The sequence below is a fragment of the Calypte anna genome, chromosome Z, assembly GCF_003957555.1.
Source record: "Calypte anna isolate BGI_N300 chromosome Z, bCalAnn1_v1.p, whole genome shotgun sequence".
Classification (NCBI taxonomy): Eukaryota; Metazoa; Chordata; class Aves; order Apodiformes; family Trochilidae; genus Calypte; species Calypte anna.
In genome coordinates, this window is record NC_044274.1 from 42,498,491 (window position 1) to 42,642,669 (window position 144,179).

General features: G+C 39.6%; 1 protein-coding gene across 4 annotated transcripts; it reads left to right on the forward strand.

Moving 5' to 3' along the window:
• Positions 1-8,142: 8,142 nt before the first annotated feature.
• TTC39B (tetratricopeptide repeat domain 39B) lies at positions 8,143-86,768 on the forward strand. Of its 4 annotated transcripts, none has more exons than XM_030466735.1 (19): positions 8,143-8,244; positions 29,310-29,344; positions 53,082-53,186; positions 55,175-55,306; positions 58,448-58,524; positions 59,556-59,623; positions 60,760-60,824; positions 61,023-61,128; positions 62,485-62,550; positions 63,295-63,403; positions 64,274-64,341; positions 64,429-64,488; positions 64,779-64,940; positions 66,065-66,156; positions 66,470-66,590; positions 73,148-73,259; positions 77,679-77,796; positions 82,099-82,215; positions 83,194-86,768. In XM_030466735.1, the coding sequence occupies exons 1-19, from the start codon at positions 8,197-8,199 to the stop codon at positions 83,288-83,290; spliced, it is 1,758 nt and encodes a 585-aa protein (XP_030322595.1). In that variant the 5' UTR covers positions 8,143-8,196; the 3' UTR covers positions 83,291-86,768. The 4 variants fall into 4 exon arrangements, with proteins under 4 accessions (XP_030322595.1, XP_030322597.1, XP_030322598.1 ...); XM_030466737.1 differs by having other exon boundaries at positions 82,099-82,219; positions 83,194-83,260; XM_030466738.1 differs by lacking the exon at positions 8,143-8,244 and adding an exon at positions 17,831-17,886.
• The last annotated feature ends 57,411 nt before the right edge of the window (positions 86,769-144,179 follow it).

Sequence of the window (144,179 nt, forward strand, 5' to 3'; positions counted from 1 at the left end):
CTAGAAACAGGCAAGATATTATATATATATATATATATATATATACACAGTAGTTGCATTCTGCTGCATGACAGAAAACCAAACTTGATCTATTCTCTTTCAAAGTTTCCTTGTTCATTTAAAAGTTCTGTGTGTTCACATGGAACATGAGCTGCCTCTTGAATAATATGAGCCTTAGTTTTCTTATATTGGACGTATCCTTGAGCACCAGGTAGAAAACACTGGCTAATTACACAGTCCATACTAGCTTCTCATCAGTATATTTAAGTACTACTAGCACACCAAAATACCCACACACAGGCTACAGGGACCTCTGCTAACAAAAAGCCCTGAACTCTTTGAGCACTAGGAGTGACATTTTTAATCACTGTCACTTCAAATGGAAGCAAAGAACTAGTTAACCAGTCATTTATTCAAGATACGAAATATAACTAGAAAAGGAAATTTTACATATTTCATTGTATAAAAGCAACACTTGCATTTTGGGAAGCTGAGCTGGCTTAGTGGAATTGCCTCCATTTACTGCACAGAACTGAAACAAAAAGAAGTATCTCAACTGTAGATCTGCTTCTTGAACACCGTGTGAAGGACCCTATTTTATGGGACAACAGTGGTACAACTTGAACCAGGGCACAGTCATTATGTTCAATGTCAGAATACCTGTGTGCCCCAGCTTGCCTTTTTCTCAGATGAAAGCTTCTCCTAGTATCTTTCTGTAAAACAGACTCAGAGTGTTCAGAAAACACTTTCTTCATAGATCTTTTACAATCTAGCAAGCCCTGTTTACATGCTCTTCAAAGTTTGATATTTTGCTTGTACATGAACAGAAATTTTCTTTTGGTTATGTGGCCACTAAATGAAATGATTACTCAGGAAATATCTACCCTTTATTTGATGCTTTGACATCTTCTGGACTTGTGCCACACAGTGCTGAGGTTATTAAACAAGCCAGAAGTACTTTAAATAATTTATCTTCATTGCAAACAGAAGCATCCATCTGATCACCATTCATCCAGGAGAATTTTTAGTGGTTTTGTGGCTGCATCAAATCGAGGGAAATGCACACCCTTAATACACTGGTTTTCTATCAACATCTGCCCATGGTCTACAGTCAACATAAGGATATAACAAGTATTTTCACAAAAAGCATAGCTGCAGGAGAGCTTTCTACAGGATGTGTTTGATAATTTGTCTGGCAATTAGTTACAAAATTAGTTTAAAATACTGTAAATTAACCAGATGCTTTTTCTGCATAGTCCTCCACAAATCCACTCATCCTTAGATTTTTCGGTGAAGTAGCCTATTTGCTTCTAAGTTCTTTCAGGTCATCTGCCAAATCATTGGAAAAATGAGCTGCCACAAAGTACCATGTGAAGGTTCTGATAAAAAATACATACTCTGAACTCTAATGGAAGAGCATTTGAAAACTACTGCCTACCAGGCTGGCATGGAAGCATATTAATTTGTGTGCAGCATCATGCTAACATGCCTACTCAGATTTTGTTTAAGAGCTATATCAGATACAGCTAGCATAAAGTGTAGACAAGGCAAGCTTGGGTTTATCTGTTTATCTGTCCAGGCTACGGATCTGTTTATTAAATGTTAACTCATAAAGTAAATAAGTTCTTATCTACGCCGAGCATTTTTAGGACTTCTTAAATAGTAGGTGGCTCAAATGAATGGAGTGAACAGTTCAAAGAGTTAAAATTCAAAGTAATCTTTGGAAATAGAGTATTTGAAATACACACTAGTTGTGTTTAAGTTACAAATGAATACTCTTCTCTTTAATAAATATTAGTAAGAGAGTACAACAACTCACATCATTCTTAACACACTGGAGAGAATGTGAAATTTTGGAGCCACAAGGCTTCAAGAGCTCGTACTAATATGCTGGCCAAATGCCATGATGCATACCCTCATATGAGGTCTAGGCTTTTCTCAGATAAATGTATGCATTTAGCTGCAAAGCACGGAGACAGTCTACCCAGCCTGCAGCAAGGTCTCTTCACTGAACAGCGGGACCCAGAACTGACATTGTGGTAGAAGCTTCTGACCATGGCAGCCTACAGGACAGGAGGAAGGAAGTGCACATGCATCTGTTTTGCAGGTCTTTTTTATTTTAGAAAAAGGTACTTTTGATGTGTACTTTTACATCAATTCAGAGGAGTTAAAATACAAGTAAGTAAATAAATAAAAGATTAAAACCTGGTTTTCTACAGTGTGAAGAGAAGGACTTTGGGTACAATTTAGCTATTATAAATTAGCTACAATGAATTAATGGGATCCTTGTTCAGAGACACAATTCCTGTTTTCTTGCGGGAACAAGAACATTGTTATGTATATGTGACATTTTGGGGTTGGTTTGGGGGATTTTTTTGGTGGGGAGAAGAAGGAAGGGGTGGCATTCAGACATATTCATTCTGTGATGACTTGGACACATAACAACCATCTGTTCAGATGGTTCAACCCAAAACATGTTGTTTTCAGAGTAATGACGGAATAACAAAATGAATAGACAAAAAATGTAACGTCTTTTCTGACACACTACTTTGAAAACATGAGGGAGCAAGGCAAAGAAAATGTCTGTAAGGTGAAGTCAGACTTTTTTCTTTTGCCTCTTCTAGTACAAAAAGTACAGTATGTGAAGTATGTGAAGAAAAAGCTCATGAAATTCAGCTATGTAAATAATATCACTTCAAAGGTGCCATTTGTTCTAGTTCCTAGAGGATTTACAGGAAAAGTGCTCCATTTCTTGAAGCTAGTAGAAGCTAGTAGCACATGACAAAACACAGTTTCGTTTCCTAATAGGAAAAAAAGTGTCAAAGGAAGAAAAGGGTCAATTAAAAATTAACCCTATTAAATGGCAGCAATTCAACAACATCCTTGAGGGTTTATTTCACAAGATGTTCTGCAAGAAGTGATCAGTCATTGTCAATATACCATGCAGACATTAAGCATCATGCTAGAATCAGGGGGAGTAATGACACATTAATGTATTTTATTTATTTTACAAAGAAACTATCTTAGTGTATGGCCTTTTCTACCTTTAAAAAAATGAAGAGTTGGATGAGGACAACTGCAGAGTTAAGTTCTGACTTTTATTACTCTATAATTCTCTGAAACATGCACTTCGACAAGAGGCTGAAAGAAGGAAAATTTAAATCCTTCCAGGGAACATAAATAAGACAAAATGTAACAACAACAGGAAAAAAAATTAGAGATAAGACTGGGAGAAGTACAGAGAACATTATGAAATAGGAGGAAACTGCTTGGCTTTGAAGGAGAGGAAAGAATGGAAGAAAACTGCAAAGAGATGAGAGATCATATACCAAGGTAAATTTACCATCTGCTGTAGGACAGGAAAAGGTTAACTATCAGGACTGATAGAAAGTGTTTTAGGTGGAACTTTTTGAGCACCTTTGAGAAAATGGCCTTTTTTGGAGGAATGAATAGTGGAGGAAATAAACAGAAAAAAAAATAAAGGGAAGGTTCCCTTTTTTAAAATTTTTTAGTGGGGAAATGGAATGGAGTATCAGAGAATGGGATGGGAGGAATGTGGTGGAATGGGACAGGATATGGATGCCGAGAGAATGCTAATCAGTAAAGATATAATGAGGAGAAAGAGTTTAGATGGTGGGATGCCTACCTTCACATCCAAATGTAGTGAAGTATTAGGTAGGTCTTTCTTTGTTGTCTAGAAGCACAGAGGATGGAGTGACTTTTAAACTTCCTAAGAGATAAATGCTATGGTGACCCGTTGTTAGGGTTCTCTTTCTCTTGGTTTTGGGGGTGTTTTTTTGTTTGTTGCTGTCTTTTACACTGCAGGGCTTACTGAATTCCTGATGCATCATCCTATCTATTCTGAGTCAATACAGGGAGGGTTTGCTTGGAGGTCTGGATTCGTGTAGTGTATTAAGTGGTCTCTGTTAAGACACGTGTATTATGCAGCATAAGCAACTTGCTTTAGCTTCAAGCCTGGCTGTGCTTTCAGCAGTGGGTGGATATGGTAATCTCCTGAGGTCACTTCACACCTGAGATATTCTGTGACTTACCTTATGCTCTGCTGTGAAAAGCTGTGCACTGGCTGTGGATGGATAAATTGTGTCAGCCTATGAATAGCTTGCCTCCACCTGGAGCAGGAAAGATGGGGTATGTAAGTGTTGGAGAGTATGTCTGTTTCTAGGGCTGAAAAATTTAATGACTCATTCTGAGTAGCATCTTTTAGGGATGTCCCCTAAGAAGCTGATAAGCACAATCATAAAATAATCCATACATAGTCTATAAGATGGAAGCGGCACCTGCTGAAGTGTTCCTATAAACTAGTATGCAAATAATATCAGTGTAGATCCATCAATAAAAGCATTAGGGGCTGGCTGAAAGCTAGGTGCATTATATGGATTATGCTTTCAACAAGGCCCAAGTATACAACCTGTCTTAGGTACACAGACACAAATCACGTGGTAACTGAGGTAGAAACACTATACTTTGTCCAAAGTTCATTATTGTAGAGAAAGCTTTCTTATGGGTATTGTTGAATATCCTGCTTATGCTGAAATATCTGGTAACTTCCTGATTACCCTCTTCTAGCCTGGGACAGGCTGTATGTCTTTTCACCACTAAAATATTTGCTATGTGGTAGTATAGTGAGCAAAGGCCTCAGTGAAAGACATGTTGGGTTGATATGAGCTGCGAGTTTGAAATCACCTTGGCTCACAGGCACTCGTTGTTTTAACAGGTAGTTTGTGAGACAGTAATTCTGGAACAAGGTGAGACTGCTTTTCTGTCTTGCTCACTTGTCCTACCTCCAGCAGAGAATCTGCTAATTGTTCTATGATGTTATCTATGGTTCTTCTGTTTGGGTGAGCCCTACCAGAAAGTAGCTAGAAGAACACTAAGACAACTTCCAAGGCTTCTTTTACAGCAGGCCTATTCTTAAGGACTATTTTCTAGTTCTCAAGAAAATTGCATGAGAACCAAGTGTTTATACTGAAACTGAATTTATTCTTCTGTATTATCCGATCATGAGGGACAGAGTAGGTCTCTTCATATGAATTTGATTACAGAAGCTCAAAAGTAAATATTATCTTTCCTCACTGTCTCAGAGATGTTATGAGGTAGATTCCTGGTGAATAGCTATACTACAGAAGGAAATACTAGCAGAGCTATCAAATATCAAGGTAGTGCTAACTCAGCAGCATTGCAGGTGATGGCCCTGAAGAGGGGGAAAATTTAGGCAGGCTTTTTCTGAGTGGGAATGCTCTATTGCTATGCCAGCCAGAGAGGAACAGTCTCTCAAGGTCTTGCCTCCACTGTCAGATCTCAACAAAATCTTTCAACATATTCACTGGAATGCTCTCGAAAAGATTAGCAATAGGCTTATAATCCTCAGTGCAAAGTTACCTACACTCAAATGCATAGAAACTAGAGATGCCTGGGAACTGCAGCAGGTTTCTCTTCTCAGAGGATTAAGACCTATTGATTCTTGTTCACATATCTAACTTTTTTTTTTTTGGCTTTTTTTTATTTTCTTGCAGGTAGAAAACTACGAAAGAAAAAGGATTTTCTTTATTGCTTAAATTTCAAGAGAGAAGGGGAAAACTGACTGGACTGATTAAAGCCCACCAAGGGGGTGGTGTAGCTTTGTGATTCCCTTTTGATTATTATTAAAATGACTTAAATGGGAACATACCTGGTGGCAACGTGTGAAAGACCAAGCAAAATTCAGTAATAGCTCTGCTATTAACAGATTTTATACTCAGACTTAAGCAATCTTCATAACTTGGCTACCTGGGTCAAGAATGATACGATACAGTTATCTCTGTCATGATTATTTAGGATGTGCTTTGGTTCCGACCAGAAAAAGTTCACTGATAGGCAAAGGCTTAAATCTGCCCAAAAGAGTGCAAATGTCTTTGTGGAGAGGAAAGAATACAGCTATATAAATGAAAACTATCAAGAGATAATAATGACAAAGTGATGTTGAACTGTACCTTGATCTTGAACTTGCTGAGTATGTGAACTAAACCTCTGGCAGTTAGGTCTCTTTTGCATAGCATAAATACTCATGACTACAAACTCTGTACATCAGTGTGATTTCCCCAATCTAATTCTGATAGTGATGGTGCTATAGTCCCATTAGCAGTTTCTGCAAGAGTGAAAGGGATAAGGACAAGTTTTTATTTCCTGTATCTGCAACTGGCAGTGCATAACTGACTATGTACACCTACAGAACAGTAAAACCAGTTGTGATTTTAAGAACCATGTTTCTAGGATTTGGAAACCTTATGTGTTAGCTGTCCAAGTCATATATTCTGTACCACATAGTATTCTGTTATAGAATAATACTGATTAAGAAAAATTTTAAAAAACGAGGAAGTCTGCTTCCCTAGGCAAAATTACACCTCAAAGGGATAGGCTTTGGAGCAACTGAAAAATAGAAAGGGAGTCATATATCCAGCAGAACATCATAACTAGTATAATTCTCGTGAACAGTACAAAATTCTGATGTAATGGTAACATAAGTTTCAGGTGTAGCTGTGTGGGCAGACATGACTGTGCTCTGAGTCAAATATCAAGCATGCATGGGCCTGTCTGCTGCATTTACACTACTGGTATGCTTCATGTGCTGCAGATCAGTCCTGGGGAAGCATATTAACACCCCTGGAGTATCTTCCAACAAGTTACCAGTGCAGAAACACACTCAAGTGCAAGAGGAGTATGGGAGAACAGTGTCTCTGCAACAGCTTAACCGAGAACAGTGAAATCTTGCAGGACAGAGGAACATACTCGAGTTAGGTTCCCCTCCCCCTCTCACTTCCCTCAGCAGAGCTGATACCGCAGTTTAAGTCTGTAAGGTTAATGGAGACACTTTGAAATCCCGTGTTTCTGCCTCTTCTTAGACTAAAGGAGTCTCCAGCCTGTAATCCAAATCTTGCAAAAAGTTCTTAGACTGTATCTACTACCTGGTAATCTCAGTTCAGTTACTTTTCTCAATCTGTCTCCTGTTCTAATCACAACTAGTACATAAAAACTATATGTATCTTTTTTTTTTTTTTAGCACGGGCTGTGACAGAACCTGTAGGAAGTGGTTACCTACTTTTTAGTAGAACTTGACCTCAGCTGGTAGAATAGGGTAACGTGGAAAGGAGTAGATTCGAGCAAACAGCATTACGATACTGTGAAGTAACAGGGTAAAGCAAGGTGGGCAGAGAGGGGGGGAGGACTTCCACACACCTTCTCAGAGACCTGAGTGTTACTGAGTTACACTCAGGCTGAGTTACTACCTGGGTGCTTTGCAAACTTGTTTCTGAAGTGGCAGTCAGCATGGTGATGGAGCAGCTTTTCTACAGAGTTTGGCCACAGGGTGCTGAAGGTTCAAGTTTCTCCTAGAGTTCAGGCAGAGAATACCTGGCGTGGCCTGACGGCAGACTCGCTGTATGGTCGGACTGCATGCGGTGCTGCGTGAGGACCCTTCGGACAAGCTCCCCGGCCAGCGCAGCACCACCGCCGGCGCTTTCCCTTCTCTGCAGCAGGGAGGCGGCGGAGAGCACGCAGCGCGGACAGCGGCCGGGCAGTGCCAGTTCGGGTGCCCGGGGCACTGCTCGGGTAACTGAGGGGGACGCAGGAAGGACCTGGAGGCAGCTTCGCTGCACCGTGTCCGGTGCAGGTGGTTACAGGGGCGGCGGGAAGAAGGCCTCGTCGTGAGTTTGGGACGACGCTCCGCTTGCCCCAAAGGCCGAGCCGCCCAACCGCACCCACCCACCAGTCCCAGGGGCCGCGACGCTGCCAGGGGCACGGCCGGGCAGCCCCAGCACGGAGGCAGCGGTGGGAATCGGCAGTGACGGGCGCCAAGGGCCGACCGGCTACCGGGGCGCGGCGTGAGCGAAAGGGCGCGACCGGGGGGGCGGGGGCTGCCATGCAAATGAGGGGGCGCGGCGGCCGGAGTTGTGAGGTGGCCGGGGCGGGGAGGAGGCGGCGGCGAGAGCGGCCCCGCACGGACCGGGCGGGAGGTGGCAAGGGGCGGCGGGGGGGTTGAGGGGGGGGACAGGCGGCGAGGCCGGGCCGGGCCGGGCCGGGCCCCGCCGAGAGGGGGCGGCCGGGAAGTGCTGGGGGCGGGGACCGTGGCCGGGCAGTAGGGAGCGGGACGGGGCTCGGCAGCAGCAGTCATCCCGGCGCGGCGAGCAGCGCAGCGGGAACATGGCGAGCGTAGGAAACGGCACGGAGGAGTGCGGCGGCGGCGAGGAGGTAACCGGAGGGAGGTGGCGAGAAGTCTCCGGGGGTGCGGGCAGCGGTCGGTCGTCCCCTGCCGGCACGGCGGCGAGGGCGGCGGCCCGGTTCCCTGGGCATCTCAGTCTGCCACCTGCCCCGCGATGGGGCCGGGCGGGCCGGCGGACGGAGGGACGGAGGGACGGACGGACTGCCGCTCTGCCGGGTCGGGCCCGGTCACCGGCGGTGCGAAAAACCGCTGAGAGTTGCGGAAAGTTGTCCTGATGGCGGGGTCGCGGGCAGCCCCTTCCCGCACTCATCGCCGTCCGCTTTTCGTTTAGTTTGTTTTTATAATTTTTTGAGAATTTTTTTTGTTTGGGTTTTTTGTTTGGTTTTTTGGTGGTTTTTTTTAATTACTAATTTTTTGTTTTCCTTTAGCCTTATCTCTGCGTCAGCTCCGCGCTCCTCCGCTGCTCCCTGCGAGTTTGCATTTGCCGCGACGCCTCTCCGGTGCCCGTTCCTCCCGGTGGCGGGCGGGCTGGCAAGGGCGCATCTCCCGCGCATCTCCCGCGCAGGGCCAGGGCGGCGCGCGGCAGGTGTGCAGGCAGCAGCGCTGCGCGGCAGGACTTAGGGCGCAGCTGCGCGGTGGGTTTGGCTGGGTGGCAGCGACGGGTGGCACGGAAAGCCGCGGTGTCCCGGGGGGATGTCGGTGCCTCCTGCGTGAGCCCCGTGTATGCGGAGGCTTCCGCAGGCGGGCGGGGCGGGTTTTGTGCCTGGGAAGTGCAGTCGGGCGGAACTGTGGTTGATGAAAGATGTGTGACACTGGAGTTTATCATCTCCCCGTCGTTTTGTTCAAGGTCCTTGCGGCAGCCCAGACACAAATGCCTGGAAATGATCGCCTGAACTTTGAGATTGTCTCTGTTTCCTCTCAGTCCAGGAAAAACGCAATAGCGGGATTCATCGGCAGCATCTCGCAGGAGGTGATAGTGAGGGATCTCCCAGACTAGCTTTTGAGAAGGGTGCTACAAAACTGAGGCAGTGTTAGGAGGAGGGTGCTTTTAAACACAGGAGATAGCAGTCCTGGCATGCACACACGGGAATACTGAGTGGATTTCTGAACTATAGTCTAAACTGAATTATTTTAGCGTTTTGTACATTAAGTGTCTTCTTCAAAAAGATTGGTAAGGGATGCCTCTGGCCGAACTTTGCTGAAGAAAACATATGAATCATACGATTATATAATCGTTGTGTGCTGGGCTTTTTTTTCTTTGTGTGGTTTTTTTGTTGTTTTTCTTTAGCGTTACTAGAATGAATGCTGAAGACAGGTGCGGAACTGGAACATTTTTGAGGTGAGGCAGTGTTTCATACAACGGGGCAATTGACAGATGTGTATGTAGGATATCAGATGCTCTGTAGTTCTGGTGAATATTTGTGTTTTGTATTTGGCAGTTGCAGATGCCGTTCTTGAAGAGATGGTAAACTCCAGTTTGTTCTTTTCCTTTTTTTGGAAGGTGGGGAAATATGTCTATTTTGGAGCAGGCTATGAAACCTGCAATTTACTAAGGTTATAGTTTGGAGAGGATGTGAAATGCTTACATCTCATTGTATACTGGACTGAATCACTGAAAAATTGCAGAGTGATCTCTGCAGAGCTGTGTTGTTTCTGATATAAGGAGTACTACCTGTGAGAACAAGTTATTAACAAACTCTAGTTGTGCTTAGTAAGCACGTAGTCATAATTTGTAATTGTTAAAACAGGTACTTAGCAGCTTAGCTGTAGCCCAACTGCCCTGTGTGAACAATAGGGAAGAATATTCTTCACTGAATTTGCTGATAAGTATCAGTGCTAACAAAGCAAAAGGAAAAGAAGCTGCCATGTAAAATAATCAAAAGGTGGACTTCGAAGAGGCTTTTATTTGAGCCTTTTATTTGAGCGTGCAAAAAGTGTGAAATTTTCTCCAGCTGAAAGACCTCTCCACTGTTTTTAGAGACTAATTCCTGATTCTCTGCAGTCTGAAATAAACCAAGAATTGGTAATGGAACAAGTGCTTGGACTTTTCTTGGTGAGATCCTAGAGTTCAGGAAGAGAGGGCAGATGGTGCTCTGGTCACTGCTTCTGTAACAGAACTTGTCTAGACCATTGAAGTCTGCTTTTACCTACAGGTTCACCACACTCTTTACTAATAAGCTACATGATTTCATCACTTTATGCATGAGACAGTTTTTTGTAAGTGTCTTGGCTTTTTTTCTTTTCTTTTTTTTTTTTTTTTTTTTTCTTTTTTTTAATGGAAAAGCTTGCCTAACATTGAAACAGCATGAATTGGAGAAACACATGTCCCAAATAATGGACAGCCCATCCTGGAGACAGGCCTGCAAAACAAATTAAAGGGATGGAAGGGAGTACTCTCTACATCTTATCTGGGTTATATCCTTTAGTACTATGTAGAAAACATTGGGTTTACCATATTAGCATGTCATCGGTATATTAAAGTACTATTAGTATACTGAAATACGCACCCATAGGCCAGAAGGAATCCTGCTAAGGAAAAAGCCCTCTGTTCTTTGAGCATGCATAGTGAAATTTTTAAGCACTGTCACTTTAAATGAAAGCAAACAACTAGTTAACTGATCATGTATTCAAGGGACAGAATATCATTAGCAATAAAGTTTTTTTTCACATTTCAGCGTAAAAAAGCAGCACTTGCATTCCGAGAAGCTGAGCTGGCTTTGTGGAATACCACGTGGCTCCCTTTTCTGCACAGAAATGGATATTAAAGCAAATATTTCGACTCTGTGTTGATCAGCTTATTGCACACTGGATGATGGGCTCAGCTTGCAGGATAACATTGCTATTAGTTTTGCTCTTCAGAGCTGCATGCATTTGAATAACATCGTTGACGTGGAACACAGCAGATGGGAACTGCTGCTTCCTGATTGAAGTGTACATGCGTAGTAGTATATTAACATAGCTTTTAGTGTAAAATTCTGCTCTGCAGGTAACTGCCACTTAATCCCTGAAGCTTTGGTGAACAGTGTATTAAGTTAAACTTTGAAATTGTTTCCTGCTTAACAGAATATTGACTAGGAAGAACCCTGCTTCTTAAGTCCAAGCTTAAGATAGCAGGTAAGATGCCCACTGCTGTACTCCCTGATGAAAAAAGAATTGTTTTTCCTTTTTATTTATTAATTTCTTAATTTCTTTCTTGAGTTTTGCTTCATTGTCTTGGAGCTTTGGCTTGCCAGAGGGCACAACGAGGAAGTGGTATGAAATGTAAATAAGCTTTTCATATTTTTTCCCCAGCTAATACAACCATAGATGCCCATTGTTTTTTGTTTTTTTTTTTGTGTGTGTGTGTGTGTGTGGTTTTTAGATTCTTTTCTCCCTCAGGGAAAAAAAAAAACCTAAAACAACACTAAAAGGACTTGGAGACTTAAGGCTGAGAGGCTGTATTAAAGAGATAATGTTATGGATATGCTCACCTGGGAAAACAAATGGTTATTCAAGTTGTCATTTTTCTGTGCAGTGTTGTGTCCTGGGTGTGCATGGGGTCATCCTCTACGAGGAAGCAGTTTCCTGGATGCCAGGTGATCAGAGTGAAAGTGCTTACCTGTGGTATGCCCAGTTGTGAACTCAGAACTTGATATGCCATTGGCTCTTAATTGTTATATGACACTGAATTCACCTACTGAGTATTCATGCTAGGAGTCTTTCAGAACAGATTGCAATCTGGGGCAGATATGCTTAACTTTAACTGGCAAAATAGCTACTACAGAGGCGTCAAGAAAAACTTTAAGCCTTCTCCTCCCCCCTCCACTGCCTAAAGATTACTTAAAATAGTGGGCCAGATCTGCTTCCCATTAAGTTCACTCTGTGCTGCCCTGGTTTTTCAAAGTGTTAAAGCCAGCTTAATTGGTTACTTGGGGATTCCCTATCCATTAAAAAACCCACAAACCTAACCTTGTCCTTTTGTGCATGTGAGGGTGGTGGCCAGACAGAAAGGATCATCATCAAGAAGTATCTAGATGCTAAAAAAGTGCCTTGTTTGGCCACAGTCAGACCAAGGATTATATGCAGATCTGAAACTGATTTGGTGCCCTTGCTGTGGTTAACTTTAAGGCTTATATTAAGGACAGCTTGGCCAATTCACTAATCTGTGCCTCAGCTCTAAACTAACCAATTAAGGAAAATTTAGGTAATGAGGGTCTGATGAGGCCTGCTGTACTCTTTTGAACTGCTTGTGTAGGGACAAACACTGTATAGGCTGGCTTTATCACCCTGAGCAGTTTATCTTTAGAGCTAATTTCAAAATGAAACCAGCATTGTCTTGAACACAAAAGCTGTTTAGTACTGGTTAGTACTCTCTCTAAGTTCTCAAGCTTTTCATCCACTGCTGCAGCAGCTGATGCAGTTGTGATCAAAGAACTTAGCTGTGTGCTTCTTTCCATCAGGAACTTGGTATAATACTCGCCTTTAAAATAAATTGTAGAACCATGCAGTGCTGGCTATTCTCTCTCTGGAGTTTCTGCTGAGCACTCCTCAGCAGTTATGTTGGGTAGTTCAGTCTGGTAAAAAAGTCTCCATGATGTGAAATGGTGGTAGCTGTGCAGCCCCAGAGATTTTAAAACGTTGGAAATATGCCACTGCAGCACCTTTTTCACCCTAAAAAGTGAAGAACATATTGTGAATATAGAGTTGTGAAGGGAAGTAGTCAGGGCACTTCCTCTCATGAAGGATGATTACTTTTAAAACATCATAATTTAGTTTATATGTTTTTGTCTACTTTGGGAAAGTAGGTCTTGCTCAACAGAAGCAATGCTTCTTGTCAGCTTACTGCAAAGGCTTGTGCTCTGGCACATAGCTAATCTGTTTTTCTTGTTCTGGTCTTTCCTCCTCTTGAAGGACACTTACATCTAAGGTGAGGGGCAAGCTATTCCATCAGCACAGATGAGAAGAGGACTGCAGGCAAACTAAGTGTGACTAGTAATTTCTTCCATATTAAATAAAATTGGGTTTGTCTCTGCTTTCAAGGTTCTTTATTTTAAATAAAACTTTGTTTTAGCCGTGGGTGTACCTGTTTATAGGTTTTATTTTTCCTTGTGACCACCTATTCAAGGTAAGGATGTGTACTCTTAATTTCATATTACCTATATAGCTCCGAGATGAGTAATTGTTCACATTTTTGCATTTCTTATTTGGCTCATAGGGCTTGCTTCATTCATCTATTTGAGCCCCTTGGTTGACCATGACCCAGTTGGAAAGCCAGATGGATAAGAAAACCTGTGGCTTAAATCTTGGTTTCCAAGAGGGGAAAAGTAAATGTACATCATGTTCCAATTAAACTTTCTTATTTAATGCTTACTTTGTTAATCAGTGTGCTGTTCCTCCTCAGAGTGAGGGATAAAAGATACAGGGGATAAGAGAAAAGGTGGGATTACTGTGGAAAGCATGAAATGCCTTTTGGAGGCAGAACTAACAGTTAAACTTTGGGGAGAACTAAGTACGCCAGAAGTGAATTTGTTTGTCTGTTACAATTTGTCTTCTCTTTTCTATGTGGTGTTTTCTGTGTTGGTTTTGTTGTTTTTTAGCAGTATGATAGTGATTTTATATACAGGGGGAACAAAGCAGAACATAAAGGAAGAGTCAGCTTTTCTCTTAAGGTTTTGGGGTTTTTTTGTGTATCATAGTGTGGAAAAGCAACAGCTGATATCTTAAAATGAAGACGTTGAGCAGGGGAAGTTGTGGTCCTTACAGGTACAGCTGTCTTGGTAATAGCATCTAAAAGCTTGCTATCCACCATGTGGGAAGACAGTTATACTTCATCTATAAACTTAAAGGGGGATAAACTGCTTCTTAGAGGTCCAGTATATCTGTGTGAGAATGGTGACTTTGTGGAATCATGCTTGTTTCTGCAAATGTGTGTACTTCCTTTGTTTATATTTTGGTGCCAGTATCCTTGGAAAATCCTTCAGACGTGGTGGGCTTATTGGGACTACTCAAGATCAATGACATGGCTTGAATAAAGATTCTTATTGGGCTCCTTTTTGGCAAGGAGATTGCTTGTTGAAAGAGAAAAAATTTAATTGCAGCTTGGCAGACCATGCATTACATAGCAGCATGGACCAGGATGACTCAACATGTGAGTAGGTGGCAAGCATGTATGATCTTATGCCTTCTTTCTTGTTAAGTCAGTCTGCTATGTATTACCTAAGCAAAAGAACCTGCAATAGAAAGGAGAGTTTCAAATTAATGGGGCTTTTCTCCTCTTTGTTACCAGTGTGGAAGGTGGCAATAAGGTCATAAATGTTGGTGACAGACTGGCAGGAGCACAGCCTACCACCACATCCATCTAGTGGGCAGTGATTTTCACATATGCGGTTTCTTTTAGATTTCACCTGAGGGAGCAGAAATGTTGTGTCACTGCTTTCATTTTGAAAAGAAAGCAAAGACTTGCACCTAAAGATCTCAGAATCAGCTTTTAGAGGTGGACATGTATAGGCTCTAACTAGAACACACATCAGCAGCAGCACAGGTCTAAGACCCTTGTGCCATAGGTGGTCTGGTATCTGCTTAGAGGATGAGAAATATGAGAATTTGTGTGTGACTGCTTCTTCAGCTTTTTTGAGCCATCTCAGTTTTAAAAAAAGCATTTCACCCAAGTTGATAGTAAATATCACAGACCTGTGAATTATGTCCAAACATAGGTGCTAAAATCAAGATCTTCTTGTCAAGCACGTGAAGACCTGCTTGTGTTTGTACTCTGAAGTAAGGAAGCAATTCTGCGTTACCACATAGAATAGCAAGGTGATCTAATACCTCAGATAGTAGCAGTGATATTTTTTGTTATGATGTGGTGATTACATCATGTTTTATTCCACTTCTGTCATGCATTCACTGTGCAATAAGAGTAGTACATAACCTTTGCAAGCCAGTAGTTTGGGTGTTCATTACTCCTTTGATTTCTTCTCATCTCCAAGAGCCAGCATCATGCATACACTTGCTCTCCAGATATTCTCTTACAGGAGGGTGTACAAGGACAGTCTGTCATCAAAACAGAGATGGGGTTTGGAGGAAACCGCTTTCTGAAGACAGTAATTTCTGTGTCTGGAACCTGTGGGCAGTACTGGTTGTTTGAAGAAGTGTAGTGTTTAGTACATGAATAGTAATGCTTGACTGTAACTAGTAGTAGGTGGCCAGAAGTAATGAAAAATACTCCTATTAGCTTTAATTGTGGACGATGTGACTATAAAGGTGGAATATGTCACACTGGCTTTTATTTTTACCATGAAATGTCGACTAGGAAAAAGATGTTTTATCTTGATTATCTCCCTTAAGACTGCTGATACCTAATTCAGTAGGGCAGCTAACTAAACTTGCTCTCTGTTGTGTGTTATTTTTTTCTTTCTGGTTTTGCAGACTTAGAAAGCTTCAAGGGCTGGAGCAAATTACATTTTTAATATTTTAATTTTTAAAAGAGACATTAATATAGTAATTTGCTCTTATATGGCTGCTCTACTCTAGAGGTCATATAGCATATATTTATCACATATTAATCATGCTAATTATTGTATTCTTTGTATTAGGAACTAAACTTTGGAGACAAAGGAGTTTAGCTAAATTTGTGTGGCTTTGACTAGAGAAGAACTTTAAGTTAAGGCTCAATGTCTTAGATGTAGTATTAAGGAATAGCTAAATCTGTGCCTTGTCCAGATGGAGAATCTCAGCATGAAAAACATGTGTAACTCTGGAAAATCCAGTTAAACATATCTGCCTGTGTACTGCTACTTGACACCACTGAAGTAGCTGGTTGTGTTAAGCTTTGTTCTACTTGAGCTTAAGGAAAGTCTCTTTAAAACCTTGGGAAAGAGAGATTCAGCAGCAGATCAGTGTCTGTGTCTTTTAATGTAATTTGGATTAAACAGCTATATATGGCTATAGTTCCCTTTGTCAGTGGAAAATACAGGGTAAATCATGGCCAGTCACTTCTGGAAGAGGGAATGGTTAGTCTAAAACTTTGCCAAAGTGCTGTAGCTACTCATAAATGTAAACTATGGAAATTCAAGCCATACTGAATAGAACGGATGACACAAGTTGTGTAGCTAGGTTTCAGAACGAATGTTTCCGAGTAAGTGAACAGCAAAGGAATGTTAAGGTCCAAGTGAAAAAAAATTATAGTGGGCTGTTTATAAGTCCATTTCACTTCTTTAATGGTGGAATTTTTATCTTCCATTTGAGTTAGGCGATATGTTCAGAGTGGAAGTGCAAAGTAAATGCAAATTGTCCCAACTTGGTATTTTTTTGTGAACTGGAAACAAACAGATTCACACCAATGTCACCAATCTGGTCCTAGCTAGGAGGATCCCTCTGGAATTCACGCTTTTGAGTTTCAGGGTTTCGCTTTGGAGGACTCCTAACTGCTTTCTGAATTAGCTCCTGTGAATTTGTTCATTGGAGCAGTAAAAAACCCCAGCTTGCAGCTTTTAGTAGTGAGTGCCTGAGAGAAGGGGAGGAGGTTCTTGTCTATAGGTAAAAGTAGGCAGGTAGTTACTGAAGAGACTGCAGCTTTATGTCTGTGTTGGCTTGGCTTTGGGATTTCATGTTGAATCAGCCAGGTCATTCAGTTTACAGGTGTGTCATCAAGGGTAATTGCACTGGTGCAAGTGAAATAGTAGTAAAAAAAAGAGCATGGGGATAAGAAATAAGTATTGTCAAGTGTTCTTGTGTCTCTCCAGTTGAGCAGAGAAAGGAACCCACCTAACATCCCTGAAAGAGCTGACTTTTCCAGTGTTGTTAATTTTATGTGGGTTTTAGCCCACATAACTTTCTTAGCCCACATAACTTTCTTGGTGTGTGTGTTGCTTTTATTACAAGGACCAGTGGAATACAGGGTTATAGCTGAGGCTACACCTTTTGATGTAGAGGTGCTTGTCTTCAGAGCTGTCTTCTCAGCTGTCTCTGGCACACAATCCTCTTGTCCTTGCCTGAAGTCAAACATGAAGTTTTGTGTTTGGTCTTTTGTGTTTGTTTTAGGTTTGGTCTGTACTGTAGGGGTAATAAAGCACGCAGTTTCATGCTGGGAAGGTAAACTTCACATGGGTTTTGTGTCTGTGTAGAGCACACCTTACAAGTAGCAGCTATTCTTTTTAGATTATGTAGGTGAATTGTGGAAACTACTGACCTTTCATTTTAATACTTGCAGAGATTTGTCTTAATTTTGTCATTTTTAGTTTGAAGTCTTGCGCTTTAGGAAGTGTTTTTTTTGTTGTGGCTTGAGAAAGTAATTAAAGTTGTGAGATTCCAAAAAATTTAACAGCTGCCTCTGCAGATTATTTGAACTTTTTAGTACATAATGACCGTGGGATAGAGTGAAAATGGATACAGCGATGAGCAGCAATAGGCAGAGGTCAGCTGTGACATAAATAGTTCCCCAGGAGCCTGGGGTGCTTGTCTGGCTTACACTTCTTCAATAGGTAAAAGATAGGTACTCTGCACCTTGTGTAAGGGGTTTGGCTCTTCAGGTTTTGTGTCTCTCGGTGCTGACGGGAGGAAGTGATGTGCAGAAGGTCAGTGCTTTAGATTGGACCCTGAGATCATGTGGGATTCCCAGAGTCTGAGTCACAGAGTTCACCGGACACTTGCTGCAGCCTGGGCTTCGTGTAGCGGGGGCAATGCTCTGATTTCATGTGAGTATGCAGTGCAAAGCACCAAAAGGGGGCTGTAAACCTTTCAGGAGGAGGAGGAGGAGGAGGAGGAGGAGGGAGTGTGTGTGCATGAGCAGTTGCCAAGAGGCACTGACATACTATAGCTTTACATTTTTTGGTAAAGTGACCCTTTGGTCAGCAGTGGCGAATCTGGTGGCATGTGTATATTTACTCTGTCCTTGTTACTACATCCCAGCTAGAACTTGTGAAGGTTTTGTATTCCTCATGACAGCAGTAAGCTGTAACTGCAAGTGTGCCTGGGGTGATGTATGTGTGTGTGTGCAGAACTGCACCTTTTTGACAAGCTTAAGTACTTAAGTAAATGGTATGACTACTGCCTGGGGAAACGTGTGCTGCATTCAGTGCACCTGTGTAGTCTGTTCAGTGTCTCTTTTCTGGGTCCTGCAGCTGACTGCAGTGCTTGAGGAAATAACATGCTCTGCTTGGGGATAGATGGGATGAAGAATTAAAATAAATGAGTCTCGACTGGAAGGAAAGCCAAAGACACTTGACATGTTGACAAAAGTTAAGGGGGACATTAACAGGTTAATTCTTACATGGTGTTAAGGAAATGTGAAGCTTCGTGTTACTTGTGGGGTTTTTTTTGTTTGCTTTTTGTTTTGTTTCTTGTTGGCTTTTTTTGTTTGGTTGGTTTTGTAAGGTTTATCCTCATAACAAGGTGAGAATGTGTTCTGTTTGTGCCTTCCTGTCAGTAGCCTAGGAAAAACTAGCACTTGAGCTTATTGCCTCGTTAAGATCTGATTCTGCTTAGTCTAATCTGTGACACTTGGTTTGAATGTGATGCTCTGTTTCTGTGCTTGGTGTTTGTCTTGCTTTCCTTCTTATGTAAAGACAACAAACATGTGCGTAAATCAGCTAATAAATAATTTATATTATGCTAGCAATTGAGTTAGTTTGCTATGTCCTTAAGAGGATGCTTTTCTATTAATGATAAAAATCTGATTGATTGTTTCTAGCAGAGGTGGAAGGTGACCTGTCTCTGTTTTGCACTGGGGGAACAAATTATGCTCTGGATGAATGTAATTGCTTTAATCCTCTATTAAAGACACTTCTAACTATGGACAATGTTGGCTTTTAGAGCTCTGCTCTTTTGTTATTACAGTTCATACTGCTGGTGGATCTGAAGATATCCATAGAGGCTTTCAAATTCTGTAATGAGAACATTATTTTTAAATAGCATGGATGGAATTACTGTTGTTCTTTTAAAGGAAATGAACCAGTTAAGAAAAAATCACTTAAATTACTTTTCACAACAAAATAGAACCTTGTGGTGCTAAATATGCAGCAACTGCTGTTGCATTCTGTACAAATGAGTAACCAGATGTGTAGTCAAGAGGATATTTAACCTGAGGAAGACAGGAGTAAAGTTAATATGTAAGATGCTTATATTAATGTCTCTTTCATATTTTTTTATTAGTTACAGGCAAAGCTGGCAACGGGTAAAAATGTTTGTTCCCCAGGATGGGATCACCTTCGAGGGGTCTTAATATCAACAGTTCTAAGGTGGTGCCTCTGTGATCAGACTTTCTTAGTATTCTTGATTGCACTCTAATTGTTGAGCATTTAGAAATGTGGTAGAAGTACCCCTCCAAGGGAACTGTAATTCATAAGAAGAGATGCTTTTGACTGTATAAGAAATTATTTGAGTCATGTCCTTTAAACTGCTTCCAATTGTGCCAGATATCAGCAACAGTAATAGAACCTGTCTGAAGTATGTGAACGCTCTAAAAACAAGACTCCCTTATGCTGATCATAGACTTCTTTTTTTTTACAGTGACTTCAGCAGTTCTTATTTTCCTGGTTGGACTAATCTATGTGTGCTTTTGTTTGCTTGTTTGTGTTTATTTAGAAAAGTAACATTAACACATTAATGTGTTTTATAAGGTGAGAAAGTCTGGAAGTGTGATGCATGAAGCTGCATTTAAATGAGATCTTTAAAAAGTGTCCCTTTATGAGCTATGAAATTCCTCACAGTAAATAAGACACCAGTTGTCTTGAAAAAAATTATATTAGATGATTTTGAAAGCCTATAGCCATAGCAGCAAGCATTTTGCCATTGGAATATAAGCTGATGTTCTTTCACCTGTTAAAAGTGATGGCATTTGTTTCTCTTCTAAGCACAGGATTGAGAGAAAATTGGTGCCCAATTCTTTATGACAGCTAAGAATTTTGGAAAGATGGTCTTCAATTCAGAGTAGCACTCAAGTTGATTCATGGAATTTGCAAAATCAGAATTTTTTTTTTTAAATACAGTTTGTAGTGGCATTTTGATGTCCCATGTGGTTTATTAGAAGAGTAAGCCTTGCCTATCAAGAAATATTCACATTTCTGCATTTCTTGAAGTTTAGGTCTAGTCTTCTCTCTCCTGACACATATTTTGACTGGTGAAATTGTCTTGATTAATAAACCTTCTCAGCATTAGGTAGTTCTTAATGCTTTACTACCTAATTCTTTAGCACCCTGTTCCTGAGTACTGGTTGGTTGTTTTGTTTTGGTTTGTTTTTTTCTGTCTCTGGTGTTGATCAGTGAGGTCAGCAGCTCAGCTCAGTTGCAGCAAACAGCACTCCCACTAAAAAGTATTTGTTTGATTTGTTTGAATAGAGTAGTCAGGCATTGGAATGGGCTGTTCAGGGAGGTGGTGGAGTTACCATCCCTGGAAGTATTAAAAAAAACTGTAGATGTGGCACTTAAGGACTTGCTTTAGTGGGCATGGTCTTTTTTTCTGGGTTGGTGGTAGAATGTGGTGATCTTAGAGGTGTTTTCTAGTGGTGACAATTCTGTGATTTATTTTAAGTGTCCTACTGTAACATACTGTATAAAGCAGCCTAGATGAAAACTGTCAGGTTTTGCCTCATCAGGAACTTTGAAATATGGGAATGAAGGTGGAAAGGCTAGTTGAGGCTGATGAACAGATATACCCTAGTGGAGGAAGAATCAGGAGTCTTCAGCTTCAAAAAGAGCACAGATATGTTATTGTGTGGTGCTTGTCAAATGCATCCATCACCTGTGGTGTTCTATTCTCTTCCTTGCAACTGAGACTTTATTAGGTTGGTTATGTTGGTGCAAATGAGTGCAAGAGGGCATCTTGCCTCTGGAGGCAGTAGGGTCAAATCTCTTGAAGCAATAACATTTTTTTAGCAGCAAACTGTCCACTGATTCTTTGTTTAGTCGGTACTGTGGCTTCTGTGAAGGTAAGCCAGTTACAGAAAGTTAAACTTACTGATAGATGGCTGGTTCTGAACTACGATGGGTGAAATGTCACTAGCTGTGAATAATTAACTTTGCCAGAATTGATAAAGACCAAGCTTCTTGACTTGAGTCACAAAGCAGTTAGTGACTTTGAAGTTTCTCATGCCTTGGATGGATTCTAGCAAGTTAAGAGAGTGAACACTTTGATGCCTCTACCCGAACACCTTACATTCAGTTAGTGTCTGGAGGCACCTTCTGCTTGTTTCTCCGGAACCTCTCATTGTGTCTTTACCTCCTGTAGTAGATGAAAGAAATAATTAACTGAATAATCTATATTGAAGCTGGTGTAAGTTTGCTAAATATGTATTGCTGGAAGCTGGAATGTCTTTACCAGATTTGTCTTTCAACAGCAGTAACTCATCCATGCTATGTTCACTGTCCTGGAAAATACAGACATGACTAGTACTTACTGTTTATGAAAAAGTAGGTCTAGAAAGAGTCCTAGCAACTTCATAGATGAAATAAATACCATACTAAAGTTGCTTACGACTTTGATGGTTTTTTTAATGAAATTTCTGTGAAATGATTGAGTGATGACACTGAAGCTTTTGTAAAAACTTTATTGAGCTTGCCATAAAGTTCTCGCATGTCTGCTACAAAAAAAAAATTAAATCTGAGGCAATATGTGCAAGATAGACAGGAGAGATGGCCAGCTAATTTAAAAATGAAGAGAAAATCTTTATTCCTCTTCCTCTTAGAAGTGCTTTGTGCAAAAACAACTACAGGTCAAACTAACAAATGCAGGTCAAATAGCAGGAAGGTGCCAGTGTAAACAGTAGGAGAAGCCTGTGTGGTATGCAGCCAACTGCAACTGAAAACTGTACTCTTGCTTTTATGTACAAAATCTTGGATAAGAATCTGAACATGAATAACTGTTGACAGGAGCCATTTGCCTGTCAGTTAAAATGAAGAATATTGTGATCCTTTCCTTGCTGAGTGTGTAGCTTAAATCTGCTTATTTCTGTTTTTTCGGTCACAGAGAGAAGTGTTGTTTAAAATAGCACAAGCTCAGCCAGTTGTGTTCTGAACAAGGGAGACTGATGTCAGCTTACTGAGCTGTGCCCTGTCTTTAAGAGCAGTTTCAGGAAAGCCTTCATTTTGTTGCTCTGGCGTGTAGCTCGTCTGTCCCCTAGACTGACATTGCTGAATGTCATTCTTTTGGTTGATGTTCATTCTCAGTCCTGCCCTATTTTATACAGCTAGGCTCATAGGTTGTTTAAAAATTGTTGGGCTTGAATGCAGATGAAGGCACAGTAGAAATTGTCTGTTTTTTAAAACGTATTGATTAATTGCAATTAATTATGGCAATTAATTATGTAATCTTTCATTACAGACATCTATTCTCTGTAAAAAATGGAGGGTGGATTTGTTAAGGCTCAATTTGCATGTCTTCTGCTAATTTTGGGGTGACCAGCTGTATCAAAAGGTCACAGCTTTCCAGAAAGCAATGGAGAAACTTTTTTTCTTGGTGGCACTGATGTAATTATTCAGCTAAATGACATTAAACTTTGTTTGGATTGCTAACTGTTCAGCAGCCCTTTAGACAACCAAATTACTGTAAAACTGGGTTCTACCTTGTTTTCTTTCTGGGAGTATGGGTTTTTTTAAATGTTTGCGTCTGGCCCCTAGTCAAATCATCCACATTGGTTAAGATCTTGATTGTGGCATGCTGTTGTACATAGCTGAGATTGAGTAAGTAAGTCCAGGATACTGGATTTGAGCATTGGCTTCTGATAGCTGAGGGTTATTCATCTGCAGTGGAAAACACTTAGCAAAACAGAGTTCATCCAGAACAGCCACCAATGAGTTCACTCAGATCTCTGGAAAAATACTGCTATTATATGCAAATATTCCTGAGAACAAATTTTAAAAAGTAGATGGGTTATATTTATAGTTCAAGCCAGTAAGTTTGAAATAAAGTATCAACACAAAAATATGTGCGTCATTTTCCTTTAGAGAAATCAATTTTGTTTTTTAGTTTTTGTATCAAAATCCCTTGTACTGAGTAGAACGGAATTTCATTTCAGTTCTTGCTGCCTCAAAGCTATTTCAGTCTCAGGGAAGAGGAAATTATTTTCCTCTTTTGTAATAGCTAGATCATGTCCTTCCCCTCTGAATTGGATGTTTTCCACTAGTTTCTTTTCCTAGGCTACAAGTCGTTGTGACACAGTGGCAAATAAAGTGGGTGTAGGTGACAGAGAAGAAAGATTTGGGATGTCCCCTCCTCCTTTCACCCTTAAGTGTTTTTCTGCCGAGACAACCTTGAAAAAGCTTTTTCTCTCTTGTGTTCAGTTCCTTTTGACAATAAGCATTAAGATGTAATTTAATTCCAAGGTTTGCTTTCCTGATAGTTTGTTAAGTGGACTGCTTGTTTCTGTAAGGAATTACTGCAGTAGGTCTCAAAAAGTGATAGCTAAAGAGCTGAGATTTTTAAGCTCTTCATAGGGCAAAGTACTCTCACTTCTGAATAAATACTAGGAAGAATCTATATTGCTGACATGCAAATAAATTGAATGTAATTTGGCTCATCAAAAGACAAGTTCTCTACATCAATACTTGGAGAATTAGCTCAAGATAACTGACACATTTGCTTCTGGGTCCTGTTGCAACACTAGGAATTACTTTGTCTTTTAACACCTGGGAAAATTTGCAGTCCTAAGTAATATTTTCTCATGCCATTGCCTGTTTAAGCAACAGTTGAATTCTGTCCTTACATGACACAGTCATCCGATTGTTAGTACGCAGAAGAGGTGTCCATCACAGATTATGCTTCATAAGTCAAATTCTCGGAATTACTTTTTTTAGTTTGTGCAGATTATACCTGAAGTTTGTAGATATGTGTAGATCACACAGAATCACACAGAATCAGCCGGGTTACCCTACCATAACATCAGCAGATGTTACCCTACTTCTTTTACAGCAGATGAATCAGAAAAAAGTTTCTGTAGCTGTATGGTTTTTTTTTTTTACTGACAAGTATTACTAGCTAAACTTCTGTAACTTTAGACTAGTGAGCCTGTACTGTTGTTCTTCTCCATCACTTTTTTGGTGAAGTAGTAATTTCTGATATTTGTTTCAGTAGAGTGGTTTGAGGGGAAGATGATGGCTGGATAAAACAACGAGTTCAAGTGCTTTCAGTCTGTGAGGATGATATGTTATAGGGAAACTTCATATACTTTTGTTGGGAAAGAGCAGTATTCAGAAACGACTTAAAAAGGAATCTATGTGTCCCTTAGTGTCTGTAAACAGTAAACTGGATAGTGTAAAAGCATCACTGGTTCAAGTTATAGTGTATGAGTTGGTTTGAATGATTTCTCCATGGAGTAATGTCAGAACTGCAGGTAAGTGCTCCTTGTGTAACAAAAGCCATCAGTTTTATGGCACTTGGCTGATGTCGAAGCCAGTAATTTGTGCTTAGATGAACTGTAATGTGTGCTTCTCAGACTCCTAATTTGGAGACAGTATCAGTGCTTATTCCCACTGGTGTGCTCCATTAGTTAGCACCCTGCCTGCAAAATATGAACTTGATGCAGGAAAAATAAGGCATGATGAAAACTAATTTTTACAAGTAACTAAAGCCTGGTGTAGATTTTGTTGCTGAGAGTTTATTTTTGTGAGCTAGGGATTAGGAAGTTACTTCTGCTGCATTTGGTGAATTGAAAAGTTTGATTAAGTATCTCTTACAGTAGGTCATATTCTACCTCTTGCACTCTTTTCATGGGATCTTTTCTGTTACCTAGCCATTCTGTGATATGGGATGGTATCTTAAATGTTTATTAGCATGTGACATGTGAGAGGACTGAGCTCTTCTACAGTTTTCATCTTCTTGATGTTGGATATTAAAACTTTGCTTCCTGCTGCTTGCAGATTAATTTAAGGATCACATTAACAGCATGAACTGGAATTTAATTTCCTATTAAAATTACAGTCTTTCAGTCTTTCTTTGCATTGTTGCTTGCTATAATGCTTGAACCTCTGTTTATGATCTCTTTAATTTTTACATCTGCATCTCCTCATTTGAGACTGACTGACTCAATGAGCCCAGTCACTTTAAAGGGAATGTATTTTGTTATTCTGATTTGTTTTCCATAATGCTTTATGGCAGAACATTTTTTAATAATTTTGTTAGTTTTGAGTAAATTGATTAAAAACCATGTTGAACAGAAAGAAGCCTTGGAGAAGTTCTGTTAGAAACAATTTAATTAAGATCTCCAATGGACAACCACTTTTCTTCTTGTTTACTCAGCTAATTCTTAAAATAATGTCTTTCATTGTATACCTCTTCAACACTACATCAATCTAGCAAGTAAATAAAGAAAAAAAGGGGCTTATCAAGTCCAGAGTGTGTTTACAGTTTCTTCAACCAAGAAATGTTTTTAATATTCTCAAGTAAACATGTTTTTTTCAAACTGCGTCATGTCTTCTCTAGTTCTAAATTTTATGGAGGTTTTGGGTTGGATTTTGGGTTTGTTTTGTTTTGTTTTGTTTTTTCTGGCTTCCTCCCTGTCCCCCTGCAACTGGTGTCCTATTAACCCGTTTATAGTAACAAAATCTTAGTCATATGCTGCATTCTGTAGTGGTAGCTCTGGGCTATTCTAGCAATTCCTTGGATAAAGTCTAATTTCTAAATTTCTAATTTCTAAAGTAAATTTCAACAGACTAGCGGAGAAGAGAGAGCATGTTCTGAGTACTTCTGAAACCTTTCGTATCTTGGTTAGGAGCATGATGAATCCCAGAACTTGATCTGGGAGGAGCTGTTCTGGGTTCCTCAATTGCAGTGTTTTGCCTTACATTTTAGGATGAGAGAACTTTTCTGCTGTAATAGGCATGAAATGGAGTAAAAAACAGCTATTCTTCTTTTTATATTATTTTTTTTAATATGTGGGATCAGTGGAGTCTGTAGGGCCAGCTGCAAACTTGTGTGGGAGATGTCAAATTGAATGCCTTCTACTAATCTGCTTTGCATGTAATGGGAGTGGGAAGGCACAGGAGAACTTGAGCAAAACTGTGGTGTTTTTCCTCCTTTTTTTTTTTTTTTTTTTTTTTTTTAATATAAAAATAATTGCCTTCAGCAATGTTTTTAGCTCCCTTGAGAAATCTGTTGAGTGAGGCTGTGGTTATTCCCTGTGCTTTGGAACAGAGTGTGTGTGTGGGGTTGGGAATATCAAGGTAGTTCTTCTCCTTGTAGGTTTAGACATCCATTTGATCAGTATGAATAGCGGAGAACAAAACTGAGTAGGAGCCAGGCAAAGGAGACCCTTAGATAGACAGAGTGCAAATCATCTCTGTGGAGAGGGACATGGGGGTCCTGATGGACAAGAAGTGCAGTGTGAGTGGAGTGGAGCAGAGCACTACTGCAGCAGGGATGAAGGCAGTGATGAATGGAATGCAGCTTGTGCCATCAAGGGCATGACTAGCAGAGATAAAGAAGTTATTACCCCACTCTACTCTTTGCTTCTCAGGCCACACCTGGAACATTGTGTTCAGTTCTGGTCTCTGCTATGTAAAAAAGGTGTGGGGATGGTTTAGAGAAGGGCCACAAAGATGATGAAAGGACTGGGAAGCCTCTTGTGTGAGGAAAGGCTGAGAAAGCTGGGTTTATTCTGCCTTGAGAAAAGGATGCAATCAATGAGAACAATCAGCCCTTAGAATAATATCCACAGGGAAGTGGAGGATTCCTCAACACTGGACGCTTGGGATTTGGCTGAAGAGGGTACTGCACTGTCTTGTCCAGGTGGCACTTTTGCCAAGAAAGGTTGGACCAGGTGATACCTTGAGAACCCTTCCAACATGGGATTCCATGGTTTTACGATATCTCTAGCTTCCTTCCTGTATGTAGCTGCTGTTCTCAGGTTCAGAAGAGCAGGCAAAAGGTTCACATCACATTTTTACATTTTGGTTTAAACTTGTGGTTGCTGCTGTTCTTTAGAAGTTTTTGACAGTTGAAAGTAGCTGGAGTTCTGCTTGGCTGGTTTGCTTCATAGGAAACATGGAGATGTGCTCAAAAAGCTGCCAGTGTGTTTTGTTAATTTTTAAAAAATTTATCCTCTGTGTCTAGATGTGGCTTGAGCTTCTGTTCAGAGAAGCACTTTTAATTAGGATAATTATGACTTCTATCAGTCTGCGGGGTGGCACATAGATACAGGGTTTCTATTCAGTATGCTTGTTCCTTTTGGTTTCTGTTCAGCTTTCTTTGCTCAGCTCTCTTCAGATCAGGCTTAATTTATTGGCTGCTTCTTAGTTAACTACTGTAGTCTTCACAGTAGCTCTTGTTCTACCTACTTTAGTATAATCAGGTGGTAAACTTATCTTGAAAGCAAGCATTTGGTAGTAACATTTCTTTAGATATGTTAATGTTACTCCTTGTCAGTGGTAGCTGCAGGCAATAAAGAACATGCAATCTCAGCACTGAAAACTGACTTGGTAGCATATTCTATCTGTGAAGGATGACAGAAGCCTTCAGCTTGTTTTTAGTTCTGAAAGGAGATTTCTTCTCAAATAAGTAACATTTTCTGGATGGTGGATCACAGTCACATAATACATTGCTTAATTTGTCCTGTGGCAAACAAAACAGTACTTAATGCGTCATTACAATGTCTGAATATTTGTCAATTGCATTTTTTTCTCAGAAATGCAAATTCAAATTTCATGAAGCATAGGTCTGTCTTCTGAAGTATTGTGAATGTTGGCTTCAGTCTCATCTTACCATGTTTAAGGCAAACACTTAGAACACTTATCCTCCATGTCATTGAGTGGACAGCCTTGAGACTGCAGTTGGTGTTTTAGCAAGGTACTTAAGTTGTTTCTTTTATTTTTGTGGGTTTTGGTCTGAAAACATTTTTTGACAGCTAGACGCAAGCACTGTATTTTTTGTTGTTAGTGGTTACATCAGAGATGAGAATGCTGTTTGGGATTTTATTAGTTTATTATGCCTTTACACAGCAAGTCAGTGTTATTGCTGGGATGCATTAAAAATTGGAACAATCTGTTCTATCGTGCTTCCAGTTCTGCTGATGGAAAGAGCAGAAAAGGTGATAAAAATAGGAAATGGTTTCTGTTTGAGCAGTGACTGAGTAAGGTAGCAATTTTTGGCATGGAAAAGAAATGATTTGAATGAGATAAGAGGTTTTAAAATTATGTCAAAGAAAGAGCAAGTAGGAATTGATTCTACACTATCTTTTAATTCAAAACTTAGGGACCTAAACAAAGTTAGTAGGAGCCAGGTTCAAGTAGAAATTATTGTTTCAAATGAAATGGGTGGCAGGCTTGTGCAATTCCTTACTAAGGTAATGAGAAGTATACATGGCATGAAGAGGAGACTGAATTGAAACTTGGAGCAGAGATCTCCTGAAAATCACTAGATAAACTAACCCCATTAAGGCCTAGAATTTTCTGATTTGCCAGAGGCTGGATATTGTGGAGTGGAGAGAAGGATGTAGGATGGAGGGATGCTTGACCTGTTCTCTCTGCTACATGCTTATACAAACCCATTTTGGAAACTGGATAGAGAAACAGATGACCCTTGAGCTGAACTGTTCTGACCATTTCTACTTCGCTTCCTTTATTTTAATTAGAGGCGTCAACCTAGGTGGAAATAGTTTTGAATCTATGTGTAGACATCTTCTGGATGTCTGTACCAAGCTGTTCATATAATGGCTCATGATGTGTGAGCTGGGTGTGTATGCACTCTGTCTTTAATGCATCCTAGACTTACTGCGTGTACTCTGGCCAACCTACTTATCAGCTCTATGCTTAGAACAATTAATATTTTGGTTTTTTCCTTAATATGTGGATATACAAGCCAGCTAGTGAATCTGGTGTACATCAGATGTGCTGTGCAGATCCTGGGGCATAGGTCTGTGGTACATGGAACTTTGGGAATCTGAAAAAGAAGAGCTCCTTAATTTCATTTATTTGTAGTCTTATGCAGTAGGCCCATAGGAAATGTATCTGTTTGGGTAATGGTTTGCACTGAAAGCATAACAAAAAGCCAGAAGACTGTGAATATTCTGATTATTACTGTATATTGCAGAATTAAGTGTTATCTAGTAATGGTAACTTTCCGCTCTGTTACAGAAAGAGTTCAGAAACACGTATATGTTTGATTGAAAGGTTTTTTTCTTTTTCTTTTGCAGGAAAATTTTGAAGATGCCTTTGAAAACATCCCTGTGTAAGTAGGTTTTTTAAAAAATGTGTATATTTTTATCAAAACTTATTACACAGCAATGAAATACTGCATACAAACCATTTCAGGGAAGCATCATTTTATAGGCACTGAGTACATGAGTGTTTTCCAGAACAGTTAAGATCGCCAGGAGTTGGGAAATGAAAGTGTAATTAGGTTGATAAATCTGATGAAGTATTTGTCAAAATAAATTTAAAAGAATTAAAGAATTAAAAGAATTATAAAAAGTTTCTAAATTTTTTTTTCTGTCAAAAAGAAGTTTAAAAAAAGGGAATTTAGTAATTTTAGTGATTTACTGACAGCTCTAGACATTTCTTCATGGTGGACAAAGCAATAGTGGGAAAACTGGGGATCACAGATTGTTCAGGACCATTTATGCAAGATTTTCAAATGGAAATTGCTGTACTTAATATGGTATGTTACACAGATGTTTTTCCCTAATGACGTGCAATGTAGTATTTTTTGGCATTGAATTCCATGCTGAAGCAACACCTTCCTTAAACTGTGATGGAGGCAGATGTTGCTGTTCATAAGTAGTTTCAGTGTTCAGGGGGTTTTTGGGTTGGTTTTTTTTTTTTTTTTTTTGCCATAAAGCACATTAGAAGGAGACTTTAGTGATATCCTCAGATTACTAAACACTTCTAGATGAAGGAGCAGTAGCTTTGAACTGAATTTACTTACCAAAGTTCCCATGGCTGTGGATTATATGATTTTATTTACTTATTTATTTTATTTATGGTATTGCCTTTGTATTATGGTTACTTTTCTTCCTTTGACTCCTAAAGCAATTGGTCTATGATCAGATAACTTCTTTCTTGCTCTTGCTTCTGTCAGAAGAGGAAAGAAAGTGACTGCAATATTTACTTTATGAGAGTATTTTTCAAACACTAATTCCTTCTGTGAGAATGTTGTTTTGTTGTTTCTACTGATATGTGAGCTGGGCATGAATGTTTATTACTGGCACGTAGAGCTTTGGTTTATTCTTCCTGAGGCTATCTTCTGTGCTCACAGAGACACAGCAGTGTAGAAGTTAGGCTGATGTTACTTTATTCTCAGCATCAGACTCTTCTTTCAAGTTTTGTGCACATATTTGAGGACTAATATTTTCATACTGACTTACAGTATGAATAAAGGCACTAGTAGTATTCAAAGAAAAAGTGTTTCTAGTTTTCTGTGTTTTTTTCTAAATTCCCTACTATCATTTCATCTTTTATCATCAATATAAGACAACAGAAATTGCAATGAAAATGGTTGCGATTCTTCCTTTTTGGAAGAGAAGTTTGGAGCTCCATTTCAGTGGATTTGATCTATATCTTGTCTAATTTGAATTTTCTGTTTGCAGTCAATTGGGAGAAAATTCTACAGATATAAACATGAACAGCACTGCTCCTCCAAGCTATTATGATTTGCACTATGAATGGGAAATGCTATTTGGAGTGGATCTGTGTCATGGAGGGCTATAAAAAGTTGTGATGTTTTTTTCAGACGATGTTACTGGCCTTGAAGTATTTTTCAGGTAGAGAATATATGTTGCCTTTGGTTAGTGAACTTTATAAAAGATCTGTAAATTCTTAGCCATCCTAGTTAGCAGGGAAGGAAATTTTTTACTGAGAAAGCTTTGCAAGATTCTCAAAAGCATTGATGACTCATATTGTCGTCATCTTATTATAATTATATGCTTTTAATAATGTCTACAGTAAGTTTTTAGTAGTTGGTATTTTTTTCTGGGATTGTTGGTGTGACCAATAGCTGTTAGAAGAGTGACTGCTGAACTGAGCTTTATTTTGTAGAGATTATTGTCTTACGAACTTACACCTTCCTGCACCAGATGACTCAAGCTTTCCCTGCATACGTCCTCATGACCTGATTACCTCTTCTTTCCCCCAGCTGCTCCTCCGCTCTGGCTAACAAGTTGTGCCAGTGAGGTTTAGATTGGGTATTAGGGAAAATTTTTCTACTGAAAGGTTTGCCAAGCTTTGGTACAGGCTGCCCAGGGAAGTGGTGGAGTCGTGGTTCCTGAAGGTATTTGAAAGACATGTAGATGTGTTGCTCAGGGTCATGGTTTAGTGGTGGACTTGGCAGTGCAAGGTGAAGGGTTGGACTTAATGATTTTAAAGGTCATTTCCAACCAGTACAATTCTGTGATTCTAAGTAGCTTGATTTTTCAGCAGACCAACAAAATGGAAAATGAAGTATTATACTGTGGCCTTTCCCTCAGTAAATATTCATTCAGGTATTTCTCCACTATCTAGATACTGATTTTAACTGACTCAAGTCAACTGCTTCTCTCTCAAATTTGGCTGATTGAAACTGGCCATTAGGTCAAGTATGAAGAACATGGGAACATGTGGGTGAGCAGTTGGTATAACTGTGTGCATGGTTCCCTTTGGAAATGCAATTTTTGGAGAAGTAGTTCAGTGTGAGTATTTGAGTACTAAGGGAAGAACTTTATCTGTGTTTAGACATCAGCTACTCTGCAGTTATGGAAATTTTATGGAAAAGTGCTAATTCTGTTTTATCTGCACTGGATTCTTCACTTGGTGTTAATTTCATAAAGCACAGTTACTTCTAAAAAGTGCCTAGGAATAAAACCATTGGACTTTTAATGATAGTCTTCAATCTTGCCTTTCCTGGAACATTCTGAATGTAGTTTTCCAATTATGCTGGTAATTTGCCAGAGGGGAAGCCTTTCCCTAGCATACTGATACCTTAGTTATTCTTGACCTTGTCCTGTCTAGATATTATGCTAAGTTTTTCTGTTAGGAATACAGTAGTAGAAATTTGGAAAGATTACTATATTGAAACAATGAACTACCAGATAGTCAACCTTTTGGGAAGCTGTATATTTGATGTTGCTGTTGATAATGTTAATTTTGAAATTTTCCTATGTATCAATGTTTCATCCTCTCTTTCAGATGAGAAAGTGGTATTGTTACAGCTCTGATTATATACCTGGCATTGGTTTGACTGGCTTATTGCAATTATACCCAATTGAATTTAACTGAAGTGGATTTTTTTTTTTTGATTTTTTTTTTTTTTTTTTTTTTTGATTTTTTTGCGATTTGTCTAGAAAGAGAGTCACTCTACTTAGGAGATCAGAGCTGCTTCAGGTTCTGTTGGATCAACTTGTTGGTTTAGAGAATTTACAAAGGGTGTGTGGGAACCGTGTATTCATAGTATTTTGTGCACCACTCTAATTCTTTGTGCAAAATATGTGAAGTAACAGTGTTCCACATATTGTTCCAGTTAATACTAGAAAATAGTTTTTCTAATCTTGGATTTCACTGGCTTTGTTACCTAAATATTACTAATAAACTGTAGATACCAGGTTCTGCAGGTTAGATGTTGAAAGAGCAATGCGTTATCTTAATAGGATAACATCCTTCTCTAAATCTCTAGTGCTGGCTGTCGTATCTGAGGACAGGTCCAGGAGGAAATCAGTCTTTGCTCCGATTGTCTAAATGGATTAGATTCTTATCCAAACTCTTTTGTGATCTTCTACTTGTGTTGGCTACTGTAGGTATACACAGCAGCTCCAGATTTTGTCCAAAGTACTTGCTTTGTGGAAAAGTGGAGGGACTGTTAAGTGAAGTTCTACCTGTAAATGCAGTTCTTAACTCACTGGTCTTAAAGCCAAGGAAAGGCTGCTACAGAAGCTTAGGCTGCCATTTTGCTTATAGCAAGCAGTAGGATTTCATGCAGTATCTTTTCTTTCAAAGAGAGTTACTGAGTTTTCAAAGTCCTGGCTTGGCGATAACTCTTGATATAGTATCTTCAACCTTACAAAGGAATAGGTGGGATATATGTGAAAGTACATTTTGTCATTACATGGTTGTGTAACTGGTTTCAGATTGGCCTATTCTATTGAAAAAGAACCTGAGTAATGGTACATAAATGGTTCTTCCTTCTTTTGAATTTGGAAATTCAAACCTGTGGAAAGAAGTTTTGTTGTGGTAAACTACTTTTTACCATCTATTTCCCCATGTTTCTATTGGAGTGTGTGCTTACTTTAAGTTTTGGGCAAATCTATTTCACTGCATAACTGTGTTAGCTGCCAAGCATCTACAGGTTCAAAACCATATACGGATGGAACAGATTTAGCTCTTGATAAAAATGCTTGGTAAAAAATTTAGTACTTGAATCTTAGCATGGAAAAACTTTAATTTCAATGTTGTTGAACAAGGTGATTATCAACTGCTTAAGACTTTTTTCCCCGACATATTTCTGCTACTTTAATTTTTGGGCACATTACTTAGAAGTACTTACAGTGGAACGGAGAGATCTGTGTAATCTGTTGCCAGAGTATGATTTTATAAACTATCTCTTCTTTGGTTTTACAAGATTAAGAGAGGCTTGAGTTCTGACAAATTTTAACCATTGCAATATTATGCCTAAAATGTACTGCTCTTGTTGCTGCTATTGTGATTTCTGTATGTATTTCTCAATTTGTTAGAAACTTGCATGAAATCTTAATTGTATTTGGATTTCCTCTTCTCGTTCTACTTACTGTTTCTTAAAATGTCACCTGTGTGTGACAGAAGTTACCATTATGCTTATGCCAATAAATAAGAATGTTCAGAGTTACTGTTCTATGTCAGCTGCCCAAGTACTGTGTGGATTGGATGATCTTAACAGGTCTTTTCCAACCTGAACAATTCTGTGAGTCCATGCGTAAAGAAGATGCTTTGTAGTTGCCTTTGGGAAGAAACATAGTAGTCTGTGTGGCTGCTGCAAGCAGCTCATATGCCAAGAAGTCTTCATATTGTGATGTTTGTCTAGGAATTTCTGACACCAGACCCCAAGTAATGGCTGCGGTGGAAAGATAGTGAGGTCTCAATTAAACACATTTGAAAGACGAAGTAGTGAAAAGGTGGGACATGGCGTTCTGCAGAAAGGCAAACAGTTTATTCTTTTTTATTAATGAGAGAATTAGTAGGATTTTCTCTATCAGTTTCAGCAGAAAGAGGCATATTTCATTGCTGTATTACCATTCCTCTTTTACTTTTCCTACCCGAAGCTGGATACTGTTAATCCTTGATCCTACCAAAGCAGCTCTGTGTGGAATTACTGGGGTGATAGATTAAGGGCCAGAAGTGTTTAAGGAAGTTAGAGCAGGTTATCCTTGTAATCTTAGAAGTGTAGTTAAGATTTCTGTTACACCTGCACATGTGTGTTCTGACAGTCACTTAAGATGAGCAGCTGAAGAAGTGGCCTTAAATTAAAATTTGAGTTCAGGGACCTGAAGACTTCTTAAGAACAGTTCATGTCTCTGTAAATTTGAACTCAGTTCATTCAGACATTGTTTGAAGATGGAGAGAAACAGCTGTGACAATTTAAGCAATCTGAAGTGTTATTTTCATATGTTTGGTCCCTAGGCCAAAGGGAAAAAAAGCCAATAAAAGTTTTTTAGTGGGTTTTTTTGGGATTTTTTTTTGTTTTGGTTTGGTTTGGTTTTTTGTTTTTTTGTTTGTTTTGGGGTTTTTTGTATTCACTAAATAACATTTACAAACTAAATAAATATAACACCGTAGCTACTTGATATTGTCAGTCTCAGGATTTGTAACAGCAGTAGTGAGACAGCAGCCTAATGTCACTGATACTTCTCTACTGCAAACTGTTCATGGCTTAGAAATTTTTCAAGTTTGAGGGGTTCTGGGTGGGCAATAATTATGTTATTCCTAACTCTTCTGTATTTATTGCAACTGCATCCTTTGCCTCTAGTGTAAGATTTCTATGTGTGTTTTTATTTGAGTAGAAGTCTTCAGGCCACATTGTGCAAGATTTAAAATTTGGATCTTCTGTTGACTTTGAAATGTGCAATTCCACCTGTGTGTATGGCTTCTTAGAAGACAAGGAGGGGGAAAAAGCAGGAGGTGAGGGAATAAAAAACCCCAAAACACTAAAAGAAACAGAGAAGGGACATTCTGCACAGAACCGGAAGCCTTCACTGAAATGCTGGTGCACAGGAAGATACCACAGACTGTTTTTGTGCAATACAGTGTTCACCTAAGAAGTTTGTCCTACTTGAGCTTAAATATTTGGGTTGCTGCTTGTGGCTTGCTCTTCCATGAAAAGTGAATTAATTCTGTGGCAGTAAACTCACATAATATTTTTGGGGTGGGGTTCCTGGAAAGTTGCGGAGCACATGAATTAGCATGTTGGAATCTCAGTTTTGTTCTGCACTGCATGATCTACTGTTTTCTTTCTTTATATTTATTCCAGAAAATTAATGGTTATCCTGTGCTTTAATAAAGATTGCATAATGCAGCTTCCAGTTGTGCAAATTAAGAATTGCCTTCTCTAAATAACTTCAGAGGCTGAAAGAGATACAGATTCTTAATGTTTTTGCCTGGTGGTACAATCTCCAAGTCATTAGTATTTTAGTTAAGAAAATGAAAAGGTGAGCTCTATCATAGATTTTTAAAAAAACAAAAAACTTGTAGGCTATAAATTGCTCACATACTGAGTAGGAGGATTGCTTTTACGGAAAAGGATTGAAAACCCAACTTGCCACTTTCTTTATTTTAAACTATCACACCAACAAAAAGTTCTTGGTCTTTAATAATGTCAGGTTTTTTGTTGGTTTGTTTGGGTTTTTTTTCTGTTTTATTTCCTTCCAGATGATTGAAAATTGTCAGAGCATTTTGGGAAAAATCTTGAGTGTGCATTAGTGGATTTTTCTTTAAGACAGCCCAGGGACTGAACATGTATTGATACTTACAGACAGAAAGCTTGCTTTTGTTAGTTTTGTGGAAATGTGCTCCTGACTTTCTCAGCTTCTACTGGGAAATACTTTCTGGGGCCTCAAGCGTTGATTGTCTGCAACTTACTCTGAGTTAAAGGCAGAACACTGTATTTCTTTTTGTGTGAACGGAGCTGATTTTTTATGACTGCTCAACCTTGATTCCAAGCTGATTTGTTTTATATGCAGTCAAGATGAGAAAAATCCTGGCATGTTGACTGTCCCTGCACCAAATAATGTTAATATGAGAAGTGAAAATACACATAAGCACTACTTCCAAGTCACATAGTGGAGAAATCTGGTATCTCTGATGTCCATGGTCTAACAATATCAGGCACAACTTCAGGGAAAAGGTGGAAACATCCTGATTTTAAAGGTGCTTTTGCCTGTAAAATACAGCTGTGCACTTCATCATTTTTCTTCAAAGCCTGTTTTACCTGATCATAGCCTTTGTTTCCTAAGGTGTTCTAGGAGATACTGTGCTACTCTTTCCTAGTAAGAAAGGTTGCATCCTTACTTGTATTTTTAGGAGTAAATTATTTAAATAGATTGGCCGGAAGTATTACTGCCTGTACCATCTAGCACCCACCTGAAATGCCTATATGCACTATAGTTTCCTGCACTGTTTTAAAAAAAGGCTTTCTTTGAGTCATTATTGTGAGTAAATCTCAGTTTATGGCAGTAAATGTAGCTACGAATAGGTGTAGTTAGCCCAGGAGCTAACAGCTTTAAAAAATACTTTTTGAACATATTGGTAGAGGACATAGTTTAATTTTCTGCTTCTTGGCTCCTGTATGCTCAGCGTTCCCATATATCTTCTGGAAAGAGTAGACCTAAGGGTGAAACTGTCTCTGTTGCAGCTGTTTTGATTCTGAGTCTTACATTCTAGTGCTGCTGTTGATACTCAGGACGGTAACTGTTTATGAGCTGCCTCTCTGTGCTAGCTAAAAATTTGGATTTCTGTGGAAAAAATGTCAAAGTTAATAAAAAAAAACGTAGATTTGTTTGACTTCTGTCAAATAATGAAAATCAAACATGAGTTAGCTACTTTTCTTCAGTGCTGCTTGCTAGCAACTCTTTTATTTATTTATTTATTTATTTATTTATTTTCCCCCCTGTAGTTGCATTAGTATACTTTTCCTTTTCTACATGACTTTAATTCTAGTGCCTTATTTTAATCAGGAAATGCAGAGAGAACTCCCTTTTAGCCCCTAAGTATAACTCACTTTGCATTCCTTATGTCTCCATTTTCTTCTTGCAGTTAGGAGTGATGGATTAGAATTAGGCTGCAGCACAGATTGGGAAAATCTCCCAGCATCCTCTTCCCGCAGAGACATCAGCTTCCAGCGTTTGACTGTAGCTGCTTCCACTCTTAACTGACATTTCTTTTGAATTCGGATATGGAGAGTGCCTATGATGCCAGCTACTGGCTGGTGAACTTTTATTCTTTTATTGCTATTGCTTGATAATTCAGTCATGAAACCCTATGGATACTGAGATATAAAACAATCAGCCTGTCTTTTTTTTTTTTTTTTTTTTGTGTGTGTGTATTTTTGGTTTTGGTTTTTGTGTGTGTGTGTGTGTGTACGGAAGAAAAAGAAGAGAGTGAAAGAAGCAGCACTTACTTTTCCATAAGGACTGTATTTACATACCCGAAGTAAACTGAATTAATCCTGTAAGTATACTATCACTGCCTACCAGTCCCTGTGGTAATTTATGGACTTTTATCTGTGAAAAATTACTTTGGCAGGTATGTTGAATGCTTGAACCACAAAAACTCTTTTAGCTGGATTTCCTTGAAGAGGAGGGAAAAGTTTTATATTCACAATGTGTCTATGAAATAATTGTTTTTCCTCTGCACTTAGCTGTGGTGAATGATGCTTTTAGAGAGCAGAAGCTTCCCTGCTGATGTCAGTGCTTAATCAGCTCTGATGCTGAAGGTTGTAGAACACTGCAAGGTGTGTATTTTAGGATGCCATTCTTTAAAATCGGGTAATTTAAGTATTAGATTTCTAGTTATTTTCTTCATATATAGAGCATGTCTTCTGATCTTGCTAGCTTTGCTGATTTAACCACTTGAGGTTATATAATTTTTTACTTAAATGATTTATTACATGGGATGCTGTTTTGTGCTTATTAAATGTTAAGTATGATACATTGTGCTTTTAGAGATTTTTATCAATGTAAGGTCCCTAACATGAGCTATAACTTCACTGTGCAATAAATTCCAGTAAATTGGTTTGAAGTTTAGGAAGTATCTTACTAGGATCGCACTGTCCTAATTGTCTGTTTGGATCTGAGCCAGTGTTTGTGTGACGCAGTGTTAGTCCCATAAACATCTGTCCTGATCTGGTGTCTGCTTGTTGCATGATTTATTTCTTGTTTTTTCCTTAGCAAGATAAGTTAAATTTTTATTTGCTTTACGTAAAACTGCCAGCAAACTGTCATTATGCTTGGTCCTTCAGGAGGATCTTTTTCAACCTACTTTCTAAATAAGACATGCTGACAAGACCTCCTTTCTAAGGGAGTGTTAAACTGATTTATTTATTTATTTTTCGTTATGAAGCTCTCTGTATCTGTATCTACATATTGTCTATGAGGTTTTGGTATTATTGCTCTCTGATACATTCAGGGGCTCATCTTTTTACATAGTATTGCCTATATTGACCTCAGCTGGATTACTCGATAAAAACTATTAGACTGGTTAGGGGCATTGAAACATAGTGAATCCTCAGTTCAAAGATCTTATGTTAAATTATAGATCTAAAAATACAGTTGAACTACCGGTTTCTATTAATAAATATAACAGGATCCTTTCATAGTGCTGTCCATTTCCACTAGTGTCCAGCAGAACAATAGGAAGCAGATTTCTCTCCTACAGGCAAACCATCACTGAGACTACTTTGCTTTTTCTTTTCTCTCTGTGAAACTATGGTTACTAATAAATACCTTTGATCTATTTGATAGCTTTGCTCACTGTCTTAGGATTACCTAGACTTTGCAATGCCATGTCAAATTCATGCTGGAGTAACTTGAAATGCTTGAACAGGACTATTTCATAGTCATTCTGGTGATTAGGTAAACTAGGTGCATATTCAGATCAATAAATAGAAACCCAGGTAGTTGTCATGTGTCTTGCTCCCACAATATGGCTGATTCATGATGGAAAATTTGCGTCTTTATTACCGTGCATGTGCAGTGCAGTTTGCTGTTTAATTTAAAGAACTCAGTGTCAGATTAAGCTGCTGATGTTCCTTTTCCCCCACAGGCTGTAGAAGCACCTGACTTAGAATAAATTGATTCTCGCCTTTCTGAGTCTGATTAATGATCAGTCCATAACTGAAAAGCTTGTCAAGGCTTATGTTTTTTTTTCTTTTTTTTGTTTCATGTTTGTTTTTGGTTTTGTGTTTGTTTGTTTTGTGGGGATTTTTGTGGGTTTTTTGAGGTGTTTTTTTTCCCCCTGTTTTTTGGAGGTGTTTGGTTTTTTTTTCTAGAAAAGAGACTAGAAATGTAGCCTGTCTGCTATTGTTTTTCAGGGAAGCAGACTGTGGTGTTGGCAAGGGTGAGTGCTGATCAGCCAGTGTGATGAATTCAGTGTGGGCACTATTTCCTGTGACACATGGAGACTCAAGCAGATAATTAACTTTGCCTTGTTTTTCTTCTGTTGTGCTTCCTCAGTTGCTTTGTTGCATCTGTAGAGTAGTAATAATATGTGAGGTTACAGCAATCAGTATTTTCTTGTGGTGTTCAGATGCTGCTTTGATTTAGGAAATTACACATTTTAAATACAAAAGACCATCAGCAAAGTGCCTTGATTATCATCACCTCTCCTTGCCCCCTCTGTTCTGGACACATTCCAAATGTTTGCAAGCAAAACCTTTTGATTGCTGTATTCCATCCCATTACTAGATCCTGTTGAAGTAGCAGTGTAATTGCTGGACTGCTTTTTAACTAGAACAAAGCCCAGTGCTCACCCTCAGAGCTGAATTTCACAAATAAGACTTGTGTATAACGTAAAGCAAAGAAATATTGTTGTCCTGACAGGTGGTGGTCCAACACTTAAATTAAGGTCATATTAGACTTTTAAGAAGCAACTTGTGTTTGATGTTTTTTTTTTTTAAATGCATTTCATGCATAAGACAATACTACAAGTACTTCTGCTGTAGGCAGTAATAATGCCTAAAATAAAACAGTTGTCTTATGTAGCTAAGTATGTATCTGTGAAGTTTATAAAAGCTAAAATTAGAACTTGCTTTACTAAAAATGGAAAGGGCACACACCCCTCTTAAAATGACATCAGCTTTCCTTCCCTGCCCCCCAGCTTCTGATCTGTGAAGAACAGATCTTTATCTGGCATCTGCCTCATTGTTAGGTAGTTAAGGTATAATGACAGATACAAATAAAATGTGCCTACAGTGAAATCTCAATTGACTATGAGAAACTGTCAATTTGAACTAACGACTGAAGTCATTCTCAGCTCATTTTCATGCATATAATTTTAATAACTGCTCATTTTGAGTGGAAGCCACTGCCTCATTTTTCTTACTCAGTTACCTCTTCCTTTCTTCCTGTCTGTGTTTTTCTAAGAGCTCCAGCTCCTTTTCTATAGGTGTTTGTATTGAAAATACAGTTTTTGATCCTTCCCCTTTATTTGATTGTACAGATGTGTAGTATTGGGTAGCTACGGTTTCTTCTTTTCTCTCTATACCAGCATTTCTTCTACAACTATAAGGGGGGGGAGAAGAAGGAATTCAGATTAGAAAAAGCCAGACAACCAAAACCAACAATAACACATGCACACCCCAATTTGGTGATATTAAATAAAAGGAAAATGCCTTACTGTGAGATTGGTTGGTCATGGAAAGGATAGTATAGGCATGCCCTTGGAATTGCAACAACAATCTCTGATAGAGATTTACAAATAACTGGCTAAATGCTAGTATCTGATAATCAGGTAGGTAGCACTGAAGAGGAAGGTGCAACCTCAGGGAGCTGATTTACCTCATAGCATAAGGATTTCATCCTCTGCTGTTACCAGTTCTGTGGCTGGATGGGTGTTTCCAAAACTCTGGTGAAAGCTGGTACCCATGGAGGGCAAAGTGCTGCTTGCCTGTGTCTGCCATATCATGTGATTTTTAAGTACAGGTGGGTAGGTAGTACTCCTGCAAAGCATTTCACTTTACCTGGTGAGATTTATGCTTTTGTTGCACCTTGGTGTCTGTGCAGGGTATTGATAAAAGCATGGTAAATAACATTGTCCCTAGGGTAATGATCCAGACTGGATTTTGGCATGTCAATAAGCAGAAAAGTGAAGTATTACTGTTGGCTGATATGAGTGATAGAGGAAAGGAATAAGATGAAAAATATTTTTCTTCTCAAATATTTAACTTAGTGGTGAGAAGTACTGTGTTATTAAAATATGAAGAAAATAATTTGCAGAGACATTTCTAGATAGCAAAACTAGTGGCTGAGTTTTCTGGATCCTTGCTCAGTTACAATAGAAACACATGGATGAATGCTGGTGTTAATATAAAAACAGTTCCTATTGGAAACTGACATCTTTGCAGTTGCTATCTGCATATATAAAAAGAGAGCCAAAGGCAGCCCTAAATAGATTTATCAAGGACATAAGCATTCAGAAATGTCATGGGTTAGTGCAGTGGTGTTTTGGAAGCAGGGAGGGGTGGCTCTTGTGACAAGCTGCTGGAAACTCCCCTGATGCAGTCCGTGCCCCATCTCTGCCGAAGGCTGAGTGGATGTGGGAAGCTGGATGTGCCCTTGCTAGTAACATAGTCAAGAAAGGGAAAATTAAACTGCAAAAATATAAGAAAAATACTCGCAGAACAGAGGATGAAGTGAGAGAGAAATGCCAGAGAAAAGACACTAAGGTCAGTGAAGAGGAAGGGGCAAAGTTGCCTGAGTAGAGATTTCCCCGCAGCCCATGGTGAGGTGGCAGCTGTGCCCCTGCAGCTGATGGGGGAGCACGGTGGAGCAGTCCCTGAAGAAGCACGGAGGGGTAAATGTGGATTTGTGGCCCTTGAAGTTTCACAGGTGGGCAGATGTGAAGGAGGAGCCTGTGTAGGACTGCAGAGAGGGGCAGATGTGGATCTGCAGCCATGGAGGACCCCGTGCCAGAGGAGGTGACTGCTCCTGAAGCAGCCGTGACCCTGTGTGCAGCCCAGGCTGGAGCAGTCTGTGCCTGAGGGACTGCACCTGTGGGAGGGACTCATGTCGGAGGGGTTCCTGAAGGACTCTCCCGTGAGAGGGACCCCATGTTGTAGCAGGGGAAGAATGTGAGGAGTCCTCTGGCTGAGGAGGAAAAAGCAACAGATAAAACAGATGTGGGCAACTGACCCTAAACCCACTCCTTATGCCCCTGTGCTCTGAGGGGGAGGCAGCAGTGAAGCAATTTGAGTATGGGAAGAAGGGAGGGCATGTTTTCTATTTCTCCTTGTAGATCAAATTATTTCCTTTTGTTCCCAAGTTGAGTTTGGTTTTTTTGCCTGTGAAGTTGGGGAATGAAAATCTCCCTGCCTTTGTCTTGATTAACCAGTCGTTAGGTGGATTTTCTCTTCCCTGTACCCTGCTGGGGGCAGGAAGTGAGTGATCAGCAGCCTGGTTGGAGCCAGGTGGGCCTATACCAAGAGAGGAGATCAGGTTTCCTGGAAATGTTTCACAGAGATAGAAGACCACAATCTATTTGGAGAAACATCAAATAGATCCTAAGAATCATAATTCAGTGATGTTTCCTTAAACAGGTAGGGGTAGAGCTGGTTTTTAGCTGTCACCCATGGACAGAGACACTACTTAGCTTTTTCTGCTTCAGTTGTAGCTGAAGATACTGACAGCATACAGAGGCAAGGTGTTGAATCGAGAAACGACAAGTACTGTTTCTTATATTGTTTTGTTTTATAGGGCTAGGCAGGAAGAAAGTGTCTCTGTCATACTAAAGAGTGATTTTGCTTCTTCTTGAGAGAGGAAGAATAGTAGACCACTGCAGGACTTCCAGTGTTTCAGTAGAATATGGCAGGCAAGGATTAGGAGCAATAGCACAAAGTGTCTGGATCATGTGTTTAACAAATGGTTGGTGATGTGGTGGTGGCAGTCTTAAAACGTTGTGGATCTTTGCTAAATGGTAAGACCAGCCAAAAAGCCATTGAGTATGTTTTGGCACGTAAAGCCATGCAAGACTTGAACATGAAATGATGACTTAATGATACTTCTGTGAGCTCTAACCTATGACCTTTGATATTGTAGTTTCAGTACAGCTTCTGATCTTGTCTCGGAGGAAGTCTTCCAGGTAGACAGTGGGTTCCAGCCTCCCAGACTCTGTTGAAGGCTTTTATTTATGCTAAGCATGCATGGCAGTACACATCAGCATATTGCTCATTGCCATGTATGTGGAAGAAGCATGATGTGCCTGCACAGTAATCTCCTCAGCAAGACACAGAGGGGAAGAAGAATCCTGTCAGCTAAAAAGCATTAGAATAACCACTGTTCTTGGACATTACAAAGGATCAATATACTTAAAGCACAATGGTGTCCAAAAATACCCTGAGCCTCCCAAGACAAGAAAATGAAGCTATTGAATATATTCTGGTGAGGATCAGCTGCTATTTGCTGTTAAGAAGTAGTGTCCTGGCTATTTAAAAGGCATGACAAGATAGTTACTCTTTTCAGCATGGTAGAACATAAGTAGTTAAACATTGAGTTTTTAATTGAAGATATTCACTATTACTAAGGAGAAGACCTACCTCAGCATATACTGAAATGTTCTGAGTAGCAACAGTATCAGATTTTGGCAGTGTATTAAGACCCTTTGACTTACTCTTTTCCTGCAGGGGACAACAGCTGCCTAAGAAAATACATTTTGATGTTGTTTTATCATAAATAACTTGACAGTTAATGATGCCTGCATATATGTTACTCCAGAAGAATGCTGCAGAGGGTAATTTCTTGCTGCCCTACCTCTTGATGCTGACACCTAAAATGGTTTTCATTTGAGTTTAAGCATACAAATGTCTAAAAACTGCTTCTTCTCATGAAACATGACTAGTTTGCTGTAGTATTTATTTAATAGTGTTCTGTTAGATTTAATGCGTCTCATTTTCTTGATCCCTATAATCAAAATAGCATCCTCCCTCTAACAATTTGTGGAAGACTTTCTTTCACTGCTTTTGTGTTGGATGTGCATGTTACTGTGGGTATCCTGACACTTAATTGCTGTTGCTAGTTTCACATTATTTTTTTCCATTCTAGTTTTGCTTTGCTTCCACTAATGACTTCAAGTATTTATAGCAACTGTAGCCCAGCGTCACTTTATTCTAGAGCTGTACAAAACCAAGTTGCTGGCAATTAAATGTTGTTTATCAGATGTGGGTGATTGTTTTGACCATGTTGAAAAAGAGCCAGCAAGTTATTTCAGAAGTTCAAAAGCTCAGTTCTGCAATCCCAATTCATACAGATTACTGCTCGATGTGTAAGTCCAGATAATAATAAAGCGATGTGGACCTCAGTCCTAAATATATAATTTAAATTGTGGAAAATATAGTTAGATTAAAGGTAGACTTTTCCACAATTCTCCTGTTTCTAGCTTCTGAATCCCCTTTCAAGAGGTGAGTTGACAGGTCATTTCATCAGGGATGATTGTTAAAGGCTGACTACATCTCCTGCATATGTGGAGACAGTGACATATACCAAGTTTTGACTTTAGCTATATAGTTACTCTTATGCTGAGCCCTGATGTTGGAAGAAAGATGTTATTGCTTAACTCATCACATGTTTAAATAACTTTATTTTGAATACCAGAACAGTGCCTCTTTCGTTTGTGTTAGTAGTTATGCTTCCCTTTTAATTAATCTGTAGGGAAAAAAAGAAAAGCATCTTAATAAGCTGTGAATTGCTAATGCTCTTGATTTGTATACATCCTGAGCATTGTCATCCTAGCAATGAATATTCCAGTACCTCTCAGGGCTTTCAAGTCAGTATTTTTATTCTTTGTTTCTGTCACAGTTCTAACTAGCTAATTAGCAGAACCTACTTAAACCAGTTATATTGCAGTTATAGTCCATATGTACATTTTATTCTCACTGTATTGGAACACCTTCACGTGTAGTTCAGCACCAAACACAATATACATAAGGTGTTGCTGGAATTTGTAACATTTATTCTTTTTTTCATTTAAAAAAGTTAGAAATTGTAGTGAGAAGGTACCTTTTCCCAGCACACAGTATTTTTTTTTAAGTTTTCCTTAAAGTACTGTAGACAGCAATACAGTGGTGTTTTACTCTCCTGATGTGACGTTGTTAACTTTGTGGAACACCCAGTATAGCTTATTTTTCTTTTCCTTTTTATTTAGATAGAAGTGAACTGCATTCACTGGGTATAAAAACCATAATCATTTCACTGAAGTAGTGTTAATTCAGTCTGCTCTAGGATAAATTAAAGCATATGCTCATCTGAGGTGGTAAAACATAATAAGGTTCTGTCAATTCCAGGAAACTGTATGTGGAGGTAGGGAAAAAAAATGAGATCTCCAAAATAATTCTGGGACAGAGAGAACATGAGTAAGAAAAAGGGTGTGAGTCAGCACTGCTCACTGAACTGTTCATCAGCCTGCTGCCTTGCTGTAGACATTGGTGTGTGATGTTTTGGGAGAAGAGGAGGAAATACGCTTTTTCTGAGCCTCTGCATAGAAATATGCCTTGTCTGCCAGTGAAGACAGCCAAGTTGCTGCTGAGACAGTATGCTTATTTCTTCTGACTTTTTTGCTATCTAGTTATGAATTGGAGTTGGAGTGATTCCTTCTGGTTATGTTCCTCTGCTGTAGGATGTAGGAAAACAGTAGAAAATATATGTGAAGAGTAACTAAACAGGGATGAGACTCTCATTCCTAGAGTTTGTGATTTACTTTCCAGAAAGAAAGAGTCTGAGAAAACTGGCTTCCTAAGTTTTATGTCTGAAGTGGCAGAGTAATTTTATAAGTTAATTTTTAATGAAGAACAGTAAATATATTGATGTAAGAACTACTTTTTGTATGATCCACAGGCTTTGCTCACACATAAAGGCAGCAGAGTGGGGACTAGTCTGTAACACAGGAAAGGAACATGACAATTGTAGAATCATAGAATGTTCTGGGTTGGAAGGGACCTTAAAGGTCATCTAGGTCCAGCCCCCCTGCCATGAGCACCTCCCACTAGACCGGGTTGCTCAGAGCCCTGTCCAGCCTGGTCTTAAAAACTTCCAGAGATGAGGCTTCCACCACCTCCCTGGACAGCCTGTTCAGTGTTCACTACTTTCATGTTGAAGATCTTTTTCCTAACGTGTAACCTGAATCTACCTAACTCTTGTTTTAACCCATTCTCCCCAGTCCTACCACTACATGAGATGCTAGTGTTCCTCATGAGCTTTCTTGTAGGCCTGCCCCTTAAGATACTGGAAAGACCACAATAAAGTCTCCTTGGAGTCTTCTCTTCTCAAGACTGAATAATCCTAGTGCTGTCAGTCTGTCTTCATAGGAGAGGTGCTCCAGTCCTCTGATTATCCTTGTGGCCTTTCTCTGGACACACTCCAGCACCTCCAAATCTTACAGAGTCTTCAGAACTGGACACAATACTCTGTGTGGGCTATCATGAAAATGGAGAAAAGGGGGAGAATCACCTCCCTTTGACTCGCTGGCTGTGCTCCTTTTGATGCAGCTGAGGATACAATTGGCTTTCTGGGCTGCAAGTTTGCACTAATGTGTCATGTTGTTTCCTCCACCAGTATCTTTTCCTCAGGGCTGCTCTCAAGCCACTCGCTGCTCAGCCTGTATTGGTGCTCAGGATTGCTCCAGCTGAGATGCAGGACCTTGCACTTGGGTCTTGTTGAACTTCGTGAGGTTGGCATGGGCACACCTCTCCAGCCTGTCAAGGGAGGGATCCCTTCCTCCAGTGTGTCAGCCACACTGCACAGCTTCATGTTGCCAGCAGGCTTGCTGAGGGTGCACTTACTGGCACTGTCAGTGTTGCTGATGAAGATGTTAAACAAGACTGAACCTTGAGGGACTCCACTTGTCACTGCCCTCCCCTTGGACATGGACCCATTGACAGCCACTCTTTGGATGTAGCCGTCAAGCCAGTTGTTTATCCACCAAGTTGTCCATCGAGTGTGCTGGAAAAGGTCTGCCTCTTGCCCATTTAATAGCAAAAGGTAGCTTTGACAGGACGCAAGGGCTCTGCTGTTTTAAGGAGCCTTGTTTATGGACTCGTTTTACAAATATTGATACATACCCTGGTGATGCTGGAGTTGGTATGGTGGCTGTTTGGGACCCTGATGGCTGGTGGTCCTCTCTTGTAACAGCTAAAAAGCTAGTGTGTCTGTGGCTATGTCACAGAAAATAAAGATTGGGTTTTTCTTTCAAACTGCTTTCTAGCAGTTGCTGACTTCAGGGTAGGAAGGGTGCAGATTTCCAGCAGAGAGATACATATTTTCTCTATCTTTTTGCTGAGCTTGAGGCCTACTGGAGCAGTGGAAGTAGGACACTGTCCTCGATTCTTGCATTCAGAAAAAATTGTAACAGTGATAGAGCACTTTAATACTTTATTACATGAAGTGGTAAGAAACTTTCTTACTCTTTCTAGGTTGAACAAAATTTTTTTTACAACCAAGGGAATGAAGTAGTGATCAGTTTTTAAATTGCATAGTGATGAAAGATCCACTTTATCTCAGATTCTTTTATGAACTATAGGGTTATACATGTCTCACTCACAGTTCTTTTCTCTCTCTAACTTCAGATGACCATTTGTAGTTCCTCTGCATCCCGCATAGCAGGTCGTCTCCTTGTGTTGAGTTTTTATGTTTCAGTAGTTCAGAGTGCTAGGCCCACCCAAAAGTCATGAAACATGCCCTGAGAGGAGGGGACCAGAAGGCCCATCTGTCCTCTGCAATCTTGAGGCTTTTGTTGGTTTCTCCCCTCCCAATCTGGCCACTGAGATTTGTACCAAAAGATACCTACAGTAGGGCATTTCTTCAGTGCTGGTGACACAGTAGTTGTGGTGCACAAGTATGAGAGTAAAAACTCATTCTTGCCAACTAGTAGATCCTAACTTTGATTATGGGATATTGTTTTTTAAGGCAATCACTGTAAAATTGGCATTTAACAAAGGAAAGCTCCGCCTTTCTTTTCTTACTTGAGAAATTATTTGAAAGCAAGTAGCTGTTTTTCCTAGTGGGAAAGGCAGAGCAAGAAACAGGCACGTTTCCTAAAAAGCAAACGTGGAATGAGGATGCAGATGTATGAGAACACACAGTGGTGGTGATGGTATTGTTGAGGGCCTAACTCACATCCTTGCTTGTGTACCAGAAAAAATAACAAGCCTCTAAATCTTAACTAAAAATTAGTTTTTTAAAAATTGATGGTATTCATGGCATGAGTGTTTTAAAAAAACTCTGAGTCATTATAAATGAGATTTTTTTTATTTCTTGCCACCATTTGACAGAGGGCATACTATATAAAAGACCTTTGAAGAGAACATGTAAACATGTAAATCTTTATGCTGGTTGTATAAATATTTTCATTTGGACATATTCACGTGCATATTCAGAATCTGCACTAAAATACAATTGCTTTCTTCATACTTGTTTTGATAAACATTTGCTTCTGCTTTACTGTAGGAAGTGTAGGATCTTAAGAATGCTTATTTCTGATGATTGTCGTTAATGGGAAAGGTTTAATGATTTGAGCAGATTGAGTGTGAAGTGCTGCATCCATTATTTAGCCAAACAGGGAGGATGCTTTGTCATCTAGAGTCTGTGGTTCTCTTGATCTAGGCTATGGAAAGTACTTTACTTTGGTAGTATAAAGAGGTGTTACAGGCTGAGGGTTTGGCTGGTACCCAAACTAAGTGCTCAGCCAAGTTTTATTTTCTGGATTTAGAAACTAGAATGTGCAAAATACAAAATGAGCTTATGGTTGGCTTTGACAGACTGGAGATTTTTTTTTTTCCTATTTTTTTTTCCTAAACTATAGAGCATGGGAATTTGCAATGTGAGGAGATGCTCTGTGTGTCTTCTGCATGGCTTCCTTGGTCTAGAGATTGACAGAAAATGAAGCTAAAAAAGACTTTTTGGATCTCATCTAGCTGTATCACAGTTTGCTTCCCTAGAAGACATAAAAAACCCAGTGTTTTTAAAGCTTTTTGATGATGAAGAGAGGAGTGAGGTACACAAAGACAATGTTTCTGTGTAAAAGCATGTCCATTCATATTTTCATGTTCCCCTTTTTCCTGACATTGTTTTTTTTTTAATGTGTGTTACTGTCAGGTTTTAAGCAGCTGCACTCCTCTGTCATTCATCTTCTTAAGTTCCTTCTTCAGGATTCTTCCTGTGTGATCAGCACGTAAATATTTATCTCATTGACATGATCCGTTGCTGTACAGCTGCTTAAACTTACTTGGATAAAGCCCTTTATAGAGCCTAAACCTGTTGTTTTAAAGCTGTAAACAGATTATCTTTTCCAGATCCAGCTGTGCATACTGAAGTCTATGCAGCTTCTTCAAGCTAGAAGCAGAGTTTGTTAGATGGTTTCCTGTTAAGCAAGTGCAAGTGATTTTACTTGAAATGAATTAAGAAGAATAAAAGCTTTCGACATAGCTGTAGGCTTCTCACATGGATTTTTTTTGGCATAGCTGTTTGTAGAGTAAGTGTTCTATTCTAGCAGTTTATTCTAGCCAAAATTATTTAGCACTCCAACAAACAATACTAAACCGCAAGTTCAAATATGACCAAATAATACTGCACAGCCAACTTAAGAACTTCTAGGTTTTCACAATCAGGCTATTAGAGTGATGAGCTAAGATGTGCAATCACTCACCCATAATATGGGAGCTCTCATCCACAGGGACTTAACTTTGAGCAGTATCCCAGTCCCAGGGGAGATCCTGCTCCAAGGAGGAGCCCTCTGGCAGGGTTCCATTTGTGGGCCTGTGGCAAGCTGTCTGTGGCAGCAGCATCCCTGCTGGACATTTCTACACTGCTGACTCCTGGTCAGGACAACTGTACCTGATTCAGCACCATGAGCAGAACCTTGGAGAGCTGGCATCTTTGCTCACAGTACTCTGATTTTTGCAAGGAAACTGTGCCTGGGTGTATATTTATATAAATATATACATATATTCATATGAATTGGGGAGCCCAAGTGTTTGAGCCACACAATTTATGACGTGCTAGGTTATCAGTCTCATGCTTTTGTTGTGCTTGGCCATCAGGGTGTAAGTCTTGCTCTGCTTTTTGTTATCTCACAATTAGATTACAGCAACTTGGTCACATATGAGAAACAAAAAATTAAAGATGAGATAAAGGCAATGCAATCAAACTTGAGACAGTAAAAGCAATGTTAAACAAAATTAAATTAAAAAAAAAACAAACATCAAAACACGGTTTCTAAAAGTGATGTTCAGGACTGTGACCTAAAGTGAGCTATTCATAGTAAGTGTGGTTAAGTTGCCTTTATGTCTGTCCTAATTTGGGCCAGGATGGAGCTAGTTTTCTGTCTTGTAATTTTGCTTTCAGATAAGTCTCTTGTAAGTACTGTACATGCTGACATTAACAGCAAGTTTCTTAGCCAGTGTCTGCTTCCAGGACTGATAACTCTTAATGTTTATAGTTACAGCTAGAGAATGGAATGCAGAACCATAGCCACTGCTCAGTTCTGAGGAACATCTTGTGCTTCAGAAAGATAAAAGGAGTAAAGAGGTCACACCTGCAACCCTCCCTGTAGGGAGGAGTGGACAAGATAAATGACTGAAATTGACCAGAGTATTCCATCCCATAATGTCATACTTGCTATAAATTTGAGGAATCATGAGGGTCAGACCCATCTTCTTTCTTCTTCTTCCCCTTACTGTGGCTTTTTGCCATCACCTGTCCCTGTTTGCTTCAGCATCCTGGCAGGATTCCATCTCTTCATCTGCCTGTGGTCCTGATCCATGCCAGCCTGAATCTGTGTGTTCCTGCCTCCAGCTCCTGACTCCGGGAGTCCAGCCTGGACTTCCCCAGGGCTGCCCTGCAGCCTCAGTGGGGATGTGAGCATTACTGGGGGAAAGGAGGGAGGAACAATGTATTGTTTTTTCTGTATATTTGTATGTATTAATTTTTCATTTTTATCATTAGTGTTACATTAAAGATGTGTAGTTTAGTTTCTAACCCTTAAGTCTCTCTCTCTTATTTTCTCTCTTTTCTTTATCTTTTATCTTTATTTTTATCCTCCCCTAGGGAGGGGGATTAATAGGGAGCATCTGTCAGGCATTAAATTGCCAGCCCAATGTTTAACCATGACAATGTCATCATTAATTTTTCATTTCTCACATTTGATTGGCAACAGTGTGAAATTTTTGCTTTCTGACTTTTTATACTTTACCCCAATTGAACCCAATCTATGGTGAGCTTTGATGGGCTGAGCACCCCATCTTCCAGCGGCTGTGAGTCTGGAAGCAGTCATTGTAAGCATGTCAAAAAGTAAGGTAGCAAGGAAGGCATGCAAAAAGCAAAGGCATGTAAAGGTCCTTACCAGCTGGAATGATTCTGTGAAAGGATCCAGATACCAGCAGTTGGAAAGCTCTGGTCTGGTCAGGGCTGATACACCTGCCATGCTATCCACCTTATGACCACAGTCATGATTCAGCTGGTCTTCTTGAGGTGGTGGTACAGTCACCTTTTGCCTCCAAGGCTAAAAGAGAGCAGAGTCTTGATGAGCTTTAATGCTCATTATGGATTATCATTCTCCAGTTATTCAAACACCTAATACAATGACAGATTTCAAGGGGTAAGCCCTACTCTACACCGTTAGTGTAGAGTTCACTACTGTGTGCCTAATATAGCTTATTTTGATACAAGTTGCAATAACTACAGTCATCATTAAAGAACATCCAAACATGTCAAAAACTTTGCTCCATCAGTTAGTTGGCAACAGTTCTGTGGTTCTGTGAATTGCCTCTGAGTTGTCTACCACTTTCTTCATTTCAATGATCTGATCCTGGGGTAGCATTGACACATTCAGATTGTGGATGCAGGACTTGTCTATTTACAGAGTGAAGACTCTCACACCCCAGGAGGTTGGTGTGACACTGTCACATCTCTCAAAGTGAGAGCTGCTCCCTAGATCTGGGGACCAACCCCAAATATCACATCCCACAGAGTGGGCATGGGTAGAGTTCCCCAGAGTGGGGTCAACCAGGGAGATTCAGATTGGACCCCCTTGCTTTCCAAACTCCTTCAGTTAGGAACCTAGCTGTGGCTGGGCTAATCCTCCTCCTCCTCTCATTAATCTCTTTTGACAACACATTTAGGGAGATTAAGTTAGGAAATTCTCTGTGCAGTACTCTAGGAGTAAGGTTATTACACAGGAGTATAAAACCACACTTTACTTAAAAGTGAGTAAGATTATAAAGCATGTCGGATTACAACTAGCAGAATTATGAATGATGGCAGCCACTCTGCTGCCCCACTGTCAGGGCTCCCTTTATACCCCAGTTGCATCTGACCTGTGGTCTCTGTCTGGCTGAGTGCCACATCTTCCACTGACAGTGAGCCTGGCAGCAAGCACCCTAAGCACATGAAAAAGCAAGGAAAGGGTGGGAAAAGCAAGGGTGTGAGGAATCTGTTTTCAACAGGGGGGAGCCCCAAGTCTTTTTTGGTGTGAGTGCACCTACCACAGACAGTTGTAATTTTCGAGTATCCTTCTTACATAAGTAGCAGCAAAAGTCACTACATTGTCTATTGACTGATAAAAAGACGAGGACAAAGCCATAAATAACACTTAAATAAGCAAAGAGAGCACATCCACATGGTACAGATAGAATATTGAGCATTTAACTTGTTTTTGTAGAGCTGGATTTTAAAATCAAGTAATAAAGTTGCTATAAAAACGTGTTTTATATGAGAAAAAGCAATAATTTTGTGTTTATATTTGCAGTTTGATTAAACTAAGAATTCTTTTTTTAGGGCATCCAAGATGGATCTCAAGAGTGCTCTGGAAGAATGTTCAATGGCACTGAACTTATTTTTAAACAATAAGTTCTCTCAGGCCCTGGAACTGCTTCGTCCATGGTGAGGTCCTGTTATTCGCTGAAGTTACTGTAAACAAATAGTGTAAAATACTGCCTGGTAGCTGAATATTAGTTTAAGGTCTCTGAAGACAGTAGTTTTAATTTTTTTCCTCTTGTCTAGAAGCATTTATCAGTATCTTCATGTTTTGGTGGTGCACTTGTTTCTCCTTTAGACCACTGCAAAATGTGTTAATGAAGCAGTGAACTGTTGTGTTATACCTTATCATTTGAGCTGTCTTTCATCATGCAGAGGTGAGAATCTGGGAAGCAAGACATTGGTGTATCATCATTCAGACAATTTGTGCAGTGGAACTCCGTTTAACTAAACAACAAATCTGGAACAGAACTCTAGAATACTCTTTGTTGCTTTTTATATTATATCTAAATGTCATTCACTGTTCTTCTGACCATCTCATTTTAGTTGTATAGAGAACTCAAACGCAGAAATTGTACCTCTTCAGTTGTACTTAGGCCCAAGCTATCTTTACATGTGCAGTTGTGCATGCTAAAACTATTTCGGATAGTGTTGCAAAATACTAAGTTCTATATGCAAGGATTGTGCTTGTGTCTATTACTAATTGCACATACACGTTACTCAGATTGTATACAGTGAAATAGGTGTTTTACTTGATGTTTGCTACAATGAAGAAAATGTTTTGAACTCCATGATTTTGATGCTTTGAGCTCCTGACATCTAGTAGGCTCTGAGTTTATTAAATAGCATGGTCAGCCAATCTGCAGAGGGTGACCTAGCCTACCAAGGAATAAACCACCTGTAAAAAAACCAAACAAACCAATCATTTTGCTTGTAAAATAGCCTTTTAATGAAAGTTAAACTTAATAATGGAAAAAACTTAGGGAAAGCAGTAATATATTAAAGAAATACTTAGCCTAAGGGTCTCTCTTCATTTACTCTGCTAAAGCTTCCTGTCTTCAAAACTACATTTGTTGGGTGACTTGTGGATTGAAGGAGAAGAAAAAAGGTTGAGAAAACTGGAGAGGATCCAGCAAAGGTTCTCAAGCAGCATGATTAGATGACTAGAACATATGACTCATGAAGATTGTGAGAGCTGGGTTTGGTTTAATTTGGCAAAAAAGAGCATTGGGGATTAATGAATCATGAAGATGGTGAAAGATGGATTTGTTTTAATTTGGCATCGAAGAGACTTGGGGATTAAGCTAATAGTGGTGTAGAGCTCTTGAGAGGATGCTGCAAGACATATCCTTCCCTATAGTGGCAGGTGGTAAAATAAGAGGCAGTCACAACAAGTTGAAGCTTATGAGGTTCAGGTTGGACATCAGGAAAAAGTACACTGGTTGTAGAGTACCAGAGAGGCTGCCAGAGGGGTGTGTAGTCTTAATTTTCTTTAATCCTGTTGAAACGTGATTAGGCAAAACCTGACTTCACCTGACATAGTATTGGCATAATATAACAATATTGTGCTGCTGTAACTGGTAGGTTTGACTATATGACATCCATTGGCCACTTTCCAACATTTTTTTTTAATTGTGTAATTACTGTAATTATATTGTGAAAGCCAGGATGGTTTAGTGTAGTCTTTCATGCAGGACTGAGCATGAATGTACTGGCTTTTCTGTGACACACGCAGATCGTTGGATCAAGTAGTAATGTTAGAAGGATGTTTTTACATTAAGGGAAAGCAGAAGAGTGAATATTTGTGTCAGCTTAATTATCTAAATTAATTAGATATAGCAGCATACTATAAATGGAGTATAATTAAGTGCAAATGTTAGTGTAACCCAGTTGGCATATTTTCTGAAACTTATTGCCACAGTATCCTGTGGAGACAGACAGGTAGTAACCAGTGGAAGATTATACTTGTTCAGTTACGTTCTCATGTCCATTACTTTTCTGCTTTATTCTTCTGTCTTTTCACAAACTGGTGCTGGTGTCTCAGCATTTCATTTTGTACTGTAATTTAAAATTTGCTTGAATTAACAAGATTTATCTGTTTCATTGATATATAGGTCTAAAGATAGTATGTACCATGCCCTTGGATACAGTACTATTTTAGTTATGCAAGCTGCTATGACCTTTGAACAGCAGGATATACAAATGGGAATCTCTACAATGAAGGAAGCTTTGCAAACCTGTCAAAGGTAAGCCTGAGCAATGTCCATTTATGAGGCACTTAATCCACTAAGATATCCCAGCTGCCTGTGCATATGTAAAGCAGGCTGTTGTCAGTATGGAGTGATCTAAGGTTAGAAAGGTAGAGTTAAGTCTCACTATCCAGTTATTATTGGTAAGTTTCTGTTTGTTAGTATTGCAGTAACAAAAGACTGTTTGAGCCTGGGCATGTACAGCCTCTAAAGTTGGTTAAATGGCTGCTTGGCTATGCAGACCTACACGTAGGTTGACACAGTGTGATTGAACTGCCTAGCTACTCCAACCGGTGACTTTGTTTTCCATGAGAATGAAGAATTTAAAAGTTCCATATTTTGAATTTTCCCTTTCATGATAAAAGCACTTCTTTAGAAAAAGTTTTCAGAGGTGAACTCAATCATGTAATAGCATTAAGCGTGTAGTGAGCTTTCTTCTAAAGCCAGGCAATTTGTATTCTTGTTACAAATCATAGAATCATAGAATCGGCTGGGTTGGAAGGGACCTCAGAGATCATCGAGTCCAACCCTTGAACCACCGTTGCGGTTGCTAGACTATGGCACTGAGTGCCACATCCAGTCTCTTTTTAAATATCTCCAGGGACGGAGAATCCACTACTTCAATGGGCAGCCCATTCCAATGCCTGATCACTCTCTCCGTAAAGAAATTCTTTCTAATATCTAACCTAAACTTCCCCTGGCACAACTTAAGACCATGCCCTCTTGTGTTGTTGAAAGTCTTCTGGCAAAAGAGACCAACCCCCACCTGGCTACACCCTCCTTTCAGGGAGTTGTAGAGAGCGATGAGGTCTCCCCTGAGCCGCCTCTTCTTTAGGCTGAACAGCCCCAGCTCCCTCAGCCTCTCCTCATAGGGTCTGTGAGGAGAGAAATGTCAGGGTTTAGCTTAAAATTTAAGGGTTATTGTTCCCATCAAGAAGGATCTGAAACTTCTGGTCTCAGAATGGACCAAATGCTGGTCTGCCCCTAGCTGTCCACTTCTACCAGCTCTCTTCCTTGCCTCCTTTTGCCAGCTCTGATGGATGCTTCTACTCTGCCAATTCTCTGCTGGGACAGCTCATAAGTGGATTGGCAAGTGATGCTCAGCACTGCACTGCTCCTCCCTACCACCTCACTTGGTCCTCTCTGCTGCCTGGTACTGCTCTGCTGGCTCTCCGTGCACCAGGGCAGATGCCTGCTCCCCGGCTTCCTGAGAAAAACCCCACTCTAGTTCTCCCCTCCTGCCTTCTGTCCCTCCTAACCCTTCCCTGACCAAGCTTATGCTGGCCAAAATTACACGTTTTGCTGTTTCAGAAAGGCAAGGCTTGTAATACGAAACGGCAAGGCTCTCCTGCCAGGCAGTGCTTAAACATCCGGCTTCCCTCCCCACCTCCCCCACCACTCGCCCTGCTGCCTGCAACCCTCCTCCTCTCCTCCTCCTCCTCCTCCCCCGGAGCTGGTATCAGCCTCTGAAAGAGCTCGCTGGCGGCCCTCCCTCTGCCTCCCGTCAGGTACCACTCGCTGCCAGGCAGCCAGGGCTCCTACGGTGCTGTGCAGAGCTCCCGCCGACGTCCAAGGACTTTGTGTTGGAGTTCACCTTGTGATGGGAGCGGTGGCACAGGGCGATACGGTGCGTCCCCTGCCGATCCTCCCGTGTAGAAGTGTCCGGTGGAGAGTTGGTGGTGGAGTGTTGTCCTAAACTCTCTGGTCTTACTTGGGACAGTGTAATAAAGTAGAAAATAGAAATTATTAAAATTATTTTAAAAATAGGAAATGAAATTGTAAAAATGAAACACGAAAATATTTTTTAAAATTAAATAATTAAAACCATATAAAATATGAATAAATATAAAAATAAATAAAATAATGTAAAAATGAAAATATGAAATGAAATTATAAATTTCAAAGTAAATGGATTGTCAAAGATAAAGGGCTTAACAAGCCTCTGACGAAACCAGAAAGGGGTGCTTTGTTCTACTGTACTGGTTCTTCATTATATTGGCTAGGCCATAATTTATCTCCAAGAAATTACTTCCAAATGTTGCTAGTTTAGACATACCTCCTTAACAATAACAAACAAAAGAAAATGGGACATGTTTACCAGATGCTGCTTGAAGAAAATAAAGTGTCAGCAGCTTCTCCCTCCTTTTCAGATGTGCTATTGATTCACAGTTTTGTCTAAACTATGTTGTTTAGCATGTCTGAAAATTAGGTTCCTCTTTATACTTCAGATACTTTTAGTACTCCCCTACTGAGGGGCCTCCCTTCTCTGCAGGATGCAGACTTACATGCATAAGTCCTCTGGTCTAATATGTCTCAGAGCTCCTGATATTGTAAGGTAAAGGTAATGAAACACTCAAAGGTGAAGAATTGCCATGTGCCTTAATTTACCTGTGTTTTTGGTGTTTGTTATACTAACCTGTAGTTTCATAGTCTCATTGTTGTGCTCTTTTCCATTTGCAGAGCTGTGTAAGCAAGCAGTAAGCTAATGCTCAGTATTTATAATTAATGACTTTCTGGCTTACAAACTCAATTCCTTTTCTGAATGTAAAGTTGTTTAGTTAGCTTCTTTACAGAGCTGAGTTGCTCTTAAGTAGTAACAAACTCATTTTTGGAATTTCATACTAAAGTATGATACTAAACTAGCAATCTGTAACACAGACAACTGAGATCTGTTGAAAATAAAATATATTATTGCTTATTGTTTTGGCATCATATCTGGCATAAACAACCATAAAATAGTGAAGTATTAGAGCACCTTTTGATTTTTCCTTCTAATTCTGAGTGCAAGTTTAAAAAGTGGGAAAAAATCGTAAAACTTTGAAGTCCAGTTCAAGTAGCTTGCCCAGCATCAGAGAAACCTCTGTAGCTGGTGGCTGGAAGCTCTTGTGTGTTTAAAGTAGATAAAATGAATGCTTGGAACATCAGCCAACTTTGGATAGGCTTTTGTGTGCAGATGCATACCAGTAACCATGATTAGACTACTCAAAGAACTGCAACTACTGGTAAGTCATAATTTCACAAAAATGTCTATAAATTATGGTTGGAAATTGTTAGGAATTATAAATAATTAAGGTCGAATTTGTGTTGAATTTTTTCTCAGACTGTGTGTTTCTTTTCTTCCATGTACAACTGATATAGATTCCGGAAAAGAAACACAGTGGTAGAATCCTTGTCCAATCTAGTTTCTAAACAGTCAGTGGATCAACTGAGTGAAGGTAAGTGGTTTATAATACAGTTAAAATAATATAGTGAAAAAGTTCAAAAATATCCTACCTGCTTTTACTAATATGCTTAGCCAACCACCTGTATGGTGGCTTTTTTTTAATTTGTATGCAAAGCTTCTCAAAATGGGGGATTCAGCATAATTTTTTTTTAACTTAAGACAGCTTCCAAAAGTGTAATATTCATTGTTGCTGTGAAATAAGTCCTTATCATTATTTGTGTTGGGATCTGAATATATTAACAAGTTTTGTGCTTGTCTGTTTTGCCTTAAGGTGTTTTGGGAAATGATATCAGTGCATTGTTCATGGCCCTGAAAATGCTGATCTCCTATTTCTGATTTGGGCAGAATCAAGTATGCATTTTTTTCTAACCTGACACAAAAAAATCTTCTTTACTACTGGACACATCAAACTCACCATGTGTGCACTGTACTTGCATCAGCCTTATGCATGTGGCTGGTCCTTGTAGCATCGGTGCAGAGTAACTCATGTCGTGTTGTTAAGTCAAATGTACTTCAGTGCTGCATGAGCACACTAAGTCTGCCCAGGGTTTTCAGTTTTTTGAGCATGACTTGGTGAAAACCTCTTCATAATGTCTTGCTGGACTGACAGAGATCCTGAGCCCCAGTGAGTGTTACCATTCATCTGTAAAAGTTTTTTCTAAGACATGGACTCAGGGGAGGGAGGGGGGATGCTGGTGCAACTAGGTGCTCTGTTAGTGTCAGTGGAAAGTACAGGAGACCATCCACCAGAATGATGATCTTTGCAGTAGGCTGAAGTCAGCTCTGACAAGATCAAAGTTTTACCAGAGGAGAAGTGAAATAGAAGAGTAGTTTTAGCTAGCTTCCCAATTACTACTTTTGGGGTTCATGTGTGACAGGTATTATTTGATAGTTATCCGAACAGCAACAGCATAATCTTCCTTTTTTTCATTCTTGGCAGCATTTTATTTGTTCCCTTTATTCTAAGAAGGTAATACTAGTGATAACCTTGCTGACAATAAATAACTTTTGTCTCCTATATAGAGGAAATGCATGCTGAAATCTGCTATGCTGAATGCTTGCTACAGAAAGCTGCTCTCACCTTCGTACAGGTAAAGTCAGTTGTTTATTTTGTATTTCTGTAGCAGTTTAATAAAAAGATATTAGTAATTGTAAAACGTTCTTCTCACAATAGATACTGTATTTAAAACCCGAACTTCTTCCTAGTTAATGACTTATTTAATGATATATGGTATGCTACAGTAAAATCTTTGCTACCCAACAAAATCCCTTGTTTATATTAATAATCCCGTGTTTATATTAATAACTAAAGATGTTACTGATAACGAGGAACCAAAAATGTAAGACGATGTAGAAGGTATAGATGACTGTAAGGTATAGAACTCTTATACAGATGATGTGTTTCAGTGACTTGCATCATACCTGACAGTGTCCAGCACTTGCTTAAAAAGATGCTTAAGTATGAGGAAATGTCTTGTTTGAAAGTACAAACTTTTTTTTTTGCACAAAAATAATAGAATGTCTCCCAACTTACAAGACTTCAACTTATCCACACTTTAATTCGGTATCTCTCTCTATGAGCTTTTGACCTAGTGTCAGGAAGAAGGTAGTAATGAATGATTGCTAATTGAGCATTTCTTAGCATTGCTGAGATAGTCATCCAGTTCACAGAAATATACTGTGTAATACTGTCTAGTGCTTCTTGCTTAGCTTATGTCTCAGGGGCTTGCCACAGTGCTTACAAATTTGATTTGAAATGTGATTCCTGAAAACAGAACTTGCTTGCCATACTTTTATTCAAGAACGAGGGTCTTTTATGAATGTTTAATGAGTGTATTTTCGATAATCTTTTCAGTTATAAAATACATGGAAGAAACAAGGCGTGAGATAGACCTAAAAAGTTACTGTTCTTGCCAGGTTTGGGGCTCACTCGCATGTGTCAGAATCAAAATTTCAGAACTTTCTAAAAAGTTCCTGCAGCGCCATCTGGTGGAGAGCTTTTTTGTTTCATTTATATGCATTGTAAATTCTGTTAAATTTTTTTTTTTCACTCCCGTTTTCAGTTTTAAGGTTTGTAACGTGCACAAAATAAATGTTTCCCTGTTAACTTAAAGCCAGTGTCAACTTCTAATAACTGAAAAACATTTTAAATTTTTTCCAATGGCCATACATGATATATGTAATAGCTGAATGCACATTTTGGTACAAATAATTTTTTGTCTTTCAGGATGAGAATATGATCAACTTTATTAAAGGTGGCCTCAAAATTAGGACGAGTTACCAAATATACAAGTAAGCCATTAGAAAACACTTAGAATCTGTTGGTATAAGCTGCAGTTATATATATGCAGTTATATATATATATAAGCTGCAGTTGCTTTAATTCCTCCAAAAAAAGAAATCTTTTCATAGCAAGCATAATGATTAAACTTCTTATAATGTCGAAGTCATATTTCAGCTTCTCTTCTTTTTTTTTTCCTGCATCAAAAGAGAATGTCATCAGGTGCTACAGATGACTCAAGGGAACAAAAGCAAGAATGAAACTTATTACCAGTTTGAAGGAGGAGTAAAACTTGGAATTGGAGCATTCAACTTGGTATGACTTTTTCAGACTGTAAAATTGTAATTGGCATGAGATGTTTTTAAAATTGCACATTTGAAGGTTTTATGCAGCACAAAACCAGCAATAGCTCTTTGCATGCATGCTTTCTAGGATCTTTCTACTAATCTATCCTGAATTTTGTTTAATTCTCTTGGGCCAATGCACGCATGTATTTCTTAAAAGGAAAAGCAGCTATATCTGCCTGTGTGTATCAGGAATTTATAAGATGCTTCTGCTGTTTGCTACAGGATAGCTGGGGTGTCTGTCTTTTTTTTCTAACACCCCCATATATACCATTCTCTTGCTTCAGTAGTACTGTAGGCTGGGATAGAAAAGTACAAATTCAGAATAATCATCAGTATTCTGAGTTTGTGCTGGATACAATGCTGGATACTACCAGCATGAATGTACTAGCATTTTTCTCTAAAACTTATTGCAGTTGCCTTTTCGTTTGTGTCATGGCAACAGTGAGAGTTAATTTGTGCTGGTATGTTAATTTCCATGTCACTCCAAACTGGAGCTGACAAGTTTTGAGTAAGGTCAGAACACCCCACTTTTATGTGCGCCTCTCAGTCTTCAAAACCCAGACAACTGGTAGGTGTACGTGTTCCTAAGTCCTCTCACCTCTCCTGTTCTTCCTAAACTCTCCTCAGTAGGGAGCTTAACAGAAGAAATCTCTGCTTGGCAGAATGTATTGGGGTGTATGGAGCTTTCAAACACTGGACCTTCAATTAGACCTTCTTGTAATGCCTGGTGAAAAGGTTGCTGTAATCTTTCTAAGTTTTATGTTGTAGGAATGGAGTTAGAAGGGGAACACAAAGTACACATAATAGAGGGCTAAAAGACTATAACAATATCTAATATTACTAAAACAAAGATGCTTGCTGGTCTGCTAATTCAGTGCTCCCACAGTAAGAACAAACAGAACTTTATGTTTTCGTTGTGTCATTTGATTGTGAGTTAAGGAAGACAATTGTAGAATGAAAGCAGACAATACTTCCATTCCAAAGTATCCACATTTTTCAAACAGCTCTGATTCACTGGAGTTAGAAAAATCTGTCATTATCTCAAGAAGCAAAGATGGACTCTGATTTGCAGTTTCCATACTGGATGATCATCAAAAGTCTGAGTTTTCCTTAAGTTCCGGGCTAATTGTACACTGTTGATCTGTACACTGTTGATCATACGTGTCTATTTTTTAGTTCTTTGGTGTTTTACTTTTTTCTATATGTGTAATGGCATTTAGAATACTAGCTGACATGTTTTGCTCAAGTTTATAGTGGCTTTATTTTTTTTTAAATGTATATCTAAGTTTTTACTTGTCTTGTTTTTGTTTGGAATGTATTTCAGATGCTGTCACTTTTACCAGGAAGGATCCTACGACTCTTAGAATTTATTGGATTTTCTGGCAATAGGGTATGGGATCTGTTACTTGTTTTTTTCAAATTAGTCTCACTGGGTGAATTATATTTGACACTAACATTATAATGAATATTACTTATCAGTATTTTATCAGTTGTTAAAAAGATGGGAAGTGGGCTAGATGATTCAGGCATAAAAGACATGGTTTTGAGCAATGATGGGAAATGACTAATCTGCTTCAACCAGGGTTTTCAGTCACAATTTTCTTTTGCTGGGGCATGTAACAAAAGGACAAGGGGTAATGCCTTAAACTCAAAGAGGTCAGCAGAGCTAATATTTTGGTCAGAACCTAAAACCAGCAGGTGACTTGGTGGAATAGAACTGAGGATAACCATTTTTTTTCTTTGAAGGAAGACTACTGCTGGCAAGTAGCACTGGAGCAGCTGAGAGTTTCCCACAAAACATACATTTAAAGACTTTATTTTGAAAGGCTCATAGACAGAAAATAGTGATGAAGCAATATAGACCTATGCGTTTGTGTGGTGTTTCCATTTCACCAGGGCACTGAAATGCATGTGTAGTTCACTGCTAGCTTAATGTTCTGTTCTGCTTGCTGAGTGCTCTCAGCTGTGGCAGAGCTGTTTTCGTAGAAGGTTGTGTTGAATCTGAGATGACAAAGTGGTGAATTACAAAATATGTACATGTGAAAGGAAAACTGCATTTGTGGGAGTCAGAAACTATTAGTAGTAACTCCATATACTTATAGTTAATTCTGTATGTGTTTGTGATGTTTCTTAGGACTTGGGCCTCGGTCAGCTACGGGAAGGAGCATCTGGCAGCAGTTTGAGGGCCATTCTGTGTACTTTCACCCTGTTGGTTTATCATACTTACGTCTCCTTAATCCTTGGTGAGACTCACTGTGAAGCTGTTCAGTCATGCTGCACATTATGATACTGTGATTTTTTTTTTTTTTAACTGAATTTTGAAACTGTGACCAATTAGCTTTGGAACAGATTGCTGTGTACTTAATGGTGCTCTGAAACTAGTATCTCCAGCTGACAGTTATGCCTGCTGAAACAGTGAGAGTGGGTACCATTATACCAAGGTCTTGTTGCATTTGCAGGGCTGTCTCAACATGCAGCAGCAAAGTACCGCAGAACACTCTCAAGTTCAGACAAGTGTGTATCCATAAATTAACATCAGATACTGTGAAAACCAACTCGAGAAGAAATCATACTCCCAAGCCATTTACTTCGAAGTTCAAACATTTAGTGAACTTTGCCACAGAGAGATAAAAGTCACCATTAATTCTGTATGTCTTTTACATGTATTTTCACATTCTTCGGTTTAGAAATATTTTACATCCCTCAGGCTCATTAAATTAAGGAAGTTAAGGAGAACTTAATTTCTTTCAGTATCACCTGTACTTCATTCCTGAGCTCAAAATTAGGGAAGAAGGGAATTAAGGGAATGTTTTCCAAACTTACTAAAACAATTAAAGGGATTACAAAATATACCTAGACTCTATAATGGAACAGTTTAAAGACTATTAGGAGACTCTGTTCTGTTTCTGCTTACAGACATTTGCTACCATAAGAGCACTTAGTAACTTCAGGACCATAATTAAGGTTTACGGAAACACAATGCGATGAAATAGTTCTGCTTTTGTGTGAAAACAGTCATCCATTAATCTATTTAAACCATAGTATTACTTGGAAGGCAAAATCTATGAAACATTGTTTTTTAAGTACTTTGGGTGGTTTGTTATGTTTTCTAGGTACAGGGGAAGCCAACCTTCAAGAAGCAGACAGTCTCCTTGAACCCTACCTCCAGAAGTTTCCAAACGTGTGTATTCTCAAAAAATTTTACAACAGCAATGTACCTCCCTAAGCTTAAAATACTAACTGGGTATTTTTCTCTTCTCCTTCCAAGGGTTCCATTATTCTGTTTTATGCTGCCAGAATAGATATACTAAAAGGAAATTTTGAAAAGGTAAATAATTCTTTCCTTGTTTTTAAGGTTTTTATTTGTTCACTTGGGGAAAAAAATGTCTAATTTATCTAAATAACATTTAGTTGGACTGATAATCATTTTATTCAGTGTATTTCAATGTTGATTCCATCTCTCTTTAAGTGAGACTAAAGGGGAAGTTTTTCTCATTTTACCAGTCCAGTATTCTCCACTTGGGTGCTAGGGAAGAATTTGCTCTGCAATGAGACACGTCCCTCATGTGGAGCCGTAATTGAACCAGTTTTCATCATTCTTGCTTAACAATATCCTAGGCACAGCTGAGGTTCCAGGAATGCATTGCATCCCAGCAAGAGTGGAAACAGATTCATCATCTCTGTTACTGGGAACTGATGTGGTGCTACACCTTCCAGCAGAACTGGCTTCAAGCATATCGGTATGCAGACCTGCTCAGCAAAGAGAGCAGGTGGTCTAAGGTAAATGGGCAGGTGGACCTTGTTATGATATACCAGTAGCCTCTCCACCATTGCATTTCAGTTCACACAATAAGTGTAATGTTTGCTTTCTTCTGAAACCGTAAGCAAAGGCACAGTGGGACCAAAATGGTAGGTTTAACTGCTTGGTTAAGGAGGAGTTTTTATTTCAAATTCTGAAGCACCAGAGCCATGTCATACAACACTTCAGCATCTTGAAAAACAGAATTACTTACCAGAGTTGTGAGAAAGAAGAAGAAAACTGTTAACTTACATCTCATGTGAAGTTCTGACACTCACTAATAAAACCTAACAGAAAAAACTGTGTTTGTTAGTTAATTATAAACAGATGTGAGCCAGGCTTACTTGGCAGATGCTTTGTGACATGAAATAAGAAGGGTGCTGGAGACAGGGTATCATGAGAAAAGTTAGGGTTCCTACCTCTTGTTCTAAAAATATTTTTCAAAGTATGAATCAAGAACAATGTGCAATTTTTGATACATAATTTTCATATCTTCCTTTCTAGTTTACTGCTTAATATGCTTAGTGGAAAGGGGGGATACATTCAGTTCTTGAGAAAAGAGCAAGAGAATAGTATGGTCAATGTCAAGTGCAACTCTCTTGGATAAAATTAGGGATGTTTCTTTTTCTCTCTGCACAGTCCAGTTATTGAAGTTGACTTGAATCAGTACTCAGATACTTGTTGTTTTCAGGCTTGTCTCTACATGTAACAGATCATATAATAACTCTATAATAATATCATATAATAACATATATCATACATATATATGTATCATAATATCATATAATAAATCTAATCATAAAATAACTCAATAAATACTTGTCATTTAACCTCATCTCTTTATCAGTGATTTGAATTGTCCTGTTCTTTGCTGGAGACACCTTTAGCATTCTAACTTATTTAGAATATTAATAAAAACGTTGAAAATAAAATTACAGCATAAGTTATGTGACAAAGGAAATGCTAAACTTCCAGAGTTCCACCTGCCTGAGAATAACAGAAAACATATAACTGCTGCAAGTGTTGTGAGAGATTTGAGTCCTTGGTGTATTGACTGAATGCACAAATTAGATGTAGTAACATGTTGGTGTTTCTGTTTGTGTAGGCCATATATGTATTCCAGAAGGCAGCAATTCTGTGTATGCTCCCAGAGGATGATTTGAAAAGGACTGGTGAGGACATTGTATCTTTATTCAGGTAAACATTTATAGAACAACTAGGTGTGCAATCTTTTCCTCCCATGTAAAAGTTCTTGGCTAAAGTATCTTTGTCTTGTGTGACTTGATCGCTGCTTACAACAGTAAACTTTTCAGTTGTCTTTTCTTTTAACAATAGGATATTTAAAATGCTATTTTTATCAGCAAACATACATTCTGCAGGTCTGCTCTAAGTGATGTGAAACAGTTTAAGATGTAATATTCCAGTGAGAACATCAAATCTTACTAAATGAAATGAGATGAAATAAAAATTACATAAAGCAACTTCGGTTTCTCATTTTCCCTCCTTGTAGACAAGTGGATGGCCTGAAACAGAGAATTGCAGGAAAATCTATCCCAACTGAGAAGTTTGCAGTGAGGAAAGCCCGACGCTATGCAAGTTCTCAGCCAGTGAAGCTGATATTACCTGCCTTGGTATTTATGTTTGCTTTCTCTCAATCTTTTTCAAGTAGAAAAAAATAAGTGTAGTTCATTTTACAGGGAAAAATTAATATTACTGGGTAGTATGTGTCTGTATTTTTAAATTTTTAAAAAAAGAATTACTGTATGCGTGCAGTGGGATTTTTGTGAAATGCATTAGGGGCTGTATCATGCTACCAACTACTCCAGCAGTCAAAAACCCCAGCCAGGTTTTTCATGTGAAAGTTCAAGTAGAGAATGATTGCTGTTGCCACGTGAAGCTGAAAGTCACATTCCAGCTAGAAACCTGCATAGTTTTCTAGCATCTGTGTCCGTGTTCTTTAATTTGGCATGATTTTTAAGTCCTTATCTTCCAGACCCATTAGAACATAAAGGAGTACTTCAGCACTCTTTTCCTATATAGTGAAAATGAACAGTAGTGGGGGTTTGTTGCTTTTTTTTTTTGCTTTTTTTTTTTTTCTTCTTATACTGAATCTGAGTAAAATGTGCAGAAGTTAATGATATTTTGTGAATGCTATTTTAATTTCCCCTGTTTTTAACTTCAGAGGCACTAGTAAGTGCACAGTCTGCTTAGGTGTGCACAGTAATTATACTTTGTGTATGTGTATGCTAGAATTTTTGTACATGGATAATTTAGCAACAACTGAAGATGAAAAATTTTGAGAAGGAATTTCTTATGTTAAAGCTCATGGATCTAGAATGGGTTGTCCAAAGAAAGTTAATCCAATCATTAATCCAAAATCTGTTGTATGCTCAATTACATGTAAAGACCTAATTCGTAAAGTTGTCCTGTGCTTATACTCACAACTGAACATCACTGTGCTGTAAATATCTGGTCTTGATGTCAAATCCAATATCTTTTAACTTTTCCATCATAGGTTAAGGAAAAACTAACATAGTGAATGGTGTTAACAGCAGTAAGTGTAGATTAGACAAAGCTATGGAACTGAAACAAATCTAGTATAATGTAGCTGATAGTGTCTGTAACACTTTTTAAAGTTTAAAGAATCAGGTTTTTTCTTTGTCTGAAAACCTGCACAGTTACAGCACAACTGTAAGCTGAAACATTTCAATGATTTATTGCATCAACTTCAGAATGACATCAAGGTTCATATTTTAGAGGTGGAATTAGGCTTCAAATGCAAATGTTTGTATTTTTAGAACAAATGTTACTCATATTTGTGATGATTGAGTAAAGATCTTGGAAGAAAAAATTATTGGTTAGTATTAACTGTATATCCAATATCATAGAATATATAGTGTGGATATACAGTGTATCCAATGGTAAATGTGTTCTCTCATTCTCTCTATGTGTTACAATGGGATAACATTAAATACATGAAACAAACATGTTGCTTACTATTGTGCTGAAGCATTTGGGAAGCCTTGTGCCAGGATTTGTCTTGAATTTTTTTAAAAAACAAGATTTTATAGCAATTATTTTGGAAGTATGTTTTGCATATTTCTGTACTGGCACCACAATATTATCCAGCAAGTTTTATCTATTTCCTGTGTTGCTCCATATGGAAGGTAGCAGCCTATAGATTGTAGCAACTCTATATAAACGCGACCTGGGTCAGCGTGAGTGAGCCTGAGGGGAGGAACAGCAGCGTGCAGGGCACACGTGAAGCAGCAGACAGGATCTCTTCAGCCTGAGAGATGATCATGGTAACAACATGGCCAAAAGCCACAGCAAGAAAGAATGTGGGAACCCAGACTGAGCATCCATGCAAACACATGTCCGTGCAGGTCTCTGGCTGCAGTGAATGCCTGAGCCTGGCATTTGTACTGGAGGAGGTCACAGACACTGCTTGTGTGCAGTGTGGTCAAATAAAATGATCAGGGAGGTGCTTGAACTGAGGGAGGAGGTAGAGAGATTGAGAATCATCAAAGAGTGTGGGAGCCTGATAGATTGGTGGAGCCACATCCTGAGGCAGAGGCATCAAGAAGAGGTTCTATAAGAAGTGGTGGATCCCCTCCCCTCCTGTCACCAGGCGGCAGTGGAGGGGACCTAAGGGAAAGGGGGGAATGGAGAGAAGTCCCCCTTCAGAGAGGCAAGTGGAAACCCTCCTGAGCTCCTTCATCCCTCCCTCCCCACCAGTTGCCCTTGAAAAATAGGTATGATGCTTTGGAAACTGAGGGTCAAGAAAATGAAAATGAAGGTGCATCTAGTGAGTCACCCAAGGCTTCCCACTCACTGCCAGGCTGTGGGACTTTTTCAATTAAGAATAAAAGGAGTGTAATTTTATCACAGAATCATCTGGGTTGGAAAGGACCTCTGAGATCATCAAGTCCAACCTTTAATCCACTCCCACTGTGGTTACCAGACCATGGCACTGAGTACCACATCAGTCTCTTTTTAAAAAACTCCAGGGACAGAGAATCCACCATCTCCGTGGGCAGCCCATTCCAGTGACTGTAGTGGGTGACTCTCTTCTGAGGCGAACAGAGGGGCCCATTTATCGACCAGAACCCTCGTCCCACAGGGAAGTCTGCTGCCTCCCTGGAGCTCGGGTTAAAGATGTTAAAAGGAAGCTCTCTGGTCCGGTGCAGCCCTCTGATAATTACCCTTTGTTATTTATCCAGATTAGCAATGATGAGGTTGCAGAGAGAAGTCCAAAAGCAATTAAAAAGCATTTCAAGGCTCTGGGGAGACTGGCTGAAGGCTCAGGTGTGCAGGTGGTGTTTTCATCACTCCCTTAAGTGATAAGGAAAAGTACTGAAAGAGGGTGGAAAACACATCTCATTAGCTCATGGCTCAGAGGCTGGTGCCATCATCAAAAGTTTGGGTTCTTTGATAGGGTGAAGTTCATATGGCACCCGGGTCTACTGGCAAGATATGGAGTACATCCATCTCAATATGGGAAGAGGATTCTTGCATAGCAGTTGGTGGGGCTCATTGAAAAGGTTTTAAACTAAGCTTGAAGGGGGAAGGGGATAAAACCAGTCTCAGTAGAGATGAGACTAGGGACAGCCTTCAGTCTTGCCATCCCACTTGAGGTGGCTAATGATGATAGGTGTGACAACAAAAACACTGGGCTCACTAACAGATTAATAACCATGGGTTTAGCTGGGAATGGTCAGATGCCAAAAGTGAAAACTAACTGCTTGACTCCCTCTCTGAAATGCTTATATACCAATGCACGGAGTACAGGCAGTAAGCACAGAGATCTGGAGATCTACATTAGGTTGCATAGCTATGATTGAATTGCAATTACTGAAATGTGGTGGGACAGTTCCAATGACTGGAATGTTGTCACGAATAGTTATGTAATGTTTAGGAAGGACAGTCTGTCAGGGTGAGGCAGTGGTGTTGCTCTTTATGTACCAAATGAACTGAAATGTATTTTGTTCTCTCCAGGGGGGAAGGTAGAAAGGGTTGAAAGCTTGTAGGTAAGAGTTAAGGTGCAAATGGGGGTGAAACTGTTGTGGGAGTCTACCAGAGACCACCAACCCAAGTAGAAAATGTTGATAAGGCCTTCTACAGTCAACCGTAAGTAGCCTTTAGCCTTTTAGTACTCCTTAGTACTTACGGGTCACTTCAGTGACCCTGATGTTTGTTGGAAAGCCCACACAGCCACGCATATTCAGTCTCAGAGGCTCCTGCAGTATATCAGTGGTCACTTTCTGATGCAGGTAGTGGAGGTATCAACGAGGAGAGGTGAGCTGCTGGGCCTTGTATTAACAAATAAAGAAGGTCTAGTTGGGGACATCAAGGTTGGGAACAGCCTTGTTGACAGTGATCACTATATAGTGGAGTTTAGTAGAAGGGCAATAAGTAGGATTACATCCCTGGACTTCCACAGGGCTAACTTTGTGCTCTTTAAAGATCTGCTTGAAGGAATCCCATGGGCTAAGACTCTGGAAGGAGAGGGAGCCCAAGAAAGTTAGTCAGTTTTTAAATATCACTTAATTCAAGCCCCAGATAGGTGCATTCCTTTGAGTGGAAAATTGGGTAGAGGTGGTAACAGACCTGCATGGATCAGATTCTGAAGAGTGTCATGGAAGAAAGAAAATTACAGCTTGTGGAAGGAGGGATTTTTCACTTGGGACAAGTGAATGTAGAGATGTATGTAGGAAGGCAACAAGAAAGGCCAAAGACCTCTTAGAACTTACACTGGCAAAGGAAATAAAAGGAAACAAGAAAAGCTTGTTCAAGTATATCAGCAGTAAAAGGAAGAATAGGGAAAACGTGGGCCCACTGCTGAATGAGGCAGGGGCCCTGATAACAGAGGATGCACAGAAGGCAGATCTGCTAAATACCTTCTTTGATTCAGTCTTTACTCCTGTGACCAGCACTTATATCCAGACCCTGGTTATAAGAGAGAAAGACTGGAGGAAGGAAGACTCTCCACTAGTCAATAAAGACTGGGTTAGAGACCAGTTATGAAAACTGAATATAAACAAGTCCATGGACCCTGATGGGATGCACCCAAGAGTGTTGAGAGAGCTGGCTGATGTTATCACCCTACCACTCTCCATCATTTTTGAGAGATCATGGCACAAAGGAGAGGTTCCTGAGGACTGGAGGAAAAGTAATGTCACTCCAGTCTTCCAAAAGGGCAAGAAGGAAGATACAGGCAATTACAGACCAGTCAGCCTCACCTCCATCATGGGAAAAATGGCAGAGTGGCTCATTCTGCTGGTCATCTTTAAGCGCATGGAAGAGAAGAAGGTTATCAGTAGTCAGCATGGATTTACCAAGGGGAAACCATGCTTGACCAATCTGATAGCCTTCTATGATATTGTGACTGAATGGGTACATGCAGGAAGACCAATGGATGTAATCTACCTTGAGTTCAGCAAGGCTTTTGACACAGTCTCCCATAACAATCTCTTGAGCAAGCTCAGGAAACGTGGGATAGAATAATGGGCAGTGAGATGGGTTAAGAACTGGCGGCACAATAGAGCCCAAAGAGTGGTGGTAATCACTGGCACAGAGTCCAGATGGAGACCTGTGACTAGGGGAGTCTCCCAAGGATCAGTCCTGGGTCCATTCTTGTTCAACATCTTTATCAATGACCTTGATGATGGAACAGTGTCTTCTCAGCAAGTTTGCTGATGACACAAAGCTGGGAGGACTGGCTGACACTCCAGAAGGCTCTGCTGCCATTCGGCAAGATTTGGACAGACTGGAGAGCTGAGCCAAGAGGAACTTCATGAGATTCAGCAAGAACATGTGCAGAGTGTTGCACCTGGGAAGGAATAACAAAATGCGCCAGTAAAAGTTAGGAGGTGATCTACTAGAGAACCTTGGAGTCCTGGTGAGCAACAGGTTATCAATGGGACAGCAATGTGCCCTTGTGGACAGGAAGGCCAGTGTTATCCTGGGGTGTGTTAAGAAGTGGGTGTCCAGCAGGTGGAGGCGGGTTCTCTTCCCCCTCTACTCTGCCCTAGTGAAACCTCACCTAGAGTATTGCATCCAGTTCTGGACTCCCAGTTCAAGAGGGACAGGGATTTACTTGAGAGAGTACAATGAAGGGCTATGACAATGGTTAAGGGACTGGAACACCTGTCTTAATGAAGAAAGGCTGAGAGATCTGGGGTGTCTTAGTCTGGAGAGGAGAGGACAGAAAGGGGATCTAATTGATTGGTGTCAAGAAGGAAGGGATGACTGCTTCTCACTCATGCCCTGTGACAGAACAAGGGGCAATAGATTCAAGATAGAGTGCAAGAAGTTCCACCTCAACATGAGGAAGAATTCCTTAACTGTAAGGGTTACAGAGGTGTGGAACAGGCTGCCCAGAGAGGTTGTGGGGTCTCCTTCTCTGGAGACTTTCAAGACCCGTCTGGATGCATTTCTGAGTGACCTGCCCTAGAATTGGTCCTGCTCTGGCAAGGGGCTTGGACTCAGTGATCTTCAGAGTTCCCTCCAACCCCTGACATTCTGTGATAACCACACACACAAGTGGTTGTGTTTGGGTGCATCCATCTATCTCTCTATTTCTCTGCTATATACATACAGACCCACAAATTTATCTAATCTTGTAGAAAGTAGCTACTTTCAGCTGTTCTAGTTCATATGGCAGAGGCCACAAGTTGAACCTAAAATAACCAGTTTCACTAATGTGTTATATGGGTGATAACAACTATTGTGATAAAATCTGTTCCGTTTTTTTTTTAAAGATCTATGGAAATACATAATAGCATCAATTAATAGAGTCTCAGAACATTTAAAACTTGGAAACCCTAGTTAGCTTTATCCTTTGCATTCAGTCTCATTTTGCCTTCCATGTCCATAAGTGCACATATGCAACTTCAATTAAATTATTGTAGTTGCAAATATGATCATCTTTGTAAACTTGCACGTTACTGTCATAATGTCCTGTACTTATTATGGGTGGTTATTTGAAGTTGTACAGATACTTTTATCCATGGGCTTCTCAACAGTGAGTGTTTTGCCTTTGAAACCTTTCATATCATTTAAAACAAGTTTTTCTAGGCAGTGTTTTTATGTACTCAGAATGTTCCATAATAGCTGTCCAAGGGCTACTCTCTAGCTAAATATTTATGCAATTCCATGAGTTTTTCTTGTGTGGTTTTTTTGTCAGGAAATGATGTATGTCTGGAATGGCTTTGCAATCGTGGGCAAAAGATCAGACCTCACCGAAAACTTACTGGTAACAATTGAAAAAGAAGAAACTGCCCTACAGAGTGAAACTGGTAAGTGATCAGTTAAGATGGAATTGATAAGATGGTAGGAAATACCGACATTTTTCTTTGTTTATGTCTACTAATATTCTGCAAGGTACATTTTGACTTGGGCAATGTGCTATTAAATCTGGGTATAGAAATTCTGAAGCTGCATGAAAGTTGATAGCTGTTCTTCTGTATGATCTTTATCCGACTTGGTTGATACTTCAGAAGACGACAGAAAACTTAAAAGATGTGAGGTTATGTTACAGAACTTAACTAAACCTTACTAAGGCATTCTGTAGAGCAGACTTCTGCCTGTTCAGGACATTGATTGAGAGAATGCCTTGGGAGACAGTCCTGAAGGACAGAGGGGCCCTGGAAGGCTGGGAGAAGGGAAGGGGACTCCACAACCTCCCTGGGCAGTGTGATCCTGTGCCTTGTCACCCTCATAATAACAAGTTTTTTCTCATTTTAAATGTTCCTATGTTCCAGCTTTTGCCCATTGCCCCTTGTCCTGTCACTGGGAACTCCTGAGAACATTCTGGCTCCATCTTCCTTGCACTCACTCTTTAGATAGTTGTAGATGTTGGGAAGGTCTCCCCTCAGCCTTCTCTTTTACAGGCTAATGAGTCAACCTTATTTACAGAGCCCAGGATACTGTTTGCCTTCCTGACAGCAAAGACACCCTGCTGGCTCATGGGTAATTTATAGTCTATCAGGACCCCCAGATCCTTCTCTTCTGAGTTCATTTCCAGCAGGTGTACCTCTAGCCTGCATGTGTGTTTGGGGTTCTTGCTCTCCAGGTCCCTACAGGTGCCTCTCCAGGACCCTACACCTGCCCTTATTGAACCTCATCAGGTTCTTCTCTGATGGCAGCACAGCCCTTTGGAGTGTCAGCCACCCCCCAGCTTTGTATCATCAGCAAACCTGGTGAGGATACACTCTGTCCCCTCATACAGCTTGTTGATGAACATATTGAACCAGACTGGACTGACGATTGACCCCTGGGGGACACCACTGGTACAGGCCTTCAACTCAAACCTGCTCCACTGATCACCACCCTCTGAGCTCTGTGACACGGCCAGTTCTCAAGCCACCTCACTGTCCTCTCACCTAACCCACACTTCTTTAGTTTCCTAATGAGGATGTTATGTGAGACAGTATCAAAAGCCTTTCTGAAGTCAAGCTGGATAACACCCACTGGTCTCCCCTCATCTAGCCAGCCAGTAGTGACACCATAGAAGGCAATCAGGTTGATCAAGCATGATTTCCCTTGGGTGAATCCATGCTGACTTCTCCCAGTGACATTCTTAGCTTTCACAAGTTTTGTGATGACATGCAGAACAATTTTTTCCAGCACCTTAGCAGGTGAGAGTAACCGGACTGTGGCTCCCTGGGTCCTCCTTCTTGCCCTTTTTTAGGAGGGGAGTGACATTAGCCCTCCTCCAGTCCTCAGGGACCTCTCGTGTTCTCCATGACCTTTCAGAGATGGTGGAGAGTGGTCTAACAATCACATCAGCCAGCCCTCTCAGAGCTCATGGTTACATCCCATCAGGGCTCTTGGGTTTATGGACATCCAATTTGGCTGCATGTCCTCTAACCTGGTCCTCCTCCACTGAAGGAAAGTCTTCCTCTCCAGACCTCTCTCTTACCTCCAGGGTTTAGGGTTTGAGAGGGTAGGTTTTTGCATTGAGGACTGAAGCAAAGAAGGCATTCAATAACTCCACCTTGCTGGTGTCTTCAGCCACTGGGGCACCTGCCTCATTCATCAGTGGGCCTACATTTCCCCTATTCTTCTTATTCTTCCTTTTTTTATTGATGTACTGGAAGAAAGCCTTCTTGTCCATGATACTCCTTGCTGGCTTTAGTTCCAGGTGGGCCCTAGCTTTCCCAGTTCCCTCCCTGCATTCTCTGACCATGTTCCTATATTCCTCCCAAGTAGCCAGTCCTGTTTTTCCATGTTCTGTAAATTTCCTTCTTCCCTTTATTTTTTTCCAGAAGATCCTTACTCATTCATGCAGGTCTCCTACATCCTCTGCTTGATTTCTTCCTCATAGGTGCACAATAATATGTAAAAAATATTAAATACTATTATTTTGCACATTAAACTTTTAAAATATTAATTCACTAAAAATATTTCAATTGAGCCTAGATTGTATCATATTGATCAACAATTTTGCAGAGGTTAGGTTTTTTATGTGATTAAAACATTAATTATGAAATGTAAAAGCACATCTAATTATGATTTGCCTATAAATTGAGTTGGTGCCTCAGAAGTTATACAGGGACATACAAGAAATGCATAGGGGTAAAATCTGGATGATATTAATTAAATCAGTGTGACTTATCAGGCCAAGATATCATTGGGTCCCTTAAGTTTTTTATTCTGTTAACATTTCTGCAGAATGAATCAGTAGTGTGCCTCTTAAACCCCCTTTTTTTTTCTGTTTCCTTGTTGTATTAAAACCAGAATGTAACAATATGCAAGACATCTGCAAATACAGTCATGTTCGTATGAGTGCTATGCAGAGGGTTCTGGTAGAAGCTGTTGTGAAGCCAGGGATGTATCATGCAGAAGCTTGTACTGTAATAAATAATCAGTTGTAACAGTGAAGTAAATTTCCTATCAAATTCCCAAGTAGATGTGCTAAAGATACTGAAACAATGTAGAGTTGTTCTGGACTTTGCATCTGTGAACCTTATTTGCTTTTTAAGGACTCAGACAAGATAAAGACTGATTACCAGAACTGCTGCTGAATTGAGACCCAAAGAAAGTGATTAAGGCTATTAGCAACGTGGCTAGTATACAATGGTACTTTAAGAGACAGCTGTCAGTACTAGATAGCTTTAAAGGATGGCTAAGATGCTGTAAAAAAGTGTGTTAATTATACATAAAGGTCATTTAGGGATTGAGACTTCTTAGAGCTCTTGATACTTCATTCGCTTCAATTGAGCAGGCACAGCAAGGAATCTGTCAAGGATTGAAAGTGTTTTTATAGAGCTGAAAATAGAGATGGTAGAGAAACAGATGAAAGACAGGATTTTTTTTTTTTTTTCCTTGGGATTTCTGGAAACGAGGTTTTTTTTCCCACAGCTGTGTCATCTCCAAGATATAAAAAGGGAATTTATAACCTCAAGGAAAGTTAATTTCTTGTGTGTTCTATAATTGTAATGGTGAAATTTCCTCTGGAATGGAGGACTACAGGAAGAAGTTCTCCCACATTTCTTCCAAGGTTGTCCATATTAAGTTGGTCTGTGCACTTACTGTCGTTTACTGTGAGTGTTTTGGCATAATAGCTTCTCTTCCTGTGGGAAATACCAGGGAGTTACTAGCTGAAGTTTTTAAAGAACTGTCAAGCTCTTACTGAAATCAGCACCTACCCCCAGTAATTTCAATTAATGAGTCCTTTAGGACTTCAGAAGACAGCTTCATGAATCCAATACCTTAGCCTAGGAAAACAGCCTGGCAGGGCATCAAAATACTCATCCACTGCACTTCTACCTGCCACTAAAAGCACAGTCTGTCTGTTGCTATCTGTTGAGACTTCCTGGGTTTAAACATAGACAGAAATATGCCTAAATGTGGTGGCAAAGCACTTCACTGAATCCTAAAATGCTCTAGTCTTTCATGCTTCTCAACTGTTTACGTAGGATTTTTTTTGGCAGACTATTAAGAAAAAATTAACATGACCTTCAAGAGCTGGTAATTAGTTGTAAACAAGATCTGAACGGAGGGTGTTTTGCTTCCTGAATTGTTAATATATGTGCTGCCATCTGCCTATCCATATGTGTTTTCTTTCCTTTCTTTCCCTTCCCTGCACCCAGAAAATGCTATAAACCAAGACAATAAAAAAGCACCACAGACAATAAGATTATGTTTCTGAACTGCTTCACAGAAGCTTTTTACTCTGATTTTTCCAGTCATATAACAGTCTAGAACTTTCTTGTATTTTCCATCCCAATTGTTAGAGAAGATGGGAATACTAATGCACATGATTTCTTGAATTTGTAATGCCAAATAATGCTTCCTAAAAGTTCTGCAGGACAGAGTTCAACTGTGTTCTTCTGATTTTCATGTTGTTACTAGTGCAGCTGGAGGTCTGCCAGTGTTCTGCAACAGAAGAAGCTATTAAGATAGTAATTTTCTTCCTGTTTTAAATGCTACAACTACAGGAATCTTTGACTGATGACAGTTTATGCCTGCTGTGTACAGACTTCCAGATAAAGAAGATTGGAGAATATCTGTTGTTTCAATTTCTTGTTTCTTACCAGATATCTTGTAAGGAGAAAGAGACATCTTCAGACATTACTTAAAATTTTGCCTAAAGGTTTTGTATGTTTTGAGGTATGAAATCCAAGAAGCAAGATGTATTCCCTACTGAAAATCTGATTTTCTCTTTTTATAATGTCTTCAAGTTGTTTGATGTATCTCACTTTTAATTCTAGAGCACAATGAATACTATATGGATGATGTATGCATGTTGCAGTTACTGAAGGGCCTTTGCTTGAAACACTTGGGAAGACTCATGCAAGCTGAGCTGTGTTTCAGTAAAGTAATTCAAAGGTAAAAATAACATGAACAGCCTTCTCACCTTCATATTTTGTTGCTTTGTGTGAAATTTCTGATACTTCTCCAGAAGCCATCATGTTAGAATGATACTGGTTGTAGCTGTAAATATTTTTAGAGTAATTAAAAACAGTCTTTACATATTCAATTTTTATTATAAATAATTTAGAAAACACATTATTTAAGGAGAGTTTTTAAGATATAATTCTATTGCTTGTTATTTTCTTGCCATTTTGCCTTGTCTTGCATTTTTTAAAATCCCAAGTGAGTTTAGTCAAGCACTTTGCAAGCCACAGGGAAGTAGGTTTTGATTGGCTAAAGGAATGCTTTTTCTGAAAATCTTTCTCCAAAGGTAGTTGACATAGTGGAGGCTTTTAGACTTGAGACATCTCAAAAATCTTCAGACAACACTTGATGCAGATGTTTTGCATGGGGAGGAGGAAAAGTGTTCTGGTAAATTAAATAAATTCTTGTCAACTTTACATTTCTTGGGTTGTTACAGTACATTAAGACTGTTTATGATATAAACAAGTCTCTCCGTTTTAAGATACACTTTCTGTGCTTGTTTTTGTGAATGAGATTCCTCTTTAGAAGTGTGCTCTCAAACTATTGAGAGGTTTTGCAGTGCTTGTTGTGAACTTACTCATTCTGCGATACTGGTTGATTGTGAAAGACACAGGAAAAGCCAAGATATGAGGTGCCTGTTTCACCTTGTTATGTCCTGATGAGATCAGCCCTCAGGAGTTCCAGATCCATGAACCCTGTGAATCCAAAGTCTGGAAAACGTATATATTAGCCTTGAGAATCATGTTAGGAAAAGTATGAACATGATAGACATACATATGACCATCACAACTGAGTATACCTACATACATTGGCATAGAACCATGAGAGCTCAGGGAGCTGGCAGATGTCATTGTCACCCTCCGTTATCTTTGAAAGGTCATGGCAGTTAGGGGAAGTTCTTGAGGACCTGAAGAAAGCAAACTTTCATCACTCCTATCTTGAAAAAAGGCAAGGAGCATCTGGGGAACTGCAGGCCAGTTGGTTCTCAGCAGTCCCTAGGAAGATGGAGTAAATAATTCTGGAAAAAAATTCTGAACTGGGTTCAGAAGGCTGTGATCAGTATCATGAAGTCAGCTGGAGGCTGTTCACCAGTACATTAACAAGAGTTCACTGCTGAGGCCAGTAGTTTTTAACATATTCATTAAAGATCTGGATGATGGGACAGAATGCAACCTCTGATACCAAGGGGAGGAGTGGTTGGTATCCCAGATGTGTGTGCTGCCACTCATAGTGACCTGGACAGGCTCAAGAAATGGGCAGGCAGGAACCTCACAAAGTTTAACAAAGGGGGGAAGTGCCGATCCCCACCTCTGGAAAGGAATAACCCTGTGCATCAGCTCAGGCTGGAGCCAGCTGGCTAAAGAGCAGATTGTCAGAAAATGCCCCAGGGAATCCTGGGCATCACTGTCAGCCCCAAGCTGACTTTGAGTCAACAATGTGCCTTTGCAACAAAGGTGGCTGATTGTGTCCTGAGCTGCATAAGGAAGTGTTTTTAGCAAGTCAAGGGTGGTGATGCTTTTTCACCTCTCAGCACTGATGGGCACATCTGTAATTCCATGTCTATTGCTGAACTCTGCTGCGAGGGAGACATGGATGTGCTGGAGCAAGTCTAAAAAAGGGTTAGAAAGTTGATTTAAGGATTGAAGCATCTGTCATGTAAGAAGCTAAGAGAGCTGGAAGTGTTCAGCCTGGAAAAGACTTGAAAGGTTTACCTGAATGGAATATGGTTTACTTTAAGGAAAAAATAATTATAAAAGAAAAAAATCTCAGTGGTGCCCAGTGTCAGAAAAAGAAGTACGGGGAACAAGCTGAAGTACAGAAATACTGTTTAAATATAAGGAGATTTTGTTTTGTTTTGTTTTGCTGTTGTCAAATTGGCCAAAGGATGGCACAGGTCGCTCAGTGAAACTGTGGAGTCTGCATACTTGCAGATATTTAAAATCTAGGTGGACACAGTCCTGGACAGGTTGCTGCTGTTGACTTTGAGCAAGGGACTGGACTTGATCTCCAGTAAAGGACCCATTCCACCACCTTCTTGAAAAGGACTCTGTCTATTGACTTCTCAAGAAGGGTTGTATACATTATGTGCTCAAAAAGCACTATGTTTTTAGACACAGTCTATAGGACTGTGTTTCTCATCCTCATCAGAAGGATTTGCTCACTGACCTTGGTCTTCCCCTAATAAATCTCTTGGAGATTTTACGTGAGGATTAGCGCTGGGAATGGACTACTTTGCTTTGCTTGCCTTCTAGTCATAGGGTCAACATGTACTGATGTGGACTGAGTGGGAGTGGCCATGGTAGCTGCAGCAATGCCAGCAGCTGAATCAGAACGGAAGCAGTGTCATCTTTATGAGTGACAGTGTCCACTTCACAAGCAGCACTGCCTTCCTTGTGAGAGGCAGTGCTCACCCTCCAAGCAGCTCTCACTTTACCAGCACACTAGGAATGGAGGTGGTTGTCCTATATGTTCACAATAAATGAAAAACATTAATATAATCCAGCAAATAATTCAAGAAAACCCCTAATAAAACAATTATAAAATCTTTTTATTAAAATCTGGTGGAATCAGCTTGACAGAAAAGGGAGATACATAATTTCTGCTGATAAATCTGAAAGTGTAATTACCAACAAAATTCACGTCCACACAAAAAAAAGTCACTGCAAAATGTACTGCAGTATAGATCGGTATAATCAGTATAGATCAGTATTAAACACCATAGCTCAGCTATGACTTACCCAACAATTATTGTCGATAAACCATAAAACTACACCACAATCAGCTGAAGAGGAATATGTCACATACTTTACACACCAGAGGTAGGCCAGCATTGTGATAAATACCTCTACCAATGACATGATGCCAGTTGTCTGATTAATTTCCAGCCCCTTGACACTCTCAAATGGAAAATGTGATGCGCTCTCAACTGAGCTAACCCAGTCAGCTCCTGTCAGACCTGGCATTCACACTGTTAAGGCAATTAGTCAGAGCCTGGGCTTGAGCCCCAGCCCTGTGTTGAGAGCTGATAAATCTCTCATGGTTTAATACTGGGCTGGCAATTAAATGAGTGCTGCTCTCTATTAATTCTTAACTTCTTATAGGGAAGGGAGAGAGACTTACGGGTTGGAAACAAAACTAAACTAATGAAAACAATAATGATGGAAATAATGAAGTGTGTAGAAGTATGTAAAAATATCTACAAAACCAAAAATGTGCTCTCCTCCAGTAAAACGTCACCATGGAGGCTGCAGGGCAGCCTATGGGGAATCCCAGGCTGGACTCCTGGAGTCATCTGCAGAGGGGAGCTGGAGGCAGGGACACAAGGATTCAGGGATGCACGGATCAAGATCATTGACAGGCGAATGGACAGAGTCCTACCAGGACTCTGGCAGTGGATGAAGAAAGGTTGACTGCTGTGATCCCTCAAATTCTTATAAAATATGATGCATATGGGATGGAATACTTTGTTGGTCACTTTTGGTTACCTGTCTGATCCATTCCTCCCCACAGGCGGATGACAGGTGTGACCCCTTTACTTCCTTTTGTTTCTGGAGTAATAGATGTTCAATAGAACCAAGCAGTGGCCATGGTTCTACATACTGTTCTCCATCAGTAACTGTAAACACTGAGTGTGAGCAGTCCTGGAAGTAGACAATGACTGGGAAACATGCTGTTAATCTTAGCAAGTGCAGCTACTTAGATGAGACTTAGCTGAAAAATAAAAACATTTAAGTTTGGTTATGTCCTGGCTCAAACCAGGACAGGTGTGTTACTTGGAATTTCTTTTATTGAGGAATAGTTGAATTTTCTTACTTCTTGCTGGCTTGTTCTGGCAACATAGGGTAAGGGTATATCAGTTCCGTATATGGGAAATAAGTAACTTAATCTAATGAACATTGTTTTTTATCTCAAGTCATCTTTTCAGATGGTTGGGTTATTTTGAACTATAAGTAAAAAAAAATAGGGCCCCAGTCTTGGAATTGTGTTCGTGGTAGCTTGGGTAACATACCACTATAAAAATAGGAATAAATCTTTGCTTCTCAAAGGTCAAGTTGGCAATATTTTATGTTCACTCTTTACAGGTATAATTAATGTGCACAGAATTAAGTAAAAAGATTATGAAGTCTTTTCTCTAACTACTTGCTTTTACAGGATGTGATTGTACTTAAAAGTTAACTGGTCACTTTAGGAGAGGTGGTAATTAACCACTTATGTATTTCTCTGATTTCCTAGTGAGAAGCAAATAAAATATGATAGTTATTTGGTGCCATTCACCCTGTATGAGATGGGTCTTCTGTACAAAGAACGGGATGAGAGAGAAAAAGCAATAAGATACATAGAAACTGCAAAGTAAGTGAATTTTTTTTTCATAGGCCTGTAGATTAAGAATAACTGACTAATTTCAGTGATGGAGGCATGTTTTTTTTCCTCCTTCCAGTCCCTTTGACAAAATACAAATAAGTATACATCTCTGTTCTTGACTTGGGGAAGTTGTCTGGTTTTGACTAACAGTTTCAAGAAACTCTGTCCATCTAACATCGTGGCATAGACAATAGCAGGCAAGACACAGTATGAAGGGAATATGTCTCCTTTTCATTCAGGCTTCAGAGATACTGAAGCTCTGCTCTACGCATAGGATGGAGCTGGAGAGTCCAGAGAAAGGGTCAATACCATCACTGCCCCAGGGAGCAGCTGGGGGCTTACGTCTTCCCCATTAAAGGTGTTAGTGGGAGTAGGTTAAGAGCCAGTATACTTCCGAGCACCTTTCTTTTTCCTTTCACATCCTGTCACACCAGAACAGCAGAGAGCTAAAATCACTGTAGACTGGCATATTCACTTCACCTGTAGATTTTATTATGGGGTAGGATTTGCCACTTATATGTACAGAGAAATGTACCCTAGTATTGTAAATTCAAGTTAGAAATTAATGTTATTCCCCTGTAGCTTATTATTTGCGCTGAGCTATGTTTTCAAGCTGAGCTGAGCATACAATTCCAGCTATTGGCCTTTCTTTTGTGCAGTCTTCCAGCTTGTCTTTTCACAGCAAATGTCAGTAATTGGAAGGCTGTTGAAAGGATCCAAATATGTGAAAGAGACGGTGAGACTGATGGGTTCAGTTTATCAGGACATTTAGTTGTTAACACTGGTGTAAGTCTCTTCTCCATTTCTGGATGTAGCTTTAAAGGTCTCATAACTCATCTGTATAGCAACTTGTTTCCAGGTGAAGGAATGAAGCAAGCATAGTAACTTTGATACTTCGGTGCATGTATGAAGTAGAAATAGTCTGTGCCAAAATAGTTTTTCTAAAAATAACTTCATTGTTTGCAGAAACAACTACAAGGAGTACTCCATGGAGTCCAGGTTGCACTTCAGAATTCATGCAGCACTTGACAGCTTGAAGGTGTCACCTGCTTCTACACCTTGAATGAGGAGGGATGCTTTTCATGCACACAGTAGCCTACGCAGTCTTTCTGGCAATGTTCCCTAATTCTGGAAAAGAAACAACCTAATGATTGTTTTCTGTCATCTCTGATTTGAGTCTGTCTTTCCTTTAGACTGTTCTTTTTCTGTATAGCTCCTATATTATAGCTACTTGATACTTTAAAGAAAACCTTATATTTTGTTTGATGAGAATAATTTAATATTTGACTTGAATGGGGGATATTTGTAAAAAAAAGTTGATGGTGCAATAAAGCTTAATGCAACACTTTATTTTTTATATGAAAACAGATGCTGGCTATGCAGTGGAACTGGTGATGATTTTTGCATTTTCTGAAAGTTTTGTTTTTGCAGTATACTTGAGACCTTTCTGCCTCTGGAACAAAAATGCAACATCTGCAAATAATCTTACCCAGATTTGGCATACCATATTCTGAAATTTGTCTGCCAGAGGAAAAAAGTAATCATCTTTGACTTAATTTCATTTTGGGAACAAAATGAACCTGTCTGAAGTGCAATATTTTTACCCTGACAGATAAAGTTAAGTATGGAAACAGGTATAATGTCTTTGCAGGTCTATTTCACTCAAAATAAGTGCTTATAAGGGGATATTTTTCAGTCATAGAAAAAAAAAACAACAAAACTACCATGGACATTAAGAGATCATATATTCTGTACTCTTGCCCTGAAGCAGAATCAACTGTCATCAGTTGTTCCGGACAGACCCATTTAACCTGTTTTTTTTTTTTTTTAAAAAAAAAGGACTTGCACTGTGAGAGATTTTGTAACTTACACAGGATGTCTTTCCCAATGGGAAAAGGCTGCAAAATTTTTCCTGATGTCTACCCAAAATAATTCTTGGCACAATTGAAATTTGAAACATCTTCCCTGTTATAGATCTGGGAAAAGGATTTTTCTAACCCCCTTGTTGCTATTCTTTGGTGTTGGACTCCAACCAAAATAAGCTGGAAAAAAAAAATCTCTTCCTGGTAATGGGAATAATTCATAGTAATGGAAGTTGATAGTGCATCAAACATTGAATCCACTTCTAAACTTGGGGTTACGAAAATATGCATGTTCTAATCACAGCTTTCTACTTTTTACCAGAAATGTGTAGTAAAATTGAGATACATTTATAAGTGCATTTATTTTTTCTTTTAAAGTTAATATATGTGCTCAGCAGTGTCAAATTGAGTTTCCCATTACATATATATATGTATATATATAAATCATATATGCAGATTCTGCTGTCTGTTCTTAAAAATAAGAACATTATTTTTATTTAAATATACACTGAATAACTTCTTTCACTAATTCTTGCAAAGCTTGTCTATTTCTATATTTTATTAATGCCAGTATATGTACTTCTGCACAGTAAATTCATAGTGACTGTGCTCCTGTGTCTGATTCTCTGCCCTTAATTCCTACTTACTAAGAAAGAGAACAAAAAAAGTAGGTGATGAATGTGTCTTCAGGAAATGAATAACTGGAAGTTCTCTAATTAAACAATCAATGTAAATGCTATAGCTATTCTTCTCAGGTGACCAAGAGTACAGCTTTCTTCTATGGCTTTATAAGTAACTGAGTAGTTTAATTGCATATAAAGCTGTAATACAGTGGTGTTCTTACAGGTGAAGTAAGAGTTTTAAAATGCTAGCTAAATAAACATAATAGGTCTTTCCAAATAGAAACCTGATCCAAAGTCTGTTATCTTCCTGGATAGGATTTGTGCCTATTGTAAATGTATAACTAAATTTTAATTGTGTGAGACTGTACACATGTAGATTTGAAGCTTAGGTAACTGAGGCACTGAATCACTGATAAAATGCAGCATGTTTATTCTAAATTATATTCTATTAGCTGTAGCTTAAGTACAAAAGATACTTGTCTCTTTCAGCAGTGATTAGCATACGCCATCAATGGTGTTCTCTAATTACTTGCCCATCTATACATACCTGATTACGAGCTGTAGGCAGCAAAAATAAAATTATGTACATAATATTTTGAGACAATACTTTAAATACCTCTGGGTATTTATATGTTTGGTTTAGGAATATGTTGGTTTAATATGATTATTGGATTGCAGCAAGCAAATGGGATCGCTTCATTTTCTAATGAAAAACTGGTGAGGACAGCTGCTGGTATAACTTCTGTACTTAACATTTCAAATAGTAATTTGCTCTACCAAAGGGTAAAGGCTGAGACTACAGGCTCTCAAGATGAAGCATGAAGTAGTCTCTGATCTTTTATTTTTGTGAGGAGTGTCTTACAGTTAGTTTACTGGTAACTTGGAGTAGAAATCAAGATTAACAAAAAGTAAAGAATGAGTTTCCTTAGAAGCTGATTTTTTTTAAGGTTTAATACAAAATTGTCACGTAGCATTGTACTTTTTTTTTTTCAGGGATAATAATAGTGGCTGCAGAGATAGTGTACGAGAACTTCTGTTCTGCCTTCCAAAGTCAATATTAATGCCCTGTGTATGTTACAATTTGTCTCTTTTGGAGTCAACCTTTTTGCACTCCCACAGAGTGCAAGCATATCAGTCCAAATTTGCAATACCCTCTGTAGTGTTTTGATGCCCTGATGTCCCCAGCATAAGTAACTATTTACATCTTGTCTCCTATTCTGTGCTATTATTCCAAGCTTGTTTGTTAGAAAGCCTGACTGATCAAGATTCTAGGCTCTTTTTCTGGATTTTTTTTCTGTCTTACTAACACTGGAAATATGGATGTATGAGAGTGAATTTTTAACCCCTCACTTAAGTTAAGTCTCACTTGAGCTGTAGAGAGACTTTGTCTTCCAACCACTGCAGAAGAAGCACATGTCTTCCTGACACAGTGCGTCATTGATGCAGTATTACTTAGTCCATTATGCCTAAATTAAGTGATTGTGGTGGCTACCAGGTTGGACAGAAAGTCGATGGCTTTTTTTTTTTTTTTTTTTTTTTTTTTTTTAACCTGCTGTATACTGTACTGGGCCTTAAATACAACCCTGATTTAGTCTTGCTGCTCTTTATAATCTACACCTCACTTGCTTGTGTTCCATAGGAGTGTTGAGTAGTGTGCTGAAGCTTTGAGCAAATATGAACATTTACCTATGATGCTATAACCTCCATTGATAATAGAAAAATTATAGTATATACAAGAAAAAAGCTAAGTCCTTAGTTTAAGCAAGCAAGGCTAAACTTACATAGTTACAAAAGAAAGTGATTCTGCTCTTTCTGGTAATAGATGTATATTTTTTTAAGGTTAGGAATTATAAAGTAGCCTGGTTATAAGACAAAGCTTCTCTTTGATTAAAAATTGTCTATTTAGCAAGTATTACCAAAAAATTCTTGTCAGTATGTATCGTTCACATGTTTAATCTGTTGGTGAAACATCATTGTATTATGGTTTTTAAGTCCTAGCTCACCACTTTTTAACATAAATTGAATGAAAATAAAGGTTAAAAGAAAGCTTATTAAAGTTTGTTTTGTATCTGTTCTAATACACATCCCTACCAGCTGTATTTAACACCTCACACCCAGAAAAATGTACAATAATCAGATCATGTTTCTAATACACCTTGCCAACAAATGTGTAAAGCAAGAAATTTCTTGTTACAAATTCAACTTAGACTTTGCAGTTATCTAATTACTAATCTTAATGTTTAACATCCTTTTGTTTCTGTATATTTTTACACTGCATAGTTCAACAAAGATTGTTTATGTTTCCACTGGTGGTGCAGTTTATTTGCTTCTAAACTATTGAGGTTTGCACATATTCCTGTCTGACGCAGTAAAACCAAGGTCAGAATAATGGAGGATGAGGGACGATGAAGAACATTTTAGTTTTAAGAGCACATAGAAGTTTTCATTGTGCTGTGGAGCACATTCTCACTTCAGAGAAGTAAATCACTTCTTATGCTTCTACTATCGAGTGCTGAATTTGGCACTGTATTCCAGTTGTGTGTAAACAACCTTTAGTTGAGATTTATCAAAACAGTATCAACAAAGAAGTCCTGATCTTGATATGGTATCTTGGGCCTGTAACTCTTTCACACAACCTAACCAGGTGGAGATGTTGTACAGAGCTGTCGTGGTCTAGGAGAGAATAATGAGTCCTTTGAAATGCAGATAGCAAATATAAAATAAACTACTTAGCTCTTAGTTGCATGTAATTTTACCTCATGCTACCCAGCAAATAAGTGGACTTGATTGCCATGGTTTGAGTTATAAGAATGGTGATGATGTTTATAAGAACAGAGACAGCAGATAACTTATCTCACAGAAAGGCAAAATAATGGAGATGGTCCATACACGTCGCTATCTGTAAGACAGTAATTTACTCAATTATGAGGCATGCCATGGATATATTAAAACCTAGACTGCAATGCTTGAAGAATTTAATAAGGGAGAAGGAGAAGATTGATAGATTAACAGAAAGAAAGATTCTGAATAAAGATATAAGCACAAAAATAGCAACTACTGCTTTCATGAAAGCATTTGGCAGAAGTTGTGTTACTTTTTTCTGAGCTGTTGTCATCTGATAACTCAACATGTGGACTTGTTGTATTGCAGCCAGGGGATGGGCGTCAGTGGTTCTGTGACCTGAGCTCAGTTTTGTTTTCTGTGGGTTGTTTCATTGTTTAGTTTTGTTGTGATGTGGTTGTTGTGTTGGATTTTTTGTTTGGTTTTGTGTTGGGTTTTTTTAATCTGGTCTTGTAATTTATTCATTTTTTAATAAAGGAAGGACAGCTTAATAAGGAAATCTAAACATTATGGCCCTGAACTTGGCACTTTGAGGAAAAGCAGCCTCTTAAAAAAATCAGAGCTTAAGGTTAACATAGCAAATCCAATGTGTACTGTTTGTAAATTTTTTACCTTTTTTTTTTTTTTTTTTTTTTTTTTTAATGTAAGAATACTGTTCCAGTCCATGGGGAAGTACATGTCAGATGGTAATTATGGCTAGGAATACCTTTGCAAATTTAGTCACTCATTTAAAGAGATAAGACTGCTAATGCATTTTAAGAAGTTATCTGTGCTGTGGTTTTGTACTATAAAAATCAGAGTATACAAGCTGAGTGGCACATAGTCAGTACCTAGCTCATCTGCAGTCATAGGAGGAAGAATACTCAGCGTTGTTGATATGCCATTCTGGGAAAAATGCTAAGATTGTTCTGGAATCTCACATGAGAAGTTAACATCCTTATATATTTGAGCATGTAAATGGTGGATCTCAAAGACTAATTTTTTAATTTTAAAATTGGTGTTAAACTGTATTAAGATAATTTTTTTTTGAGATGCTTAAATGAACTGTTCTTACTTCAGTATCTAAAATCAGGGTGGAAGGATATGTGAAATTAGGTTAATGCTACTTATATAGCTTATGTTAGGCTTTACTTGTTTCAGAGCATTAGGAGATCTTCAGAATTAAACTTGATGTAGGAAAGAGGGCAGTATGAATTTAAGTATGGTGTTTGTTTTTTAGTTTTTTAAATACATTTTTACTCAAGAGTATAGATCTTATGTCCAGTCAAAACACAATGTCTAAATATGTTGAGGTCCAGATATAAAACTTCAAAACACCCAAGCGACCTTGATTAGATTGTTATCTCTCTTTTAAAAGAGATCCTGTGTTGCATGCATTGATGAGCCTACTTAAACAATATTCCAGAGGGAGTTCAGCTGTAGTTTAAAAAACAGGGCTTAGAATATGCACACTGAAGCATTACTTTGACAAGATGCTTGACTTAAATGTCTTTCCGATCTCTACAGTCACATTGCTTCAAATCAGATTGCATTTGGTTTTAATGAACATGCAAAACTTCCCATCATTGTTCACAATGAGTTAAAGAGATATTTTTCCATGTAGTGTTTACTGTTTTATACAGTTGAATAGAACACAAATTGAAAAAAAAGCTAACAATTGTGTATAATATAAATTTATAAAATATAAAGCTCAAGTTAAATGTTTTTTTCACAATTCAAATGGAAAGTGCTCTTCCTGTATTTGAAGTTAGTTTTTCTAGGTTGTCTATAATCTCTGAAAGCAATTTATTTAATTTATTCTACTCAATAATGCAAGCAATACAGTAATAATTGTGTATATACCATTATGAATCTTTGAAGTGGTAGCAGCTTTAAGTCAGGCTCTTGTGAGCTGAACAGGAAGAGGGCTGAAAGTGGAATGGGTTGTGGGGAGTTCAGGGTCTCCATAAAAGAACTGCTACTTAAAATGCAGTAGACTTGGGAGCCCATTGGCAATCCAGATATTCTTGTGAATACAAAGCAACTTACAGAAGTTGCTTACGCTGTGGCTGTTTTCCTTCAAACTAAGGTTTTAACAGTTTAAGCAGAGGAGAATAAACAGACCTTGCCTGAAAATTAAAATCTGCAACCAGAATACTGTACACTGTTGAGTACTGCCTGCTGCAAATCTCCCTCTTTTAAGGAAGTCTGAAGAGGAACCAAATAAGCTAGCTTCACATTCTGCTTACATGAGGTAAGCGGAAAGTTTCTGCGTTGATACACCTGGATTTGTAGAGTCGTACAATCTAATAATCTTTTTTTGTCTAAATAGTTCCAGCAGATTTTCTTCAGTGCCACTTGGTCAGTTGGTGGACTTGTATTATAAATGTTCAATTTTTCATCTTTTTCAGTTAGCTTATATTTAAATGGACATGTTTTTATTGTATTTTACTCAAGTATTATTTTGCAATAAGTAGCAATTGGGTTTGGGCCCACTGCAAAACTGAAGTTTAATTTTACTGTCTGATGTCGGTGGGACAAAAATGGAAATTCCTGTTTTCTGATACAAGTAAGTTTTTCAAAACTTCAGGAATCTTGCCTGCGCACCTAAATGAGATTAATTCTGTCAGCCTGAATGCCCTCTAGTGTGCCATTTAGAAATATACTCCAGGTAGAGTTTGAATGTTACACACCCAGTGTTTCTGGTATGTGAAACCCAGTTGGAACAGTGAGAGGTTTGTCAGCAGCTGTTTTCATTCTGGACACTTGTGAAGCTAGAAGGGAAAATCAGAGCCATCAGTTTGCTTTTATTTTCCTTCCTTGAATTTTTCCCTCCTTACCTATGACTGATGGGTTGCAATCCTGTTCTTGCCTGTCTGAGATGGGTAGCAGAACCCTCAAAGAAAAATCTTTTGTCTGTCATTACTGTCAGTGCTCTGTGCTTCCCTATGATAATGCAGAACCAAGATACCTGCTTTCCTTTGCTAGGCTGTAGCAGTTGCCCCCGTTCAGATGAAAAAGGAGATAGCCATTAGGAAAGGGTCAGGAGAGAAAATGCAGGAGAAATTTGGTTGAGAAGGATAGGAGTGGGATAAAAGTAGACATATATATTGGACAGGGATTTCTGTAGCACCTTAACCACCGGTGTCACATCAGAGAGTTGGACCAAACAGAGCAGTGAGACAGGATAAAGCAAATGTGATTATGATAAAAACATGTAAAGTAAGAAAAATTGCAGTGCACTATAATCACTTGCTGTCTAAAGGGACGCAGTATGATCCAAAGTTAATGCAGAACAAAACAGTATTTTTTGGTTTGGGTTTTTTTTACACAGAAGCTAATACATCTACAACATTTGTACATAATAAATTGTTTCTGTGAAAAACTGTGTACTATATATTTGAAGGTGATTGGCACTTTGAAGGGCATGAGCATTTTACAGTCTAAGATGAAATTTCAATCTCTTCTTTTTTCCTCTTCTGGATAGGTAGTCAGAGTTTTGGGAGACCAGGATGCCTTCCAAAAGCCACTGAGAAAGAGTTCAAACTTTTTTTGTAAAGACAAGAGCTCTCGAGAAGCACTTTTGCTAACATTCTTACTGTAACCTCTGGTGATTTTCAAACCAGGTTCTTTGATTTTAAACCATCATTGAAAGATTGTGGGGCTAAACAGCATCTCCATTTCTGACAATATATATAGACACTATAGTGGTTACATTACATGCCCAACTACTACAAAAAGTTATCTGAATACTTTAGCATTTAAATTCCTATAAATAAATCTCTGTTTGACCAGCATGCATACTGGGAAAATGGAGAGCTGGGGGTCTTCCTTTCCAGTTCTATCCTTTAAATAATTTGTTCTTTGCTGGGGGTAAAACAGTGACGAGGGGGAAAGTATAATCTCTGTGACCTGTTTTAGGTGTATATTAGAAAAACCCCCACAAAAGCAAGCCAAAGCAAACAAAAACCCAGTGGTAATTTGTACCAGGGACCTTAGAATGAACAGGGATATTACACAATTTCTGAGATAGCCAGAAATACATTAAAAGTATTCTCATTAAAAAGTGTTTGGTGAGCAATTCTTTGAGTTCTTTGAAACATAAGCCCTCCCTCTTCCTGAGAAATATCTTAAAAAGCAATCCATTTGTGAAAAAAGGGCACCCCAAAGCGGTACCGGTGGAGAGAGTGATAGCAATGACTGGTAATCCTAATGAGGAAATCCATTATGTGTTACAGTAACACAGTGCCTTGTGAATGGAAGGCTTTTGTACAGAATGCTTATGTTTGTTCATTGTTCTAAGATTGAGGTGTAGCTTGTGGAATTTTCCTAAGATGTCTAGCGCTTTCATCTGAAACTTCTTAAATTGCAAGGTTGGTATTGTAGGATGGATCTGATGGCTCTGCCAGTATATGAAAGTTTTTAGCAATTATTGAATCCATTAGACTTTCATGGACTAGCTATTCACATGTGCAGGTTTTACTCTCAGACTCTCAGCTTTCAGTCACAAGATCTGAAGTAGTACGTTACATTAACAAGGAATTATTTTTGGGAAGAGACAATAGGACCCTGAAGAAAAATCTAAAGTCTGAAGTTGGATTTCATTTGGAATGGAAGGTGTAATTTTCACTGATTTAAAACATGGTTAAGCATAAAGTTAAAACAAGTTAAACATAACACTAAAATAGCAGATTGGGGCAAATTTTTAACTGATGTGGCACTATTGAAGGAACTGATGATTTCTATTAATAGTCTGAGTAAGATGGGACTATTCTATCTGTCCACTGTATCATATTTGCTGAACCAGAAGCAATGGTGAGAGACAGATGTAGTTAGTTTGCTTATCATGGATAAGCTGAACATGTTTGCAACATCCTATTTGTCATTCCTCTAGCACATTCACATTCAACTTACATACTGGCCTGAGGCTGTCTTAAACATGAGGTTAAGGCATCTTGGATTAATAGGGTACTTGGAGTGTGTTTTAGCTAGGGACAGAAGTATGTTCTGTGAGTTTTCACAAATACAAAAAAAGAAAAAAAATGTTCCGGTATACTTTCAATTGGGAGTATAATAGGACTACTCTGTTATACTTTGTTAATCGCTTTTACTGCTGCAGTACAACTAGGCTAGGTAGAAGTTGTAACTGTCTGACTGCAAAATGCAAGGACTCAGCTGATACCTGTAGTTTACAGTAGGCTCTCACTGGAGTTTCCTGGACATAGAATCAGAGGAAGTCAGAGGCTGGAGGAGACCTTGAAAGATCATCGAGTCCAACCCTCTGCCAGAGCAGGGTTACCTACAGGAGGTCACACAAGAATGCATTCATGTGCGTTTTGAATGTCTCCAGAGAAGGAGACTCCACAACCTCCCTGGGCAGCCTGTTCCAGTGCTCTGTCACCCTCACAGTGAAAAAATTTCTCCTCATGTTTATATGAAACCTCCTATGCTCAAGCTTATAACCTTTGCCCCTTGTCCTAGTGTTAGTCACCCCTGAGAAAAGCTTGACTCTGTCCTGCTGGCACTCACCCTTTACCCATTTTTAAACATTAATGAGGTTGCCCCTCATTCTCCTCCAAGTTGAAGAGACCCAGCTCCCTCAGCCTTTCCCCATAAGGGAGATGTTCCACTCCCTTCAGCATCTCGGTTGCTCTGCGCTGGACTCTTTCAAGCAGTTTCCTGTCCTGCTGGAACTGAGAGGCCCAGAACTGGACACAATATTCCAGATGCAGCCTCACCAGGGCAAAGTGGAGGGGGAGGAGAACCTCTCTTGACCAACTAACCACCCCCCTTCTAATGCACCCCAGGATGCCATTGGCATTCTTGGCCACAAGGGCACATTGTTGGCTCATGGTCATCCTTCCATCCACCAGCACCCCAGGTCCCTTTCCCCTTCTCTGCTCTCCAAGAACTCAGTCCCCAACCTACACTGGTACCTGGGATTGTTCTTTCCCAGATGCAAGACTTGACACTTGTCCTTGTTGTAATACATTAAATTTCTTCCTGCCCAGCTCTCCAGCCTGTCCAGGTCCCTCTGAATGGCAGCACAGCCTTCTGGGGCTGCCACTCTACCCAGTTTTTTGTCATCAGCAAAATGTGTGTTGCTGATAGTAACATACACAAGAGTTGCTGATAGTACACTCTATTCCCTCATCCAGGTCATCAATAAATGTATTGAATAGTAGGTCCCAGTACTGACCCTTGAGGGACTCCACTACAGGCAGACTTCCAGCTAGACTCCATCCCATTGACTGCAACTCCCTGGCTTCTGTCCTTCAACCAGCTCTTGATCCACCTCACAACCCAGTCATCTAGGCCACACTTCTTCAGTTTAGCGCCAAGGATGCTGAGGGAGATGGTGTTAAATGCCTTACTTAAATCAAGATAAACTATGTCCACTGCTCTGCCATCACCCATCCACCTGGTTATATCCTCATAGAAGGCTCTCAGGTTGGTCAGACATGGTTTCCCTTAGTAAAGCCATGCTGACTGCTCCTGATAAGCTTCTTGTCCTCATGTGCCTGGAGACAGCACCAAGAATGAGTTGTTCTATCACCTTACCAGGGATGGAGGTGAGGCTGACTGCTCTATAGTTACCCAAGTCCTCTTTCTTGCCTTTCTAGAAGGCTGGAGTGACATTTGCTTTCCTCCAGTCCTCAGACACCTCTCCTGTTCCCAGTGACTTATCAAAGATGATGGAGACCAGCCTAGCATGATATCCACCAGTTCCCTCAGCACCCATGGGTGCATCCCATCAGGACCCATGGATTTATGGATGTCCAGACTCATTAACTGATCCTTAACCCAGCCCTCATCAGCCAAGGCAAACTCATCCTTTACCCTGACTTCCTCAGTGGACTCGGGGGTCTGGGGTTCCTGAGGACATCCTCCAGCTGTATACACAGAGGCAAAGAAGGTGTTTAGAATGCTGCCTTCTTGGTATCCTCTGTCACCAGGGCACCCACCTCATTCAGCAGTGGGACTACATTTCCTCTAGTGTCAGTTTTATCTGCTGTGTATTTGAAGAAGCTCTTCCCGTTGTTCTTAACCTCTCTTGCAAAGTTTAATTCTAAGGAGGCTTTAGCTTTCCTAGTTGCCTCTCTGCATTCTTAGACAACAGTCTTATATTCCTCCCAAGTGGCCAAGCCCTTCATTCCACAATCTATAGGTTCTCTTCTTCTATTTGAGTTTATCTAGCAGTTCCCTGTTTAACCACACTGGACTCCTAATTCTTTCTTGATTTCCTTTCCATTGGGATGCATCGGTCTTGAGCTCAGAAGAAGTGGTCCTTGAATGTTAACCAACTCTATTCTTTCCCTTTAACTTCTAAGTAGTCCACCACCATCCACCCAATACATCCATATAGATTCCAGTGTGCTTAGTGTGACCTATCTGTCTGGTCCTGCTAACTGGTCACCTCAGGCCAGCTGCTTCTGAAGCACTGTAAAACTCATGTGATTTACATTAATGAAGAAGCTTTAGAAGTATCTTGAAATATCCTGTGAAGAAACCAGGAGGTGCAAGTGCCACAGTAGCACCATCTGGAGTTTCACACTGTGCTGCTATGTGATACAGTAGGCTTTCTTGGAATGGTGTTTTGATTCCTCCCAATAGCACTATACTGCAATTTTTGAGGGACCTCGTGTTGGCTACCACCACGCACCTCATGCACTCGAAAGCAATGCAGCAACAGCAAAAGCTTGTTTTGATCAGTTTAGCTCAAAGAGTATTGTTTTAAAAATACCAAAAAACAAACAGCACAAAGAAACCTCCAACCTCTCTCAAATCTTCCTGGAGGACTTGGCTTCCGGGGGAACTAGAAACTGGTAACATCAGACACAGTTTCATCCAGAAAAGGTTGTACTTTTTAAGGCATAAAAAGCCAGTGGTGGTTCAAGAAGTACAAGTATTTTCTCATCAAAGGCTTCACTTCATGTAATTTTTCCCTGAGACATAAAAGGACCATGAAAATTCCTGTTACAAAGCCTGGAAGAGGCAATCTTCTCAAAAATTCAGAAGGCCTTGTGAGACAATTCCTGAAGCCTGAAGCCACAGCCACCCTGAATTCTGAGTTTCTGGATTCTGAATAACCAGGAAAACATTTTATGGTACAAAACCATCTGACAGACAAACAGAAACTCATTATCTGAGCTGAGTTTTTGAAAGGTCTGTTTAATATCCTATCTCAGTAAGTGGCTGATTTGTCAAAGGATAAGCCTTCAAAGAAAGCCAGATGTTAGGATATTGAGCTTTGTTTGAAAGAAAATGGATTAGTTACAGCATGAGATGTTTTTTATTGCCGAAGATCTGGAAATTCAGCCAGTTTAAGCTATATTACCTCCTTTGAGCTCATGTTGTTAGTAGCTTGCACAGCCTACATTTTAGTAAATTGGAATGTTTTTAGCAAGTATTAGATGAGGAAAACATGATTACAAAACCTGGAGTCTGGACACCTGAGAACAGGCTGTGTCCTGTTCTTATGACAAAAACTGACATATTCTTGGCCTACAAAAGGCTCCGTGCTGCTTTTTTCCATCACAGCAGTTCAAAGCAGTAGGATGAACTGCTAGGAGTGTAATCAGTACATCTGCAAAGTTTAAATAAAGGTAACACAAAATGCAGCTTTGACTTGGAAATTTTTTTTTTTTTTTGAGTTAACAAAGAAAAAATCCTATTCCTCCCTTTCCTTCCTCCCCCGAGGGCCTTTTAAGAACAGAGAGATGCATTTTGGTTCCTTCAAAACCAGTGAAATTTCAGGAAAGGGCTTAATTCTAAACAACATAAGGGAAAACATAGGTGGGGGGGAAAAATGTTCACTGTTTCTTCTTGTTACAAAGAGAAGATATTTCAGTTGACCCAGAAAATGTACCACTTCAAATAATTTATTTTGAAGCTTTGTGGTATGGGTTTGAGCACTATACAATTCAATCTGAGCAGGAAGCAGAGGTGACAGAAGTATCTGTCATGAGAGTAATAGTTACACAACAAAGTTTTATTTTCCTGAATGTTATTCTATAGACACCTTCTCCAACCTCTGTAGAGGACATGAGGCCTTTCATCACTAGTAGACTTCACCCTCCTTTTTGAACTGATGCTTTCTGTGGGTCTGGACCACCCCCAGGTTTCATATTTGGAAAAGAGAAGCTGGAAGGTGTGTGTAGCTGGGTGGTTTGTCTCAGTGCTAATTTACTTCCCCTCTCCTCTTCATCCTTTGCCCACTCTCAGCAAGATCCAGTTATTTTCTCCCAACTCCAAGAAGACTCAAGCCTGAATCAGCTGTTTTCTGCACAGCCCTCCTTCTCTGATAGGTAAATGGAGAAGGAAGATGGTGTGATTGCAGTCCAGCAGCTTTCAGTGTCAGGGAAGAGCACACTGTGTGAAATCAGAAGCACCAGGGGTTCTGTGTGCAGCAGAAGCAGCCCACATCCTGGGCAGCCAGGGTTCACATTCCCTCCAGGCAGACTGTGGTTTGAAGTGGCCCTGCTTAATGGTAGGGGTACCTTGTGAGCATATGCAGGGATAGGTGAGAAGACGAAGAACATGTCAAACAATGCAAGATGTCCCTGTTAAAGAAGAAAAAAAACAACAAACCAACCCAAAACTTTATGCTTACTACTATGTATCTACTTTTGGCAACAATGCATTTGCAGGAGACCTCACGTTCATCAGACCTCAAGCCCAGTCTGTCAGGAAGGTTGCTGCACACGTGTAGCACAGGGTGAGCCTCCTCACAGCTGGTCAGTCACCACCAGGTCTGCTGGCTGGGGAGCTCACACTGGGAACTGGAGAAGTGGAAGAGCTACCCAACCAGTTTCTTCTGTGAGGCTTTTCTCTAAGCAGAGCACCCTGGCTTTGCACCTTTTCCAAGCTTAAGCTGCACCCAGCTGGAGAAAAGGAGTTCTGCCAGCAGTCATTGCGTTTAGCCGTCTCTCTCTTGCACTGGGAACATTTGAGCTGGAACAGTTGTAGTGAAAATGACATTGTGAGCCTGCTCATCTGCAGAGCTAAAGGATAGCCAGACCCATCCAGTGGGACAGCAGAGGAAGCCAGCTTTTCTCCTGAATGTGGGGCAAGCTACCATCAATGTGAACAATCTAACCATGGGCCTCTACCTCTCTATCCAGTGCAGAGAAACCCAGCAGCACAGCCTGAGGTTGTCCCAGTCCCAAAGAGTGGTCTGGGCCAGCAAGAACACACACAGTGCTCCTTCCTGCTGTTCCCTGATTAACTTTGCAGGTGGAGCTGGTTATGATCAGGATATTTACTGCCCTTCATGTGAAATTAATAAGCACACTCATTGTGTGTGTACAAACAGAGCCTTGAGTCTCTCCCATATGTTTCCAAACCTCTTAACAAGCTGCAGGCATTCTTCATACTGATAGCATAGATACCACTGAACAGGGAAATTAAACAGGGTAGATGATGCAAAGAAAATCACAGATTAAAACTTTCTTCCTTAAAAAGGAAGAAAGTTCTTTCTTTCTTCCTACACAGCTTTTTTTTACACAGTATATTATTTTTTAACATGTGAGACAATATTCCTGGTGGAGCTTGTGGGCGATGTGGAACTTTTCCAGTGCAGTTGCTGAAACTGAGATGATCAGCAGATCAGATGATCAGGCTTGACTAAGTCTTGAAATTGCTCTGTCTTCCAAGCAGTCACCAGAAAGGTATCCAAATCGGTTTGTCTCTTACCATGAGGTTTTGAATGGGTTCACCTTTGCCTTAGGTTAAGCTTTGGATAGGAAGGCAGCTTCAAAAAGCAGTTAAGTAAATTACTGTAAGGTTTATAAAAGTGGTGACATTATTGGTCAAAGAGAAGAAAACACCTAAAAGGAAGGTGACATTTTGATCCAGAGGAACTTTGGAGCAGTTTTATGTCAAGTCAGACAAAGTCTGAATAAGGTCCTGGAAGAGACCCCAGCGGTGCTCCAGCTGCAGGATGCTGTGCTAGGTGGTACCCAACAGCTGGCCCCCTGTCTGGATTGAGGGAGGATGCTGCCCAGGCTCCCTCACCAATGCCAGGAACAACTCTCCAGTCTCCCTGATCATGACAAAGGCAAGATCAACATGAGCACAGCAGAAACTGCAAGCTAATTGCACTTCCCCAAACTGGAGTGGGAAGGCAGCAACTTTTGGGCAGGGACCCTGGAATAACATCAGTCATGCGATTTGCAGCCTCTCACGTTTGCTTTTTCTTTCCCTCAGTTCATACCCTCTACTCTCCTTATCTCATCCCAAGTAAATAACCTAAACGACCAGATCAGCACTTCCCAGAAGGGAAAGATTGCTCCCTGGGGAGAGGAATATCTGCCAGGAGATATACTCATCCTTATCAACACAAACAACATAGAAGGACATTACAGAAAAAAAAAAAAAGGGGTTGCTCTTTACAGAAGATAATTGAAACTGGTAATACAAGATGCTGTGGAACTTCTTTCTCAGAATAAGAAAGAACCAGATTAGCAGCAACTGAGAAATGTGTGCAGTGTTACTGAGAACAGTATTCTTGGTGCTGGAGAAGCAGGTGAGGGACTTAATGTAGATGGGTACAGGTTATGGAGAAATGTTATTCACAAAGCAAACAGCAGTCTCAAAAGCAGAAGGCAAGATCTGGAACTCAAGGCATAATAAAAGGCCTTTTGGCACCACCAAGGTAAAACATCTTTAAAAACTGGCATCTTGGGTGCATGGTTCCACAGCTGTTAGTTGGCTACAGCCTTTCTGCTGGGTTGGCTGCAAACATACAAGGACATGACTGGGGGGACAGCCTTGATGCCAGATGAGAGGACGCTTGGACATGGAGGTCTGTTGCCCTCTGGACATGCTATATGGCATATCCAAAGCACAGAGCTGCTATATGGTGGTGAACAAATATTTAGGGCATGAAGGGTAATGATATATCTGGAATTAATCAGACGGGGTGGTTGAGACAGAAGGATATTTTTAGTTTGCAAACTGATTTGTGTGTTGCTTGTTTGGCTTTTATGCAGTTCACACTTAGGGTCTGCTCCCATTTTGGAGAGGAGCAGGAGTAGAACAGATGTGGACATACAAATGCTGAGTGTGATGCCAGGGCTTGGCTTTGGGTTCTGATCTGTTGATGTCCTGCTCCACCGACAGGACAAAAAGCAAGTACTGCAAGACTTCAAAAATCTGTCACACTTTCTAAAGAGGAGATTGCAGAAAGCTGCAAAAAACGAGCAATGATGGAAAGAAAGGCTATTGAGAAAACAGCTGTGCAGGCAGTGACCTAAAGGTGAGCACAGCAGAACCCAGAGAGGCTGCATCTCCTGACTGCCAGTGCCCTGCTGTGATTGCTCGCATGCATGAAAGTAAAGAGTGCTAACAGAGCTGTGTGATGTGGAACAAATAAAGAAGACTTTCAAGACTTATTAGGTAATAAAGCACCAGGACCAGATGGGTACGCAACTGATTTTATGGGACATTCTGGGACAAATTACTGCCAATTGTAAATGAAGTTTGTTAATGCACTTTAGAACGAAAATGCTTTCCCCTAACTTAATTTATCCCACCAGGAAGAAAGCCAAAGAAGTGCAGAGTGTAGAAATCTATTTCATTATCTTGCACTGACAATGATAATTTTAAAAGTCATTGCTATTAGATTAAGGGCCCGTGTAACAGGATTTCCTCAGGACAAGCTTGCTAGAAACCACTGCTCTCTTCATCACTGCATAAACTGAGTATACAGCTTTGCTGCAGAATTAAAATTTGATTTACCTGGAGCTGAGGATTCAGTTACCTCCTGAAAAAGGCAGCCAGTCACTCTTTAAACCTGCACATTGGGAGAGCAGCAATTGCCCTTTTTCACAGCTGCTCTGGGAAGTGGAGCACACTGGCTCTGTGTGCTTTGGAGCTGCCTGACACTTTGCACTGCCCTTCCCATGGGCTCTGCATAGCCCCAATCATTGCTGGTGTGGGGCTCTGATTGTGCTTACACAGCTGATGACAGCACTGAACACCAGCTCAGTGTGTATTGGATTATGCCTCTGTAAAGCTAGAAGTACCTTTTTGGTGCAGTAATTGGGGTAAAGTAGCGGATGCCATCCTCAGTGCCTGGCAATAATCATTGTGATTTATTACCAAGAAGTATTTCTGGGTTTTAGGCTGTGCCAGTCAACTCAGGCTTTTCAGTTTGTGTAAGCTGCAATATATCTGCATGTGTATCCATGTGGGGGGTAGCCTGCAGAACCACTTCTCTCAGAAGCTGTGTTTTTGGATGATACATACCCATTTACCAGAACTTGTGTCACTGTTCAGCATCTTTGTTGTGCATGTATTTCTTGTACATCTCTATATATGTATGTATTTTTGGTATAATTTACATAAAATGTAAATGTACATACATTCCAATACATGCATACCTAAAAATATGTATGTGTGGTTATGTAGGTATATAAGCTATTTAAACATCTATTTAAAACAAATGAATAATTATTCCGCTTGGACAAAACTTCATGTAGCAATGTCACCCTTAGAATTAGCCTAGTTGGAAAAGACTTCTTTACCCCATTAGTGCTTGCTCTGCAGCTGCAGCCCAGGCACTAACAGTGAAAAGTTTATTGAAGGAGGGGTGAACAGCTGAGTCTGGTGCCTGAGCATCCTTCCCCTCAGATGTCCACAGGGTCACAGCCCTGCGCTCAGCAGAGGTGCTCATCTGATACAGATGTCACGCCGTCGCTTTGTGTGAAAGTTGTCCCTGGAAATTCCTTCAGCTTTCCAGACTCAAATGGGAGCCCACCTGGGATCAGCCAGGCCTGGTAATTCCTGCTCCAAAGGGAGGGAGATGACCTCCAATGCTGAGCTTTTGTTCTCCACTGTGCCAGGCGGCAATCTCATCTGCAGATGGAGAGTATCATTTTGATGAGGCTTTATTTATACTCTGATTATCAGATGCAGTGGGATACCAGGCTGGGCTTTAAGTCTTCTGAACTTTTACATTCTGATATTATTTTTTGTGGCTTCATTAAGGGTTTTAATAGCATTTCCAGGTTTATAAATATTTTACCTATCTGAATTTGAAATGAGAACAACCCTCACATGGTCTGTAGCATCTTCATGACCTGTTTATGATCCTAGACCTTTCTTTGAGGCTGTGTGTGTGCTATGCATTTCATACATATGAAAATATATATGCTGAGCAGTTATCTAAACTGTAACAGACACTTCTAAACTTAAACAGGTAGTATTCTAATGGGCCTGGAAGGGTAATAAAAATTACCTATGTGATATTAAAAATTCCTACAATATGACATTTTATTACCTAGCAGTTTGTGACTTAAGACATCTCAGTTGGATCTTTAGGAAATTATATCTTCACTGCAGAAACTTAGAGTCTTTTTTATCAGTAATTTCTAGGTTTTTAAGACAAGATCTAGGACAGGGTTAGGATAAAACCCTATCTCTAAGGTTTGATGTATAAAGGAGGGGGACAAGTGTTTTTGCTGCTGAACTGATCCATTGTCAGCTATCTAGAAGTGTCCCAAAGATGCTATGGCCATAGCCTCAAAGAGCAAATATGACTATATGGTATAACAGCTCAAGCACACAATTTTTCAATTTTTTTTCTTTTTTTCTTGGCTTTGTTGTTCTCTGCTTTCCTCAGTAGATGGCAAACTCCACAAGCTGTAGCTGGCTGGATTGCCTTTGCAGGCCTTTATATCTCAAATAAAACAGTGTGTGCTGGGAAAGCTTTACTTGGACCTCATCCAGGTAATATTTGCTTTCTTTCGCTTGCAAAAAAAGGAGCCATTATTGCTCCTAATTCAATCATTTTCTTTTCTGTGTAGATCTGTGAAAAAGCTGCTGCAATGGAGTATTTACTTTCTGTCTGCAGTGCTCTTTTAGACTGTTGAGTAAACAACAGGAAAAATGCGCCCTTATTTTGCTATTTGAAAAAGAAGAACCTCACATTAACTCCATCCAACACAAGCCATTTGTTAAAAAAAAACCCAAAACACATTATGTGGTTTTTTGGTTTTTTTTGTGTGTTTGGTCTGGGTTTTGTTTGTTTGTTTGTTTATCCCTGTTTAATAAATAACCTCAGGTTTTCTCTTTGCTGATGAACAAGTGCTGTTTCAACTAAACACTGGTGGGCTTTGCAGAGTATCTGATAGCTCAGGAGGAATTAGGAAGGAAACAAAAATGGATGTCTGATGGTGAAGGGTAGTAAGAAAAGAGTTTAAAGCATAAGAAGCTGCGGCAGATTGGTCTGACTTATCAGAATCTCTATAAATATTTATCACATTTACAAAGTAGGACAGTGTGCACTTAATTTGTTTATTAATTTTTAATAGATGTTTAGATGTTTGTTCTGTTTCTTTTTTCACAGTAGGAAGAGAGAGTGAAGAAAACTGGACAAACAAACATAAGGAGCAATAGCGAGATTTAAACATAAGCTTTTAAAAAGAACTGGAGAGCTTCAGCAGTTGGGAGGACAGTTCAGATGAAGTTGTTGTTGCAGCTGTTAGGCTTGCTTTTAGTGATACTGAATTTAGACAAAGAACAAAGCCCCTCTGTTCCACAGCAAGTGAGTCCTTTGAGGGAACGTTTCTGGGTGGGTGAAGGTGAGGCTGAAATCAATTGGACTGGTAAGGTACTGTGGTCTGAACTTGAATTTTGTTCTTCTGAGCAGCCATGAGGACAAGCTGTGTGCATCCAGGGGCAGATTGTTTCATTACTCAGTTTATTTGCTTCTGCCACCAAGTGCCTCTGTTTATTTGCACTGCCAATCTGAAGCTGCTGCCAACCATGAGGTCCTGAAACACAGGTGTCTACTGCTTTAAAATCTGACATCTGCTTCTTGAGCTGGAGTGGCGAGTCCTGCAGGGTTCATAAGAACAGAGGAAACATATTGGCTTTCTGTGGGAGAACCCTGATAAATCCTTCCCTCAACCTTGGATCGTGTCTTTACTCTCCTTTGCACTTGTTATTCCCTAGGGTTTAAGGTGAGATTTTCTCTCCATACTTTGGCCCTGTTTTGTTCTCCTCTTTTCCCCTGTGTGCTTCCTGCATTCAAGCACTTACTAATTTTTTTTCATCTATGCCCCAAGTTTGTGATGTGGCAGCCATCTGTCCTGGGAGAGAACTGGCTCTGAACAAAGCAAAGCAATATAGCAGGAGCTTGTAGCCATCCTGAGTAGCCATAGGCATCTTTATTTTAGCCCTATTAGGGCAAAAAATGGGAGAGTAAAGCTCATTTCAGTACAGAAAACCAGACAAGTCCAGTGTAGCACAGGGCAGGAAATGTGCTTCTCCTAGTCACAGACTGCACAGAATCACGGAATGTTAGGGGGCTGGAAGTGACCTTGAGAGATCATTGAGTCCAAGAAGAGTTTAAACCACAGCAGTGGAGAATGGATTTGAAATGGTCATACTGAAGATTTGCTTCTGACTGTCCCCGCAAGAAGAAAGAACTCACCAGCTGGAGGAAAAGTGGAGAGCAAATCTGGTGGCTGCCTATCATGGTTTGTCATGTCTGCAAACATCTGAGACGAGTGATTCCTGAAAGGAATCCTCCCACAGCCAGCTGCGGAAGAAGAAAGAAGGAGGAGAAGTCTCACTCTGTCCAGACTGGCTAGTACAGTCAGGTTGTCAGGCAAAATGAAGCAGAAGAGGAAAATGTGCATCAAAGCAAGAAAGTTGTAAAAAATTTCAGACATGAAATTCAGGGAAGGAGGGAAGCAGACTGAGGTACATGTGCAGACTGACTGCTGGTAAGGAGGCACATCCACTGTGGAGCTCATGCTCTTGGGAAGCCAAGCAGTGAGTGTCTTGGGAAACAGAGCATGATTTATAGGGTGGGAGGGGATAGTGGGAGGAAGAGAGACCACAGGTAGCTTAAAATATGTGCTTGAGGGTTTAGCTGAAGTAGACTCACCTGGACACTGATGCCCAACCAAAAACATCTGTTTCTTTCCGTCTCCACTCTTTGCTGGCCTGGCCCCTCCCACTGAGATCTGGCAGCCCAGAGGGATACCTGAGCTCAGCCACCACCAGGACCAGGGGTGCCCACACTGGGCTGTGCCCCTGTGTGCTGGTGGGCAGTGGAAGGCAGGCAGGGCAGGGGCTCAGTGCATGGGCTGCAACCTTGAGCCCTGGTGGCAGAGCTGAGGGAGCCAAAAGCCTCCCTGGGCTGCTGGAGCCTCACAGCCCTGCCCCAAGGAAGCATCAGACTCCAAGGGTTGATGTTTGCCTACTCTCACAAGAAGGCAGCTTGAGGAACATAAAAGTTTAAAAGAAAAAAAAAAAGGAGAGAAAGAAAAAAACACTCTTAGAAGATTATTTTTTTGTTAAATGTGAAAAGGGTTGTGGTTTCTTCTTGCATTTGAAGATGAATATTTTTTTTTCCCATCTGCTACCCCAAAACAGGTAAACAGCTGTGACCTATGCACAGTCACACAGCCTGGATGCCTGTTTTTCTTCAGCAACACACATACCTTGTGTTTTTAAGAAATAGCGGATTAATGACTGCCTCCGCAGCAAAAAGGGCTTTTAAGTATTCCTAAGGGAGCAACATAGTGTCTAAAACTTCTCAAGGAAAAGAATTTCCCCTTTCTTTCATTTTAGCTATGCAACGAAAAGTTAAAAAAACCAGCAACAACCCATTGAGTAAATATTGAAGGAAAGTTCATGATCTTCTGAGGAATCTCTCATGGGGATATGTAATACCAATGAAAAGACAAAAGACCATGAACTGCTCTTGTGAGCAGTTTTTTCAGAACAGGTGGTCAAGGTTTAACATACATGTTGTATTTGACAGGTGGCTCATCCTGTGTACAGAAAGTGTGTCCACAAAAAACCCTCTATGCTTTGTGCCTTTTTTGAAGATGCGTACCAGAGTTCGATTTTCATTACCTGCAACTCTTTACAATGCTACTGTGACCACTTTTTCTGGCCTATACTCTTGGAATTGTGAGAAACAAATCTTGCCAAAGGCAATAGCTCTCTTTTTCAGTAGAATTATGAAGAATCTAATTGTTTACAAATTCATATTCTCGCATAAAAAGGGAAAGTGTTTGTAAAACTTGTGACACTTCTTTCCTCATTTCACTGTCTGCTTGACCTCATGCTTGCATCTGCTAGAGTATTTTATCAGGATAGCTTTGCAAAAGAAAAAGAACCTTAAGCAGATGCAATATGCAATCAGGCCTTGCCTTATATTTTAGCTCTAATTTTTCTCTAATTGTTTATCTGCTTATCAAGTCACTGGGCATTCTGATTTTTTCCACTTCACTATTTTACAGTGCGAAGTCTAGGGTTCAGTAAAGTGCAGAGATTTTAGGGATTGGACTAAAAACCCTAAGTATAAAAGAATATGGAAGTTAGGAAACACATAATTGAGGACAGAAGTCTTCTACCTCTCTATATACACTATTTGAACTTGTGAAAGTCAGTGCTCATCTTTCTATTCCCATATGTCTCTAAATGGAGATAAACTTAATCCAGCTGTGATGTTAATTGCTGAAACATTTTATATAAACTATAGAGATACTTTCTAAGCTTAGGTCAGCTATACCCACATTTAGAGTTCTATTCCTGTCCTAAATTCTCATCACTAAAATCAGAGAGGACTACTACAAATCCCTAATTTTTCTCGAAGAAACATAACCTGCACCTTCTTTTCATAGAGTAAATCCTTGACAAAAAGCTACACAATATAGAATGCAGAAAAGCTCTCCTGTTGTGAAGTAATTGTCTCAGGATGAAAAAGACAATGAAAGATGAAAAAGACACTTTTTGATAAGAGTTACATAGCAATGGTCTCCTTAAAACACTCTTTTATGAATTTGCACTCCCACGCTTTAAAATTTTTTATTTTCTAATTAATATCTTTTTCTCTTCAATGCACTGGAAAGGCAAAGTCTAGAAAATTAGCTACATTTTTAATGTATTTAGATGCCTTCTCAGGTTCACCAAATTATTCTTGATTGTGTCAGTATTTCCTCTACATAGGTACTCTCTCCTGGTGGTTACAAGAAATGGGTGTTTTAACCCTCCTGGCCCCATCTCTAACTCTCAGTGCTGGTGATGCAGAAAGCACATGCTCACTCTATTCCTGAGGACTCCCCTCTGAACTGCTGAATCCTGCTTCAGAAGAACTGCTCACTCTTCCCATCCAATAGCTCCCTTTGACAACGTATCTTTCAGATATCATCTGCTCTGATCTTTAGTGCATTGATCTCCATTTACCTATTTCTTACCCTAAAGCTGAACTAGTATGCACAAACATGGGTCTATTCTTCTCCCCCTGAAGCTGGTAGCTATGTAAAATAGCTGGTGGAAAAGCAGCCACTGATTCTGTCCTTTTCAGTGCCTGACAAGTGTTTATCTATGAAGTAAGAAATATAAATAAACCATTGTATCATGGGCTTTACTTGCTCTGTCAGATGAGCTTTGGTCCCAGAAATATATCTTCTGTCTTGCTAGATGAGAGGGCTTCTGACTTCACACTCTTCTGTCCTTTACATTCTTTTTTCTCCATGACAGTGCTAAGTGGGCCATAAACATAATTCATAACTCCTCCACCTCCACCATGATCACTCTAGCTTTCTCTTTGGCTGTGCTGGTGTCTTATGCCTTCTTACCCTAATCACATTACTGCATTATTTTTTTTCTCATCTTAAGTAATTTTCAATTTTCTTGCATCAAATTTAACCATGTCCCTCAATTTTAAAGGCTCTCCTGCAGTGCTGTCAGTTTTATATCAATTCCATTAACTCCTGAGCAGAGGCTACAGGCTCATCTGAGTACCTTTTCTGTATGTTTTTGCACACATTTGTGTCTGTATGTTTAATAATGCCAGTCTCATGCAGAAAATGCTGCCCTGCTTTAATATTTAGGTATCCCTTCATTCTACAAAAGCTCATTGATGAATGCTGTCACATAACTTACCCTCCTCAGTTAGCAAAAAAATTGAAATGTGGTAAAAACGATGAAGAGAACATTCACTGTCTCTGCTTTTACTAATGAACTGCTAGGTGCTTTTAAAGTTTTTTCTTGTCTCTTTTCTAATCTTTGCCCCCTCACCATTTTGATTCTGCTTTTGGTAACTGTAAAATACCTGATTAAAAAGTGATGTGTCTGCTCTGCAAGATGATCCTAGTTGCAGAAGCAGAAAAAAAGCTTGAATATCCTCATTGCAGAACTCATAAAAAGCTGATGTGAAACATTTTGTCTAGAATGCCTGAGCAACACTCCCTAGATCCACGCATTTTTAAATTTTTTGCTGTGTTCTTTGATTCATCACTGTTATTTTAACTCTGTATAATTCCTTGAGCTTTAGTCCCACAAGGTACTTATTATTCTTACTTATCTTCAAAATTTATATTCTTGATCCTCGAGTATGGCTTTTTTTTTTTCACTACTAGTGAGTTACATCACTGTGTTCCTCCTTAAATCCTCCTCCTTTGATATGTACTTGAAATTAATGGTATTTTATTAATAAAACCAGAGGATATTATTTCATTATTGTAATATGTAAATTTATATGCAGTATCTTATTTCCTGACTTTTAGTGTGTCTTTAGTTCTTTATGTTAGTGCAGTAGAAAAACCCCCTGTGTAATTGTATGCATCAAACCCTTTCAGTGCACTCAACCACTTGTACTAAATTCTTTAATGAACTCAGGGTTGGTCTAAAGTACTTGACTCTGCAAAACCTCTTCACTTCAGTCTCACTTCAGTCATAGGCATGGAGCAGCTTTGAGGTTGGTGATCCAGTCAGTGTGTCCATTTCATGGGCTTTTAACCCCAGATTCTCATTCTTTTGTTTTAGACATTTGCATCTGTATTATTATCCTAGATCCGCATCACCCACTCTCAGACCTGGATATTTCTCTTCCATCTAGGAACTCTCTGTAACACTTTCTTATCTCCAAACTTTTCAAGATAATATGTAAAGGTCTACAAAAACGAACGCAAATGCTACTATATTGAAACACATTTTCATTAATTTTTATTATTGCAGAATAACTGATTCTGCTGTCATTCCCCAGTGCTAAAAACCTGGGAAGTTTGATGTCCTGAGGAGTGCTAACACATCTGAGTCCAAGGAGGCTAACTTTACATCTTTTATTTCCCCAGTAAATATTTTAGACTTAAAAGGAAGACAAAAAGGGACAAGAATTTGCCATATGGGAGGATATGAACAATGACCTACACATATTTTCTAAGAAGTGACCTCCTTAGCAGCCACTGTGTCTCAGCGGCTTGCAGAAACCATTTTCAAGACATGTGGCCAGTGTACCAAAGAGTCACTTCATCTTTTCAAGTAAATGTACTTTCTTCCCACATAAGACTGAATTGCTGACTCATCTGATATCCTCCATCTCGTGTCCCCAGTTACTACGAATATTTTCTAGTTCCTTTTGAATGAAAATACACAACTGGTGACATAGATAGCCACTGAGCTTTACAAGAGCTTGTGCTGACAGCAAGGTCCTAGTTTTTGCAGCTTGCTCTCTCTTCTGCAGGTAGTGAAGCGCTGCCGTGCAAAATAGTCTTTCCATTTCACAGGTGGGGAAAATGAGGTGCAGGAAGGAATGAGGTGAGCTCACTAGGACTGCTTAGCCAGCTTGACATGATTACTGCCCCACACTGCAGAGCAGGGGGCAGTTACAGGGAAATGTAAGGGTTTGGGAGCCCGGACTGAACACAGCCAGTTTAGCAAAGGTAGGCTGCACTTGGGTTTTTAACTTTTTCATGAAATACAGTACTTACATGCTCTGCAGTCTCTTAGAGTCGTGTTCAAGAATGAATTTAGCTTTCCAGCTTCAGTCAGAGCTCAGCCACTGCTGTAACCTCTCATAGCTGCAGTGAGTGGGTTGGAGTACTTACCATAAACCAGAGAGCCATACATATTCAGCTAAAACTCTTAGCAAAGCTGCTCCACTGCTGCCACCTTGCTCTGTTTCAACATGATGTAAGTGAAAAATTCATTAAAAATATGGAAAAACCTGGCCTTTAGGACTTTAAATCTTCCAGAAAAAGTTACATAGTCTTATTAGTGTGTTTCCCTGTATGTTCCACAGCTTTCATGACTCACAAACCACTTCACGAAGGCATGTTCTTTAACAATTAATTCTGGCCATCTTTTTAAAATCAAGCATCTAGCAGAAGACCACACAGGGAGCTGAACAATGCAGTATAAAGGGCAAGCCCTTACTGACTGGAGCTCCCTAAAAGCCAGTGAGACCTCAGAACTGGGGAATATCTGGGAAAAGGTCTTGATAGCCTTTATTGGGAGAGCACAGCTTGGGCCTGATTCCCCATCTTCTTGCAGATATAAAATTTGAAACTAGGTGAGCTCATCTTGCTGCTATGCTGTGACCTTTTTATACCAGCAACCCAAGTGTGGCACCAAGCATGCCCCAGCATCTAGACAGGCCTGAGGCAGCAAGAGGATTAGAAAAGTCTGTGTGGAGAGGGTGCCTGGTGGTCAATTGCAATGACCTGCTCTGGTGTGGCCCCATCTGCTACTGCATGTTGACTGTGATGCAAATACTGAGCATTTTCATATATGTATCAATAATATCCCAAGTCTCTTCTTCTGCAGTATGTGTTACTGTCTGAGACTACTAGTTGAGGTTAGCACTCTCATAAACCTTCACCTGTGTCTGTATTTTTGGTTTGAATACAGCTGCACTTTTGGTTTGAACGTTCTTATCATAGATATCTTTCAGAAGCTCTGATATGTTTTGTTTGTCTTATTGTTTGGTTTTTTTTAATAGGTAATCCTCATCCTTCAGTGTATCTATTACCTGTGCAATCACTGCAAATTCAGAATTGTAATCATCAGACTGCCAATTTTACTCATGAAAATTTAGTATGCCTATTGGCATACTGTGGCATTCCTGGGATTTCATGATCCTGCTTTCTCTTGCTTGGATATCTGCTCTGCTTATGTTGTTGGAATTTAAAGCATGAAAACACAATTGCAAGCAACTTACTGCTAGTCTGGTTGTAATTTCTCTAGTGCTTTGTATTTATTATTCATGGCTCAATTGGTGGCTCTCCATCCATTAGTAATAGAAAAGCATCTTTCAGGTAATGAAACTATTCACAAGGCACCTGGCCAGTCATTTATGAGCTGGAAGGCTGGCAAACCACATTTTCAGCTGCCTGAGGGAGTTGATTATTGAATTCTCTCCTCCAAAGACCAGAAAAAGCTGCTTTGCAGACAATCTGTACAGGAATATTACGTAGTTTTAGAAGGAATGTCACTAAATAGGTTTACATTCCCACGCATGCCAGTAATTTCTCCATTGGGAAGAGACCTTCTAACAACTGTTCTTAATTTTTATGGAATGGATTTGTTCAACACATGTTCTGCAAAAACCTTAGTTTTCCGCTCCTGAGTGGCATTCTTTGGTGTTCGCTTTTGTGAGGCTTCTCTCCATTAGTTCTTGTGTCCATTCTTAGGATAATGTAAGCAATTTTAAATAATAATCTTATAATTAGTACTTTCTCAAAATACATACATTTACTCATGGAGACACTTGAGGAATAGAGTCAATGGTACCTTTAAAATAACAAAAAGTATCTTGGGGTCATTGCTTAATAGGCTGACTTGCATAGATCCTTTTCTGTGAGAAACTGCAAACTTGTGTGGGTGCACTATGGTATTCATTTGACTGACCTTGCTTCACTTTCAATTCTGGGAATCTATTGCAAGAAACACCTTCACAATTGTAGCTTCACAAATTAACACTTGACAGAAGTCTTTATTGGAGCTTTTAACCAGCACACCTGAGTGAGAAAAAATGGTTCATTATCATTCATCTTCCTGATTTTGGCCTGTATATTTTACTCTAGATTTGCCATGGGGATAAAGCATGCACCCACAATTGAAATGCAGGATAATGACTTCCTAATGTTTGACTGCTTATAATTTTCTGACTTTCTGCCATTGTGTTGCTCTAGTGCTTCTAGGATTCTGGTATGAAAGACAAAATCTACAGCAAACAAACCCTGTATTTAGCCAGGGTTTGACCTGTTCAACCATCATTCAGTCTCTTCTTGTTAGAACTGCATTTTCTATTAATCAGTCACAGCTCAGTCATCCAGGATGGCTGGCAACATCATCTCACAACTTTCACTCCCTCAGCTCCCACTGTCTGGAGGTCTTACTTGTTAGCTAACAAAATACCTTTTGGTCTGCAGAGTGGAGGAGGAGGTCTTGTTGGTGTTGTTCTTTCATCAGAGTGTGTGGGTGTTAATCTCTCCCACATTTTCCCAACTCCAGTGTTAGGTGGCAATAGCTGCCCTCTCTGTGAGAGTTCCTACTTTGTTCTCTGCATGCCTCTAGCAGTCACTGCAACTGTACTATGATCTTGTGGATGGATTTCTTCTTCAGCTGCTGGAGCCCATGCTGTATAGTGCAGCTTAGCCTTCCAACAGATATACTTCTGCAGAAATTGGTACTGAGCCTATCAAAATTCATAGTATCTATATGTCAATTTTAAGGTCTGTTACAAATGGATAACCTTTTTATGGCAGATAGTTTCACTGTGCACTAATGACTTAAGAAGATAATGTGAAGACTGGTGTTTTCATGCAGAATTTTTTAGGAGAACAATGATTCCAGTCATGATTTCATGGTTATCTTTGAACAAGCCCAAGATTGGATTTTTGGAGGTGTTTCCACACTATCTGTTTTTCACAGACTGTCTTGTGATGGGTATCTGGAAAAGTTCAGAAGTATTTAAGGTAATAACCTTTCTTCTCATTACAAAAATTAGGGATCTACTATAGGAAAAAGTAGATTTTGATCTACTATAGGAAAAAATATCACCTTTAACTAGGACTGAGCTCTGTTTACTGCCAGCTCTGGACCTGTCCACAAAACACACAACAAGAGCAATGTGGGGCTGACATTCCAGGAATCTTCTCTTGTAGTTACTTTCTGCATCCTTCGTATTTCATAGAAGCATTGGTCCAACATCCATGGCCCTGGCAGATGTACATGTCCTCAAAAAGATCACATGATGGGCAGAAAAAATGTGGTACTCTGGTTGGTATGCAAAAGTGTAACTTTACATAGTTATATTTTATCTGTGATTTTTGTCTAGCAGTTTGTTTTCACTTGCGATTCCACTTAATGGATATATTTTGAATTTAAATAGAACCTGGAAAATAAAAGTAAGCAGTTTAACTAGAAATGGAAGAAGAAAATATTGCTGCTTGAAATAAGCAACTTGAAAATGGGAATGATGAGATGAAAAATGCCAGGAGCAGCTGTATTTTCTGTTTTATGTAAGCCAGTTGCAGTTTATTTGGAATTTTTGTTGATGTTGGATTTTTTTTGAAATTTAATTCTAGAAAGTAGAGAAGGTTCCTAAGCCTTGTGATGGAAAGGTACTGCAACTGGACAATGAGATGTTTATGTGCTTTTTTTTAGACTTTTTAATCTTTTTACTATCTCCAGATGTAATATATCCACACAAAAATGAAAAGATTTATTCAGAGAAGACACTGGCTAAAGCCTTCCTTCTAAAAAAGAATAAACACTGGCATTAATAAGAAAAGGAACTAAATCCCTCTTATTAATGTATTTATGGGGAGATTCTCTTTCTCCTCATTTTCATTGTAAAATTGTATTTTTCAAAAGACAGCAAAACCATAAGGAAACTACATTGGATTTGTGCAGGGTCTCCATCCCAAGGCTCTGCTTCCCCCAGTGCCAAAAGAGGATGCTGAAGAAAGAGGGTAGAAACAGATAGATGACTCCATGCATTTCAGCCTTTCTGTTCCCCTTCCTACTCTCTGTGCTGTTCAGGATTTTGATGTTTCCCATTCACATGCTGGTGAGTCCTAAGTGGTTTCTGTGCACCTTGTAGATGAGTGGATTTCTTCTCCATTAACCTGCATGGACTCTTCTTCATTGTCTATAAGGCATTATGGTCCATATTGCCCTGTGGTGTGGAGTTCCACAGTGACACTCACCCTCATCTTTGGTTCTTTCTGAAAGGTGATGTGGGCTCACCTTTTTTTCTCAGGTGCATGGTTTGAACAAACTAATTTTATTAGGATCTGTGTCGGTTTGTGAATAGTTATTTCACTGTGTAAAAACTTATTGGTCAAACTGAGTTTTGTGTTTTTGTGAAGGGGTGGGTGTGTATGTTAGATATATCTGCTAGCAATATTTAATGAAGGGGAAAACCAAAAGGGGACCTTGTTATCTTCTGCTGAAAACCGTGACATATTTTAGCTATCGAGTTTGAAATTTTTGATAAATGTTACCTAAGGTAGTCCCAAGTTTTAATTGGGTAATAATCTCCACCCACTGTGTCTTAGCCATTTCTGGTTATAAGTTCAGTCAAGTGCATTGTTTTAGCAATTTTTGTTTTGAGGAGCTTGTGTTGATCTGTGTCTTTGAGAAAAAAAACACTAGAGAGGGCGATTGTCAGTACACTCAAACACTGGATGTGGAGTTACACTGGAGTGGGGAGTTACACTGGAGTTACACTGCTTTAGGGATGGTGTTTACAGTTGAATTAAAACTCTCATTACTTATGTTGCTTCTCCCTTTAACATCAGAGAGGAGGTGGTGACTTGTTCCTACCAGAGTCTGTTTGCAGGCTGTGCTTGGACAATTCATTGCTGCTAATTCAGGTTTATATTGAGCTGGTCACAAAGGCAACATGGCAATGGACTGCTTCTAAACAGACAACCAGTGTTTGCCCTGGCATCTTTTTTTCCCCAGAATCAGTAGTCTGGGGACATGTAGAAACCCACACTTCCAAAACAGGTATTTTGGGGCATGTGTGAGGTGGTGGGTCTTTTTGTTTTGTTTTTTTAATTTCTGCAAACTGTGTAACTCTGGAAGAATTTCTCCACAGATGGGAGCATATGGCTCAGTGTAATAACATTTTTTTCTCCACTGTAGCTGTAATTTCTTTTTCCAGACCTAGTAAGGACTTTTGGGATAGTTTTAGCTCTTTCCAGGTAAGATCGTGCCTTTACCTTCCTTTGCCCCTCTCCAAATGAAGCTGCCCAAGGTTTTATGCTCCCTTCTTTGATAAGCTTTTTTTGGTAACTTTTTTAACACTGAAAGACATATGTTCCTTGTCACACAGAAGATCATTAGCCAAGCAAAGATGACTGCCAAGTGCCCCAGAGCCTGTGAGGTGCTGTGCCTCTGGAGATGTTTTCCTTTTTCATCTTTTTGGTATCTCCCTGCCTTTTGCTGGGATCTGGTTGTAACTTACAGCTGGCTTAATCAAGAAAATGTAACACAGCTGGAATTTCATCTGTGGCTGCTCTAGGAATAAATCATGTCCTAGGCCCCCTTATCAGCACAAGGCCATGAATGCTGTTATTGACACAGAACAAATTGCTTTACTGCAATGGATGTGGGCAGTGATGTGAACCTGATATGCTCTTGCACAGTCCATGCTTGAAATCTTTCAAGTATGTATATAGATTCCTTTGAATAGGGAAGAAAAGACAGCCCTTTATGACGATTTGCCACTACTAGCTTTGCTCGGTGGTGTTCTTCAAATTTTGTTTACTCCAAGTGGGGAAAATGGGAATGAAACTCATTAGTTCAGATAATGTATTAAATGACCTTCAGAATCATTAAATATAGACTGTAGTATGGTGCTTACTCAAGAGTTTTTATTATTAATGAGAAGCCTGTGTCAAAATTTGTTAATGGTTTTAATTTTAGTGTTAGAATGGACAGCATTTTTTATTACTCTTTTTAGAAGAAGGTAATTCTTGTGTCAGAATGAACTGGACTCCTAAAACTCTCTAGCAAAATCCAAATATTTTGGTTCAAGAAAAATTGGATTTCTATACAAGCAGAAACTTTCTCTAACCATTTGACAAAATCTGGATGTGGTACTTGCAGAGGTTCTAAGCTGGGCCAGCAATTAAATGAATGAGAGATGCTCTCTAATAACCCCTGTCCTGCCCCCTGAATGGAAAGAAGAATAAAGGGGAGAGACTTACTGGCTGGAAACTAAACTGTGTAGCTCTTCTGAAACAGCATAACTAAATTTATGCTGAGGATGATACTGCATATCCGAAAACGAGCGCAGGGTGGTTTCAAAGGAAGCCTGGGAGAAACTCAAGCAATATTTTCCAAAGGCCCCTGAATTCCCCAACAACAAGGAGTGCTGCTCCCAGTGCAAGATTTTGGAGCGTGAAGGAGAAGAAAATGAAGCTCTGCATAAGATGATGGCCAGTGAACAGAAGACCTGCGACTGTATAATCTTCAATCCGGATCACGTCGGGGTCACCATATGTTGCAGTCCAAAACAGGGACCCAGTTTGATGCAAACAAATGTCCAACTTTATTGAATCAGAAGGCGATATTTATACACTAATCTAAGAGCTAATGCCACGTATACATATTGCTGATTGGTGATTTCTACATCTCGTTACACACGTTTTAACTTGATTGGTTACAAAGCATTTAGCAACAATTAACTAACAAAGCTTATCTTTCACACATTTGAGCTTCTTTGTAGACATAACAATCGTGCCGAGTCCCTTAATCTAATTGTCTTGCTTACTCCTTAACCTTCGAGTGTTCTAACGTACTGGTCCCTGCGGTTACAAAAGTTGCTTTACGCAGAGCTGTCCTTGCGCTTAGCCCAGGGCCCATGGTCGAACCGTTCTATCAACAATTGCTCGGCACCAACAGTTCGAGATTGTACAGCCTCAGATACTTATGGGATGGAATATTTCATTTGGTCAGTTTTGGTCAACTGTCTGGTCTCCTCCTCTCCACAGGGGGATTGCAGGTGTGAGCCCTTTACTCACTTTTGTTTCCAGAGCAATAGATGCTCAGCAGAACAAAGCAGTGGCCTTGGTTCTGCACTCCATTCCCCAGCAGTACCTGTAAACATTGTGTTATCCATCCCAGAAACAGACACTGACTAAAACCATGCTGTTAATTCCAGTAAGTTCAGTTGCTTAGAAGAGACTTAACTGAAAAATAAAGTTTCTAGGAAGACAATTGGTTCTATCCTGGCTCAGACCAGAACTGACTTGCACAGAATACCCACTGAAGCCATGGACACCCTACATGAGCAAAGTACCTTAGCTTTTAATGGCTGAACATGGCTTTTGTTCTTCCTCCTACGTGGTGGTCTCCTCAGGTCAGGAATGATTCAGCTCCTTAATAATACATGTCTGGTATCAACATTCTCTGATTGTATGGATTTTAGAGAGTCTCCAAAACATTTCTTAGTGATGAATGAGAAACTTCTGTTGCATTTCTTCTCACACTCTTTTAAGATTTTGTGGACTAAAAATTTGTGGAGGTAAAAAGCAAATCTTTGTATGTGAATGGATTTCTTCACCAGCATGTAAAGCAACTTTCAGCTCTGGAATTTATATGAAACTCTCAAGGAGAAAAGAGCAGACAATTAATTCCCTGTTCTGCTGCCTTTTCCAAGCAGTTCCATGTAAGTAAGAGACTGCAGGGGAGAGCAGCCCAGGAACTCTCTACTTCTCCAGAAACTTTTCATTCCTCCAAGTGACTTGGACCTTTAACTGCTAGGAACCCCTGCTGTTTCAGTGCAAGCAAATTCCTAAGACTAAGATAATACTCCTTATGCCTTCATTCTAAAAAATGCTAATATTTCAGAGCAAGACAGCATTGAATTTAGGAGAAAAACCACTAATCATTACACCAGATGCCTGTTTAACTGCAAGAGAGGTTTGAGAAGAGACACAATCATCTGTGTAGGCTGAAGGAATCCAAGGATCCTCTTGCTGAGAGCATTTAAGTGCTGATATGATCACACCACAAATTGCATAGCATGTGTAGTGGCATTCAGTACATATTGAATGGCAGCTTCTGGCAACTCTAAGGTTACAGCTTTGTTTCTCTGCTACCTGTGACTTTCTTTTACTAAATAATATTTACATGGGCACGTGTTCTGTATTAAAATACATGTGTCCCTAATTGTATTCTGTAAGGCTGCCAAATATTTACTTGCAGTTATTTTAACCACTGTTAGCTTGTCCTTCCTTTCAGCATTTAATTAATGTAGGATTAAAGACCAAACTAATACTGCCTTTGAACATCTATCTGGGAGCACAGAGTGTGGCTCACTTTAGTACCTGTTAGGCTTTTTCAAACTTTATTCTGTGCACAAAGCTCAGAAAAAAAATATTGTTAAGCCTTAGAGAATGTGGATTTTTTGGAAGCACTTAAATTCCTGTCTAGAACAAAACTTTAATTTATAAAGTGCAATGCACTGGAAATGATTAAAGGAGTCTTTGCTTGGTATGTTTTCTGGCTGTCTTGGAGGCTTAAGTATGTGCTAGAAGAAATACGGGAATTCTATTATTCTTACTCTCCTAAGCCTCTGTATGCTGATTTACACCATAGGCCCCAATGATGTTTCTTTGACACTGCTGCTAAACACATGCCTTTGCATCTGCCTTTGGAGGAAATAGTGAGCCAACAGTGTGGAAGTCATAAGCTGGATGCTTTGGGAACGTGCATGTTCAGTCACCTTGAGAAAACTGAAAATTTACGATAAAACAAATAAAGCATATTAAGATATGATCTAGGGTAGACACGCCTGATATTTCATGGTTACTTGTAATGTCAGAATAGTCCAGGACAAATCAGAATTATCCTCTACTAGCTGTCTATGGTGAGAGAACATCTCAGTGCAGGTTGTGTAAGTCTAGCTGTCTCTGTAATAACAACAGATTAATAGCTAATAATAGTTTTATTAGCTCAGGCTAGACACTGCAACTTCTCACAGTTCTATCCTTTGGCAAAGTAAGGCATGTAACCTATTTAGACTTCATTTCTAAGGAGACAGACCAGTATTAGCAAAAGAACTGTTTCTCTGCAGTAAGTGGTGTTTTAGTTTCCTAAACACTGAATTTCTTTTCCTGTTAAACTGGAAATAATGCAACTGCTGTCAACTCTGTTGTCATTTGCAGTGTTAGAATTCTGGGTTTTTCTTGGGAACCTTCATGTCCATCTTCTCCCTGCCCTCATCTCTCAGTAACACACTTTTCAGTATACTAGTATCTTGTTTTAGCAAGGATGAGGGTGGCATGCTAATTGGTCATATGGGTTCATGCAAACCTTTTAATATGTTTCCTGTGGGGAGTGGATAAAGATTGTTCACATTATAGAATCAAAATGTATTTTGCAGATTCAGCATGAATAGTTACTCTGGCAGACACTTTGTTTGTGGGGGGTGATATACATGATCCATATACTGTCATCTCCAATATTTGGCAGTACTCTTAGCAAGAACTGGTTTGGTTAATCCAGCAGGATGCAAACTTGGGGCCCCTTGGTCTGTGGATAATCAAGGAGTCATGCTCTCAGCTTCAGGGACAAATGCTGCAATAGAGGCGGTCCCTTTAAGTACATTTGAAGACATTTCTTATATGCCACTTACTTCTGTTTACACAGAGGATGCTAAGACTTTAAACATCACTGCTCATTTTTGCTTACCGGTAGAAGCTAATTGTAACCATCTGTTGCAAAACAGACCCAGAAAGCGGTGACCTTTCTGGTTTCTTTCAGGTTGTTGCCAGCCTGATGTTAGTCTAGCTCAGTGAGAGAGAAGTGGTTAATACTGTTGTGTTGCTGAGTCCTGACTGAATGCTAGGGAGCCTAGTGGGAATCCCTCAACACAAAAGTGCAAAATTAAATTTGGCATTTCTGTTTGACACTGCTGTGCAGTTGCACCTAATTTTTTAAAATGCAATTAACAATCCAGACAGGGTTTGTCACACTGCTAGGATTTCTGCTTTGCTTGCAAAACAATGTAGTGCTAATAATATTTCTACTGAATTGTTGATGAGTGATGGACTTGCATCCCCTGATAAACTCTGAATGGGCAAAACTAGATTTATTTCATCAAGGTCACGTGTGCATGCAAAGAACCGGCCAGATAATGACAGCTCATTGCAGGACTACAGTCTGGACCCTTGGCCTGCAGGACTGGCAGCAATTTGACTAATATTTCAGATGAAGGTAATTGAAGTTTTTGAAACAGAAGTACTTTAGTTTCAGTGCACAATGCCAGAAAATGGTTTGAAAAACATAGATTGTTAAAACAGTGACTCTGAGCTTGCTGTCAGGTGTCTGTGGTGTGACATTGTCACCTGAAACCCTTAACACCTGGCACCAGCAGTTTGGAGATTCCAGGTGCTCAGCAGCTTTCCAAATGTGAGTATCTCAGGATGACATCCAAATGCAGGACTGCAAGTGCCATATGGATGGGAGTTTCATGGCCATGGCCAGTACTGACATGATGGAGAGGGATTCCTTGGGTGAGGGTCCTGCAGAGAGGAAGGTGCTCAGAATCATCTGGAGATGGGTTCAGAATTGGTGGAAATGAGACTCCAGAAGATTGCATTTGTGACTGCTATAAGGCCTGGGGATGAAGAATTGTGGGCTGAAAATGGTAATGCAGAGTCAGGACATCAGTTTGGCCTAAGAATGTTTTTAATGATAACTTCAGTGAGACATTCCCCCCTCTCCCTTTTTGCCTGAAACACAAAACATTTCTGTTATTGGTACAACTTCTTTTAAGCTACTCAAAAATGCTGGAAATTTTTTAACATCTTTTGGCTGAGGCAAAAAATACCAGTGGTTAAGCTAAAATATTTAATCTGCTTGATAGTATCACCTCATCTGTATACAATAAAAATCCATGAATCCTAGGGGGTAAATCCTGGTCCCAAAGGGTAAAATCACTGCTGTAATCATCATCAGATGTCTCTGGTTTTATTGGAGGCAATCTTCCACCTCAAACATGACCATAAATGAGCAGTTCTGCAGCTTGCCTGCATCTCTGTTTTTAACATTCCTGTGTTTCCTGTACTCCAGGTCAGCTTTGGAAATTAAGACACAGTATTAGAGACACAAAAAAATTGTGTTTTCACTAAAAAGACAATTTCTTTTGTCTGGTGCCTTGTTGGTCAGCATCCCGCATAGTGGTGGAGAAAAAAGAGAAAGGCAGATGCAAAAAGTGAGGGGAATTTTCTGGCCAGCTCTGACTTATATGAAATACTGCAGTTGACATATAGTTTACACTGAACATTAAGATCTTGTTAAGAACTTGCCCTTAAACCTTAGATGAGGCTTAAAATGCAATTGTCTGTACTTCCCTGAAGGCAAGAAGATTTTGGCTAAGCAGTTCTGTGCTTCTACAAGCCTGTCTTTGTGGAGGAAGTCATCTGTTTTGGGGGCATATAGTCGGAAATGATGTTAAGGGTGCCAAAGGTGTGATGGATGCATTTAAAAAGAAAATGCTGAAACCATGCAAAATTTCCTAATATGCATTAATTTCCATTTTTTTATTCCCTCCATTATATGTACTCAACAGCTTGGGTTTGGTTTTTTTTTTTTGTTGTTGTTGTTGTTATAAAACCCACATGGTTTTAAATTATTTTTTTCTGGCCAGATGCACAGGAAAGCTAGCAGCATATATAAGTCATTGCCTTCTTCAGGCACAACCAAAATGCCATACACTTCCTTGTACATCTGAGCAAAATGTTTGAGCTTTGTTTAGCACTTTAATTCTCCATAAAAGTGCTTGGTATGGTTTTGAATGAAAGGAATGGATGTGGTAGAAGGAAAGTAAAATGCACTGTCAGCTGTTTCCATGTTCTCCACCCCCGCCCCAGTCAGACCTATCAGTTCACAGGGGATGGGTTTCCTCTCACCCTGGGAAACCAGCCCAGCACAGGTCATGCCTGCGGAAGAGCTGTTGGCAGATGCTCTTTGCAGACGTGCAAAGGGGCCAGGTCTGCTCCAGCTGGGATTCCTGCAGGCTGGAATCCTCAGCCTTGGGCTCCCCAAGGTCCCACCCTGCTCTTGACATGTTTATTTTACCTACTGAGCTTCAGCTCTTTAGGCACCCAAGCTGGTGCATCCCAATCGAGGTCCCAAAAGCAGGGCTCCTCACCCAGTGTACAATAACCCTGCCCACATGCAGAGGTATTTGCTTCAATTGATACCAGGTGGTAAGCCACAAAACTAGCAGCATACCTTACTGAAACACAAAGGCTTCTTTTATACACACAAATATGTAAAATTAGTTTATCTCTAATTATAGTCTTATCACTCACTTGTACACATGATTGATTAACTAGTTCTTCTCTTCTACTTGAAGTGACAGTGCTTTAAATTGTCACCATGAATGCTCAAAGGGTAGAGGGCTTTATGTTGCTAGGGGTATCTCTAGCCTATGGGTGGGTATTTTAGTAAGCTAATAGTATGTTAACGAGACAAGTCCAATTTGTCAGTTTTTCCTATGTCATTCTGTTAATCGCTGGCCTAGTGGTAAACCGTGATGGATTCCAGGTGTGCTGGACACCTCTCCAGGAGAAACCAAACTGCAGTCTGCATTCTGATGCTAGAGGAATAGCAAAAAAATGCATTAGCAGTGTCAGTAGTAGCTTACCACCTGGCTGCTTTTGACTGCAGTATATACTGAAGTTCTAGCATGTCCAGCACAGCAGCGCTTAGTGGTGGTGTAACCTCATTTAGGCCATGATAGTCCACTGTCAGCCTCCACTCTCCATCAGGCCTTCACACTGGCCATATGGGCCTGATATATGTGGTATGATCAATTTAATTTCCAATCCTGTGAAACTTTCGAAGAAAAAAGTCTGATTGCTGCTCAGTGGAGCCATCTGGGTATCCTCCCACTGGAGGTGGAATTCAAACTATTCAGGAAAATTAGTTGAAATTTGAATCTGGGCTCAATCTAATTAGCTTAAGCCACCACTTTGGGCACCATAAATCTGACACATTTTAACACCGGGCTGGCAATTAACTGAATGACAGATGCCTCCCCTCTTTCCACCAGTAATGCTCACATCACCACTGAGGCTGCAGGGCAGCCCTGGGGAAGTCCAGGCTGGATTTCTGGAATCAACAGCAGTTGGGAGCTGGAGGCAGGAACACACAGATTCAGGCTGGGTTGGACTGGGATCACAGGCAGACGAACAGACAGAATCCTCCCAGAATGGTGAAGTGAACAGGAACAGGCAAAGAAAGGACAAAGGGAGGGGGCATGACCCTTGTGATCCATCAAATTTTTACCAAGTATAATATGTATGGGATGAAATGTTTCTTTTGGTCAATTTTGGTCACCTGTCTAGTACACCTCTTCCTGAAGGAAGGGTGCAAGTGTGACCCCTCTACTCCCTTTCTCTTTCTGGAGCATAAGATGTTCCTCAGAACTGAGCAGTGGCTTTGGTTCTGCACACCTGTCTCTAGCTGTAACTACAAACATTGAGTGTTACCAGTCCTAGAAGCAGACACTGAGAAACTTGCTGTTAATTTTAGCCAGTATAGCTACTTCACTGAAAGCAAAATTACAGCACAGAAAATTAGCTCTATCCTGGCCCAAACCAGAACATCCTACTTAGCGCTCAAGCCTTCAGTCATTCTCACACCAAGTAAGTTGTAGGAAGACTCCCTCTCATTTGCCTATTTCTCAAGGATGAGTTGCTTACTCCTAGGGACATGTTTTTCTGTAATTCTCACTTAGTATTTTTCACATTTTGTTCTTATTCTATGTGTCTCTTTGTTCTCCCTTATTTGATTTTCCCAAAAAAAAAAAAATTAATTAGTAGCCTACATCAGCCACATGGTCTGAGTTGCATGCAGTACATGGGGGGAGAGTAGGTTTGTCTAATACTGGTTTGCATGAGCAGAATGCTGCCTTAGCAGCCACGAACTGTTCTTTCCCAGGATGTATGTAGGGCACAAAGTGTCCCCCAACAGTGTCACTAAACAGTTCTGCTTCCTTCTGAAGGTGATGTTTGGGGGATATACTCTATGTTTGCTTGTATTTGGTCCAAGCAGTCAGCAAGAGAAGGATGCTTGAAAAACATTTGGATGTCTTTCCTCTAAAATTTATTCCCATTTACATGGCTCCAACAGAGGAATCTCCTCACTTATGAACATATCAACATACCTCCCCCCGCCTCAACCAAGTAGGTATTTCAAACCCCTTGTGTTACCTGCATGGGAACAGAGAAAAGAGTTTGTTTTCTTTTCCTTTCTTTCTCTCTTTTTTCTTTTTTTTTTTTTTTTTTCTTCCTCTGGGGTTATGCTTTCAATCTCATTTACTTCAATTACTTAAAAAAATCCAAATTATTTCTACTTTTTCTTAAGATGAAAGAGCAATTAGCAGAATATAAGCCTCAAAGCAGTGAAATTGAGCATGTTATGAAGATCATGAGCTGAGATCATACCCATCATCACAGGTAAGAGGCCTTTGATAGTGACTGTGTAAATCCTTTCCATGTAATTACATATGAGAGCTGTGTCTGTGATTTAAAAGGATAAACTTACAGTTTTTGGTATGGCTCTTAATGGGGTTTTCCTTGTTACTTGCATTAGTTGGTTTTAATAAAACTGCAAGATTGAATGATTAATGAAATTCTACTGGTATGAACCTGGTTCAAAGGTTCAAACTTTGAATATTAAGAAGAGGCTTTCAGTGTATTTTATGCATGCACATTTAAATTTACTAAATGATCCAAGGATACAATTAATTTATTTTTAAATAATTTTTTAAATCAAAAGACTATTTAGCAAAACATTTTTCAGTTTTTGAAGTCTCCTTAAATATCCAGTCATGTTGCTATCGGTCATGACAGGCTGAATTGTTAGGTAGTAAGAGCTGTCAGTTCTGACATCTGCAGAGCAAAGAATTCTCTCTTCTCAAAACTTTCAGTATGCTCAGTTTAGCAGAACTTCTGTCTCACAGTGCACTGTCTTTGGTGTGGGTGGCTAAAGAACCAGTCTTTCTGGAAATGAACTACCAATCAATGGCTGGAAAACCATATATACACACAATGCAACTCTTTAGTAAAGATTTGGATTATGTCAAAGCAAAGCTCTGTTTTTGTGTATTAAAGTACAGCTGCCTGCTTTTAATATAAGCTAAATTTATGCTGATTTTCTCTTCTAAATCCTTAGCTGTTTTGGCTGCATCCTGAAAATAGGCTGGTGGCTATCAGTTCTTGTGCTGAAGTTGCTGAGGATCACTGAGGCCATCTCCTCTGCTGACCCTGCTTCAGGGCCAGTAACCTCTGGACAAAGCCCGTCATAAGCTACTGGGAGGTAAGGTGGGTGTTAGTGATACTCTGATAATGATAGTGATAATGAGCCTCAGCTCATTATTCCAGCCTAAAGTGAGGTATATCCTCTGGGGCAAAGCTCCCTGCTGATGTGGCTGCTCATCAGTGAGTACCAAATGAACTTGTTCAGCACCAGACAGGGAGCGTTTGCCCGGGATGTTGGTACCCCACAGGGAAAGATTCCTTCAGGGTTGTGGACACAGATGCCTCCAAATAACTGAGTGGCCTTTAGCTTTAGTTAGGTTGTTTTCTTTTCTTGAGGTCACTGAGTTTAGCGGAATGCTTTGGAAATTTGCAAAAGTTGTGAGGAACTAAGATGGGCCACTGAAATTTACGAGTACTTTCATAGCTGTGTCCCTGAAGGCTGAGTAGGTCTCTAATCACTCTATCAAGGCTGAGGGGAAGATGGTTCCTCCTCTCTTTGCCTTTATTTATGGATGAACAAAGTAATTGGATATTTTAGTCTAAAACTGACACTTGAGATGTGCCCACAACTCCAACTAGCTGTGAAATTCATACCAAGATGAGGTTGGAGAAGAATTTAACCTGGTTTAGTAAAAGATGTCCTTGGTAGGGTGGTTTGTCTAGAAGATCTTTGAAGGTCCCTTCCAAATCAAACAGTTCTGTTTATGGTTGGCCTTGAAATTTCACAGCTGTCTCAATTTCTCTGATCCAGTGCTCTTGCCATTTGAATCTATTCTCAACCTTTGGGGAGGAAAGGTAAGAAATGGGAGAATTTTCTTTGTTACTTATCCATATTTCTGTTCTTACACAAGTCCCAGTCTCTCTGGAAACACTAATGTTTTTGGTCAACACACTGCAGTCCTCATGGGACTTCCATTGTGCTTTTTCACTCAGATCTACTCTGGCTAATTTCCAGCTCTGTTTGGACAGACTTCCAAGTGAAAAGACACTTCACACTATTGTTCACAGGTATTCTGTGAAGAACCTCATCTGGAAAGAGTTTTTAAAGGCAGTAGATCCATTTCCTAGCTGGTAGTAGATGTTGATCAAATTCAAGGAGAAAATATCTGAGTGTCCAAATTTTAGCACAGAGATTTAGGAAATCAAGATATTAGCTCATCAGTTTACAAAGTGAAAACCCAGAAATTGTTCAAGTAAGAAACAAACACCAAGAAAAACTTGGCACTGCCAAGAGAAAAGGAAGTGTGCTAGGGTAGGAACTGCTGGAGGCCCCCAGAGAGTGGTGCTGAACGGTGCTGACCAAATTGGTGGCTGCTCACCACTGGTGTCCCCAGGGATCAGTGCTGGGCCCAGTTCTGTTTAATATCTTCTATCTTGATGATTTATATGAGGGGATTGAGTCCATCATCAGCAAATTCTCAGATAACACTAAGTTGGTGGGAGTGTGGATCAGCTGGAAGGCAGGAGGGCTCAGCAGAGGGACCTGGACAGACTGGAGAGTTGGGCTGATTCCAATGGGATGAGGTTCAACACAGCCAAGGCTGGTGAAGGGACTCAGCACAAGTTCTGTGAGGAAGGGCTGAGGGAGCTGGGGGTGTTCAGTCTGGAGAAGAGAAGGCTCAGGGGAGACCTCATCGCTCTCTACAACTCCCTGAAAGGAGGTGGGAGCCAGGGGGAGGTCGGTCTTTTCTCCCAAGTAGCTGTTGGTAAAACGAGAGCATGGACTTAAGCTCTGTCAGGGAAGGTTTAGGTTGGATTTTAGGAAAAAATTCTTTACAGAGAGGGTGATCAGACATTGGAATGGGCTGCCTAGGGAGGTGGTGAATTCTCCGTCCCTGGAGGTTTTGATGTGGCACTCAGTGCAATGGTCTGGTAACCACAGTAGATTAAGTGGATTATGGGTTAGACTTGATGATCTCAGAAGTCCTTTCCAACCCAGATGATTCTGTAATTCTCTGTGTGAAATGGAGTTATATCTGGTCATTTAAAGACATGAGTGGGAACAAAAAGACTTGAAAATGCAATAAAAGAGAAATAGAAGAAAGAATTAGCCTTATTTAAAAATAAAGGTTACCAGCTACAGATGTGACTACATGCTGAATTTTTAGAAAAGTCTCTGCTCTTGTTTATTTGTCTATGTGTATTGAGATACTTGTTTTATAATTTTCTTTCTAGACATAGCAGATAATTAATAAAACTCAAAGCATTTATTCAAGACCATTTCTTAGGCAGTCAGAATTTTTTTTCAGAACTTTGCCCTCGGGCTACCTACTGTCATCCTAAGAGCTACTCTAAAAATAAAATAGGAGGACAAATCAGTCCTTGGTTCAACTAAGCCTGACTTTAATGCCTACTTTCATAATATTGTATCAGATTCTTGCTGGCTTTGGCCTGTCTGTACATCTGTGTCAGGCTGGGGAAGTGTTCCTTTAGTGTCAACAGGTAACAGCACATTTTTCAGTAAGAATCTGAAAACAAATGTATGCCTTGGTCTGTATAAGATGGAGCTGTAGCTCATACCTGGTACCTGGGTTTCAGGCTCTCTTTTTCTTATATAGTCTTTGTTCTAAACTCATCATCTTTTCATTTTGGCTCCAACCCTCCCAAATCACTCATTCTGTCCTACCTCCCTGCCTGCTTCCCATGCTTAGGTCCATATCTGCTCAGGCAACAACAGCTACTTCTTGAGCCACATCTGAGTTTGGGTGTTAAAGTAGAAAGATAAGAGGAATACCCAGATGTGAAGTGGGAATTTTCTGGAGAATTCCAAACTTCCCTTTTTATCATGGTTTTTTGACAAACCTGCTTATATATAAGATATATAGCAGAGAACTCACCCTCCTCAGCTGATAATTACTTCCCAACCAGAAATGTCCCACCACTGACTGGGCAGTAGGTGGGGGTGTCCAAGTTCACCCACTCAGTGAGAGTTCCCAGTAAGTTCTTCACTGGTGAGGAGGAAATGATGAGCAGGAGAAGCATTGGCAAACAGACCTCAGCACACCAGCCAGAAAAACCACCAAAGGGCTCTCTTGGGAACTATTTTATACTGAGCATCATGGGAAGGAATGCTGTGATTGGTCCATTTGGTCCATCCTCTCCTCACCATAGGCACAGCTTTTTCCAATCTAGCTGCCACATCAACGGGCTGGCAGTTTCTGGTGATATCCCAATCAGGTTTTTTCTATCCTGATCCCCTCAAACCAGGACAGTTTTTCAGTTGATCACCTCATTCATTGCAAGCAATGGTCAGTTCTGGTACTGTTATAATTAAAGTGATATATCTTCCTAGATTTCCACAAAACCTGTTCATTTGCATACAAGGGGTTTCTTTTCTTCATGTATTTCAGAAGGCTCCTTTTCTTCTCTCTACTTAAACTTGCATCTTATTATTACCCGGGTTGAATGCCAAAATGTGGAAATTCTTCAGAAAATAATCGTTTTAGAGGATTATAGCAGATTAAAGTACCATCCTGTGCTTAAAGATTTCAGCATATGTTCTGAACAGTTAGGGATTGCAATAGTTTCAGAATATGCTGCCACATTTGTTAAAGCACTGCTGTTAAGTAAAAATGTCAACTTCAGAGGAAAGGGAAATTCTTCATGAAGATTAGCATTCTTGATTTTCAGCCTGGATGCTGTGTGTAACATGTACAAGGATAAGCAATGATTGATATTCTAATATGTATGAGTTCACTGGACCTACTGGCTGGGATCAGGAGTGGTATCAGTTATGTGTCAGTCCTACTTGCTACAGAGAATGAAATGTATCATATTATTTGGAAATTTTTTTTTGCGGGTCTTTTATATTCAGTGGCCGTGTGAGCTAAACAAGCAAAGTGGGGTTGAACTTGATGATTTCCAGAGGTCCCCTCCAGCCCCTACCATTCTATCATTCTATGAAAGTCAGTGAAACTTTAGAAGCATTAACTGAGATGAAAATCCAGTTGTGCCAAAATAAAATCCATGCAAGCCAAAATAAAAGCCCTCGCTAGGCTGTTTTCAAAGTCTGGGTAAAAATATTCAGAGCCTCATTAAGTTCACTTTTATTGATCTCAATTAAAACCACTAAGCAACCTTTTCCAAGTGCACTGATGTTATTTTGCTGGCAAGAAAGGAATACTCCTGAGAGCCTTTAGGTTTGGAGTACATTGGCTAACAGTTTAACTATAAGAACAATTCCCCATCTCATTATTGGGACTGTGTGGTCTGAGAGGTTTGGTGGAATGATTGGAACAGGAACAGCAGACTTGAAGTAAAGGGAAGGAAAACATGGGCATTGTGAACATGTATTTTCAAACCTATTTGTGACCATTGTTATACGCGTGAGCACACTGCCAGCATGCCCCAGCATGCCATACAAGCCTCATGTAGTTGAGGCTTTTTTTTTTATCCTGTGGTGTCTGACTAAATATTGAACATGTAATCTTTACCCTTTCTTGTCTGCATTTCTTGATGTGAAAAAATATTGCTTTTTCTATCCCTTGTTAGATATATAATATTTTGTCTTTTTGCAAACTGGAAACCAATTATTTCTCTTATTACAAGGACATTTCTGGTCCTCCAGTGCCTTCATTAATTCATGTCTCCTACTGTGCCAAATTCATTACATTTGTGGTGCTCAAGACATGACTATGCCCTCTGTGATCACACTGGTTGTCTCAGGAAGGGATGGAAAAAGGTTTATCCTGGGCTTAACGTGTGTGACAGACTAGATTATCCCCATCCTCCAAAGCTAGAAATGCTGATGATCATCTTAGATGCTGCCAACTTTTTTATACTATGCTCCCTGAAGGTTTCAATGACCCAACCTCTGTCTTTTTACCCTAGATAAGCAGTTTACCACAGCCACATAGAAGGGAAATGGAAAGGATCAATACCTTTATAGATACCGGCAGCACAACTACAAATATTCATAACTGTAATTTCTAGAGTTGAAATTCTGTGATGAGTCTTAAATATGCAAGCATACTTTCAACATTGTGGAAGATGTTCTACAAGAATAGTTTCTCTTCTTATTGCATTGATATGTATCTCTGCTACCCTGATCCACTGAGTGATGGCCTCCTCACATACTCTCACAGCCCTGGTGGCCACACACCCTGCACTGAGGCTTCTCTGGAAAGCATAGAGAGAGGTTTTGCTGCTGTGTACCTAGTCCCTCTAACATCTCAGAAAATAAAGCCCTGGCTATGAAGAGGTGGTTTTATGATTTGCAGTATGTATCCTGCTCCTTACAGCTGTAAATGTTGAAGAAATCTTGGAAGTAGTGATGGACTCTAAGTGTATTTAAGCCAAAGACTGCAGGTGTTGCCAAGATAGTAAAGGCCTTAAAGATGTCCATTTGCTGTTCCTCGGCAACAACTGTGGGTCTACCCCAAGATATGAAGAGTTCTGGGAAAAATGAAACTGTTCATACATGGAGATAATAACATCAAGTCTGGATCTGTCAATGAAGCTAATAATGTTACTGAAAATGCTACTCACCTTTGCCTCAAAATTCCATTTCAGAAAACGTTCTGATTTTTCGATCTGCCTCACATAAAGCAAATGGTTTTGTGCTGCCTTGTTATAGGGCTTTTTGTTTGTTTGTTTGTCCAGAATGCCATTCTTAATTTTATGTTTAGTGACTCTTCTGCCACCAAAAACTTGAATGCTGTGCTTTTGTGATCAAAGGCTTTGCTATGATACATACTCTGCAGGTTTTTTCCCAGTGAAGCAGCTGACAGATGTAAGACAGTAATGCATTAAAGTGGTTTCTTTAAAAGTTGTGTGAGATTAATTAAACCATAGTGCTAATACATGTTGCATGGCAATACATGTCTGTACTCCCTGGAACTGTACCTAGACCTGAAGTGGATTAGTTTTAGACTCGCTGCCTTACATTGCATGAGACTCAACTAATAGTTGTTTCCTTTATTTAGCATTTATGACACAACACTTTGTTTGCTTTTCACTGAAGTGTCGGAGAACTTTTTATTCACGAGCACACAATGCATGTACTGGGTTGCAATTAATAAAGAAAAAATAGAAAGAGTAATAAAGAAAAAAATAGAGAAGATTTCAGACAACAACGTTAGTTGCTCACTATGGATTCAGCTGGCACTTGAATTATAGTCCTTATGACTTTTCTGATTGTATCTGATTATCTAATGAGCAATCACAATTCCCAACCCTTTCACCTTCAGGCACCATTATAGAGCTATGCTCCATTTTTCTTATGGAGAAACAAAGGGCACCACACTGTAGCATTTTCAAATTTACATTGTTAATAATGAGAAAATGAGGGCATGGTCTGTAGTAGGCTCTATTACAGTTACTGTGTGTCCCTACACCCTCAATGAGCTTTTAAATTATTGCAGTGAGTACAGGGTTGGACTCCATGTTCTTTGAAGATCCCGTCCAACCCAAACCACATCTTGACTCTGTGATTTTAAAGAAATATGGAAATAGCTCCTAATGAGCCTGTGTGCACCAAATGAGGATAGGATATATGACATAAAATTTGACAGGATATATGACATAATTTTAGAAGAAACTCTGAAAAAGCAAGTGACATGTCCTCATTTGATCATGCAGGGCTTACTGTAAAGGTGAGTTATGTTCTGTTCTAGACTTCCTATAATAATTTCAAATGTTAAGGACACAGCTAGCAACTCTTTGAGAGAGGAAGGTTTTGCAGGTGTAAGTCAGTTTTTGTGGAAAATCTTGTTTTATCCAAAGAATGATTCATCTGTATTTCCAGCTTTATAAAAAGCAACATTTCATTTGGTGTAACATAGGTAAAAACAGCACCTTGCCTCTTTCTTTGCTCTACCAAAAGACTACACTGTTTTAATAAAAGATTATTCTAGAGAGCAATCTTAGTAAAACATAAACCATTTTTCATGTGTGAAATAAATAGCATTGTTATTCTCTAGAATTTGTTCTATTTGGTTATTTCAGTGTTTTACAACTATGAACCTTTATTCCTTAAGAGCAATCATGCCTTCAAATAGCTTTGATATACAATGGGTGTCAGTAGATCAGGTCATTAACATAACTGAGGTGAGTGAAGCTTTCATTTGCTGGTGAAACTGAGTCACAAACTGCTTTCCAGGAAGTTGGACTGAAGCTTTTGAGCTGAAACCAGTATACAGAATTTCCACTCTTAGATGCTGTGCTCAATTGGACAAGCCTTTTGACATGCTGGCATGTCTCTGCTGTGGTTTTTTACCTCTTTGAAGTAAGTTGAAGGGCAACTGTGCTTGCAGACAGCTCCTCCCTGCTACTTAACCCAAACTAAACCTCTGAATATAATCTGAAGTGAATAACAGTTATTTTTCTGCTGGCTTGGGGCTTTGCAGTAGGGTATATACAGGCTTCCTAATATTCAGTAAGTGGCTGCTGTCAGTAGATTGGATCTGGGTTACTTCCCTCATTCCCTGAAGGCTAGCAGTTTGCCTTTCTATCACTTTTGTGAAAGTGTACACAGCTTAAAACTCCTTTGAGATTGCAGATTCTTTTTTTTTTTTTTTTTCAATGTCATGGTTCATAAATTAAGAGGTCAATTGTTTGTCCCTGAAGCAGAAAATTTCTCCCTAAAGGTTAGGCCTCTAAGAGATTCTTTAAAATGCTGGCAAATTTCTATTGACAATGGTCCTTTGAAAAGAGTGTTTTCTGATATTAACAGGAAAGTAACATCAACCGTGTGATGTCTTACCATTTTGGACTCATTAGTACAGAAACCTATGCCACACTGTTTGGACATTCTGTCACTTGACATTCTGTTACTGATTACAAGAAGCGTTAAACATTATGTCACATAAAACTCAGTAACACTGATAAAATGTAATTTCCAGTCTATTTCTTTCCCAAGGACATGAACAGTCTTGAGGAATACAACCAAAACCAGTGCTCTTCACCCTTGAAGCTGTACCACCAAATCTCAACAGCTGCTTTGCTTCATGTCCATTCTTTTAACTGGGTAGGTATCATCTGAATACAGACCTCCTGATTATCAGGTCACAAACCACTGGGTTCTTTGTGAAAGTCACTGAAACCACCCAGGACCATGTTCCAAGTTACAAATATATGTATGACACATATTACAAGGAGTCTGCAGTCTCCTCTGTGTAGGCATCTCTCTCTATTCAATCTGTCACTGCTGCTATCTTTCTAGAGCATCACTGGTGTCAGGTCACTCCAGGCAAACGAGGTTTTAACTGAGCAGAGAAGCTTTTCCCAGTGTCTTAGCCATGGATGAGGCTTTTCAGTGCTTCTGAAGGGAAAGTGGAAATGGTTGTACTCCTTGCAGCAAGGGCCATCTCTTCTGTTGTGTTACATGTGTCAGTTGCTTTGTACTATGAAAACTGAGCATGTTTATTGGTTGGCTGTGCCTGATAACCACTGCATCTTTAGTAGTGTAAGAGAACTCATTTGTAAGAGAACTCAGAGGACTAACTTGCCTGGTAATGTTCTAGAAAATTCTTTTGGATAAAGAGGGAAAGAACCAGTGAACAATTTCATTGTAAAGTTCATTAACTTCTTGCTTGTAAACTCTGGGTTACTGTGGGTGAAGGTGAGAGGCTGGAGCAGCAGCATTACCCTCCTAGTTGTGGTGTTTTGAACAGTGCTTATAAAGAAGTCCCAGTCAGTGACTGGCCACAAGCATGCAGTAGTCTCAGATTATCCTTGTTTCTTCTGTAGGAAGGGTGCTTGTCTTTTGATGGCACAAATATGTTATCATGTTCTTGTGAACTTGACCATGGGAGCCACCAGGTGAGTCTCCATGCAAGCCTGGTGGATTGACAGCCCATTGCAGAATTTGCTCTCTGTCAACATTCCTAACCTGACTCTCCTCTTCACTGTCTGACCTAGCGTTGCTGATCTTGCATCTTCATGTTTATGAAGAATTAAATTTAGTGGGCTCAGGGGCTTTCCCTCATTTGTGGTAGCCAAGAGGACAGTCAATCTTTATAGACACAGTATATATAGGCTGGGGAAGGAAAAGAAGGTATCTAAGGTATCTTTAATGCTTCTCCTTTTAAGCATGATCTTTCACCCTGTTCTCAGCTTGCATTAGAGCTTGAAGAGTGGACTGCTGCAACCAGGTAATGTCACTCACATTGTAAAATTTCTAACATGTAGCAAATACATGGGAAATAATTTTATCTTCTTCACCCCACGGTTCAGCAGATTTTTCTGTGTATAGCCTTCGAGTTTGGAATGTCTTTTGTTTCTTTGAGAACCTTCTTCTCCTTACAGAGGTGTTGACTGAACGTGTAGATGAGAGATAATGTGTGGTTTAGGTAATTGTTTAGAAATGCCAGTAGAAATGAAAGAAAAAAGATAGGTGCAAAGGTTGTAGGGTGCATGTGGGTATGGGTGTGTGTGTGTTCTTGCCTGTTTTTTGTCTTTTTTCTTTTCCACGTGAAAACCTGGAAAGAATGGCATTATGACTACACCTTGTTAAAAAAAAGCTTACATAAAAAAATCAACTGATTTCACTCATATCAACAGTCTAGGCTGCATGATTTTATCCAGTAATTGAGTACAAGATACCATGCTTAAGTTTCATTTACAGGAAACTGAACTATTCTCTTTCCTGTGTGGACAAATGCTCACATAAAAAGAGTGCGTATGTATACACAAGACATGGCTTGTCTGCAGTGCTCTGGCATTTCTCAAGTAAAGCTTAGGTTAATTTTAGTCTATCCTTTAGGTAAAGTGAGCTTGATATAGGTTCCAAAGAATGTTAAAAAATGCAACAAGAAATGAGATGCCAAATTTATTGTTGGAGTAATCAAACCCTTCTGAAAAGAGTTTCTGTCATTATGTTATGAATTAACAGGTCTGAGATATTATGCTTTAAAATAAGCCATCACTTTTTTAATTAGCCTGTAAATACAGTTATGTTGATGATCCTAACCAGACTACTGTAGCATACAAACAAACCATTTGTCATGGTGGATTAGAAGCTACATTCCAGCAAGCACAAACACTCAAGCTATCCTACAGCCATCTCACAATGGCATGACTCAGAGTAGAAAAATATTCATTCCAAGTTTTTCTGAAACTTGATAAAATCTGAGGATCACCTCAGGTCTGAGCTCCGGGACAGAATATGACTCTGATATCAGTGTTTATATCATTTTTTTTAGTGTTATATATTTTTTCTTAGTGTGTTTTCGTAAGCAAGCTTAGCCCAGATTATATCATATTACACACAGTGTAGTTTTAGGTAATTTTAGTTTTTAACAGTCATCTGTTTTCTTCATCTGCCTTAGGTCATGCCACAGAAACTTCTGCTCATTCTTTTCTTTCATACTATTGACTTCAGTTTTTCATTTTTACAGTGTTTTTTTGTTTCCATATGAAGGTCAAAGTCAAATTGCTTGTTCAAAATGGGCCAAGAAAAGTCTGGATTTGACTCCTGCTTGCAGAAGTAACCTGAGAGTCAGTAGGTTGTCCCCATGCTGTTTCTCTTCCACTTGTAACAATGGTCTGTGCCTGGGTTTACAATCTGTCCCTCATGCTTAAAAGTGCTTTTGATTCCTGTACCTACATTGGTCTGCTCCTGGTAATCCTGTCCCTGTACTGGGGCTTTGCAATATGGACCCTGTGCTCTGAAAATATGGGCTGTGAAATTTACCCCTCGGGATGCACCAGTGAACCACTATGTTGTAACAAATTTTACTTAAGACTCCCACTAGTCAATCAAACCTGTAAATCTGATGTGAATCTCATGTCAGAAGGCTGGAGAGGGATCTTGAATTGTGGTATTAAATAACTGGTGGGATTTGGCCAATGCTCTTTCTCTTTCTTCCTGTTCTGAATGGGAAAAAAAAAAAGTGAATACTCCAGTATTTTACTTTGTTGCAGCTGCAATTAGTCAACAGGATAAATACATGTTAATTTGAATACTTAATATTTCAGAACTAAATAGGGTTTTAAACAGCAATCAACTGAACATTTCAGATGGTAAAAAGTATCTAACTTATAATTAGGCACTGTGCATTACTATTAAACCAATAATTCACTTGATTTTAATTTCACTGGCCGCCTTGAAATAGGCTCAAGTTTACTTCACTGTTACTTTATGGGGGAAATTAATCATGGCTGTACTTTGGCAAAAGACTCTTTTTCTCTTTCTACGAGAAATCAGTTTATGTCAAAAGATCTTAGTTCACCTCATTGTCTGTATGAATCTTTAAAACATAAATGTGTGTGTGTGTGTGTGTGTGTGTGTGTCTGTGTGTACTGAGGGAAATAAACTAGCTGAAGTGAGAAGAAAAATGTTATCAAACCTTACTATCAGGATCTCAGTTTTTAGTCCCAACAGGCTTAACTAGAACAAGAAAAGAAGATCTGGGTCCTGCTGCCAGGGAAGCGTTCTGTCTGTAAAATACTCCAAGGCATCTCGGAATGCCCTTATCATAGAGCTTAAAAGTTTTTGTACGCTGGGACTCTGCAATCAGGAGCAGTCTTGCAAGCAAGGAGTCTTGCTTGTGGACTTCTAGTACAGAGAAAACTACAGTCAAGCTGACCAGAAAGACTGGAATTTCATCTCTCCTCCTTCTCCCCCCTCCCCCTCACCTCCCCCCCCCCCCCCCCCCCCGCCTCTGTCTTTCTGTCGCCCACTCACTGGATTTCTTTCTCTGCCAGCCTTTTAAACCAGAAATTACTGGGTCAGTGACATTCATTGTTCCCTTTATTCTACTATGATCTTGCGTTCAGCCTCCTGGGGAAACACCACTACCTGTAAGTAACTTCCTCAAGCTTGTTGTGTGTTCACTGAATGCTGTTGTGTTCGTGGCTGCAGCAGCTCGCAGTGCTCAGCCTGCTGCTGAATGCTGCAGCATAGCAGCAGGACAGTGATTCTCATACCTAGGGATGGGTGAAAATTCACTTCTAGCTTTGGGGAAAAGCAGACACTGGTTCTTGCCAGTGGTTTACTAGAAGTTAACTTGGTAGTTAAGGGTTTCAAGCAACTTAGTTCCTCCTACTGTTGAAGTTGATAGGGATTACTCAGCTGTGCCAGCTTTCTTCCATTGGCTCTGGTAAAATTTTGTGGTATTCTTTTATAAAATCTGGGAAGCACTAAAAAAAAAATAAATTCTTTTCTTAAACTGACTTTTTATTAAAACACACTGGGATGGACAAATGTGATAAAAAACACTGGTAAAAAACCCAAGGAAAACTTTCAATATTAGTAACTCTTTTTCAGGATGCATTGAATTTAACTGTGACAACTTGTTTTGAAAATGCATGTTTTTAGAATGGACTTTTATTTTGCAGTAGGGATCTGTAAGAGTTTTTTATATTTCCATGTACAGCTGGTTTCACTCATCTGAATTAGACAGATGAGCCTTGGTTATATGTATGTGTAAAAGTTTATGTTTATTTCTGGACAGACACAGACATGCTTGCACAGTCTTTACATTTCCTGCTGGTTTCTGTGCATTTATCTAGAACTACCTTCAAAACAACCCTTTTCAGAGATTGGCTGCTGTCACTGTGTTGTGCTAGTGTACTTCAGCACATTATACAGACAATTATACATGGTTCTTGAAATGGCGATTAGCTAATTATGTTTTTCATAGTTAAAGAACTAAAGTTCATCATCTGACTATCTCAAGACTGTACATTACTTTACACAAACTGCATCTCCGCTGTTGACATAGGTCCAAAGTGTCTGGGGGAGGCATTGGCACTGTAAATCACCAGTTGCTTTTGCAGTAAAAGAGAGCATACATCTGTACAAGTTGTCCCATCTCTCTTCTCTTATCTCAAATGTCACTGCTGTGGGCCTGCCAGCATTTTGTTCATGATCCTTCCCTTTTTGCATGCAAGAAGACTGCAGTGAAGATTGGTTTGATCTAGAGAATGCATGGTTTGAATGTGGTCACATGTGGATTTTGAACATTTTTTCTAGCATGGATCCCTGGTCTGAGAAGAATTAGGCAAGTATAAGGACAAATGATTAAACAGGTCCCTGGACAATTACTTGATTTTTTTATATTAAAGTACCTTTGTGCCTGTTCATCCATTACATTCATTTTCTGTAGTCCTTGAAATAGTCTTAATAATACCAGTCTGTGGTAATGTTAATTACAGTACAAGTGATCTTGACAATACATGCCTGTGATAAAACTAATTACAGTAGAAAAGGAACTAATTTATTCATGGGGAAAATAAATGATCACTGGCTATTTCAACCTTACAGTGAAATTAGATGACAACATCAGGTGTATTAAAAACACCACAGTAAAATGACATGTTAGTCAAATAGGGATAGAAGTGCAATCCACTTGACTGTACCTGCTGAGCATACAGGGGGGACTGAACACATCACTCATTGTCAGCATTTTAACATTTTTTTCTCTCATATTTTTGAGCATCTGTGGCAGATAGTTGTGGACCCAGATTAATTTCTCTTACGATAATGGATGCATGGGCTACAATTGCTGTAATTAAGGTGCAACTTCTTTCCTTCATAATTTGCAACATCAGATACTCAGGATGAGCCAGCAACCTTTTGTGCAGTTGGCTAAAATAACCCCACAACTGAACAAGACTACTACATTTGGGAAGTTGTTAAACAGTTTCTAATGAAATGTGTCATTCCTTTCTCTAGTTGCTATAATTTGTGAAGCCTGCAAAAATATTTCGAAGAACTTTAATAGCTGGCTCTGAAGATAAGGGGTAGCTGGATTATTTGATTGTTACTAAAATTATCATGCGATTACATGAGCAGAAAGGTTGCATCTTCCTGAATGCATAAGGATATACCTTCCTCGATGAAGAGTTAATAAATGAGGAACCACAGTTTTGGGATTTTTGTAGTGAATCTAGATTAATTTTATTGAGAACTGCAAATATTTAACTTAGTGCATATTTCTAATTTATCAAATATAATCTGAAGGCAGTCTATACCACATCTGAGTAGCTTACAGAATTCGCACTTTTGCTTTGTATGTTGACACATCTTTTGCTCCCAGAATATGGCAGCAATCCTGGTGAAAAACTCAAAACGAGCTTCTACGTTTCACATATCTAAGGCACAACCAGTGTGTTTGTGGCACCATGCTACCTACCACCTGTTAAAATTTAAGCATTAAAAAAAATCTTCTGTGTAGCATGTGAAGCAGATTGTAAGCCTTTTCCTGTTGGCACTGAGATACAGCACACCCTCCAGTGAGCTTGTTTTTGTGATGAACAGTCTACAGTGTCTTCCTTCTCAAAAATTCAAAACCTTTGCCATTACCCTCGAGACTCAGCAGTGTAAAGCTTGGTGTTCTCCCTGACATTCAGTTTATCAGCCAAGAAATAACTGCATAAATTAATCTAAAAGACACCAAAACTACATGCTATGCTCTAAGTAGGTTTCTACCATTAAGAAGGCAGACCAAAGAAAGTAGAAATCTACCATTTTCTTGCTCTGTACTTCCATTTAGAGCAGAGTTGGATGTTATCACCTTAGTACAACTTAGTGAGTACATGAGAAGATGCATAACTCTAGGTGCAGAGAATTGCAGAGAGGTGCAATATGTCAGTGGTACTGTGTTTCACCACCACCTCCTGACAGTGATTTCACAGAGGCATCTGATTGTGCACCTGCTGGTGTGATGAAATGATGCTGGTTTTGGACATCTGACCACAGGCTCCTTGTCTCTGCCTCCTCATTTTGTTCATCCTTGCACAGGAGGCCTTTCCTGTTCCATTTTCAATGGATTTTGACATCCTCACACTTGTGGGTCAGTGATGCATTCACTCTCTTGGATAGCTGCTCCTTTAAAAGTCAGTCTCATCTAGCACCAAGTGCATGAAGTCTGCCCATAGCTTGCAAAGGTCATGGAATAGCTTGGGTCTCCAGAGCTGGAAAACTTGTATTGTCATGTTGGGTACTGAATGCAATGATGGTCACTGGCAAATTATAGATTGATTTTCAATAATTTCTTTTCTATCCATTACTAGTTATGTGCTAAAATGAAATGTCTTTTCAAAGTCTGTGGTCTTGGGTAATTTCCTTTATCCATTAAACTCCCTTCCTCCATCCAGAATTTCCATTGTTAGGGGTAGTTTTCATTTTTATTTTCGAGGCATTGCCTAGGAGGATTAAGGTAAAGTGCATATAGGGTACCCACATCTTCTGATAGACTGTTTTTCTCTTTAGTAGGTTTATTCCTTCTCTGCAATGTGTATGATGATACATAAAATAAAAAGCATGGCCTTTCCCTTGACTGTTTTCATTGGTTTTCCCCTAGTTAATTCCTCCAACTATCTACAATATCCCTTGTACAGGAAAAAAAGAAAAGACATTAAACATGCTCTGTGTATTTTCAATTGTTTCATGCTACTGAGAGAGTACCAGTATGACATTAAACTACAAAACAACTGCAAAAAATATAGTGGTTTGTGTTAACACACTGAGAAGTAGCCTATGCCCTATTTCTGCCACAAAAAACCCCAAAACAACAAAACAAACCAAATTGGCTGCATTTGAGTAGCTGAAAGAAAATTTTAAGTGGAAATACAAAAACCTTCTAAAAAGATATTTACAGTTGGAATTGGCAAAAAGGTTGGTTTGCCTAGGCTGGCTTGATTTCCATTGCAAAGAGCTATCTGCTATAGCTGTATCCTCACAAAGAGAAAATGGGAAATCAGTGAGTGATGAGACCCAGGACTATGGGGGTCACTTTCACAATAGTAACCTGTGGATATTATCAGTGGCAGAACCTCACTGGAAGCAGGAATGACTTATAGACTTCCTTAGACATCTGTTGAAGAGATTATAATTTCTCTTTTAAAGCAATTTCTGCATGGCACTCTGTCTCAGTTCACTGTGTCTGGTGGAGAAAGGGTAGTCAGAGGGTGGCAGAGGGTGGCATTACACTCCTATTGGTGTAATGATGATGAAAACACAGTAAGGTTAACTAAGAAAAAAAAAATCACTGCACCTTTATTTTATCAACTTTGTTAAGTGAGACACTTGTCTAGGTTTAAAAGATGTCAAAGACTTTTTCATTGGTCTTTTGAGGAGAAAATATTTACCTGTACAGAAAACACATTTTAGCTGTTAGTCTCTTGTCTTTGTTAAAACAAAAGCCAAGACTTTATTTTGTTTGCTTTTTGCAACTGTCTTCAGTGCAATAAGCATTTCCTTAAAGTGTGGTCTCTATTTCAAAATCTAAAGTACCTCTAATATTCTGCAGCAGATCTATATAACACTTAAAAGGGAACAATGCATTTTCTTAAAGATGGTCTTTAAGGACCAGCCACAATCAATGCCTCCTTTTTGTCAGTCTCAGTCTGGGACTCTGATCTGCTCTTCCTTTTTAAAAGTCTGCTCTTTAATGGGTGAAGGTGAAGCTGTTAAGTAGCCTTCCTGTTGATTGTAGGCCTTCCTCTCTTTCACCTTATTTTTTTTGCCAGTCACTGTCTGAGGTTCTCCACCTACTCCACTACAACTTAGCTCTGTTTAATGGGAAAGTGGAGCACTATTCCGAAAGAATTCCCTCTGGCCTTGCAGCTCCTTCTGGTTGATGCAGAAGGGAGCCTCAAAAGGAGCTTAAATTGAAAGGGTTCATCAAGGGCGACAGAGGAACCCCGTTTGGTTTTCATTAAGCTGCAATACTTGGCTTTACAATGCACTAATGATTATGATTTTTTATTCATATTTTTCTCCTCTATTAATTGTCTGACTTAGTGTAATGTCAAATATGCATTTGTTGTCCCAAAAGAAAGCTGGGCTCATTACCTGGTGTGCAATAAGCCAATCGTCACAGAGATGAGAATCTTGGTTTAATAATAATTTCTGCACAGTAAGGGGAGCAGGATGGTATTCCACAAAGCATGTTCAATGTCCCAAACCCCAAGTGCTACTCTTAGGCACAAAATAGTGAGAAAGAACTTCAACATAATTTTATCACTGGCACCTATGATTGGTTAATTAATTTCTCACTTCTGTTTGAAGTGGTAGTGCTCAAAAATTTCACTAAACATGCTCAATGAGTAAGGGGTTCTTTGTGAATAGGGGTGCCTCTAGCCTAAAGGTGGGTATTTTAGTATGCTAGCAGCTCTTTAATATATTAATGGTAAGTTAACACAACAGCCAGGCTATTGACTACTTTGGACATGTTTTTCTCTAACTGGCATCTGCTTTTGTCTAATTTTCACTCTTTCACTGTTATGTGAGCCCTCTTTTTACTCTGCATGTCTCTTTTGTTCTCTTTTGTGTGACTTCTCCCCAAAATGTGATTTTTTTTCACCTAAAATTTTTCTTATTTCACTTACTGACCGACATCATGTTCAGTCCTACATTGGCCTGTCAGCCTATAGAAATAGTCAGATTCCACTGTGTAGTGTGTAACAGTGGCAGAGTAAACCCTGAGAGTAAACACTGAACTCAGAAATAATATACGTAAATTGAAACTATATTGGTAATGAATCTGAAAATCACTGTTAAAATAGCTGTCCTGCAAATGCGGTAGAATGAAGAAAAATTGGGTTTTGTTTTGTTTTGTTTTACTTTGTAATATTCCACTTTAATTCAACAAAGAAATAAAGGACAACAGGATATGTTAATAACCTGTATATATCTGGTGTGTTTCAGATTCTTTAGCTGTTTTCCCAGATTAAGAAAGGTTGATTCGTTGACCACTCTTTGAAACACTTGTTTCCTTACTTTGCTAAAATTGTACAGGATTTGTCCAAAAGTGCACAGGGCTTCCTTTTGCAGACTATAGATGAGAAAGGCATAAAAGAAGGGAACTATTATCTACCACTACTTAACTCAGCGAATACCTTGCTGAACACTTAGTTTCTGTGTGACCTGTAATCCTTGTTTGTAGTGCATGAAAGAAAACCATAAAATAGTAAACAGTTCAGGGGTTGTATATGTTAATTACACTGTCTGAATTCACCAGCCCCTAATTTAGTAGCTCAGTAGATCCTCATGTTGCCCTGGGCTAAATTTTAATTGCTGTGACAGTATTCATCTTGCTTCCTAGAAAACATGGAAAGCTGCTATTTGTTTTCTTTAATCTTATATTTTAAAAAATTTTCCAATTTTCTTTCTGTTTCTCGTAAACTTTTTCTGGTGTTCATGAAAACACATCAGTCCAAGTTCCAGCCAACAGCAATCATCCTCCATAATCACATTCAGACTTTGCAAAAGAGGAGGGCAATTTTGGATGCTATTGTTCAGTGGAATCTCCCAGGCAACCAGAGATTTTGTCACACATAGAGAAACTCTTAAGGTCTCATCCAAAACCAATTGAAGGCTTTGGATGTCATTGAGAGTTGGCTCAAGGACACTAATGATTACATATTTTTAAGTCAGGTTTTAATGGCTACAGCTGAAAGTTATTGATGCTCTTTCTGATAAAACTCATTATTTTCAGTTGTTTTGTGCTGGTAGTTAAATATCCAAATCATAGAATCATAGAATTGCTCTGGTTGGAAAAGACCTTTAAGATGACCTTGTCCAACTGATGTCCCAAAAGCAAGGTCTGTTACCTGGTGTGCAAAGCCAACCCACACACAGAGCAGAGGTATTTGCTCCGTACCTGTGCAGAGAAGGGAGCCAGGCAGCCTTCCACAAAGCCAGGTCATTTCTCCTGAAAAGCAAATGCTACTTTCATACCCAAAAATGAGAGAAAAAGCTTTCACATTATTCTATCTTTTGTACCCATGACGGGTTAACTAATTCCTCACTTCCATTTAAAATGGCAATGCTCAAGTATTTCACTACACATGCTCAAGGAGTAAGGGGCTCTTTATTAGCAAGGGTGTCTGTAGCCCATGGGTATTTTACTATGGTAATACCTCATTAATGTGTTAATTGTATGTTAATATGGTTAATGCGATTTCTCAGTGTTTATCTACCCAGTGCTTAAGGCTGTAACCAAGATAAATTGTGAGAAACTGGGGAGTGCTCCTTCCCATCCCTTTCATCTGTCTTGTAGGTGACTTGCAGGCTTGACTCAAGGAAGGGCTATGGAATATTTGGAATGTGGTTTTCTCTAGCTGGAATCTGTTTTGTCTAATTTTCATTGTTTCACTATGATGTCAGCATTTTTCAAGTTATTTTGCATGTCTATTTTATTATCCTTTTATGTGATTTTCCCAAAAATAGTATTTCCCTAACATTATACTTATTTCAATTAATCACTGATATCACATCTATTTAGTTAATGCAGTCAGTTCCACCACTAAACCATGTCTCTGAGCATGGCATCTATAAAATACAAAATAAAAATTAAAATTAAAAAATAGAGGTCTTTTAAATACCTCCAGGGGTCGTGGCCCCACCACTTCACTGGGTGGTATGCTCCAGTGCCTGACAATCCTTTCTGTGAATAAATTTTTCCTAATATCCAAGCAAAATTTACATCACATTAGCCTTCCTCAGATCCTTAAAACTTCTAAGTAAGGAAAAAGTGCTGAAATCTTTGAGGCAATGTATTAATATTTGCATTTTTTGAAGTAAGTGTCACTCATGTAGACACTGTAATGACAAAAAAATTAACAAATTAATAAAAATTTGAAATAACAGACATGGATCTAGAGACATACAGCTGAGAATTTCTAAATATACCTCTGGATGGGCGCTGAAT

What these genes read in the sequence shown, in the direction of transcription:
- TTC39B (XM_030466735.1), top strand. Translation starts at nt 8,197, where the DNA reads ATGGCGAGCGTAGGAAACGGCACGGAGGAGTGCGGCGGCGGCGAGGAG. An exon ending in AGTGCGGCGGCGGCGAGGAG is followed by an intron (nt 8,245 to 29,309) that starts GTAACCGGAGGG and finishes TTTCTTTTGCAG; the next exon opens with GAAAATTTTGAAGATGCCTT. An exon ending in TTGGATTTTCTGGCAATAGG is followed by an intron (nt 62,551 to 63,294) that starts GTATGGGATCTG and finishes GATGTTTCTTAG; the next exon opens with GACTTGGGCCTCGGTCAGCT.